Here is a 144,179-nt window from a genome sequence, read left to right on the forward strand (position 1 = left end):
CTGGAGTTGAGCTGTAGGAGTTGCTTGTATATTTTTGAGATTAGTTGTTTGTCAGTTGCTTCATTTGCTATTATTTTCTCCCATTCTGAAGGCTGTCTTTTCACCTTGCTAATAGTTTCATTTGATGTGCAGAAGCTTTTAAGGTTAATTAGGTCCCATTTGTTTACTTTTGCTTTTATTTCCAATATTCTGGGAGGTGGGTCATAGAGGATCCCGCTGTGATGTATGTCAGAGAGTGTTTTGCCTATGTTCTTCTCTAGGAGTTTTATAGTTTCTGGTCTTACGTTGAGATCTTTAATCCATTTTGAGTTTATTTTTGTGTATGGTGTTAGAAAGTGGTCTAGTTTCATTCTTTTACAAGTGGTTGACCAGATTTCCCAGCAACACTTGTTAAAGAGATTGTCTTTAATCCATTGTATATTCTTGCTTCCTTTGTCAAAGATAAGGTGTCCATATGTGCGTGGATTTATCTCTGGGCTTTCTATTTTATTCCATTGATCAGTATTTCTGTCTTTGTGCCAGTACCATACTGTCTTGATAACTGTGGCTTTGTAGTAGAGCCTGAAGTCAGGTAGGTTGATTCCTCCAGTTCCATTCTTCTTTCTCAAGATCGCTTTGGCTATTCGAGGTTTTTTGTATTTCCATACAAATTGTGAAATTATTTGTTCTAGCTCTGTGAAGAATACTGTTGGTAGCTTGATAGGGATTGCGTTGAATCTATAAATTGCTTTGGGTAGTATACTCATTTTCACTATATTGATTCTTCCAATCCATGAACATGGTATATTTCTCCATCTATTAGTGTCCTCTTTGATTTCTTTCACCAGTGTTTTATAGTTTTCTATATATAGGTCTTTAGTTTCTTTAGATAGATATATTCCTAAGTATTTTATTCTTTCCGTTGCAATGGTGAATGGAATTGTTTCTTTAATTTCTTTTTCTGTTTTCTCATTATTAGTGTATAGGAATGCAAGGGATTTCTGTGTGTTGATTTTATATCCTGCAACTTTATTATAGTCATTGATTATTTCTAGTAATTTTCTGGTGGAATCTTTAGGGTTTTCTATGTAGAGGATCATGTCATCTGCAAATAGTGAGAGTTTTACTTCTTCTTTTCCAATTTGGATTCCTTTTATTTCTTTTTCTGCTCTGATTGCTGTGGCCAAAACTTCCAAAACTATGTTGAATAGTAATGGTGAAAGTGGACACCCTTGTCTTGTTCCTGACTTTAGAGGAAATGCTTTCAATTTTTCACCATTGAGGATAATGTTTGCTGTGGGTTTGTCATATATAGCTTTCATTAGACCAAAGATAGAAGACAAAGTTTATGACAAATTCTGCCTAAAAAGCAAGAAATTAAATGACATATTCTAGGCTTTTTAAATTAAGAATAGCATCTCTCCATAGAATTATATCTGAATTTTATTAATTTTTACAACAAATTCTATGCTTCATTTTTAATTGAGAAAATGATACTTTATTTTATTAGATTTGTGCACTAAAAAAATTAATATTGATGTTTGATCCATATTTTACATGGCTGTTACTGCCACTGAGGAGTGATTACTATTTAGGCAAACTGTGTTAATCATATCTGCAACCATGAACTCTGTCCTTGTGAGAGTACACATTCAAAAAGTGCTAATAGAGTGAGTGAATGAAAGAGTAATGAGTGGATAGGTTAAAGAACCATTGGTGAAGAGATGCTCCATTTCATCATTAATGTCACAAGTATACCAGATCATACTCACCCCACTAGTCTCTTTACAGCCCCTCTTACATCTCTGTTTCTGAGGGTGTAGATTAGAGGGTTGAGGCTAGGTGTGACAACAGTATAGAAGAAGGCAATGAACTTGCCCTGATCTTGAGAATTTCCTGATGGTGGCTGGAGGTATATGCATATGGCTGGGATGAAAAAAAGGGATACGACCATAAGATGGGCTCCACACGTCCCAAAGACTTTCTGGAGTCCATTTGTCGACTGCATCCTCAGCACTGCCTGGGCAATGGCACCATAGGAGCTGAGAATGAGGATGAGAGGTATGAGAACAAAAATGGAGCTCGTGACCATGAGGGTTAGCTCATTGGCATGGGTATCAATGCATGACAGTCGAAGCAGTGCTGGAACTTCACAGAAGAAATGGTCCACTTGGCGATGTCCACACAGGGGTACCCAAAATGTAAAGAAGGAATGAAGTGCTGAGTTGGTAAAGCCACTTACCCAAGAAGCCACAGCCAACAGTTGGCAGAAACGAGGATGCATGAGGACAGTGTAATGCAGGGGTCTACACACAGCTGCATAACGGTCATAGGACATCACCATCAGTAGCACACATTCTGTAGATCCCAGTGCGAGGACAAAATAAAGTTGAATCATACAACCATTGTAAGAGATGGTTTTTTCTGGGCCCCAGAGGTTGACCAGCAGTTGAGGGATAGAACTGGTGGTGTAGCAGAGATCCAGGAAAGAGAGATTTGAGAGGAAGAAGTACATGGGAGTGTGGAGATGGGAGTCCAGGTATGACAAGATAATGATGAACAGGTTGCCTATCAATGTCATCAGGTAGAACATCAAGATAACCACAAAGAGAACTAACTCAAGCTGAGGCCAATCAGAAAAACCCAATAGAACAAACTGGGCTTCAGAGGTTGCATTCTTTTTTCCATCATCATTCATATCTTGTTACCTGAGGAAAGAATTACATACATCCTAAAAATGTAGGGAATGACTCCGAGAATCAAAGAGATACAGGAAATTTAAAAAACCAGTTTCAAGGGCATACCACTGCTCAATTGTAGGACAATTTGGGCATTAAGAGAAACTGTGGTACCAACGAATTGAAAGAAATAAGAACCCACAAGCTAATACTGATAAACTTAAAAAAGAGTAAATTTATAGTGGCGAACAGAAGGCTGTTCCTGTTGGCTGGATACTAAATAGTAAATATAGAAGGAATGGTGGAGTTAGAAAAACTTAAATATATGCTAAAAATGAGTGAATGAAGAAATGTTGAGCCATGGACATAGTCTAAAATATCTCCCCACAAGTTACTTGTTAATTATAAAATATATAGTAGACTTTACAACAGAAAAACCTAGTAGAGCACCATAACAACATAATCAGTGTTAACATCATTAATGTTGTTACAAACCAAGATCATGTGACCACCGATACAATGCTCTGAACCAGGGCATAGTGTCACTTCAGTCTTGTTCAAGCCAAAACATGCATAGCTTGAGGCTAATAATGAAAAGGCATGAAATAAACTCACATGGAGACAAGATGGGTAAAATAGCTGACCTGCACTCTTTAAAAACACCAAATTCAAGAAAGAGTTTGAAATGAAGATAGAGGATAAATACATAGATACATATATGACAGACATAGAAACAGATGAGAGAGAGGATAGGTGATAAAATAAATCTTTTCAGGCAGAGTGTAGACTATTGTTGAATCTGGTTAAAAGGTTAATAGCAGTTTTCTGTACAGTTTTACAACTTTTCTACAAATTTTATATTTTACCAGAATAAAAAACTCCAGAAAGTAAATTAAATGCTTTTCTTTACTTTTATATTTCATCCAAATATTTGTCCTATTATAGAAAAATAACTTAACTATTAAGTTTTTCTCACTCATCCAAGGATGACATCAGGGTAAATAGCAACTTGAAAATTTCTAACATAATGAAAGAAGAAAATCTCCATGAAACAAATAATCTTTTCTTTAAACAGTTTTAATTTTCTTCTCAGCATTTTCAGACAATTTCCATTTATGTGATTATAGAAAACAGAATAATTGCAAGCTCAGTAATCTTACATATAGAATAAGAGATATGATGAATGATATCAAATTTATTTATGATTTCAAGATGTTTATATAGTGTGAAAAATATTGTTTCAATTATATATTCTTATAGAAAAACTTTTCCTTCTTATTTGTTTACTTGCACTCACAGCTTATTTCTAAACTGAAACCCAAATAGAGATACCAAAAAAAGAGACAAGAAACACATGCATATCAGCTTACAAACAAAACTTACAATCACAGTCCTTATGATTTGACTCTGAAATAGATGGGGAGAACAGTGATAAAAAGCCTCCCAAAGAACATATGAATATAACTGATTTGAAAAGAGAAATTTTTAGGAAAAGGAAGATATAAAGTCATTGAAAGAACAAAGAAGTAAGGAAGGGTGTGAAAATGGAGGATGATGGAGAGGAACCAGATTACAGTGCTTCAAGTTGAAAATGTACATATGTGTACCACAGAGCTGAGAAACACGAACACAGGGCCTGAGGTGGTTTCTAAAGTATTTCTTTTTCATTAGGACAATAACTGAGACCATATTTAAATTCTAATCATAATTTTTTTCTATTCATAAATTTTAATGTCTACATATATTTTTATTCTCCAACTTAGTGAAGAATTCTATTTACTGAAACCATTAAATGACTTTATCATTTAAGATATTGTGCCTAGAGAATCCTGTATTTCTTTTTGGTTAAAAAAATGAAGTACATTTCACAAATAGCTATAAATCTTAAGTGATTCTTTTTCTCTTATGGGTTTCAGTCCTTCATATGAAAGATTAATACCACCTTTTTTTATACAGTTAACCCTGATAAGGCATAATAACCAACATTTAAATATGCCTCTCCTCTCTGTAATTGCTTTGCCTCATCCTCATTCCATTGCCATATCACTTCTGCTTCCTCTTTCCACAGTCAATTTGTTTTCTCATGCTTCCTAATAAGCTATGGCAAAAAGAAAAAAAAGAAAGAAATCACAGAAGAACCACCTGTGGTTACCTCTTTTGAGGTCTTTTAATTGCTCACATTTTTATTAGTACAACTCTCGAAAAGATACTAGCAGTAGATAAATGGTGGAATTTCAGCAGGAATATTAGAGAGAATGTAGCCTCATATTTTTAAGACTAATTCAGGCCTTAAAACTCTTATCATTAACTAATTGCTAATGATGAATCATTAACTAGACTACTTTCTATAGCTCAGAAACCATGCAGGATTATAAGCCAGTACATTGCTTAAAAGAAATTTTTTGTAATTAAATAGAAGATTAAAGTATTATTAAACTATAGAAGGAAAGTAACTATAAAGATGTAACTAGAACTCTAAATGATAACTTGGACCAAGACAGAGTATCCAAGAGAGGACAAGCTTGGAAAGACTTGCTCAAGGCTACAGCTCAGACCTCACCAGAGAAGGTATGGTTGAGCCCACTGGATGGTGAAGAAGTTCACCATGGCTGAATCAAATAATAGCAATGGTTGAATAGTACATTATGAAGATGATTTCATTTAGAGGTCACTGCCATTTTTAGGATAATAGGAAAATTTCAAGATTTTTAAGCATTTTCCTAGAATAGGAGATAGTACATCATGAGATGTATAAACCCAAATGCTCTCGTTGCTTCTTCTGAAGCAGATATAATTTTCTTCCTCCTTATACAGTTGCATGAGTAACTTCATATTGATACATTAATTACAACAAAGCAGCAGCTCTGAGATATATTTATCTTTTGCATGACACATCTTTAAGCCTTCTTATACACATTATAAAGAGATATAAGAGACCCCCCAAAAAAAAGATAGAAGTAGAAAAAAGGTAGACTTTAGGGTTAAATTTCTTCTTACCAGAGAAGTAAATAAAGACCTTAACAAAGGTTGCTTTCATGGACTGTTGAATGAATTATCTCTTCTCTATTTTCAAAATAAGACATTATGGAGGAAATACTGGTGGACATGAGCTTCTCTTCTCCATCACTATATCACTGGTCAGCTTTAATCCTTAATACTCTTATCTAGTGCTTAAGTAGTATTCACATAACTCCTTTCATGTCTATCCCTTCTGTGTCTGTCCAAGTGCTTTGTATATGTCTGCTCAATCTACGCCTCTTTATGTGTGGACCAATCTGATCTCTGGTTTTCATCTCTTTGAAATCACCAACATAAATGGCTACCTACACCATATATTCTAATCTACTACATCAGTATAGGAAAGCAGAGTCTGAAAATTACTATGATTGTCCTTGCTACACAATTTGGTAGAGTCCTGAGTCTACCAAAAAGATCCAGCTTTAACTGGAAGGAGGAACTCATTAGAGCACGTAGTGTGTCCAGGGATAGACCTCTTTTCCTAGAGCAAGTAGTGCCTTTATGGAAACAAAAGAATACTGTGCTATGTTTTCCTTGAATGAGGCCACTGGGAGAGTAAATCCCAATGTGGCAATTAATGCCCTTCAAGGAGTTGTCGTAGTTAGAACAGTTTCTTTCTCTCAAAGCAGGGTGGAAAGGGCCAAATGAAACTGTGCAGCTAGCTAACTGGTTTCACGATACTGTCCTGGTGCTTCCCCACTCTGAGCTGAGCAAACGCTCACAGTTCTACACTGGAGGGAGAGCAGTGCAGACCATGAAAAAATCTCACTGTGAGATGTTAAGGCAGCGCCAACTCTGAGCAGGGAGTTGTTGTTCAGTCACTCAGTCATGTCCAACTCTTTGTGATCCCATGGAAAGCAGCATGCCAGGCTTCCCTGTCCTTCACCATCTCTCGGAGCTTGCTTAAACTCAAATCCATTGAGTCCATGATGCCGCCCAACCATCTCATCCTCTGTTGTCCCCATTTCCTCCTGCCCTCAATCATTCCCAGCCTCAGGGTCTTTTCCAATGAATCCACTCTTCACATCAGGTGGCCAAAGTATTGGAGCTTTAGTTTCTGTATCAGTCCTTTCAATGAATATTGAGGATTGATTTCCTTCAGGATTGGATGGTTCAATCCCATTGCTGTCCAAGGGATTCTCAAGAGTTTTCTCTAGCACTGTAGTTCAAAAGCATCAATTCTTCAGTGCTCAGCCTTTTTTATGGTCCAACTCTAATATCCGTACATGACTACTGGAAAGACCATAGCTTTGACCATATGGACCTTTGTCAAAAAAGTGATGTCTCTGCTTTTAATATGCTGTCTACGTTTGTCATACTTTTCTTCCAAGGAGAAAGTGTCTTTTAATTTCATGGCTGCAGGGAGAGGGCAGCCATTACTGTCACTTACACAGGCAGCACATCACAAGCAGACCAGGTCTCTGAGGGCAGCCTGACCACCACACCCATTACACTGACTATTGCCAAATAAACACCTTGGCTCCTCACTCCAGCACTGCTCCCCTCTGGGGCTGAGGGGGCCAGTGCTGGGAGAGAGAAGAACACATACTATAAGGGAATGGAGCCAACTTGACCCAACTCTCAGGGCTTCTGCTCCAGCAACTTGGGACTCACCCATGCCCTAAAAGGACCGTGATGGCCACTGAGCAGAGGGGAAGCCCTGGCTCACACCTGGCTCTGGCCCCTCATCTCTAACCCCACCTCCTAACAAGATGATAGCTGACAGCACACCCTGAGGAAAGACATGACTTGTGTTCAAGTCAAATCCAGCTCTGCTATCAAAGTCACTGGCCCCATGCAGATGGTATAAGGATGCTCCCATATAAAGATACCTCCTCAAGCCCACCATAGGTAACTTTTCCATTGAGTTTCATAGAGACACACAAAGTTCAGTAAAATGAAAAGACAGAGTAACTTGTCCCAACTGAAATGGCAAGAGAAAATTTCTGAAAAAGCAACTAATGAGACAAAAATAAACAATTTACTAGACAAAAAATTAGAAGCATTAGTAGTGTGAATAATAACTGAATTAGAGAAAAGAATAGATGCACACAGTGAGATCTTAACAAGGAACTAGAAATTATAAGAAAGAACCAGTCAGAACTGTAGCGTACAATAACAAAAATGAAAAACACAATAGAAGGAATGAACAGCAGACCAGGTGATAAAGAAGAATGCATAAATTATCTGAAAGACAGATTAATGGAAATCACCGAGTGAGACTAACATAAAGAAAAAACAAATTTTTTAATCAATTTATTTTTTATTGAAGGATAATTGCTTTACAGAATTTTGCTGTTTTCTGTCAAACCTCAACATGAATCAGCCATAGGTATACATATATCTCCCCTCCCTTCTTTAACTCCCTCCCATCTCTCTCCACATCCCACCCCTCTAGGTTGATACAGAGCCCCTGTTTGAGTTTCCTGAGCCATACAGCAAATTCTTATTGGCTATATATTTTACATATGGTAATGTAAGTTTCCATGTTACTTTTTCCATACAAGGAATTTTAAAAAATGAGCTTCCCAGAGTTGCTTGCTGCACAACTGAGTCTGTGCCTCTGCCATAGCCCATGAAGCTGCCACCTCCTATGAGGACTACTGCTGCCCTGCCCTGAATCCGCAGCCTGTATCATTCATCTAAGGACTGATGATGAAGCTAAAGCTCCAATACTTTTTTCACCTGATGCAAACAGTCGACTCATTTGAAAAGACCCTGATGCTAGGAATGATTGAGGGCAGGAGAAGAAGGGGATGACAGAGGATGAGATGGTTGGATGACATCACCAACTCAATGGAAATGAGTTTGAGCAAACTCCAGGACGTTGGTGAAGGACAAGGGAGCCTGGCATGCTTCAGTTCACGTGGTCACAAAGAGTCAGATATGACTTAGCAACTAAACAACAGCAACAACATCCTAACATGCAGCTGCACCTCAAACACTCCAATGGTCATTGAAACAACTGTTGGGTTCAATAAAACTGGGTTGCCTGGTGCCATTGCTTGGGAGGTAGAAGCTGAGATGGAACCAAATTTGTCATATATAGTAGCCAATACATTGGCTTGGTGGATAAATCTGATGAAGTTTCCATAAGTGTATCGAAAAGCCATTTTACCAAGCCACAAGCCTGGCAGAACTGCAGCCTCTATGTTGGGGTTGTAATCAACCTATGCAGACACTTAGCAAAGGATTCTTACTGTTCAGCTTTCCAAATGTGCTTATTGTTTGTACAAATTGACCTTTCGTGAATCATGCAGTATTGAGTTACGTCTTTAAATTTGTTTCCATGCCAGACTCTTATCAATGTTTCTTATAAAAAATTTAGAAAGACTCGGGGCCAAGATAACTCAGCACAATACTTGCATATTAGTATTTTTAGTATCATATAGAACTAAAATCTCAGAAACTATGAACACTCTGGACTATATGAGGTTTATTCCTTCCACCATTTCAAACATGGAAAGTAGGGCCTGTAAGGATATTTACAAACAGTATATTTACATCTCCCACATTCACACCATTATATATCAGATTTGCTCCTTTTTCTTTTACAGTGATTATTTAAAGTCTTTATATAAAACTCATTTTTTACTATTATAGAAAACCTCCATTCTGAAAATCTACATTGTACAGAAGCTTGTCTTTAATGTTTCCAAACAGAAAAAGCCTTACAGCTCATTTTAATGTTTGCACTTTTATTTTTATTTATTTTTTAAATTTTATTGTATTTTTAAACTTTACAATATTGTATTGGTTTTGCCAAATATCGAAATGAATCTGCCACAGGTATACATGTGTTCCCCATCCTGAACCCTCCTCCCTCCTCTTTCCCTATACCATCCCTCTGGGTCGTCCCAGTGCACTAACCCCAAGCATCCAGTATCGTGCATCGAACCTGGACTGGCGACTCATTCCATATATGATATTAAACATATCTTAATGCCATTCTCCCAAATCATCCCACCCTCTCCCTCTCCCACAGAGTCCAAAAGACTGTTCTATACATCAGTGTCTCTTTTGCTGTCTCATATACAGGGTTATTGTTACCATCTTTCTAAATTCCATATATATACATTAGTATACTGTATTGGTGTTTTTCTTTCTGGCTTACTTCACTCTGTATAATAGGCTCCAGTTTCATCCATATAAAACTCATTTTTTCTATTATAGAAACCTCCATTCTGAAAATCTACATTGTACAGAATCTTGTCTTTAATGTTTCCAAACAAAAAAAGCCTTACAGTTCATTTTAATGTTTGCACTTCTAGATGCAACTTTCAAGGAGGGCATGAAAAAGAATGGGAAGGGTTATTAAGTGTTTTTAGTAAAATATTGCCTCTGTCTCTTGTAGAACATGTAGACTATACACTTTAATTGAGTAAATGTTTTTAAAGGTAGAAATACTTTGTTATTGTAGCTAAAACAATTCTTAATCATAAAATTTCTGAAATTCTTGCAATTTCTTCACACTTAATTGAAGTTGTTTACCAACTTATTGTTTTTGTTTGAAGTGTGATTCCCAACCTCTCTTGCAAAAACATAAAATAAAGAAGTGGGTTTCTGCTAATGAATTGAGCAGACAATTAATGTTTTATATGCATTTTGAGCTGTGTGACCTAGTATTTTGATACTTAACAAGTTGTTCTATTATGTGATTGATAAAATAGTGAAATATATTAATGTTAGCTTAACCATATATTTACACGACCTGAGAACATGTGATTATAGTTCTGTGGGGTAAATAATTTGTCAGTGTTCATCATCTTTTTAAAATCCGGTAGGAGAGCTTATAGTTGCTGCTGTTTAATCACTAAGTCATGTCCGACTCTTTTACAATCCCATGGACTACAGCCCACCAGGCTCCTTCTGTCCATGGGATTCTCCAGGCAAGAATCCTGGAGTGGGTTGCCATTCCCTTTTCCAGGGAACCATCCTGACCCAGGGATTGAGCCCACATCTCCTGCATTGACAGGCAAGTTCTTCATCATTGAACCACCAGGGAAGCTTAAACATGAAATAAATAATGAAGCACATTTTTTTAAAAAAATGAAAACAATTTAAGGAATTTCTGGGACAACATCAAGGGTACCAACACTCACCTTATAGGGCTCCCAGAAAGAGAAAAGAGAGAGAAGAGTGTGGAAAATGTAAACGTGGAGCTGCATCTTGAACCACGTAGGGCTGGCGCAATCCCGAGGCTCAGGCTGGAACATGGGCCTAGGGCAGTCTTGGGAAACTGGCCAGCCCCTCGTGCAGTTTTCAGTTCTCCCTCTCCTCACTGTTTCAGGAGCAAGCAAGTGTGCATGTGTTCCTAAAGAGTGGAGTCCAAGCTTCCCACAGCCCTTCTGTAAGTCCGACTAGCTGTCCAACCAGCCTATGGGGTTCATCTTCCCTGTGCAGGACCCCAGGGCTGGTGTGCCCAGTATCTGGCTGGAACCACTCACTCCCTGGGGAGGATCTCTGCCCATGTAATCTCTCTTTTCCTCTGAGTCCCCTACCAGGGCACAGGTCCTGACCTGACACTTTTCTTCCTACTGGATTTCATGTGGATATTTCTTACAGCCTTGGTTGTACAGGAGTCTTTCTCCCAGTCTCCAGGTCATTTCCAGTAAGAACTGTTCCACATGTAGATGTATTTTTGCTGTGTTCATTAGCGAAGGGAGTTCCCCATCCTGCTACTCCACCATCTGTTCTCTTCTAGTGCATATTGCATCTAATGGGGCTTTGGTGAGGGGCGTTTTCTATTTAAACAACTTTCTCTTCCCTAGTCTTTCTCCTTTGCCTTTACATCATGTCAACGATATATTCAATATTAGGTAATCAGTACCTTGTACCTTATCTACTTTTTAATATCACGAAACAATAAATATTGTGTCATACAGTTTTGTTCATCACCCTATATATATCTCTCTGATTCTTGGTTCTTTTTTATTACTTTTGATAGACACAAATAGGTACTTTGTCAAACTCAGTTGTAATTAGAAGATTATTATGATTTATTAGAGTATCTTATGGTAATCAGAATAAATAATAATTGCTTCAATATAAGATGATATGAAAGTTATTTATGTCATTTTCATAATATTTTGATGACTACTTGGTTTAATTCAAACAAAAATTATAAATATTTTTTGAGTATTTCATCTTAATAATATAGAGTGGTCACATAAATATTTGATTCCAGTAGTACATTTCTCTTGAGTTAATCTCATTGTGTACCAAGTCTATGATAGCAGTTACCTAAATGATAGATTATATTATTTTACTGGTAATGATAGGTTGTTATATTTTACTGTTGATTCACTCTATTTTGTTCTACAGTAATTTTTTTTTTTTTTTTTTTTTGCCCACATTGCAGCATGCGGGAACTTAAGTTGTCTGACCAGGGAAGGAACCAGTGCCTCAAGCACTGAAATACAAGTCTTAACCACTGCACTGCCATGGAAGTCCCTATATTACCTTCTATATTTATCATTTTGCTTTCTATATATTCATGTTTACCATAAATACAGACTGACTTGAGAGAGAGAATTCCTGAGAGATAAAATCAAACTGCTTCCTGACATACTCTAGTGAGAAGAATATGTCTCCTGGGGAAGGGAGGCAGGATAAGGATTCAGAACAAGGAGAAGAAATGAAGTACAACTATCCATATACCATTTTTTTCAAGGCAAGAACGGTTCAAATACATCATCATGTAAACAGCACAGCCAAGCATGCTTTGTGTGTGTGTGTGTGTGTGTGTGTGTGTGTGTGTTTAGCTGATGGCATTGCTAGGAAGAATATAATGCTATCAGAGAAGACACACAATCTTGTCTGGGTTCAGACATGGTCCTAACTACAACAAAACTTCTCAGTGCATGGTCTTAGAAGATTGGGGCGATTTACATTCTCTAAATTTGGGGAGGTTATATCGAGAATGTTCAGACAAAATTCGGCAGTGGCTCATCAGAAGAAAATTCCATCTACTTTTTCCCTCAAATATTAGGATCAAAGGTATGTGGTATAACTGATGCCTTAAAAAAGAAGCCTGCATTAAATGGTAGATTAAAATGTGAAAATGGATAGACAACACCAAAATCATTATTCAGTTCTGAACATTATTTTAATCAGTTCTTTTTCCTTCTCTGAGTAGTATAATAATTTACTCATTTTGCCAGGATCCCTGTCTTAAAACTGCTATAAGGTGTTCCAAAATAATTACTTCTCAGGAAATAGATATATCTCTTATTTGGGGGTAATAGAAATGCCTAGATTATCCTGTACATGTTACTCCAATCAAATGATAGTTTCTGCTGGGTTATGTTGAAGCATCACCCAGCTAAATATTAGGTGCTCGATAAAATGGTTATGGGTGAATCATCTCTACAAAATTTAATGATCGATTTACATAAATTGTATCTACTATTCAAGCATTTTAGAGGTGACAATTTCAGAATAACACATTAATATTTATTGAGTTTCCCTTGTATGCTAGGCACTGTACTGTTTAAGGTGAAATTTTAATAATGTCTCAGACGTTTCCCTTTAGCTGTTAGGAAACAAAGAAATATTTCATTATGAGAACAGAGATTAATAAGGACCTGAATCAGTGAAAGATAACTTCTAATTATGTGGCACTGACCCAAAATTAAACACTTAGGCTGGATTATTTCCAATGCAGAACTATATAGAATGCACCTGTCTTGGATCTTGAGGCTGGGTAAGGTGGCACATGAAGTCAAGCCACTGAGGTATTAAAATTGTCTTGTCTCCTTCCTCTGTTTATTTCATATACCCAACTGTCACTGAAACTCCATCTCAAGATTCAAACTGTTAGAACCTTGTCAATGTCCAATGGTCACTTAATCTTTTATTATATTGAGTAGGAATAGAAAAATTCAATTTGCCATTGAGCATTAAACTTCTGTATCTTTAGATTAATATCACAGTGCACATTTGCTTGATGATTGGCACTGAATATAGGTGATTTTGATAGCTTGGTAATAATAGGGAATATTGTAGGCAACATTCTATGAGATCATTAACATGAGGCTTTTAAAAAGTAGGTTTTGAGACTGATGAAGTAGTTTAGTTCTTGATTTTTCAGTTGTGGTTTGCTTCTGTGTTTCCATTTTACCTCAAAACAACTCCTCAATAAAGATAGGAAGGGCTTCATCATCCTTCCTTTACACAGAAATAATGGATCAGAAACTTTGTGAAGAAAATATATCAGGTGAGAGACAGAAGAATGTCCCAAATTTTTGTACTGCCCGTGATGCTCCTTTCTGCAGACTCCTGACATCCTGCTGTTGAGCAACTCACTCTCTTTCTATAGACAATGATTAAAATTAAACTTTCTTGGTATGTACATAAGACTGACCTCTACTACATGAAACTCAGGGTCCCTGGACAAAGGTCAATAGATTAAATCCTGAAAACAATAGAAAGGATAATGAAAAAATCAGATTTTACATGATGTAGAATTATTCCTGGTGACAGGAATGGAGAAGAGATTTTGACTGTCTGTATTCTCACTTCCAAGTGGGTATATGCATTTATTTCTATATGATTTAATTTTTATTTCTAGACAAAGTATAATTCTTTGTCAGTTTAAATACTTAGAAGCACTCACAGATCTTCACTCTCTTGGACAGGTAATTTTTTTCATCTTTGAACTTGGTAAGGTTTTAAAAAGTATTTACCACAGGATGATTCTTTAATTCATCTTGTGGGTCTAAGAATATTAAATGACTAACAGCATGCATTAGTCTCTGTGCACTCAGCCCTTACCATGTGCCATCTACCAGTAGGTTTCTCCCATTCCTCACATCCCCTGACTCTCACCCCCAACACAGGCATTTGCATTTACAGTCTACAGTCCAAATGGGACAAGGATATTTATGAAATAAAATCCTTACAATGTCACGACTTAAGAGTCAGGCATTCTCCTTTTCTGGTTGGGATTTCCACCTTGGTTCCTCCATCATTGTCACTGAGGAAATTGCAGTTCCTTTCAGATGCAGGAAGATAAAATTAGTTTGAAAAATATTTGAGTATTTAAATGACAAGAAGAATGAAAACATCTCCACATCCAGAATTTTTAAGTAACTGCATAGGTTATTATTGTGAACTGATGATATTTAAGAAAATATTTTGGGTTTTTAAAAAAGATAAGTAAACTATTGTCTGTTTTCTTTGCCAAAATCTTCACTGAAATGTGTTCCTACATGAGGAATACAGATACTAAATTATATTAATTAATTTAATTTGACAGAATGCAAGGTAAATGTTTATAAGTGCTACAAGTGTAAATGCATTCAGTTCAGTTCAGTTCAGTTCAGTCGCTCAGTCATGTCCAACTCTGCGACCCCATGAACTGCAGCACGCCAGGCCCCCTGTCCATCACCAGCTCCCGGAGTACACTCAGACTCACGTCCATCGAGTCAGTGATGCCATCCAGCCATCTCATCCTCTGTCGTCCCCTTCTCCTCCTGCCCCCAATCCCTCCTAGCATCAGAGACTTTTCCAATGAGTCAACTCTTTTCATGAGGTAGCCAAAGTACTGGAGTTTCAGCTTTAGCATCATTCCTTTCAAAGAATACCCAGGACTGATCTCCTTTAGAATAGACTGGTTGGATTTCCTTGCAGTCCAAGGGTAAATGCATTATAATAGAATATTTGATGTGTGAAAAATTTTCAACAATTATATCTATAAAGGTTTCCTATAGTCGTGCTGACTTGTTAGTCCATATTTAACAGAATTTTGAAAGAGTCCACTTGTTTCTATCTTATTTTACATTGTTTAATCCTAGGACCTACAACAGTAACTGAAAAATACTTGAAAATACTCTGTGTTCAATAAATACTTGTGGACTGAATGAGTGAAGAAAGCAAGTCAGTGGCAAAAGATTAGGAAATAAATAGGTATGAGAAGAACTTTATTTGATAAAATGAAGGAATGAAACAGAATTGTGCAGAAATTTCTTTTCCATTTTATGCCTGCTGAGTAGATATATCTTTGACAAATCAACTGAGATAGTGAACATAAAGTAGGATTCAGTTTCAGGATGAGTCTAACTTCTAACTTCCAAACTTCATATATTTTAAATTATAGGTAAGAAATTTATCTCTTTGACTCACTAGAGCTTGCTCAGTTCAGTTCAGTTCAGTTCAGTCGCTCAGTCATGTCTGACTCTTTGCGACCCCATGGACCGCAGCACGCCAGGCCTCCCTGTCCATCACCAACTCACGGAGTTTACTCAAACTCATGTCCGTTGAGTCAGGGATGCCATCCAACCATCTCATCCTCTGTCGTCCTGTTCTCCTCTCACCTTCAATCTTTCCCAGCATCAGGGTCTTTTCAAATGAGTCAGCTCTTCACATCAAGTGCAAAGTATTGGAGTTTCAGCTTCAACATCAGTCCTTCCAATGAACATTCAGGACTGATTTCCTTTAGGATGGACTGGTTGGATCTCCTTGCAGTCCAACAGACTCTCAAGACTCTTCTCCAACACCATGGTTCAAAAGCATCAATTCTTCGGTGCTCGGCTTTCTTTATAGTCCAGCTTTCACATTCATACATGACTACTGGAAAAACCATAGCCTTGACTAGACAGACCTTTGTTGGCAATGTATCTGCTTTTTATTTTTTATTTATCTTTTTTTAAATTTTATTATTTTTTAACTTTACAATATTGTATTGGTTTTGCCATATATAAACATGAATCCACCACAGGTATACACATGTTCCCTGAACCCTCCTCCCTCTTTCCTTCCCATACCATCCCTCTGGGTCATCCCAGTGCACCAGCCCCAAGCATCCAGTATCGTGCATCGAACCTGGACTGGAGACTCGTTTCATATATGATATTATACATGTTTCAATGCCATTCTCCCAAATCATCCCACCCTCTCCCTCTCCCACAGAGTCCAAAAATATGCTGTCTAGGTTGGTCATAACTTTTCTTCCAAGGAGTAAGCGTCTTTTTATTTTAAGCGTCTTTTAAGAGCTTGTTAAGAGTAATATAATAAAGATTTATATTTCTATCTGAAAGAATCTTTCTGATGACTTCACCTTTCTTTTATTCAGGTCATGAGCATCAATTGTTCTTTGTGGCAGGACAACAGCATGTCTGTGAAACACTTTGCATTTGTCAAATTCTCTGAGGCCACCGAACAGTGCTTCCTTTTATTTACCCTCATCCTATTCATGTTCTTAGTATCACTGACAGGCAATGCTCTCATAGTTCTTGCCATCTGGACCAATCCAGCCCTCCATACCCCCATGTACTTCTTCCTGGCCAACTTGTCTCTCTTGGAGATTGGATACACTTGCTCTACTATACCCAAGATGCTGCAGAACCTTGTGAGTGAGGCCCGAGGAATCTCTCGGGAGGGCTGTGCTACACAGATGTTTTTCTTTACATTATTTGGTATCAGTGAGTGCTGTCTTTTGGCAGCCATGGCTTTTGATCGCTATATGGCCATATGCTCCCCACTTCACTATGCAACACGAATGAGTCGTGGAGTGTGTGTCCATTTAGCAATGGTTTCTTGGGGAGTAGGTTGCATAGTAAGCTTGGGCCAAACCAACTATATTTTCTCTTTAGACTTCTGTGGCCCCTGTGAAATAGACCACTTCTTCTGTGACCTCTTGCCTATCCTGGCACTAGCCTGTGGGGATACATCCCATAATGAGGCTGCAGTCTTTATTGCAGCCATTCTTTGCATTTCCAGCCCATTTTTATTAATCATTGCTTCTTATGGCAGAATTCTAGCTGCTGTATTGGTCATGCCCTCCCCTGAAGGCCGTCAAAAAGCTCTTTCCACCTGTTCCTCCCACCTACTGGTAGTAACACTCTTCTATGGCTCAGGATCTGTCACCTACTTGAGACCCAAGGCTAGTCATTCACCTGGGGTGGATAAACTCCTGGCCCTCTTCTATACTGTGGTGACATCCATGCTCAACCCTATCATCTACAGCTTACGGAACAAGGAAGTCAAGACAGCTCTTCGGAGAACTCTGGGCAAGAAAAGCAACTTCATTTAGAGGAGTCTATTCTACAGATTTCATGGGTAAGATACTAGGGGAACAACTAAATTCCTCTTTGAAAAAGATGCACACTCAACCTAAGAGGAAAGAAGGAAAGGGAGGAAGAAAGTAGGGAGAGAGGGAGGAAGGAGAAAAGGAGGGAGGAAAGAAGGAAGAAAGGAAGGAAGAAAACACTGTACTTGTCAGTGTGTTTTATAAGAAGCTTCTTTTATAACAGTGACTGTAACAGTGATTGTAATTTTGAAGACAGCTCTCTTCTTATAGCTAAAGTTCTGACTGCCAAGTTTGGAAGGAAGTTGGCTAGCAAAGAATTTTAAAGGTGAAGTCAACACTAGACTGGTTTTCCAGAATATTTCATTTTAGGCTAAAGTACAGGCTTGGAGTATAAATTACCAGATTTATCCTCGGAAGCCTCAGAAATTCTCACTCTATCCTCTTATGCATTTTCTATCCCCTGAGAGGTCTGTATGACATCTGCACTGGTAACTGGGGTAGTTCCCCCACATATGTTTGTCTCATATGACTCTCAGTTCCGCAATAACTATGATGTGAATTATTTCCTTCCATAAAAATGTTTTAAAATTCTTCATTCTCAGTTACTGGTACATAATATAGAATTGAATGATTCTTCTTTGAGTTGTGAGTATATAAAAATGTGTAAACATAAAAAAACAAACTCTTAAAATTCAGAGGTGTTTGTTGCAGAATAATATGAGAAATTTTTGCCAAGAGTCCTCATAGTAAAAATTTTAAAAATAATAATACTTAAATTTAAGGATAGAAGAAGAAGGTTGAATTGAAAATAATTAATATGTTATACTAATATATGTTATCAGTATGTACTTGATTGTGGCAATCATTTCACAATGCGCACATACATAAAGTCATCACCTTATATACCTTAAGTCATAACTCTTGACAATTTTGTCAGTTTTGTCTTGATAAAGATGAAGAAGAAAAAAATGTTATAATAATGTTACAATCAGGGGATGGTAGTGATGCTCACTAATGACCAAGATGTATTTTGCCACATATGCTGTTTTTCCCAAAACCTAATAAATTCATTTAGGACCAGAACAGCATATTATGGTTTCTATTTGTATTTTTATTTGTGTGTAGTCAGTGAAGAATGGAAATAAACTAAGCATGCAAAAATAACTATTTAAAAATTATCCTATAAAAATGGGCAGGAATTATCTGTAGGCATTAGATATTATTATTTATAAGTGTTTATTAATCTAAAAAATAAATGATATTAAAAATTAAAGCAAGTTAGGAACAATTTAGGTAGCATGATCATTTTTGTTTCATTTACTAATTTTGAAAAGTTTTACACGTTTGAAATGATCAAAAGCTGGTCAGTTACATGTAAAAAATAAAACTACATTTCTTCTAACCATAAACTCAAGAAATAGACTCAAGAAATAGATTATAGACCTAAAAGTAACAGCAAGACTAGAAACCATAAAACTCCTAGGAGTGAACATAGAACACTTTTTGAGATAAATCACAGCAATCTTTTTGGATCTGTATGCTAATGCAAAAGATATAAAAGCAAAACCAAACAAATTGGACTTAATTAAGGTTAAAGGCCTTTGACGGCAAAGAAAACAATCTATAAATAACCAAAGGTCAACCTACTGAATGTGAGAAAATATTTGCAAATGATATGCTTGATAAGGGGTTACTACTCAAAATATATAAATAGCTCACTCAACTCAGTATTCAGAAAACCAAACGACTCAGTCAAAAAATGGGCAGAAGGCATGAATAGACATTTTTCCAAAGAACACATATAGATGACCAACAGGCACATTAAAAAATGATCAACATCACTAATTATTAGAGAACTGCAAAAAAAAAAAAAACAGAAAGAGATATCACCCTCACAGCTATCAGAATGGCTATCAAAAAAAAGAAATCTTTGAGCAATAAATTTTGGCAAGTATGTGGAGAAAAGGAAAGGAAATTCTTCTTGATAGGAATGTAAACTGGTGCAGCCACTAATGGAAAACATTATGGAGGTTTCTCCAAAAAAAAAAATACAACTACCAATCCTGGATATAGATCTGAAGAAAAAAAAAAAAAACTAATTTGAAAAGATACATAGAATCCAATGTTCATAGCAGCATTATTTATAATAGCCAACATATGGGAGCAATCTTAGTGGATAAAGGAGATAAAGGACATGTTACAATATACATGTCACATATGTACTGAAATACAAATAGTCCATGTCACCACTTCACACATGAAAAGTTGTCAACATGATTATTAGAGAAATGCAAATTAAAACCAAAAAAAAATCACCTCACACTTGTCACAGTGGCTTTTATCAAAAGGACAAGAAATAATGTGTTGGCAAAAAATATGGAGAAAGGGAACATATGCTTGATTCATGGAACTGAAAACTGGTGCAGACATTATGGAAAATAATACGGAGGTTCCTCAAAAAACTTAAAAATAGAACTATCATGTGATGCAGCAATTCATATTCTTGTTATTTATCTGGAGACACCAAAAACAGTCATTCAAAATGATATGTGTACATATATGCTCATTTGCAACATTATTTACAAGAGCCAAGATATGGAAACAGACCAGGTGTCCATGGATGGATGAATGGATAAAGAAGGTGTGTTATAAAACAATGCAGTCCTACTCAGCTATAAGAAAAGAATGAAATTTTGTCATTTGCAACAACACGGATGGACCTTGAGGGTATTATGCTAAGGAAATAAGTCACACAAAGATACATACCATATGATTTCAACTATATGAGGGATACTTTTTTAATAAAGCAAATGAACAAACCAAACAAGATTTATAGAGAAAAGACTGGTGTTTGTCAGAGGGGAGGAGGGTTGAGGCAAGGGAGAGGGGGTGAAGGGAATCAAGCAGTATAATATCCAGATAAAAATAAATTGGTCATGGGGGTGTAATCTACAGCATGGTGAATATAGTCAATAATATTACATTGAAAACTTAAAAACTGCTAAGAAAATAAATCTTAAAAGATCTCATCACAAAGAAAAACTGTAACTTTGCATAATAACCAATGGTAATTAGATTTACTGTGATCATTTCAAAATGTATACAAGTATCAAATCATTATGTCATATAATGTAAAAGCAAGTCAATGTATGGCAAAACCAATACAATATTGTAAAGTAAAATAAATAAAATTTTAAAAAGACACACTAAAAAGGAAAATAAATGAATAAAATAAAATTAGTTTCCAGTGTGTTGAAAACCAAATGAGTCTATTTTAAAACAAATCTAGCAATAGAGGAGATGATACCAACCTCAATTCAGTAGGTAACTAATTATACATAAGGAACATTCCCATGGAGAACTCTGTCCCATGGAACTTTTTCTGCTAGCTCATCTGGTATAACCATAAATGGGCTGCTGAAAATAATGTCCAAGGGGCTCAGGAATATAAAAAAAAAAAAAAAAAATAGCACACCACAAAGCACTCTTGATATTAGTAATATCTACTAAGGTCTTTTGAATCTGGGCTTCTTTTCTTTCTGACAGCATTTTATCAAATAGAAAACTCATATTTCTGAAGATATTTCTTAAGTACTCATCTGCAAACTACAGTTTCTTTGTCCTTTTCTGAACATTTGAAAAATTCAAGTATGTTCCTTCACACTTCCTTTTTCTTAAGTGATGTTTATCTAAAATAAGGGTAAGTAAGACTTTTGCTTTAAAAGCTATCCATTCTTAGAGAAGGTTGGAATGTGTGTACATCATAGTGCCAAATATTCATAGGGAAATTGGAAAGTATTTCATTCCTGGGAGCCTTCTCTAAATATTGGAAATAACTAGTGTGGTACCTATAGAAAGAAATGAGATTTTTCATTGTAATCAACTCAGTTTCTCAGTTGAACCGACCTTAAAAACATGTAAATTTTAGTAAACACTATATCTGACAGATATTAAATACCTGAATGAAGTGTGTAACCTTCATACAATCATATGAACATTTTTAATGTGTAGCATAATAAAAATCTGATAGACAACTTGTCCACATATTTCATCCAGATGTTTTGAAGTCAGATAAAAATATTTTCTTTCTTAGCAATTTCTTAATTGCTTAGAAAATAAATCTTAAAAGATCTCATCACAAAGAAAAATTGTAACTTTGTATAATAACGAATGGTAATTAGATTTACTGTGACCATTTCAAATGTATAAATATTTTAGAATAAAAAATAATATTTTCCCTCACATAACTTTAAAACCACTTTAAATATAAATAAAATACTGTATAAAGACAATTGTATATAAAAAGATACACTAGAATGATAATTTAGTGGAGAGACAAAGAACTTTAAACCTTCACAGATCAATAGATCCCTATATGGTTAAACCATAAGCCTATGGGCTTTCTTTATAGCTCAGTTGGTAAAGAATCTGCCTACAATGCAGGAGACCTGGGTTCAATCCCTGGGTCAGGAAGATCCCCTGGAGAAGGAAATGGCAACCCACTCCAGTATTCTGTCTGGAGAATCCCATGGACAGAGGAGCCTGGCAGATACAGTCCATGGGGTCGAAAGAGTCGGACATGACTTAACGACTAAATTACTATGGTTAAACAGTGACAGAAAATCACTGAAAGTAGATCAAAAATTGGATTAAAATGCCATGGAATGCAAGAGTTAGAAGTAATGAAATATCAATGAGATTGATATGGGGAAAATTAGAGATCTAGGGTAGAATTATAGCACTTAAATATACATTTTTGGAATGTAGAAATCTGAATTTATACTCTCATTATCTCTCTACTTCATTGAAGAAATGTATTGATTTTTGATCCTTAAAAAATTTCCTAGTTATTAGCATACAATTGGGATGAATTATTAACAATATCTTAAAATGGGAATACTAAAGTTTGCTTTGTCAAAGCATTTGGGGATCAGTGATTTAATGATTTAATCATTAATTAATCATTAATTAACTAAATGATTTAATGGATGTAAAATGCTTCCTGTAGTGTTTGGCACACCAGGCTCATTCAGAATTAGTTGGAATTATTGTTTTATTTTTGTATTACACTCATCTGACCTAAATGTAGTGTGGAATCAAAGGGCCATAGTGACATCTTATCCCTGAGAAATCTTGTGTGACATTTCCCAGGATAGCTTTGAGGATTTAATGAAACAGAGAATATGAAAACTGTGAAAAAAAAAAAAAGAAAAGAAAACTGTGCTTTGCAACCCTACAAATGTAGTCTGTTGCCCCTAAACCAATGTCTCTGATCCTAAATTGGAAAAAGATTTTTCTCCTGGACCCAAAGGCTGTCTTCGTAGCTACATAAAATTAAGTAAATCACTGATAACTGTCCAAACTCTTAAATAAAAATAAGATAATCCCACTCAATAAGAAAAATTCCTACAACATAGGTAATTAAATTTTAACAAGAAAAATCAATTGCCCAGTTTAAATGAAGTAGTTATGCAAGACAATTTACAGCACAAAAAGAGATGGTACAAACTACTGACTGAATCCAAGTTTACTAAATGAGTCTAAACAGAAAAGGCACACCAGAAAGGTCACATTACTAGGGCTATTAACTGATTCTGATTGCTGGCAAGGTACATCAATGTACCTCTTAGTATAGCCTTCTTGTGTTGTTTATTTACAAATTAATGAATATCTTAATTCTGATTATTTTCTGTCTAATACATTCCATATGCACAAGAACAATTATTGGTACTCATTCCCCTGGAGAAGGGAATGGTAACCCATTCCAGTATTCTTGCCTGGAGAATCCCAGGGATGGAAGAGCCTGCTGGGCAGCAGCACAGGCTCTGTGGGGTTGCATGGAGTCGGACACAACTGAAGACACTTGGCAGCAGCAGCAGCAGCAATGCCATTCCAGGGCATATATCCAGAGACAAACTTGGTTTGAAAATATACATGCACCTCAATGTTCACTGAAACTCTCTTTACAATAACCAGGATATGGAAGCAACCAAAATATTGAACCAACAGAAATATCCATTGACAGATGAAAGGATAAACAAGATGTAGTATACATATGTATACATATACGACAATATTCCATTGTATATATACATTCACTGCAAGGAGATCCAACCAGTCCATACTGAAGGAGATCAGCCCTGGGATTTCTTTGGACGGAATGATGCTAAAGCTGAAACTCCAGTATTTTGGCCACCTCATGCGAAGAATTGACTCATTGGGAAAGACTCTGATGCTGGGAGGGATTGGGGGCAGGAGGAGAAGGGGACGACAGAGGATGAGATGGCTGGATGGCATCACTGATTCGATGGATGTGAGTCTGAGTGAACTCCGGGAGTTGGTAATGGACAGGGAGGCCTGGCGTGCTGTGATTCATGGGGTCGCAAAGAGTCGGACACAACTAAGCGACTGAACTGAACTGAAGTATATATACATATACATATACATACATATATACAATGGAATATATATATATATATATAGAGAGAGAGAGAGAGAGAGGAATATTACTCAGTCATCAAAAAGAATGAAATAATGACATTTGCAGTGACAGGGATGGATGTGGAGATTATCATACTAAGTGAAGTAAGTCAGACAGACAAGACTAATATATGATATCACTTATATGTGGAATCTAAAAGCATGATACAAACTAACCTATTTACAAAACAGAAAGACCCACAGACTTAGAGAATAAACTTGCAGTTACTAAGGGAGAAGGCTGGGGGGAAGGGATAGAGTTTGGGATTGACATGTACACACTGCTATATTTAAAATATATAACCAATGAGGACCTACTGTATAGCATAAGGAACTGTGTTCGATACTCTGTAATAACCTAAATGGGAAGAGAATTTGAAAAAGAATAGATACATGAAAAAAAAAAGTCCTTCCTCTCCACTCTTTTTAAGTTTATATTTTAAACTCAAAGTTCCTTTATTTTTTTTAAAAGGCTTAAAATGTATTTTAATAAATTAATGTTGCATTATTCATTTCTCAGAAAAACTTCAAAGGTATTAGGGACAAATCAAACATGGTACACCAATAAAAAATGCACAGCATAACTACCTAAGATAGGCAAAGCTAAGAGCTACCATCTGACACTCAGCATACAGCAACCCTGTTCTCAAGATTGTACTAGGCCTATCAAGAAAGCTGTGAATGGCAACATCACAGACACAAAAGGGCCATTTCTGGGTTGTCCTTACCCAAGAAAAAGGTGGAGGCAAGTTTAACACAAGATTTTTTAAAGATACACTAAATGAAAATCTCTAAGAGAAAATTTCTTCCTTGGGACATGAAAGGGTAATATATGGGACATAACAGAACCGTATGTATGTTGTCTGTGACCTCTGTGGACATGTGCCTGAATTCCCACCTGGGAGTGATTGGAACAGTGGGGCCAAGGTCATTGGGGGATGTTTGGTTTTTGTGGTATTTGTGGCAGGATCTCTGGGGTGAGACAGTGCACTAAGTCGTGTCCAACTCTTGCGACGCCATGGACTGTAGCCTGCCAGGCTCCTCTGTCTATGGGATTCTCCAGGCAAGAATACTGGAGTGGGTTGCCATTTCCTTCTCCAGGGGATCTTCCCAACCCAGGAATCGAACCCAGGTCTCCAGCACTGCAGGCAGATTCTTTACCGACTGGGGTGGCGGGGGAGGGGGGGGTGTAAGAACAAGAAAGCAAATAGAACAGGGTGGACAAAGAGTGGAATGATTAAGATTAATGGGGGCTCTAACTGGATCCATTTTGCCATGGCTCCCTGGCCCTCACAGGCTCTCAACAATCACATGAGATTTTAGGAATGCACCACACAGAATTGATTAGTGAAAGGATATACCACATAGAACTGATTTGTTAAATATCACCCCTCCCTTACCCTCTGCCTCCAACATACTCCCTAGAGTACTACAGGCAGGGAAGACCTAAACTATTGGGAGGAATCCCTAACACTTTTCCAGAGTAGAATTCGGCTAAGTCCAAAAAGGGTCCTTCTTTTAAGGGTTTTAGGAAACTAGACACTACAATTTTATTAGTATCGGCGACGTTTGTTTGGAGCAAATTCAGCTCCAGGATCTGCACGGTTGAATGCAGGAGGGGTTCCACCAATTGCCCCAATTCCTTCCATTGTAGCAGCTTGGCCAAAGCGTTCAGTTGTTGGTGGGGTCAATCCCAAGGTTCCATCTGGCATCATAGTGGCTGGTCCTGGAGGAGCTGGGGTACCAGCTGGCACAGGAGCAGGGGGCATGGCACCTCTGTTGTTTATGCCCATAGCACATCCCATAGCCGTCTGACCCATCCGTATCTCTTGCTCTCTCACATCAGGGAAGGTTCCCTTGAATCCTTCCTGCTGTCGTCGCATCATTTCTTCTTGTTGCCGCCGCATCTCTTCCTCACGGCACCTGCGCTCCTCCTCCTGCCTGAGCTCCAGCTGCTTTCATTTTTGCACTTCTTGATTGTGCAGCTCTTCCATCCTCCGAAGTTCTTCTTGACGCCTCATCAAATCCTGCCTCATTAGCATGACCTGGTGCTCATGGCGAGCAGCCTCCATCTCCATCTCCAGCTTCTCACGAGCTTCCTTGATGTTTCGGTCCACTTGGTCCTGCTGCTGCTTTTCCATCTCAATAAGTGCCTTCCAGCACATGGCATACTCATACTCAAAGGAGCCAGGCTGTGCAAATCTGGGTGGCTGCTCTCGCTCTTTGTGAAATTGCTGATTCTTTATAACCAGCTTCTCTGGGAGTCCCTGCTCATCATCTAACTGGTCCATGGGCTCCACAGTCACAGGTCGAGGAAATGTGGTTAGCAGGAAGGAGCCTTCACTGCATCTGTCCAGAGCTTTCCGAGCAGCTGGCTTCCCTGAGAATTCAACAATGCCTTTTCCTGAGGGCCTGCCTAGATCATCCACAATGACTACAGCCCTCTCCACCTGGCCGAACACAGAAAAGGCCTCCTCCAGCAGTTCATTGGACACATACTGAGGAAGGTTTTGGACTGTAAGGGATGCACTATGGCAGGCAAAGCGCACACGCAGCTGCTTTCCACGGAGTGGCATGTTGTCCAGTTCTATTTTGGCAATCTCCGCTAGGGTTCGTGTTTCCAAGCGGATAAAGCCAAAGTCCTTGTCCTTATGAATGAAGACTTCGCCTGCCTTCCCATATTTCTCAGTTTCCTCATTTCCTCCTCAGTGATGTCAGGAGGAAGATTGCCCACAAAGAGCCGGCTACGCTGGGTGAAGGTCTTCTCTCCTGGCTTCCTAAAATTCTTCAGGTCAATAGTCAAGCCTTCATTCTGGCTGCTGGCTTGCTGCCCATTTGCAGGCATTGGTGGAGGTGGTGGCTGCTGCTGTTGCTGCTGGTGGTGCTGCTGATGGTGATGTTGATGATGCTTCCTTGGAGTGTGGTTTTGTTTCTCCAAGTTAAAAGTTTTATTGCTCTGCATCTTTGGACCCCTCCACCGACTGTTTTCTGCTCCTCAAAGTTCCTTTAGACTTAGAGCACTTGATGCCTTTTTCTCAAGAATAGATTCCATTAAGTTAGGCCTTTATATTATTTTTGAATCAGACTAATTTATCAGGAACCTTATATTTGCTTTCACAGGAGAAGAAAATCTTATGATAAACTTTTTTTTCTTATTTGCATAGAGTGAACTTTTAATAAAAATACATAGATAAATAAAGCTAGTGTGTGCCTGCTAAGTCACTTCAGTCATTTCTGAGTCTTTGCAACCCTACGGATGGTAGCCCACCAGGCTCCTCGCTCCTCTGTCCATGGGATTCAACAGGTAAGAACATTGGAGTGGGTTACCGTGCCCTCCTGGGTTGCCAGGGGCCTCCTTCAGGGGATCTTCCCAATCCAGGGACTGAACCCACATCTTACATATCTTGCATTGGCAGGCAAGTTTTTACCACTAGCACCACCTGGGAAGCCCAAATAAACCTAGACTTAACACCAACTTTAGGTGAAGCCTTCTGATGCTGTGTGAGTGTCCTGGCTTCTAGCAACACTGACATGGCAGGCCTCAGCTTCTCCAGGACTTGCATAAGTAGAAATCTGTAGCACTAAGCATGTTTACCACAGCAACAGATCTGCCTCAAGCTTCCAGGACTTTTCTATTATACAACAAATTGCAAAGAACATCAAGAAGGTCCTGCTTGGAAGATAAATCAGCACCTAAAAACCAGGAGAAACCATCAATGGGGTAGCAGTGGGGGAGAATTAACAAACATTACCAAATGTCTTCATTTTATTGGTTTCCACCAATGCCAACATAAGGTGGAAATGTACAAGTCTAAGAAGACACTGACTACAGTGACTCTGTCCTTCCCAGGCCCTAATTAGTAACTGCAAAGTCTGAGAGGATAAAGGCCTTTTCACACATGTATAGTACAAGGATCACTGTTTCAGAAGCTTGGAGATTACAAATTTACATGTCCACATTAATAGTCAATGTTCTCTTAAACTAAGCTTATCTTTCTGGGAGCACAGGGCCTAATATTTTTAAAAGATCATTTTCTCACCTTCAATAACCAATCCCTGTTTCATTTTTTTTAATTTAAATTTATTTATTTTAACTGGAGGCTAATTACTTTACAATATTGTATTGGTTTTGCCGTATATCAACATGAATCCGCCACAGGTGTACACATGTTCCCCCTGTTTCATTTTTGGTTAGATCACAAGTGTAGTCATGCAGAGTTGAATTCAAATTGTTGTTAACTTATCAGCCTGAACTTCAAATTTAAGAAGTCTTAAAGAATCAAGTTAACCTGGAAAGTCTTCAATTTCAAGGATTTACAGTCCTGCCATAAATGACTCTCCAAACCCATACCAGTGTTGCCTCATTCTCAAACACAATAGAAAAATTCTATTTCTCAGAAGAAAGAAAAGAATAACTAATAAATGTTGTCAACAGTAGTGCCATGTCTTGATTTGATCTTTGTTGTTGTTCAGTCGTTCAGTCGTGTCTGACTCTTTACAACCCCAAGGACTGCAGCACACCAGGCTTCCCTGTCTATCACCATCTCCTGGAGCTTATACAAACTCATGTCCAGTGAGTCATTGATACCATACAACCATCTTGTCCTCTGTTGTACCCTTCTCCTCCTGCCTTCAATCTTTCCTAGCATCAGGGTCTTTTCCAATGAGTTGGTTCTTCACATCAGGTGGCCAAAGTATTGGAGCTTCAACTTCAGCATCAGTCCTTCCATTGAGTATTCAGGGTTGATTTACTTTAGGTTTGACTAGTTTGATCTCCTTGCAGTCCAAGGGACTCTCAAGAGTCTTCTCCAACACCACAGTTCAAAAGCACCAAGTCTTACAAGTTCAGCCTTCTTTATGGTCCAAATATCACATCCTTACACGACTACTGGAAAAACCATAGCTTTGACTAATGGACCTTTGTTGGCAAAGTAATGTCTCTGATTTTTCATATGTTGTCTTGGTTTGTCATAGCTTTTCTTCCAAGGAGCAAGTGTCTTTTAATTTCATGGTTGCAGTCACCATCTGCAGTGATTTTGGAGCCCAAGAAAATTAAGTCTCTCACTGTTTCCTTTGTTTCCTCATCTATTTGCCATGAACTGATGGGACCAGATGTCATGATCTTTGTTTTCTGAATGTTGAGTTTTAAGCCAGCTTTTTCACTCTCCTCTTTCACCTTCATCAAGACACTCTTTACTCTTGATTTGGTCCACTCCATGCATTTCCCGTGAACTGCTCATTAGGAAACTTCACCTCTGTGGTAACAGGAGTGGTCATATGACCAAAACAGGTAAATTAGTCTTTCTATCCCAAAGGAAAATCTGAGACTAGTCAAGATCATCTTATTAAAAATGATATATGATACAGTATATATAAACATATATGGTAAAAAAAAACTTTTCCTTCCAGTAGAATGACAACTGTGCTAGTTTCCCATCATTGCTATGACATATTGCCATATACTTAATGGCTTAAAATAACACAAACGTTTAGTACCTTAGAGTTCTGGAGATGAGGAGGCTAAAATAGGTCAACAGGGTTGTGTCCTTCTGCAGACATTAGGAGAGAATCTATTTACTGGTCTTTTCCAACTTCTAGAGGCCACCGATAATCCTTTTCTCCATCTTTAAAGTCAGAAGCATAATATCCTGTCTCCTCCCTAACTCCTGCCTCCTCTTATAAGAAGCTTTGTAATTATATGGGACCACTTGGGTAATTCAGGTTAATCTCCCCATCTCAATTTCCTTGATTTATTTTTATCTGTAAAAATTCTTATACTGTGAAAGACAATGTATAATCACGGGTTCCAGGGATTGGGATGTGAACAATTTGAGAAAAAAGAACAACAAGGCATTATTTACATACCAAATTAAGTAATAAATGTACAAGAAATAATGTAACTTTTTCTTTTTTATTGAAATATAGCAGATATGGACATGAGTTTGAGCAACTCAGGGGAACGGTGGGAACTGGGAAGCCTGGCATGCTGCAGTCCATGGGATCGCAAACAGTTGGACACAACTGAGCAACTGAACAATTATGTTCATTTCAGGTGTACTATGTAGTGATTTGGCATTTGCAGGCACCATGAAATAATCACCACAATAAGTCTAGTAACCATCTGTCCCCATGCAGTATAATGGGGAACTGACAATATTCCTTATGTTGTATACTACATTCCTAAGACTTACTTATTTTCTAAATGAAAGTTTGTATGGCAAAACCAATACAATATTATAAAGTAAAAATAATAATAATAATAATAAATAAATAAAACCAAAAAAAAAGTTTGTATGTATTAATCCCATTTCATATTTTATACCCCCTCTGGAAACCATCTACTTGTTCTCTGTATCTATGAGTGTGTTTGTTTTGTTTTATTTGCTTGCTTGCTTTATTTTTTATATTCTATACATAAGTGAGATTATATGATATTTGTCTTTCTCTTTATTATTTCACTTAGCATAATATCTTATAGATCTATTCATGTTGAAGTAAATGGCAGATTTCATACCTCTTTATGGCTGAGTAATATTCCATTACTGAGCATACATGCATGCTCAGTCACTCAGTCTTTTCTGACTCTTTGTGATCCCATGGACTGTAGTCCCCCAGGTTCCTCTGTCTATGTAATTTTCCAGGCAAGAAATATCAGAGTGGGTTGCCATGTCCTACTCCAGGGGATCTTCCCGATCCAGGGATCAAACTCACATCTCTTCCATCTCTTGCATTGACAGGTGGGTTCTTTACCACGGAGCCACCTGGGAAGCCCAATGTATATATATGTCTTCTTTATTCCTCTATTGATGAACACTTAGATTGATTCCATATCTTGGCTATTAGTAATGCCACAATGAACTTTGGTGTGCTTATATTCTTTCAAATTAGTGGTTTTGTCTTCTTCTGGTAAATACCCAAAAGAGAAATTGCTGGATCATATGGTAGTTCTTTGCCAGCAAAGGTCCGTCTAGTCAAAGGTTATGGTTTTTCCATTAGTCATGTATGGATGTGAGAGTTGGACCATAAAGAAGGCTGAGCACTGAAGAACTGATGCTTCTGAACTGTGGTGTTGGAGAAGACTCTTGAGAGTCCCTTGGACTGCGAGGAGATCAAACCAGTCAAACCTAAAGGAAATCAACCCTGAATACTGAATATTCATTGGAGGGACTGAGGCTGAAGCTGAAGCTCCAATACTTTGGCCACCTGATTCGAAGAACTGACTCATTGGAAAAGACCTTGGTGCTGGGAAAGATTGAAGGCAGGAGGAGAAGGCGATGACAGAGGATGAGATGGTTGGATGGCATCATCGACTCGATGGACATGAGTTTGAGCAAGCGCCGGGGGTTGATGATGGACAAGGATGCCTGTTGTGCTGCAATCCATGGGGTTGCAAAGAGTCAGACAGGACTGAGGGACTGGACTAAACTGAACTGATGGTACTTCTATTTTTCATTTTGTGAGGACCTCCACATTCTGTTTTCCATAGTGACTGCATCAATTTACAATCTCTGCAACAGTACACAAATGTTCCCTTTTCTGCACAAGAATAAATGAACTCTAAAAATCACCATTTTGTGCAAAATAACAATCACTGTTTCTTGGAAGAATTAATAAAGGGTGCTTGATAATAAGACCAGTGGGTGATGGCTTCAGGCTCTCAGAGGGCCCTGCAAACCTAAGCTTCCTGACCACCTGAGTGCTAGTCACTTCCAGTAGTCACAAGTAACTCGGTGGCCCCAGAAGTTTCCCTTGGCTAGAGGAAGCTTCATTTGCTCCAAGATTCTAAAGAGATCCTGTGTGGGAGAAGGCAATGGCACCCCACTCCAGTACTCTTGCCTGGAAAATCCCATGGACAGAGGAGCCTGGTGGGCTGTAGTCTATGGGGTCGCTAAGAGTCGGACGCGACTGAGTGACTTCACTTTCACTTTTCACTTTCATGCATTGGAGGAAGAAATGGCAACCCACTCCAGTGTTCTTGCCTGGAGAATCCCAGGGACGGCGGGGCCTGGTGGGCTGCTGTCTATGGGGTTGCGAAGAGTCGGACATGACTAAAGCGACTTAGCAGCAGCAGGGGGTTAGATAATAAACTTCTAAGGTAACATAAAAGAAACAGTGGCTGTTCCAGCATTGAAAGAATGGCATATAAATTGATGTTCCAAAACAACTTATACCAACATTGTCTTCTGGGTGCTGCCTATTATGAAATCTGTTGTAAAGAAGAGCCTAATATTTATAAGATTAGAAGAAAATAAACCTTTTATTGATAAAAAAATAAATAAATAAAGAGATCCTGTGAACCCAGGCTCCCAATCAAGCAGGACACCAACCAACACCCATGGCATCAAGTTTCTGACCAGCTCCCACGACCATGGGCATCTCCTAAGTAACAGGCTCCCAGCAGGCCAGCACACCCAGGCTTCTGGCATATTTCTGCCCTGGCCAACTCCCACAGTCCAGGATATCTCCTCTGGTCTTAGGCTTCCAATCAGTGACCACAAACCAGGGTCTAGAGAGCACTTGTTAACTCATGATATTGTAGGGCCCCAGTACCAGGTTGACTCCTATTTCAGGCTTTTGATGCACCCCAGCACCAGGTCACCAAAATACTCCAGCAGCAGTTGACCATGGATGCCACCAGAATGCACACATAGACTCCCTAGACAAACTGACTGGTAGAGGCCTTTGCCTGCCAAAGCAGATTTATAAAGACTAGTACAGGAACCTACATCCTCAGATGCACAGATACCAAGGCAAGACCACAAATATCATGAGTAATCAAGAAGGTATGATACCACCAAACACAATACATACTGTAAAGAAATGCCAACTTCTCAATTCTCATCCTATTATTAATATCCAATTCCATACCATTTTTTGTTGAACTTTATTTTGTTCATATAATATTTTCCTAATTTTATTTAGTTGTATACTTCTGTTTTCTTGTACTTCACTGAATTTTTTAAAGGATTATTTGAATTCTTTGTTAGACAGTTGGTAGATTAAATTTTCATCCAACAGCAGCAGTGCACACATTCTTTTCAAGTGGACACAGATTATTCTTCAGCATAGAACGTATGTTAAGTTGCAAAACAAGCCTTAGCTAATGTAAGAAGACTGAATTCATATCAAGTATCTTTACTTACCAGAAACATAAGAAATTAGATGTCAATTACAGGATGACAATTGGAAAATTACAAACTAATGGAAACTAAACAACATACTCCTGAACAACCATTGGTCAAAAAAATGGGGGGGGGGGGGGACCAAAAATATCTTAAGACAAATGAAGATGGAAATACAAAATACCAAAACTTGCAAGATGCAGCAAAAGCAATTCTAATAGGCAAGTTTATAAAGATAAAAAGAAAAAATTACAAAAAGCAATCTATCTTTATCTCAAGTAACTAGAAAAAGAAACAAAGCCCAAAGTTAGAAACAAGAAAGAAAATAACAAAGAGCAGAAATAAATGATAGAGATACAAGAAAAACAACAGAAAAGACCAACAAAACTAAGAGTTGGTTTATTTGAAAGATGAACCTGACAAACCTTTAGCAAGATTAGCACAGAAAAACAGAGAGAGCAGCTTTATTCACAATAGTTAAGAATCTATCAAAAGATGAATGGATAAAGAATAGCTTACATACAGTGAAATATCCTTCAACCTCGAGAAAGAAGAAAATCTTGCCTTGTGCAAAAATATAGATGAAACTTGAGGGTGTTATGCTAAGTAAAATAAATTAGAAAGACAAAAACAAGTATGTTCTCACTTTTATGTGAAATTTAAAAATAAATAAAAGGCAAACAAAAAAATAGCTAGTAAAAGAATGGTTACTAGGGGCTGCTTGGGAGAACAGAAAATGTTGGTTATAGAGTACAAATTCTCAGCACTAAAATACTTTCTGGAGATTTAATTTACACTGGTGACTATAACAATATGTGCGTGTTAAGTCGCTTCAGTCTTTGCAAGTCCAGGGACTGTAGCCCACCATGCTCCTCTGTCCGTGGAATTCTCCAGGCAAGAAAACTGGAGTGGGCAACCATGCCCTCCTCCAGGGGATCTTCTCCATCCAGTAATCAAACACTAGTCTCTTAAGTCTCCTGCATTGCCAGGCAGGTTCTTTACCACTAGTGCCACCTACTGTATTATATACTTCAAATTTACTAAAAGAGTAGATCTTAAATATTCTCACTACAAAAAAAAAATGTATAATAAATGGGAGAACAGATGGGTTAACTATTTTTTGGTAAATATCTGCAATATGTACATGTATAAATCATCACAATGTACACCTTGAACTTGAACATGTTGTATGTCAATGATGCCTCAATAAAGCTGGAGGAAAAATAAAAATATAAATACATAAAAATTATGGATGAAAATTAAAGGAAATTGGAATTCCGCCTAATTTTCGACCTTCTCCCCACCAGGTTCTTGTGAACTACCAAATAAACATAGTAACTTTATAGTAGAGAAGCCTAAAAGACACCATGTTATCCAAGTGTTCACAGCTCATATCATCAGTAATAGAATAAGTAAATACCAGGTTCCTTCTAATAAGATGCAGCTCAGGTGACACAATATCAGTTTTGTGGAGTCTCATTGTCAAAAAGGAAAATTCTAATTCTGCATAAACACTAGGCAACTATAAATTGAAAAACATTGTATAAAATAAATGGCCTATACTCTTCAGAAATATTTAGCTATTAAAGGCAAAGAAAAACTGAAAAATGGTTTTAGATTAAAGGACACTAAGAGACATAACACCTAAATCTAATTTGTTATCCTGAATTAGCTCTTCACTTTAGGAAATACTCTCAGGAACAGTTAGGGATGGGTCAGCATATATACTATTTCAGAAAAATATTTAAATTCATATTAATATTATATAATTATAGACAGAATGGCAAAGCACCCGTGGTGAAACATTAACACTATGAAATCTGGTGGAGGTCTAAATCTGCACTATTTTCTTTTCTGGAAGTTTTACTGTTGTTGAATTGTAATTTGAATATGGTGTATTTGTATTTGAAATTATTATGCTTGAAATCACTTGATGCTGTCATAGCATATGATAACCAGTGACCTTTCAGCTTCATATTTGTAAAAAGAATACAATGTATGGCAATGAGGCTAATAAAATAGTAGAGAATGAGTGAATCTGAACTGGAAGCCAGAGCTAGTTTCTGTAACTATCTGATGGCATATTTGTGCCAATAATCCTGCACTGCTGAGATATACTAAGAACAAACAATTGAGCATGTGTTTAGGGAATATGCTGCACAGGAATCAGTATGAGAAGTGGGCAAAGATTGGGAGATATCGTCCTGAAGAGGAGGAAAATTTTACTAAGATAAAAGAAGATGATCCTTCAGTGCATTTAGCTTCCATTCTTAGCTGAGAAAATGCTTTCATCATCAGTTCTTCAGTAAAGTTGCCTGTGACCCAAATTCATGTGTGCTGTTTAAATGTCAATTTACCAAATATTGGTTGGAGGTTTAGGGTTGGCAATGATAGAGTCTTAGATCTAGTTGTTGTTGACCATAACAAGGGAACTCAGGTAAAAATCTATTGTTGTTACCTGATTTGTCATATACAAGTTACTTAAGCTTAGGTAAGTCTCATATCTTCTTCTCTTCAGTTTTCTCATCTAGAAGGTGAGAAAAAAACATACTTATATCCTGCCTGTGATAAAAAAAGTTTCATGTAAGAAGTATGAAAATACAAGCAATATAAACAATAGTATCTGTGGTGATCTTTGGGAGAATTTTTTGAAAGTAATCTTTATTTTAGATTACAAATAAATATTACAGTAACATGGCTAGGATTCAAAACCATAAACACTAAATTTATACATTTCAAGAAAAATAGTCTACACATACAAAAAGATATTTCTGTGTTTTTCAAGCATAAAAGGAAAAGAAGAAATGGGAAATTTCAAAGCTTTTTCAAGTTAGTGAGATACTCTGGTACTGTATGAGGTATAGCAAACAATAAGAATTCCATAAGTACAAGGTGGTTCAAAGAACTAAACTATGTCTTGTAAGTTCTTAAAAGATTTTTGCTCTGTGATAGTTCTTTTGTGTGGCCCCAATTATTTACTAAAAGTTCTTTTATAGACATGATTCTTGATTCTTCATTTCTTGGAAAGTAGCTTAAGGACAAATGTATATACCCCATATTATTGTTTATTGCTAGTTAGAGTAAACAACTCACAGACATACAAAGGCAAAGACACAGACATCAGAATCAACGTACATGAGAGCCACACGAGAAGTTGAGACAAAGATGTGGGACATTTTTCTTTTTAATAATTTAGGGAAAAGGGCTTGAATCAATCATATCTAAAATTTAGAGGCCCCCAAAACTAAAACAGACATTTAAGAACCATACAAAACTCAGGTGTTGCCAAGATTTTACTTTATTCCTTATTCCATTTTTTATCTCAATAATCTCAATATGGTGCAGTTTAAAATGTTATATACATAGTACATTTACTTCAGATGGAGATGGTATTAATAATATAGGAAACAACACTATTACTTTAATTAAGAGTGCATTTATTTATTTGAAAAATACATGCTAATTTTCATAAGAACTTTCTAACCACAAATATTCAAATCAGATCGAGCTTAGAAAAGAAAAAACTACCATTTTCATATAGCTTTTATCATAAAATTTTTCCAATATATTTTCAAGTAATTCCTTCGAATACCCATTGGATTCATCAATACACTTTTCAGAGCCTAGCACTTGGTCGCTTTAGATACTGTTTACTGCTTCTTGGGTTACGCAGGTGCTACAAGCACTTATTTCACTTAACAATACCTAACCTACGATGACCATTACTTTATGAGCTATATAGCACAGCTTTAAACTTATTTTCCCTTCCTTTACACTTCTCACTAACTTGAAAAAAAGAGAAATATGAGACGCTTACTTCCACTGCATTACTGAGAGCACTTCTTGTTACGACTCATGCAAGTCACTTTGTTACTAATGATAATGGGATATTATAGAATACAGACCAAAATTCCTCTCAATATTAACTAGCATCCAAAAAAAGAATAACAATGTTGGAGAAAACATGTAAAGTTTTTCAAAATGTCTTTCGTTAGACCAAAGATGGAAGACAAATTGAATAACAAATTCTGCCTACAAAGCAAGAAATTAAACAATATATTCTAGGTTTTTTTTAAGGAATTATACCTGAATTTTGTCAATTTTTATAATAAATTCTATACTTCATTTTCAATTAAGAAAATTATACTTTTATTATGTTTGTGCACTAAAACCTGAATATTCATGTTTGATCCATTTTTACATGGCTGTCATCATCACTAAAGAATGATTAGTATTAAGACAGACTGTGTCTAATTCATATCTATTACCACGAACTTTGTGACCTTGTGAGTGTACACATTCATTAAGTGCTAATTGAGTGAATGAAAGATTGATGAGTGGATGACTGGAAAAACCATTGGTGAAGAGATATTCCATTTTACCATTCATGTCACCAGTATAAACAGACCATCCTCACCCCACTAGACTCTTTACGGCCCCTCTTACATCTTTGTTTCTGAGGGTGTAGATTAGAGGGTTGAGGCTAGGTGTGACAACAGTATAGAAGAGGGCAATGAACTTGCCCTGATCTTGAGAATTTCCTGATGGTGGCTGGAGGTATATGCACATGACTGGAATGAAAAAGAGGGATACGACCATAAGATGGGCTCCACACGTCCCAAAGACTTTCTGGAGTCCAGTTGTCGACTGCATCCTCAGCACTGCCCGGGCAATGGCACCATAGGAGCTGAGAATGAGGATGAGAGGTATGAGAACAAAAATGGAGCTTGTGACCATGAGAGTTAGCTCATTAGCACGGGTATCAATGCATGACAGTCGAAGTAGTGCTGGAACTTCACAGAAGAAATGGTCCACTTGGCGATGTCCACACAGGGGTACCCAAAATGTAAAGAAAGAATGAAGTGCTGAGTTGGTAAAGCCACTTACCCAAGAAGCCACAGCCAACAGATGGCAGAAACGAGGGTGCATGAGGATAGAGTAGTGCAGGGGTCTACACACAGCTGCATAACGGTCATAGGACATCACCATCAGAAGCACACATTCTGTGCATCCCAGTGCGAGGACAAAATAAAGCTGAATCATGCAACCAGTGTAAGAGATGGTTTTTCCTGGACCCCAGAGGTTGACCAGCAACTGAGGGATGAAGCTGGTGGTATAGCAGAGATCCAGAAAAGAGAGATTTGAGAGGAAAAAATACATAGGAGTGTGGAGATGGGAATCCAAGTATGACAAGATAATGATGAACAGGTTGCCTGTCAATGTCATCAAGTAGAACACCAAGACAACCACAAAGAGAACTACTTCCAGATGAGGCCAATTAGAAAACCCCAGTAGAACAAAGTAGGCTTCAGAGGTTGCATTCATTTTTCTCGTGGTCATTCATTACTTGTTATCTGAGGCAAGTATCATATATACCCTAGAAATTTAAAGAAATACTGCAAAAGCAAAAAAAAAAAAAAAAAAGCACATTGGAGCCACCTGTAGTTACCTCTTTTGGGGTCTTTTAATTGCTTGTATTTTATAAGTACAACTCCTGAAAAAGATGTTAGCAGTAGACAAATACTTGAATTTCAACAGGCACATTAAAAACAGTCAGCCTCACACTTGTAAGTCTGATTTAGGCTTTAAAACTCTTAGTCTTTAACTAACTGTTACGCTAGACTACTGTCTACAGCTCAGAAACCATGGATGATAATCAGATAGCACATTGCCTAAAAGAAACTTTTTGTAATTAAACATAAGATTTATAATAAAGAATTATTAAGCTATAAAAGGAGAGGAACTATTTTTTTTAAATGTTGTTAGAACTCTAAATAATGTCTTGGCCCAAAGGACAGTATCCAAGAAAGGACAAGCTTGGAAAGAGGCACTTCCTGCTCAAGGCTGCAGTTCAGACCTCCTCAAAGAGGGTGTGGTTGCGTCCCCTGGATGATGAACTTAACTGTGGCTGAATCAAAATATAGCAATGGTCCAAGAGTGAATTACAAAGATACATCACTTAGAGATCACTGCCATTTGAGGGGTAATAGGAAGGCAATGGCACCCCACTCCAGTACTCTTGCCTGGAAAATCCCATGGATGGAGGAGCCTGGTAGGCTGCAGTCCATGGGGTCGCTAAGAGTCGGACACGACTGAGCGACTTCACTTTTCACTTTCATGCATTGGAGAAGGAAATGGCAAGCCACTCGTGTTCTTGCCTGGAGAATCCCAGGGACGGGGGAGCCTCGTGGGCTGCCATCTATGGGGTTGCACAGAGTCGGACACAACTGAAGCGACTTAGCAACAGCAGCAGCAGCAGGAAAATTTCAGATTTTTAAATATTTCTTTAGAATGAGACAGTATATCATGAGAAATATAAACCCAGATGCTTTTGTTGCTTCTTCTGATGCAGATATAATTTTCTTCTTCCTTACACAGTTGCATGAATAACATAATACATTAATTTTAAAGAGTAGCAGCTCTGAGAAAAATTTATCTGTTGCATGACCCATCGTTCAGTATTCTTATAGAAGTTAAAAATAAGATATGAGACCAAAATTTTTTTTAAAAAATTTAAAAATTGATGTAAGTAGAAAACTGGTAGGAAATTTAGGATTAAATTTCTACTTACAGTAAGAAAGGAAAATAAAGACCTCATCAAAGGTTGCTTTCATAGGCTGTAGAATGAAATATCTCTTCTCTATTTTTGAAATACAACATTATGGAGGATTCCCTGTATTTGTCTGCCCAATCCATGCCTCTTTATCTGTGGGCCAATGATCTCTTTGAAATCACCAATATAAATGTCTGCCTACACCATATATTCTAATCTACTACATCAGTACAGGAAAGCAGAGACTGAAAATAACTATGATTACCATTACAACACAAGAAAGGATCCTGAGTCTACCAAAAAGATCTCATTTTATCTGGAAGGAGGAACTAGTTGGAGCATATACTGTGTCAGGGAATGGACCCCTTTTCCTAGAGCAACCAGAGCCCTTATGGAAACAAAAGAATACTGTGTTTTGTTTTCCCTGACTGAGGCCACTGGGAGTATAAATCCCAAAGTAGCAATTAATGCCCTTCAAGGAGTTGTCCTAGGTTAGAACAGTTTCCTGCTTTCTCCCAAAGCAGGGTGGAAAGGACCAATTGAAACCACCAGTTAGCTGACTGGTTTCCCTAGAATGCCCTTCTGCAAGCCCCACTCTGAGCTGAGCAAACACTCACAGCTGCAAACTGGAGGGAGGGCTGCCATGACAGAGGGAAAAGTTGAGTGTGGAATGCTGCGGCAGCTGAAAAACCAAATGGCCTCTGAGCAGGGAGGGGGCAGCCATTATGGGCACTTACACAGGCAGCACATCATGAACAGAACAGATCTCTGATGGCAGCCAGACCACCACACCCAATACACTGACTATCGCCAAATAAACATCCCCAGCCTCTCTTACTCCAGCACTGCTCCCCTCTGGGGCTGAGGGGGCCAGTGCTGGAAGGGAGAAGAACACACACTATAAGGGAAGGGAGCCAACTGACTCAACCCTCAGGGCTTCTGTTCCAGCAACGTGGGACCCACCCTTGCCTTAAATAGGGTGGTGATAGCAATTGAGCAGAGAGGATGTCTTGGCTCACACCTGGCTCTGGCCCTAGCCCCTTCATCTCTAACCCCACCTCCTAACCAGGTGGTACCTGCCAGCACACTCTGAAGAAATATCTGTCTTGTATTCAAATCAAACTCAGCTTTTCCCCCAAAGCCACTGCACCACACGAATTGTACAGGGACACTGCCAAATCTGTACACTATTTCAAGATTGCCAGTGATAACTGTTTCACCTAATTTCATAAAAACAGAGGAAGTTAAGCAAAATGAGAAGACAGAGTAATTTTTCTCAGTTGAAAAAGCAAGAGAACACTCCTGGGGGGGGGGGGGTGGACTAATGAGATGAAATAAACAATTTACTAAAGAATTGAATAACCTCAGTTATGCAGATGACATCACCCTTGTGGTAGAAAGTCAAAAGGAACTAAAGAGCCTCTTGATGAAAGTGAAAGAAGACAGTGAAAAAGTTGGCTTAAAACTTAACGTTCAAAAAACTAAGATCATGGCATCCAGTCCCATCACTTCATGGCAAATAGATGCGGAAACAATGGAAACAGTGACAAGCTTTATTTTCTTGGGCTCCTAAATCACTGCAGATGGTGACTGCAGCCATGAAATTAAAGATGCTTGCTTCTTGGAAGAAAAGCTATGGCCAACCTAGACAGCATATTAAAAAGCCGAGATGTTACTGCCAACAAAGGTCCATCTAGTCAAAGCTAAGGTTTTTCTGGTAGTCATGTATGGATGTGAGAGTTGAACCATAAAGAAGGCTGAGCACTGAAGAACTGATGCTTCTGAACTGTGGTTTTGGAGAAGACTCTTGAGAGTCCCTTGGACTGCAAGGAGATCAAACCAGTCAAACCTAAAGGAAATCAACCCTGAATACTGAATACTCATTGGAAGGACTGAGGCTGAAGCTGAAGCTCCAATACTTTGGCCACCTGATGCGAAGAGCCGACTCATTAGAAAAGACCCTGATGCTGGGAACGATTGAAGGCAGAAGGAAAAGGGGATGACAGAGGATGAGATGGTTGTATGGCATCACCAACTCAATGGACATGAGTTTGAGCAAGCTCCGGGATACGGTGAAGGACAGGACAATGCCTTGCTGTCGTCCATGGGGTTGCAAAGAGTCAGACATGACTGAGCAACTGAACAACAACAAAAACGTTGGAAGCATTAGTGATAAAAATGCTAACTGAATAAATGGAAAGCATGAGATGAAAAATGGATGAAAAGAATAGATGAAAACTGTAAGAATTTTACCAAGAAAATAGAAAAATTTAAAAGAACAAGTCTGAACTGTAGCATACAATAACTAAAATTTAAAACACACTAGGAGGAACAAACCAGAGAAGGCAATGGCACCCCACTCCAGTACTCTTGCCTGGAAAATCCCATGGATGGAGGAGCCTGGTAGACTGCAGTCCATGGGGTCGCTAGGAGTTGGACACGACTGTACAACTTTCAAGTAGACAACCTGAGCGACTTCACTTTCACTTTTCACTTTTCACTTTCATGCATTGGAGGAGGAAATGGCAAGCCACTCCAGTGTTCTTGCCTGGAGAATCCCAGGGACAGGGGAGCCTGGTGGGCTGCTGTCTATGGGGTCGCACAGAGTCGGACATGACTGAAGTGACTTAGCAGCAGCAGCAGAAGAAACAAACAGCAGACTAGGTGATAAAGAAAAATACATAAGGGATTTGAAAGATTACTTTAAAATCACCAAATGAGACTAGCAAAAAGAAAACAGAATTTCAAAAAATGAACTTCTCGCTGCTGCTCACTGCAGGATGGAGTCCAACACCCCTGTCAAAGCCAAAAACTCCACCACCACCCTGTGACAACAACCTCCTCCCTGACCTGCCACCGCCACCACCTGTGTCACCACCACCTGGGGACAGGATGTATAGTTAGGCCACAGCCTTCAGTGAGGAGACATATTCCTCAGTTCTGTGGTGTTCTTCATCACACATTTATGAAGTTTCTGAAGGGCAGTGGAGACTATTGCGAGGCACAGCACGACCTCTATGCAGAAAAGTGATTTGTAGAAATCCACTACCACTCCAATAAGAAGCTCCCAGTGAGTAACCTGGACACAGAAGAACTGAACTGAAATTCACAGAGCATTTTTTACAAGACTTCTGACCTGGATGGAGTAAACCTCAGCACACTTCATTTCTATCACCTTAGTATTACTGGACCAAAGAATTGTTGCTTCTTGTTAGGAGGGTCATTTCATTTCCCATTCCTCTCAACTTCATACTCTAAAGCACTGAGTATTTCAAGTGGAGTATATTGAAGTAGATTCAGTTTCTTTCCATCATTTCTGTTATTCAATTTTTAAATTTTTTCATAATCGAGCATTTTTTAACTAAATTGACATTCTTCAAATGAACCACCAAGATCCTATGGAACTCATATACAAGAACATGAGATTTCTTATTACACACAATCAAATTAATGCAAACTTAAACAACTGTATAGAGGAACTTAAGAAGTACCACAATAATAAGAGTATGTGTTGTTCATTCGCTCAGTCCTGTCCGACTCTTTGCAACGCCGTGGACTGCAGCATGCCAGGCTTCCCTGGCCATCACCAACTCCCAGAGTTTACTCAAACTCAAGTCCATTGAGTTGGTGATGCCATCCAACCATCTCATCCTCTGTCATCCCCTTCTCCTCCCGCCTTCAACCTTTCCAGCATCAGAGTCCTTCACTATCTCATGGAGGTTTCTCAAACTCATTTCCACTGAGTCAATGATGCCATCCAGCCATCTCATCCTCTGTGGCTCCTTTCTCATCCTGCCCTCAGTCTTTCCCAGCATGAGGGTCTTTTCCAATGAGTCAGCTCTTCGCATTGGGTGGCCAAAATATTGGAGCCTCAGTATCAGTCCTTTCAGTGAATAGTCAGGGATGATTTCCTTTAGGATTGACTGGCTCGATCTCCTTGCTGTCCAAGGGACTTTAAGAGTCTTCTCCAGTACCTCAATTCAAAAGCATTAATTCTTCTGCACTCATTCTTTTTTTATGGTCTAACTCTAACATCAATACATGACTACTGAAAAAACCACAGCTTTGACTATACAGACCATTGTCAGCAAAGTGTTACTACAATTATAAGAGTATGTGAAGTTACCACAATAATAAGAGTGTGTGAAGAAACTTACAACACTATTCTTGAGAAAGAAGGCATCTGTGATCTCAGCTGGCCTTTTGACGGTGGTGCTGAATAGTAAGGACTCGTTCATAAATTCAGAAGTTGAATGACTCCTTACTAAGGTAAATGAACCCCCTTTCAGATAGTGCTTTATCTTTTAGCTAACACTTGTTCACATGGTAAGATCATGGGGATCCAAGGGAGAGAGTGGAAGCATGCAACACTTCTGAAGTCCAGCACAATATCCCTTCTACCACACACGTTCTATTAGCCAAGCAAGTCACAGGACCAGCAAAAATTCAAGGGAGGAAACACTTGAGAAACACTAACATATCACTTATGCATGTGCACTTAATCATACACATTGCAGAGGGTGTGGAGAGAGAAAAAGGTAGCTATTTTTGCTAACCATCTTCAACAGACACTACTCTTCCCCTGTATTTAATGAATTCCCTATCTATTTTGTGTCAAGTCTACCATTATGTCTTTAGTGTGTGCGTATGAATCCCTGAAAAACCAATGATTAGTGTTACTTTTTAAATAAATATTAGTTGAATAAATTCCTTAGAAAATACAAGGAATAACCTTTTAGAAAGGAAATATCTATAATAACTCTAACTTTGAATCAGAACCATATAGAGAGAAATAAGGTGGGTGTTCCCTGGTAGCTTAGTTGGTAAAGAATCTGCCTGCAGTGCAGGAGACTCAGGATCCATCCCTGGGGCAGGAAGATCCCTTGGAAAAGGAAAGGGCAAACCACTCCAGTATCTTTGCCTGGAAAATCTCATGGACAGAGGAGCCTAGTGGACTGCAGTCCATGGGATTACAAAGAGTTGAGCACGACTTTCACTTTCAAGGTGGGTGTAATTTATGTGAAATTAAAAGGAATTTTATTCATTAAAAAATACTTCTGGCTAAAACAATTCTTAATCATAAAATTTCTGAAATTCTTGTAATTTTCCCATACTTGTCCGAAGTTGTTTACCAACTTATTTTTGTTTGAAGTGTGATTCCCAACCTCTTTCACACACACACACAAAAAAAGTGGTTTCTGCTAATGAATTGAGCAGACATTTAATATTTTATATGCCTTTGGAGCTGGGTAACTTAATATTTGATACTTGACAATTTGTTTTATTATGTAATTGATTAAAACCATATATTTATACTGTCTGGGAACATGTGGTTATAGTTCTGTGAGAGAAATAATTTGTCAATATTCACCAGCTTGTAAAAATAGTGTAAGGACTTAAATGTTAAATAAATAGTGAAACGCCTTTCTCTTTAAAAATGAAAACAATTTAAGGAATCTCTAGGACAACATCAAGGGTACCAACATTCACCTTATAGGGATCCCAGAAAGAGGAGAGAGAGAGGAGAGTATGGAATATGGAAATGTGGAGCTGGATCTTGAAGCAAGCAGAGTTGGAGGGTTCCCTAGGCTCAGGCTGGGACATGAGCCTGGGGGGCAGTCTTGGGAAACTGCTCAGTCACTCATGCCGTTTTCAATCCTCTCTCTCCTCACTGCTTTAGGAGCAAGCAAGTGTGCACGGCTCCTAAGGAGTGGAGTCCAAGCTTCCCACAGCCCTTCTCTTAATCTCACAAGTCCTCCAATCAGTCAAAGGGGCTCATCTTCTCTGTCAAGGAACACAGAACTGGGGTGCCCAGTATCTGGCTGGAACCACTCACTCCCTGGGGAGGATCTCTGCCCATGTAATCTCTCTTTTCTTCTGAGTCCCATCCCAAGGGTACGGGTCCTGACCTACTGCTTCTCTTCCTAACTGGCTTCCATGTGGATATTTCTTATAGCCTTGGTTGTACAGGAGTCTTTCTCCCAGTCTCCAGTTAGTTTCCAGTAAGAATTGTTCCACATGTAGATATAATTTTTGTGCATTCATTAGGGGAGAGAGTTTCCCCATCCTCCTATTCCACCATCTGTTCTCTTCCTATGAATAATTCATCTAATGGGGCTGCAAGAAGCAGAATTTATATCCAAATGCCAACTTCCTGCTCCTAGTCTTTCTCACTTCCCTTTAGATCATGTCACTGATAGGTATTCAGTACCTTACCCACTTTTTAAATCATTTACACAATTAGTATTAAGTATCATCTACTTTTTTTCATCATCTTAATATATACCTTTGACTATTGAGGTTTTTTTTAATTACTTTTGACAGAAACAAATAGATACTTTTGTGAACTCTTGTGTATCTGGAAGATTATTAAGATTTACTAAAATGTTTTATAATAATCAAAATAAATACTAACTGCATTGATATAATATGATATGAAAGTTATTTGTTGTTTTCATAATTATTTTGGATGACTACTTGGTTTAATTCAAACAAAAATTTTAAATCTGAGAATTTCATAGTAATATTAATAGCATAGAGTGGTCACATAAATATTTGATTTCAGTAGTACATTTCCACAGAATTAATATCACATTGTGTATGCACTCTATGATAGCAGTTACATATAATATAGGTTATTCATTATATTTTACTGTTGATGTACTTTTACTATTGTTTTACTTTTTTTTTTTTTTTGCCATACTCTGAGGCATGTGGGATCTTAGTTTACCGACCAGGGATTGAACCCATACCCCTTACACTGGAAGTGCAGAATCTTAAACACTGTACCACGATGAAAGCCCCTACATTACCTCTTATATTTATTTATTTTGCTTCCTAAATGTTCATATTCACCAACAAATGGAGACAGATGTGTCCATGGCAATCCCTGAGAGATGGATCAAACTACTTCCTGACATACTTCTGAGAATATGTCTCCTGGGCAAGAGAGACAGGATAAGGATTCAGAACAGGGAGAAGAAATTAAGTGTAACATATTCATATACCCTTTTTTTTCATGGCGAGAAAAGTTCAAATATATCATCATGTAATTAGCACAGCCCTCACGCACCCACACATGCATGTGTTGTGTGTGTGTGTGTGTGTGTGTGTGTGTGTGTGTGTGTAGTTGAGAGCATGGCTAGGAGGGACAGAGTGCTCTCTGAGAAGACAATCATCCTGGGATCAGACGTGGCCCTGATTACAACAAAATCTTCCTCTTAGAAAAGAGGATTAGGGAGATATACATCCTCTGAATTTTGGGAGGTTATACAGAGAGTGTTTAGGCAAAAATTGGGAGTGGCTCATCAAAAGCAAATACTATCTACTTTTTTCTTCAAATATTAGGATTAAAGGTATGTGATATAACTGATGCCTTAAAAGAAAAGAGGGTTGTAGAAAACAGTGGATTAAAATGTGCACATGGATAGACAATACCAAAAGCATTATTCAGTTCTGGAGATTATTTTAATCAGTTCTTTTCTCCCTATCTGAAGACTATAAGGATTTACTCAGTTTGCAGTTATAAAATTGTTATAAGTTGTTCTAAAATAATTATTTCTCAGGAAATAGGCATGTCTCTTATTGTTGGGTAATGCAAATGCCTAGATTATCCTGTAAATTTTACTCCAAACAAATGATAACATAGTTTCTGCTGAGCTATGTTAAGGCATCACCCAGCTAAATATTAGGTGCTTGATGAAAAGGCTATGGGTGAATTGTGGAAAGCAATGGGAAATCTCTACAAAAAAATGACCAGTTTATATAAATTGTATCTACTATTCAAGAATTTTGAAATGATGATTTCAGAATAACAAAGGTTAATATTCATTGAGGTTTTTTTGTATGCCAGGCACTGTATTGTTTCAGGTAAAATATCTGATAATGTCTCAGACGTTTTCCTTTGACTAATAGGAACCAAACATTTCATTTTGAAAACTGAGATTAATCAGGGATTGAGTCAGTTAAGGAGCATTTCTAACTATGTGGTACTGACCCAAAATGAATCACTTCTGCTGGATTATTTCCAAAGCAGAACTATATAGAATGTGCTTGTCTTGGATCTTGAGGCTGGGTAAGGTGGTACATGATCCCAAGCCATTGAGTTATTAAAATTATCTTGTCTTCTTCCTCTGTCACTGAAACTCCATGTCAAGATTCAAACCTTCACACATATGTCAATGTCCAATGTCCACAAAATCTTTTATCACATTTAGTAGGAATAGGCAAATACAATTTAAAATAGGGCATGAAGCTCTTATGTCTTTATATTAATATCACAGTGCATATTTGCTTGATGAGTGACTGAATATAGTTATTTAATAATCTGGTGATAATAGGGAATACTGCAGGCCATATGAGTTGAATTTAGATGATGATAAAAGTGAATTTTAATTCCTCATTTGTCATTCATGGTTTCCCTCTATAATGTTTCCATTTTAACTCAAAACAACTCAGCAAGCAAGACTGGAAAGGCTTCATCATCCTTACTTCATACAGAAATGATTAATCAGAGGCTTTAGGTCAAGAAAATGTATCAGGTGAGAGACAGAAAAATGTCTATGCCAACCTGTTATACTGCCTGTGATGGTCCTTTCTGCAGACTCCTGACACCTGTCCTTGAGCATCTTGCTCTTTTTCTGTAACAATGATTAAAATGAAACATTCTTGCTATGAACATAAAGCTGACCTCTACTACATGTGTCTCAAGGTCCCTGCACAAAGGTCAACAGAGCAAATCCTGAAAACAATAGAAAGTGCAATGAAGAAATCAGATTTTACCTGGTATAGTTTTATTAATATTCTTAAGTCCGTTTAAATATTTCAAAGCACTCACTTCACTATTTTGGACAACTTATTTTTTCAAATATCTATGAATTTCATGAGGTTTTAAAAAGCACTTAACACAGGATGACTGTTTATTCATCCTGTGCATCTGAGAATATAGAATGACTAACAGCATGCATTAGCCTTTGTGCAGTCAACCCTCCCTGTGTGCCTTTCACAACTAGGTTTCTCCCATTCCCCACATCCCCCGACTTTCACCCCCAACACAGGCTTTTGCATTTATGTCTACAGCCTAAATGGGCAAGGATACTTATGAAATGAAATCTTTGCGATATCACTACCTAGGAAAGAGTCAGGTATTCTCCTTTTTTGGTCAGAATTTCCCCCTTGGTTCTTCCATCAGTCTCACTGAGAAAGCTGCAGTTCTTCCCAAATACAGGAGGATAGAATTAGTTAAAAAAAAAATTGTGTGTTTAACTGACAAAACAGATGATAACTTCTCCACATCCAGAGCTTTTATGCAACAACATAGGCTATTATTTAGAAGTAAAGATACATAAGAAAATGTTTGGGGTTTTAAAAAAAGATAAGTAAACAATTGTCTTTTTTTCTTGCCACAGCCTTAACTGAATATCTTTGCTACATGTCGAATATAGATATTAAATTGTATTAGTTAATTTAATTAGATACAATGCAAGGTAAATATATATAAATTATTTTAAATAACATAAATGCATTATAATATTTTATGTATGAGCAAATTTTTCAACAATCATACCCATCAAGGGTTCTTGTCATCATGCAGGTTTGTTACTCCATATTTAACAGAATTTTGAATCAGTCCACTTATTTCTGACCCTTTTTTCCTACCTTTTAATCCCATGACAGCAGTAAATGCAAAATAATCTGAAAATACTCAATGTTCAATAAATGTTTGTTGAGTGAACAACTGAAGAAAGCAACTAAGCAACCAAAGAAGAGGAAAGAAATAGAAATCATAAGACCTTTATTTGAGAAAATGAAGGGGTGAAGAAAATTGTACTGAATTTTTTTTTCCAATTTATGCTTGCTGACTAGACATATATTGGACAAATCAACTGGTACAGTGAACATAGGATAGGATTTGGTTTCAGGATGAGTGTAACTCCCAAACTTTAAATTTAAATTATAGGTAAGAAATTTATCTCTTTGACTCACTAGAGCTTGTTAAGAGTAATATAAAGATGTATACTTCTATCTGAAACTATCTTTCTGATGACTTTGCCTTTCTTTTATTCAGATCATGAGTTTCAATTGTTCTTTGTGGCAAGACAACAGCATGTCTGTGAAACACTTTGCATTTGTCAAATTCTCTGAGGTCACTGAACAGTGTTTCCTTTTATTTTCCTTCATTCTATTCATGTTTTTAGCATCACTGACAGGCAATGCTCTCATAGCCCTTGCCATCTGGACCAATCCAGCCCTCCATACCCCCATGTACTTCTTCCTGGCCAACTTGTCTCTCTTGGAGATTGGATACACTTGCTCTACTATACCCAAGATGCTGCAGAACCTTGTGAGTGAGGCCCGAGGAATCTCTCGGGAGGACTGTGCTACACAGATGTTTTTCTTTACATTATTTGGTATCAGTGAGTGCTGTCTTTTGGCAGCCATGGCTTTTGATCGCTATACGGCCATATGCTCCCCACTTCACTATGCAACACGAATGAGTCATGGAGTGTGTGTCCATTTAGCAATGATTTCTTGGGGAATGGGTTGCATAGTAGGCTTGGGCCAAACCAACTATATTTTTTCTTTGGACTTCTGTGGCCCCTGTGAAATAGATCACTTCTTCTGTGACCTCCCCCCTATTCTGGCACTAGCCTGTGGGAATACATCCCATAATGAGGCTGCAGTCTTTGTTGCAGCCATTCTTTGCATTTCCAGTCCATTTTTATTAATCATTGCTTCTTATGGCAGAATTCTAGCTGCTGTGTTGGTCATGCCCTCCCCTGAAGGCCGTCAAAAAGCTCTTTCCACCTGTTCTTCCCACCTACTGGTAGTAACACTATTCTATGGCTCAGCATCTGTCACCTACTTGAGGCCCAAGGCTAGCCATTCACCTGGGGTAGATAAACTCCTGGCCCTCTTCTATACTGTGGTGACATCCATGCTCAACCCTATCATCTACAGCTTACGGAATAAGGAAGTCAAGACAGCTCTTCGGAGAACTCTGGGCAAGAAAAATGTTTTGACTCACGGGTAGATACCAAAGGACCACACAAATTTCTTTGAAAAAGATGCACACTCAACCTCAGAGGAAGGAAGAAAATTAAGAAAGATATGGATAAAGAGAGGGAGTATGGATGGAGGAAGGAAGGGGGAAGGAGAGAAAGAAAGAAAGAGGGAGAGAATGAGGGAGGGAGTGTAGGAGGTTGGGGGGAAAGAAGGAAGGAAGACAGAAAGGAAGGAAGGAAACTGTACTTGTCAAGGTGTTTTGTAAGAAACGTCTTTCGTAACAGTGATTTTAATTTTGGAGATAGTTCTCTTCTTATAGCAAAAGTTCTGATTGCCAAATTCTGAAAGGAAATTGGCTACCAATGAATTTTAATAAGTGAATCTAATACTAGACTGGCTTTCTAAAACATTTCAGTCTAGGCTAAAGTACAGGCTTAGAGTATAAATTACCAGAATCTATCTCAGAAGCCTAGGAAATTCTCACTCATACTCTTAGGCATTTTCTCTCCTCTGAGAGGTCAATATGACTTCTGCCATGGTCACTGAGGCAGTGCTTCCACATATGCCAGTCCCATATGGCTCTTATTTCCTTAATAACTCTATGATGTTCATTACTTTCTTCCATAAAAATGTTTTAAACTCTTCATCCTTAATTGTTGGTATATGAAGTAGTCAAATAATTCTTTTTTGAGTTGTGGATAAAACTCAAAAAAGCAATTCTTAAAATTCAGAGGTAATTGTGGCAGAATATTAAAAGAAAAGCATGAGAAATTTTTACCAAGAGTCCCCATAGAAAAAATGTTTTGAAAAGAAAGAGAAATCATATTTAAATTCAAGGATGGAAGAAGAAAATTGAGCTTAAAATAATTAATATAAATAATTTTAATGATTTTATGTAATTTACAACATGTACAAATGTGCAGATGAATTCTGGCAGGATATATTTGGAAATTATCCAAAACTTGCTCTTAAGAGAAATGAACATAGTTACAACAAAATCTAGTATCTCGAGGCATCTATAGAAGAAATTATCTTGGATTTGAACTCTAGAGCTTGGGGAAGAGCTGTGGTCTATGAGGATTTAGCAACTACCCATACAGTAGTGATAACATGACAGGAATGGAGAACTCTGCTGCTATGACAACTTACAAATAGGATGAATAAATTTTAGTGATCTAACATATAGCATGCTGACTGTAGTTAATAATACTGAATTGTATACTTGAACTTTGCTAAGAGAATAGACCTAAGTGTTCCTACCACACACATACGCAAAAGATATCTACGTGAGGTGATGTTTTTTAACTTGATTTTGACAATCATTTGACGATGAACACATATATAAAATCATCACATTATCCACCTTACGTTTTAACTCGACAATTTTTTCCATTTTATCTCAATAAAGCTGAAAAAGAAAAAGAAGATGTGATAATGTTACGATTAGGGGATGGTAGTGATGTTCACTAATGACCAAGATTTGTTTTACTGGACACATTTTACCAAAAGCTATATAATTCATTGAAGACCAAAACATAATATATTGCAGTTTTTATTTATATCTGTGTAAAATTAACAAAAAATGGAAAGAATATGAACATGAAAAAATAACTATTTAACAATTATGCTATAGAAATAGGCAGGAATTATATGCAGGCATTAGGGATTATTATTCAAAGTGTTTATTAATCTAGAAAAATGATTATTAAAAATTAAAGCAAGTAAAAACAATTTGTACAGCATGATCATTTTTACTTGGTTTACTAATTTTCTAAAGGCTTATAAGTTCAAAAATATCAAAACTGGGCAGTTACATGTAAAAGCATAAGATTAGAACATTTCTTCTCATCATATACAAAATGCAAATGTATACTCAAAATAAGTATATTTTTTGAGTATACAAAAGTATACTCAAAATGAATTAAAGACCTAAATGTAAAACCAGAAAACATAAAACTTCTAGAAGAGAACATAGGCAGAACACTCTTTCAGTAAAATCACAGCCATATTTTTTAAAACTGTATGCTAAAGGCAAAAGGAAAAAAAGCAAACAAACAAACTGGACCTAATTAATGTTAAAAGCTTTTTCACAGCAAAGAAAACAATCTATTCATAACCAAAAGACAACCTACTAAGTGGGAGAAAATATTTGCAAATGATATGACTGGTATGGGATTAATATCCAAAATATATAAATAGCTCATACAACTCAGTATCAAAAAAACCAAATAATGCAATCAAAAAAATGGGCAGAAGACATGAATAGACATTTTTCCAAAGAAGACGTATAGATGGCTAACAAGCACATTAAAAGATCAACATTACAAATTATTAGTGAAATGTAAATCAAAACCAGAATGAGATGTTACATCACACCCATCAGAATGGCTATCATCAAAAAAATGAGTTGCCAGTACAGGTTCGATGCACGATGCTGGATGCTTAGGGCTAGAGCACTGGGACGACCCAGAGGGATGGTATGGGGAGGGAGGAGGGAGGAGGGTTCAGGATGGGGAACACATGTATACCTGTGGCGGATTCATTTTGATGTTTGGCAAAACTAATACAATTATGTAAAGTTTAAAAATAAAATAAAATTAGAAAAAAAAAATGTATGCACAACAAACGTTGGCAAGGATGTGGAGAAAAGAAAACTCCTCATCATGGGAATATAAATTGGTGCAGTCACTATGAAAAACATTATGGAAGTTTCTCAAAAAACTAAAATACAACATATACTACAATCCAGGATTTCCATTCCTGGGGATACATCTGAAGAAAAAAAAAAAACACTAATTTGAAAAGATACATGCAGTCCAATGTTCATAGCAGCATCTTCTTTCCAAGATATGAGAGCAACCTTATTGTTCATCAACACTTGAATGCATAAAGGAGATAAAGGATATATATATATAACATAAATATTGAAATATTGATACAAATGGTCCATATCATCACTTCTATTGGAATCTAAAAAATAAAACAAATGTATGTAACAACAAACTCACAAATACAGAGAACAAACTAGAGATTCCCAAAGGAAAGAGGGAAAGGAGGGGCAAGATAGGAGTAAGTATGGGATTAGTATGGGATTAATAGATACAAACTATGGAGAAGGCAATGGCACCCCACTCCGGTACTCTTGCCTGGAAAATCCCATGGATGGAGGAGCCTGGTAGGCTGCAGTCCATGGGGTCGCTAAGAGTCAGACACGACTGAGCAACTTCCCTTTCACTTCTCACTTTCATGCATTGGAGAAGGAAATGGCAACCCACTCTAGTGTTATTGCCTGGAGAATCCCAGGGACGGGGGAGCCTGGCGGGCTGCCGTCTATGGGGTCGCACAGAGTCGGACACGACTGAACTGACTTAGCAGTAGTAGATACAAACTATGTATAAAATAGACAAGCAACAAGAATATATTGTATAACACAGTCATCTATAGCCATTTTCTTGTAATAATTTTTAATAGACTATAATCATTGGAAAGACAGATGCTGAAGCTGAAACTCCAATACTTTGGCCACCTGATGCAAAAAAATGACTCATTGAAAAAGACCCTGATGCTGGGAAAGATTGAGGGTGGGAGGAGAAGGGGATGACAGAGGATGAGATGGTTGGATGGCATCACTGACTCAATGGACATGAGTAAGCGTAAACTCTGAGAGTTGGTGATGGACAGGGAGACATGGAGTACTGCAGTCCATGGGGTCACAAAGAGTCGGACACGACTGAGAGACTGAACTGAACTGATAATCTATAAAAATACTGAGTCACTATATTATATACTTCAAACTTCTATAATATTCTAAAATAGCTATACTTCAATAAAATGCTAATAAGATAAAGGGAAAAGATAGCACTATTTAGTTATACTAATAACAGAATAAAGACATAAAGAAAAGAATTGTTACCACAGTAAAAAAACCTTTTCATAGTGATAAATTTATGCTATTCATCAAGAAGATATAATGGTTACAAACACATATGTATCTAGTAACAGATTGCAAAATATGTAAAGTAAAAACTAACAGAACTGATTGAAGAAATAGTTAATTCCACAATAATAGTTGAACTTCAATACCCCACTTAAAATAATGGAAAGAACAATTAGACATAAAATCAGCAAAGAAAGAGAAGATTTGAAAAATATAAGCAAACTAAAACTAATAGATCTACATAACACTTCACACAACAAAAACAGAATACATATGTTTCTCATTGCATATGGAACATTCTACAGAGTAGATCATTTGTTAGGCCATGAAAAAATCACAATAAATTTTAAGTGACTGAAAGTATGTTCTCTATGCACAATGAAATGATATTAGTATAAATTTTTAAAATATTATGAAATATACAAGTATATAGAAATTAGATAATGCACTCATAAATAATAAATATCTCAGAAGAAATAAATGTCTTAGCAAAGAATTTGAGAAGAATGAAAACACAGCATACCAAAATATATGGAATGTAGCAGAAGTATTTCAGATATGTTTTGTATAAAAAATAAATATATTTTAATTGTTGATTTATCAATTTATCTGCCATGAAAAGGTTTCTATGTGTGTATAAAAATCAACTGACATAATATGTAGAAGATGACTCTATGTTTTGAGTTACTAGTGTCATGAAATTTACATCTTTCAGAGCAAAATAATTTTAGATATACTTGGAAAGCAAAATAATTTAGAAAATACATTGTCTTTTGATTGAAATTTTAGAAGAATATGATATTGAGATACTGGGTAGTAAATTCATATTGGGTATTCCTTCCTAGAAGGTGATCTTTAAACTCAAACTGAAAGACAGGAAGAAGCCAGCCATGATGAAATCAGGGAAACAGCATTTTAAGTGGGAGAAAAGGTAATTCGAAAGTTCTGGAAGCCAACAGAGAAGGAGAAATATAGTATGACATCCCTTAAATGTGGAAACTAAAAAGAAATGATACAAATGAACTTACAGAACGGAGACTCAAAGACTTAGAAGACAAACTTATGGTTGCCAGGGGGACAGGACAGTTGGGAGTTTGGAAAGGTCATGTACACACTGCCATATTCAAATTGGATAGCCAATAAGGACCTATTGTATAGCACAGGGAATTCTGCTCAATGTTATGTGCCAGCCTGAATAAGAGAGGTCTGGGGGAGAATGGATACATGTATATGTATGGCTGAGTCCCTTCACTGTTCACCTGAAACAACCACAACACTGAAAATTGGCTATACCCCAATAAAAAATAAAAAGTTCAAAGTTTGGGGGAAAAAAACAAAACAAAAACAAACAGTATGGAAGCCAGAAATTATCTTGGCCTGTTTTTAAATGGAGAGTTATATCAGCTATGATCCCAGCATAAAATAGATGCACATTCCAACTGGGAAAATGAGAAAAGTTGAACAAAGGAAGAACTGACAAAGGTGTGAGAAGAATTTAAACATCAACAAAAGATTTCTATATGTGTACTACACATGCACTACCCTGGAACTTGTCACATTTAGGAGTCTCTCTCAAACCTAAGGCTTGAGGTATCAAAGAATTCTTAAGTTCTTTTGATTCGGATACCTCACGTATACTTCAAGTATTCAAAACAAAAGAATTAAAGAATTCCTTAATTTATGGCTTCTGGTTGGGTTCAGCCAATGAGAGCAGACAGTTGACGATTAGAGAATGAGAGAAAAACAAATTTGTGTTATTTTCCATTTGCTCCCTCTTAGCTGGGAAACCGGAGAAGGCAATGCCACCCCACTCCAGTACTCTTGCCTGGAAAATCCCATGGACAGAGGAGCCTGGTGGGCTGGAATCCATGGGGTCGGTGAGAGTCAGACTGAGCGACTTCACTTTCACTTTTCACTTTCGTGCATTGGAGAAGGAAATGGCAATCCACTCCAGTGTTTTTGCCTGGAGAATCCCAGGGACGGGAGAGCCTGGTGGGCTGCTGTCTATGGGGTCACACAGAGTCGGACACGACTGAAGTAACTTAGCAGCAGCAGCAGCAGCTGGGAAACATGAGGTTGCCTGTGTTGCTCAACCAAAAGTCATAGCTCCTGGAGGTATCACACAGGAGTCATAGCTCCTATGTATTACAGAGTCTCTTTTTCTAATTTCACTTGAGGTACAGCACAGAATAAGACATCAGTTCAGTTCAATCACTTAGTCATGTCCAACTCTTCATGACTGCATAGAGTGCAGCACGCCAGGTCTCCCTGTCCATCACCAACCCCTGAAGCTTATCAAACTCATGTTCATCGAGTCAGTGATGCCATCCAACCATTTCAAACTCTGTCATCCCCTTCTCCTCCCAGCTTCAATCTTTCCCAGAATCAAGGTCTTTTCCAACGAGTCAGTTCTTCTCATCAGGTGGCCATTGGAGTTTCAGCTTCAGCATCAGTTTTACCGATGAATATTCAGACAGATTTCCTTTAAGATGAACTGGTTGGATCTCCTGGCAGTCCAAGGGATTCTCAAGAGTCTTCTCCAACACCACAGTTCAAAAGCATCAATTCTTCGGCGCTCAGCCTTCTTCACAGTCCAACTCTCACATCCATACATGACCACTGGGAAAACCATAGCCTTGACTAGATGGACCACTGTTGGCAAAGTAATGCCTCTGCTTTTCAATATGCTATCTAGGTTGGTCATAATTTTCCTACCAAGGAGTAAGCATCTTTTAATTTCATGGCTGCAATCACCATCTGCAGTGATTTGGGGCCCAGAAAAATAAAGTCTGACACTATTTCCACTGTTTCCCCATCTATTTGCCATGAAGTGATGGGACCAGATGCCATGATCTTTGTTTTCTGAATGTTGAGCTTTAAGCCAACTTTTTCACTCTCCTCTTTCACTTTCATCAAGAGGCTTTTTTTCTGCCATAAGGGTGGTGTCATCTGCATGTCTGAGGTTATTGATATTTCTCCCGGCAATTTTGATTCCAGCTTGTGCTTCTTTCAGCCCAGTGTTTCTCATGATGTACTCTGCATAGAAGTTAAATAGGCAGGGTAACAATATACAGTCTTGACGTACTCCTTTTCCTATTTGGAACCAGTCTGTTGTTCCATGTCCAGTTCTAACTGTTGCTTCCTGACCTGCATATAGGTTTCTCCAGAGGCAAGTCAGGTGGTCTGGTATTCCCATCTCTTTCAGAATTTTCCACAGTTTATTGTGATCCACAAAGTCAAAGGCTTTGGCATAGTCAATAAAGCAGAAATAGGTGTTTTTGTGGAACTCTCTTGCTTTTTTGATGATCCAGCAGATGTTGGCAATTTGATCTCTGGTTCCTCTACCTTTTCTAAAACCAGCTTGAACATCTGGAAGTTCACGGTTCACTTGGAGAATATAGAGCATTACTTTACTAGCATGTGAGATGAGTGCAATTGTGTGGTAGTTTGAGATTTCTTTGACATTACCTTTCTTTGGGATTGGAATGAAAACTGACCTTTTCCAGTCCTGTGGAGACTGTTGAGTTTTCCAAATTTGCTGGCATATTGAGTGTAGCACTTTCACAGCATCATCTTTTAGATTTGAAATAACTCAACTGCAATTCCATCACCTCCTCTAGCTTTGTTAATAGTGATGCTTCCTAAGGCCCACTTGACTTTGCATTCCAGGATTTCTGGCTCTGGGTGAGTGATCACACCATTATGGTTATCTGGGTCTTGAAGATCTTTTTTGTATAGTTCTTATGTGTATTCTTGCCACCTCCTTTTAATATCTTCTGCTTCTGTTAGGCCCACACCATTTCTGTCCTTTATTGTGCCCATCTTTGCATGAAATGTTCCTTTGGTATCTCTAATTTTCTTGAAGAAATCTCTAGTCTTTCCCATTCTATTGTTTTCCCCTATTTCTTTACATTGATCACTGAGGAAGGCTTTCTTTTCTCTCCTTGCTATTCTTTGGACCTCTCATTCAGATGGGTATATCTTTCCTTTTCACGTTTGCTTTTTCCTTCTCTTCTTTTCTCAGCTATTTGTAAGGCCTCCTCAGACAACCATTTTGCTGGTTTTCATTTCTTTTTCTTGGAGATGGTCTTGATCACAGCCTCCTGTACAATGTTATGAACCTTCATCTGTATTTCTTCAGACACTCTTTTCCATCAGATCTAATCCCTTGAATCTGTTTGTCACTTCCAAAGAATAATCATAAGGGATTTGTTTTAGGGCATGCCTGAATGGTCTAGTGGTTTTCCCTACTTTCTTCAATTTAAGTCTGAATTTGGCAATAAGCAGTTCATGATCTCCGAGCCTTGGTCTCATGATCTCAGCTCCTGGTCTTGTTTTTGCTGACTATATAAAGCTTCTCCATCTTTGACTGTAAAGAATAAAATCAGTCTTATTTTGGTATTGACCATCTGGTGATGTCCATGTGTTGAGTCTTGTCTTGTGTTGTTGGAAGAGGGTGTTTGCTATGGACCAGTGCGTTCTCTTGGCAAAATTCTATTAGCCTTTGCCCTGCTTCATTCTGTACTCCAAGGTCAAATTTGCTTGTTACTCCAGGTAGCTCTTGACTTCCTACTTTTGCATTCCAGTCCCCTATAATGAAAAGGACATCTTTTTTGGATGTTAGTGCTATAAGGTCTTATAGGTCTTCATAGAACGATTCAAGTTCAGCTTCTTCAGCATTACTGATTAGGACATAGACTTGGATTACTGTAATAGTGAATGGTTTGCCTTGGAAATAAACAGAGATCATTCTGTCATTTTTGAGATTGCATCCAAGTACATTCAGACTTTTTTGTGGACTATGAGGGCTACTCCATTTCTTCTAAGGTATTCTTGCCCACAGTAGTAGATATAATGGTCATCTGAGGTAAATTCACCCATTCCAGTCCATTTTAGTTCACTGATTCCTAAAACATTGATGTTCCTTCTTGCCATCTCCTGTTTGACCACTTCCAATTTACCTTGATTCATGGACCTAACATTCCAGGTTCCTATGCAATATTGTTCTTTACAACATCGGACTTTACTTCAGTCACCAGTCACATCCACAACTGGGTGTTGTTTTTGCTTTGGCTCCATCTCTTCATTCTTTCTGGAGTTACTTCTCCACTGTTCTCCAGTAGCATATTGGCACCTACTGACCTGGGGAGTTCATCTTTCAGTATCCTATCTTTTTGCCTTTTCATACTCTTCATGGGGTCTCAAGGCAAGAATACTGAAGTGGCTTGCCACTTCCTGCCTCACTCAGTGCCCCCAACCCTGCAGCAAGCCACTGCCAACCAACACTTTATCTGGAGACACCTGGACATTCATGGAAAGTCTGGGTCAGTCCTCTTCTGGGGTCACGGCTCCGTTCTCTTGGGTCCTGATGCACACAAGTTTTGTTTGTGTCCTCCAAGAGTCTGTTTCCCCAGTCCTGTGTAAGTTCTGGGGGCTCTATTGTGGGGTTAATGGTGACCTCCTCCAAGAGGGCTTATGCCATACCCAGGTCTGCTGCACCCAGAACCCCTGCCCCTGCAGCAGGCCACTGCTCACTCGTACCTCCACAGAAGACACTCAAACACTCACAGGCAGGTCTGGCTCATTCTCTGTGAGTTCTTCTGGTGTGCACAAGATTGTGTTTGAGCCCTCTGAGCATCTCTGGCAGGTATGGGGTTTGATTCTAAACACAATTTTGCCCCTCCTACTATCATGTTGGGGCTTCTTCTTTGCCCCTGGATGTGGGCTATTTTTTTTTTTTTGGTGGGATCCAACATTCTCCTGTCGACGGTTGTTCAGCAACAAGTTGTAATTTTGGAGTTCTCACAAGAGAAGATGAGTGCCCGTCCTTCTACATACCTAATGCAATAAAGAGGGGATCTGGACAGAAGAGGAATGAAATATATCCACCCATCACACTTGTAAAGTAGAACAAACATATGATTCACTTTATACTAGTGGCTACATTTAGGGAAAGGATAGTGGGATTATAAGCCATGAAAGAGAATGTTCAAGGAGAGATATCTGTTTATAACTGTTATTCAGTACATCTAAATTTGCTTTTTTCAAAATATATAATATACTCATGGATATGAGTGAAATTTTTTTGTACGTAAGAATTTAAGTTTTTAATTAATTTATTTTTAATTGAAAGATAATTGCTTTACATAATTTCATTGTTTTCTAACAAACCTCTACATGAATCAGCCATAGGTATACATATGTCTCCTCCCTCTTGAACCTCCCTCAGATCTCCCTCCCTAGCCCATCCCTCTAGGCTGATACAGAGCCACTGTTTGAGTTCTTGAGACATAAAGCAAATTCCCATGGGCTATCTATTTTACATATGGTAATATAAGTTTCCATATTATTCTCTCCATACTTCTCACCCTCTCTTCTCCTCTGCTCATGTCCAAAAGTCTGTTTTCTGTGTCTGTTTCTCCATCTCTGCCCTTCAAATAAATTCTTTGGTACCATCTTTCTAGATTCCATATATATGTGTTAGTATACAATATTTATCTTTCTCTTTCTGAATTACTTCACTCTGTATAATAGGTTCTAGATTCATTCACCTCACTAGAACTGACTCAAATACATTCCTTTTATGGCTGAGTAATATTCTATTGTGTAAAAGTACCACAACTTCTTTATCCATTCATCTGTCGATGGCCGTGTAAGTTGCTTCCATGTTCTAGCTATTGTAAAGAGTGCTGTAGTGAACACTGGGGTACATGTGTCTTTTTCAATCTTGGTTTCCTCAGGGTATATGCCTAGGAGTTGGATTGCTGGGTTATATGGTGGTTTTATTCCTGGTTTTCCAAGGAATCTATGAGTGTAACTTTGTAATCTTAAGGCATATATACAAATCTGACTACTATTATGTGTAAGTGAGAGATTAAGAGAAAGAGAGTGAAGGGTTGAAAGAGAGACTGTCTTAAGTCCTTATATTAGAAAAGTTTTTAAATGTTCTGAAGAATTTTTTAATGTCACTTTATTCTTCCTCACTGGAAAGACCAATTATGGGGTTTTTTTTCTTTTCTTGCCAGCTCATTTTTATGCCCCTTCATTGTATGGTCAGAAATATTAAGCCTTATGTGAGATATTCTACAAATAAACAAAATAAGGTATTGAAGGAACTCACATTTAAATCCTCCAGAATCATTTACTCAAAATAGCTTTACTCTGATGATATATTAAATTGTTGTTTAACAACTATTTGAAAGAAAAATTAAGAAAGCAATCCCATATACAATTGCATTAAAAATAATAAAATACCTAAAAATGAATTTAACCAAAGAAGTGAAAGATCAGTACACTGAAAACTACAAGACACTGAAAAAGGAACTGAAGGACATACAGATAAATGGCAATATATTCCACAGATTGATGGAATTAATTTAAATATCCATACTACCCAGAACAATATACAGATTCAATGAATTCCCTATCAAATTCAAATGGCATTTTACACAGCATTAGAACATACAATTGTAAATTTTTCTATGGAACTATAAAAGTTCCTGAATAGTCAAAGAAATCTTAAGAAAGAAGACTAAATCCAGAGGCATCTATCTTCCTGATCTCAAACTATATTAAGAATCAACAAAAAACAAAACAGTATGGTACTGGCATCAAAAAAGACATAGTAATCAATGTAACAAAATAGAGAGCCCATAAACAAACCCACCCACATATGGTTGATTAATTTATGGCAAAAAAAAAAAAAAGCAATAATGATGTGGTAAAGGACAGTCTCTTCAACAAATGGTGTTGTAAAAATTGGAAGTTCAGTTCAGTCACTCATTCACGTCTGACTCTTCAGTACCCCATGGACTGCAGCATGCCAGGCTTCCCTGTCAATCATTCCCAGAGCTTCTTCAAACTCATGTCCATCGAGTCGGTGATGCCATCCAACCATCTCATCCTCTGTCATCCCCTTCTCCTACTGCCTTCAAACTTTTTCAGCATCAGGGTCTTTTCAAATGAGTCATTTCTTCACATCAGGTAGCCAAAGTATTGCAGCTTCAGCTTCAGCATCAGTTCTTCCAAGGAATCTTCAGGACAGATTTCCTTTAGGATTGACTGGTTGGATCTCCTTGCAGTCCAAGGGCCTCTCAAGAGTCTTCTCCAACACCACAGTTAAAAAGCATCAATTCTTTGGCGCTCAGCTTTCTTTAGAGTCCCAACTCTCACCTCCATACATGATGACTGGAAAAACCATAGCTTTGACTAGACAGACCTTTGTCAGCAGTAACATCTCTGCTTTTTAATATGCTGTCTAGGTTTGTCATAGCTTTTCTTCCAAGGAGCAAGTGTCTTTTAATTTCATGCCTCCAATCACCATCTACAGTGATTTTGGAGCCCAAGAGAATAAAACTTGTCACTGTTTCCATTGTTTCCCCATCTACTTGCCATGAAGTGATGGGACCAGATGCCATGATCTTCGTTTTTTGAATGTAGAGTTTTAGGCCAGCTTTTCACTCTCCTCTTTCACTTTCATCAGAGGCTCTTTAGTTCCTCTGCACTTTCTGTCATAAGGATGGTGTCATCTGCATATCTGAGGTTATGTATATTTCTCCCAGCAATCTTGATTCCAACTTGTGCTCCACCCAGCTCAGCATTTTGCATGATATACTCTACATATAAGTTAAATAAGCAGGGTGACAATATACCACCTTGACATACTCCTTTCCCAATTTGGAACCAGTCCATTATTCCATGGCCGGTTTAACTGTTGCTTCTTGACCTGCATATAGGTTTCTCAGGAGGCAGGTAAAGTGGTCTGGTATTCTCATCTCTTGAAGAATTTCCCAGTTTGTTGTGATCCACACCGTCAAAGGTTTTAGCATAGTCAATGAAGCAGAAGTAAATGTTTTTCTGGAATTCTCTTGCTTTTTTGATGATCCAACAAATGTTGGAATTTGATCTCTGGTTCCTCTGCCTCTTTTAAATCCAGCTTGAACATCTGAAAGTTCTCAGTTCATGTACTGTTGAAGTCTAGCTTGGAGAATTTTGAGCATTACTTTGCCTGCATGTGAGGTGAGTACAATTGTGCAGTAGTTTGAGCATTCTTTGGCCTTGTCTTTCTTTGGGACTGGAGTAAAAACTGACCTTTGCCAGTCTTGTGGCCACTGATAAGTTTTCCAAATTTGCTGGTATATTGAGTGCAGCGTTTTTTAACAGCATCGTCTTTTAGGATTTGAAATAGCTCACCTGGAATTCCATCCCCTCCACTAGCTTTGTTCATAGTGATGCTTCCTAAGGCCCACTTGACTTCATACTCCAGGATATCTGGCTCTAAGTGAGTGATCACACCATTGTGGTTACAAGGGTCATTAAGATCTTTTTTGTATGAAACTGGGCTGCTACCTGACACTATACACAAAATTAACTCAAAATGGATTAAAGACTCCAATATGAGATGAAAACATATAAAATTCCCAGAAGACAGTGTAGACAGTAAGCTCCTTGACATCACTCAAGGCAGTAGTTTTTTTGGATCTAACCCCAAAAGCAATGGCAAGAAAAGCAAAAATAATCCAATGAGTCTGCATCAAACATAAAAGCTTCTTCACAATGAAGGAAACCATGAACAGAATAAAAAATGCAACCTAGAGAATGGGAAAAGATATTTACAAATCATTATACAGAAAAATTTATGAAAACAATATCCAAAATAAAGAACCCATATAACTTAATAACAAAACAACAAACAATCTAACTGAAAACAAGTAAAAGTTCCAAATAGACAGTTTTTTGAAGAAGACATACAGATGGCCAACAAACACATGAAAAGATGTTCAACATGACTAATTATTAGAGAAATGCTAATCAAAACCAAAAGTATGACCTCACATTTCTCACATGGCTTTTATCAAAAGAACAAGAAATAATAAGTGCTGGGAAGAATGTAGAGAAAGAGGAACATATGCACAACTCATGGGAAAGAAAATTTGTGGAGACACTATGAAAATCATATGGACATTCCTTCAAAAATTGAAAATAGAATTATTATATAATCCAGCAATTCCAATTCTTGGTGTGTATCTGGAGATGACAAAAACACTAACTCAAAAAGATATATGCACCTATATGTTCATTGCAGCCTTATTTACAATGACTAAGATATGGAAACAGCTTAAGTGTCCATCAATGGAAAAATGGATAAAGAAGATGTAGTATCACATACACAACGCAATTCTACCTAGCCATAAGCAAAGAATGAAATCTTGCCATTTGTAATAACACAGATGGACCTTAAGGAAGTTATGCTAAGAAAATAAGTCACACAAACAAAGACACATACTGTATGTGGGATATTTTTTAAAAAGCAAATGAGCAAACAAAACGGGTCTTATAGAAAAAAGACTGGTGTTTGCCAGAGAGGATGAGGGTTGAAAGGTGGAAAAGAGGGTGAAGGGAATCAACAGGTTAATTTCCAGCTATAAAATAAATTAGTCATGGGGATGTAATGTACAACGTTGTGAATATGGTCAATATCATTACATTGCAAATTTGACAATTACTAAGAAAATAAATCTTAAAAGATCTCATCACAAAGAAAAAATTGTAACTTTGTATAATGATCAATGGTAATTAGACTTACTGTGATCGAAATGTATATAAATGTCAAATCATCATATTGTACACCTGAAAATAATGTAATATATGTCATTTATACTTCAATTTTAAAAATCATGAAAATAAAACATACAGTTAAAAGGAAAATAAGTGAATAAAATAAAATTAGTTTCCAGTGTGTTGGGAAATCAAATGAGTCTATTTACATGTATACCTGTGGCGGATTCATTTCAATATTTGGCAAAACTAATACAATATTGTAAAGTTTAAAAATAAAATAAAATAAAATAAACTCTTGGAATTTAAAAAAAAATAAAAATAAAACAAATCTAGCAATAGAGGAGGTTTAATACAAACCTCAATTCAGAAGGTAAACAAACGTACATAAGGAGCATTCCCATGGAGAACTCTGTCCCAAGGAACCTTGTCTGCTAACTCATCTGAGATAACGATAAATACGCTGTTTGAAAATAATGCCCAAGGGTCTCAGGAATATAATAAAATTGCACACCCAAAGGACACTCTTGACATTATCTACTAAGGTCTTCCTAAGCTGGGCTTTTTCCTTTGTGGCAGCATTTTATCAAATGGAAAACTCACACTTCTGAAGCTATTTCTTAAGTACTCATCTGCACACTCCAGTTTCTAATCCTTCTCTGAAAATTTGAAAAATCAAGTGCATTCCTTGATGTCTCACACTTCTTTTTCTTAAATGATATTTATCAAAATAAGGGTAAGCAAAAAGACTCTTCTTTTAAAATCTATCTATTCTTAGGAAAGGTTGGAATGTGTGTACATCATAGTGCCAAATATTTGAAGGAAAATCAGAAAGCATTTCAATTCTGAGAGCCTTCTTTAAACGTTGGAAATAACTAGTGTGGTGTTGTAGAAAGAAACTAGATTTTTCTCTGTAATCAAACTCATTCTCTCATTTGAACCTACATTAAAAGCATGTACATTTTAATAAACACTATAAAAGTGTGAAAGTGAAGTCGCACAGTCGTGTCTGACTCTTTGCAACCATATAGACTGTAGCCTTCCAGGCTCCTCCATCCCTGGGATTTTCCAGGCAAGAATACTGGAGTGGGTTGCTGCTTCCTTCTCCAGGGGATCTTCCTGATCCAGGGATGAATCCTGGGTCTCCTGCACTACAAGCAGACTCTTTACCATCTGAGCCACCAGGGAAGCCCAATAAACACTAAATCTGACAAATATTAAATACCTGAATTAAATGTGCAGCTTGTAGTCAACTATGTGAACATTTTTAATATGTAGTAAAAATCTGGTGGATCAACTTGTCTACATGATTGATCCAGATGTTGTGAAATCAGATAAAATATTTTCTTTCTTCAATAATCTTTTTCCACATATAACTTTAAAGTCACTGTAAATATAAATAAAATACTGTGTAATGAAAATTATATAGTAAAAGATATACTACAATAAAATGTAGTGGACATTAAACCTTCACAGATAAAGAGATCCCTATGTGGTTAAACAGTGATGGAAAAATCACTGGAAGTACTTCAAAAGTTGGATTAAAATGTCATGATATTTGAGATTTAAAAGTAAAGAAATATCATGAGAATCACATGGAAAAGACTAGAAAGAGATCTAGGATAGGATTATAGATTAAATATACAGTTTTGGAATCTTTAAATTTGAATTTTTACTCTCATTATCTCCTACCTGGTTGAAGAAATTGATTGCTTTTTGATCTTTAGAACATTCATAGTTGTTAGGCTATTAATAGGGATAAATGATTAATTATATCTTAAAATATGGATACTAATATTTCCTTTGTCATGAGGTTTAGGGATAGATACTAAATGAGTCAATGGATGTAAAATGCTTCCTATAGTGTCTGACACACAGCACTCATCAAGGATTACTTGGAATTATTATTTTATTATTGTATTTCACACACCTGACCTGGGGTAGTGTGAAATCAAAGAGCCATGGTGACATCTTGGCCCTGAGTAATCTTATGTGACACTTCCCAGGATGGCTTTGAGGATGTGATGAACTAGTGAATGTGAGAACTTTGCTCTGCAACCCTACAAATGTAATCTGTTGCCCCTAAACTGATAAGTCTCCTATCCTGAACAGGAATAAAGATTTGCCTCCTGATCCAGTTCCCTAGACATAAAGATTAGATTTGTAGCTACTTTGCCAACAAAGGTCTGTCTAGTCAAAGCTATGGTTTTTCCAGTAGTCATGTATGGATGTGAGAGTTGGACTATTTAAAAAAGCTGAGCACTGAAGAATTGATGCTTTTGAACTGTGGTGCTGGAGAAGACTCTTGGAGTTCTTGGAATGCAAGGAAATCCAACTGGTCAATTCTAAAGGAAATCAGTCCTGAATAGTCATTGGAAGGACTGATGCTGAGGCTGAAACTCCAATACTTTGGCCATCTGATGCGAAGAACTGACTCATTTGAATTTGAAAAGACCTGATGCCAGGAAAGATTGAAGGCGGGAGAAAAAGGGGACAACAGAGGATGAGATGGTTGGATGGCATCACTGACTCAATGGACATGAGTTCGAGTAAACTCCGGGAGTTGGTGATGGACAGGGAAGCCTGGCATGCTGCAGTCCACAGGGTCACAAATAGTCAGACACAACTGAGCAACTGAACTGACAATTAACTAAGTCATTGATAACTATCCAAATTCTTATGTACAAACAGGATAAGCCCACTCAATAAAGAAAAATTCCTGCAAGATAGATGATTAAAATTTAACATGAAAAACCAATTGCCCAGTTTAAATGATGTAGTTGGGCAAGAAAATTTACATTCCAAAACAAAATTCTGAGTATAGGAAAACATGTCATAGCTAAATCCTCTCCATTTATATTTCAGGACACTGGCACAAAAATGTTTAAATTTCTTTTTCAATTATAAATTACTAAGATGGATTTGAATAAAACCTGCCTTGTCAGTTCCTATGCGGATGATGTAACTCTTCAACTATAATAATATACTTGTATCTGAACAAGGCTACCTTGATGATGCTTAAGTGCAGGGTTTTCCCCACCTTCTTCTTGTGCTACAGCTGTAGCTATAGCTAACGATTTTAGTCTAAATATTTCAGTAATACCTTGCAGCAGTGATTCTGAAAAGAAACTACCTGATTCCTAGGTCCCATGCCACATCTACTCTACTAGACATGTGAATATAGGAACCAATAAACTTCATTTTAGCTGCATCTTCAGCTGATAAGTATGCAAACATAGTTTGAAAGCATTCCTTTGGAGAATATAAAACACAGTCATTTCTACTTGACATTTAATCCTCACCATAGCACAAGGACATAGGCACAGCATCTTTACTATACACAAAAGAAAATTCAATTTCAAAAAGGTTAGGTTACTTAAGCTAGTTACCTTTATTCTGTAGACTCTTGAAAAGAAATTAAGTCACCTAGTGTCACATTTGTTTCATTAGTCCTCTCCTCCAGTTCAGATGGTAAAGCATCTGCCTACAATGTGGGAGACCCAGGTTTGATCCCTGGGTCAGGAAGATCCCCTGGAGAAGGAAATGGCACCCCACTCCAGTACTCTTGCCTGGAAAATCCCATGGACGGAGGATCCTGGTAGGCTACCGTTCATGGGGTTGCAAAGAGTTGGACACGACTAAGCGACTTCACTTTGACTTTTTTCCAGTTAGTTACTATACTCAACCTCCTATGACTGGATGCTTAATGGTGCGAGCTACATAATTCTGTTTTATCATTTCTCAAATTTTTTCTACCTTTCTTGCTACCTCCCTGCTATAGGTGAAACAAATTGAAGATAATGGAACCAAATAACAAAAGCCATCCTGAAGAGTTTATTCTACTAGGCTTTACTGACCGTCCTTGGCTAGAGCTTCCTCTATTCATTATTCTGCTTATAACATACCCCATGGCCATGATGGGAAACATAGCCATCATTCTGGTGTCCAAGTTAGACCCCCGTCTGCACAGTCCCATGTATTTCTTCCTCACCAACCTCTCCTTTTTGGACATGTGCTACACCACAAGCATTGTCCCTCAGATGCTCTTTAACCTGGGAACGTCTAAGAAGACAATCAGCTATATGAGGTGTGCATTTCAGCTTTATTTCTTCCACATAATGGGGGGCACAGAATGTCTGCTTTTGGCTGTTATGTCCTTTGATCGCTACGTGGCCATCTGCAAGCCTCTACACTACACCCTCATCATGAATCAGCGCGTCTGTATCTTATTAGTGGCCACCGTGTGGCTGAGTGGAATGACCTATGCTGTCTCAGAGGCCACTGTCACCTTACAGTTACCACTGTGTGGTCGCAATACCCTGGATCACTTGCTGTGTGAGATTCCTGTTCTGATAAAGACTGCCTGTGGTGAAAAGGGTGCTAATGAGCTCACACTCTCAGTGGTATGCATTTTTTTCTTAGCTGTGCCACTATGCTTAATTCTAATATCCTATGCTTATATTGGACATGCTGTATTTAAGATTAAATCTTCAGAGGGAAGGAAAAAAGCCTTTGGGACATGTTCTTCCCATCTCATTGTAGTTTTCTTATTTTATGGCCCAGGTATCAGCATGTACCTTCAGCCCCCCTCCTCCATCTCAAGAGACCAGCCCAAGTTCATGGCTCTCTTCTATGGAGTGGTGACTCCTGCACTCAACCCTTTCATCTACACTCTGAGGAATAAAGATGTAAAGGGGGCACTGGGCAATCTGATGAGGAGCATTTTCACTTCCAAGTGATAGTTGGTAGACATTAGATGAAAGTATTTACCAATTTAGTAAGTATATAGAGGTTTCTTTAATAACTCAATCCTTTCTCATACTTTCCCATATCATGTTATTAATAGATGTTCTTCTTGCAAAACATGCCATGTTTCTCATATTCTTAGGCAAGGGTGATACTTGGCTAATACACACCAGTAAGGGCATTCCGTGGAAATATATTTAAAAAATTATTCTGTTTGATATATACTGAAATAATGGCTGTTAAACAATTTTTTTTGAAGTACTGTAAACTATAATATAAACTAATCAGTTCAGTTCAGTCCCTCAGTCGTGTCCAACTCTTTGTGACCCATGAATTGCAGCACAGCAGGCCTCCCTGTCCATCACTAAATCCCGGAGTTCACTCAAACTCATGTCCATCGAGTCACTGATGCCATCCAGCCATCTCATCCTCTATCGTCCCCTTCTCCTCCTGCCCCCAATCCCTCCCAGCATCAGAGTCTTTTCCAGTGAGTCAACTCTTTGCATGAGGTGCCCAAAGTACTGGAGTTTCAGCTTTAGCATCATTCCTCCCAATGAACACCCAGGACTGATCCCTCCTTTAGAATGGACTGGTTGGATCTCCTTGCAGTCCAAGGGACTCTCAAGAGTCTTCTCCAACACCACAGTTCAAAAGCATCAATTCTTTGGGGCTCAGCTTTCTTCACAGTCCAACTCTCACATCCATGCATGACCACTGGAAAAACCATAGCCTTGACTAGATGGACCTTTGTTGGCAAAGTAATGTCTCTGCTTTTGAATATGCTGTCTAGGTTGGTCATAATTTTCCTTCCAAGGAGTAAGAGTCTTTAAATTTCATGGCTGCAATCACCATCTGCAGTGATTTTGGAGTCCCAAAAAATAAAGTGACACTGTTTCCACTGTTTCCCCATCTATTTCCCATGAAGTGATGGGACCGGATGCCATGATCTTAGTTTTCTGAATGTTGAGCTTTAATCCAACTTTTTCACTCTCCTTCTTCACTTTCATCAAGAGGCTCTTTAGTTCTTCACGTTCTGCCATAAGGGTGGCATCATCTGCATTTCTGAGGTTATTGATATTTCTCCCAGCAATTCTGATTCCAACATGTGCTTCATCTAGTCCAGAGTTTCTCATGATGTACTCTGCATATAAGTTAAATAAGCAGGGTGACAATATACATCTTTTTTTTTTCTAATTTTATTTTATTTTTAAACTTTACATAATTGTATTAGTTTTGCCAAATATCAAAATGAATCCGCCACAGGTATACATGTGTTCCCCATCCCGAGCCCTCCTCCCTCCTCCCTCCCCATACCATCCCTCTGGGCCCTCCCAGTGCACCAGCCCCAAGCATCCAGCATCGTGCATCAAACCTGGACTGGCAACTCGTTTCCTACATGATATTTTACATGTTTCATTGCCATTCTCCCAAATCTTCCCACCCTCTCCCTCTCCCACAGAGTACATCTTTGACGTACTTTTTTCCCAAATTGGAACCAGTCTGTTGTTCCATGTCCAATTCTAACTGTTGCTTCCTGACCTACATACAGGTTTCTCAAGAGGCAGGTCAGGTGGTCTGGTATTCCCATCTCTTTCAGATTTTCCACAGTTTATTGTGATCCACACAGTCAAAGGCTTTGGCATAGTCAGCAAAGCAGAAATAGATGTTTTGCTGGAACTCTTTTGCTTTTTTGATGATCCAGCAGATGTTGGCAATTTGATCTCTGGTTCCTCTGCCTTTTCTAAAACCAGCTTGAACATCTGGAATTTCATAGTTCACGTAGTGCGGAAGCTTGGCTTGGAGAATTTTGAGTATTACTTTACTAGCGTGTGAGATGAGTGCAATTTTGTGGTAGTTTGTGCATTCTTCGGCATTGCCTTTCTTTGCAATTGGAATGAAAACTGACCTTTTCCAGTCTTGTGGCCACTGCTGAGATTTCCAAATTTGCTGGCATATTGAGTGTAGCACTTTCACAGCATCATCTTTTAGGATTTGAAATAGCTCAACTGGAAATCCATTACCTCCACTAGCTTTGTTTGTAGTGATGTTTCCTATGGCCAAAAGTTTATCCACCTCAATTTATCTAATTGCTACTAATCTTTTAACAACACATTGTTACTCTAACAAGCAAGTGTGCAATGTTTTATAATTTTAACTAAGGAATGTATCATTAAATATAAAATGAATAAAATATCTGGACAAAACATACGGATTTCTTAATGTTCCTTGTATATATCATAAGCATGAGCCTTCTGAATCAGTGAGAGAACAAGATAGTGATGTTAATAATAAACCACAACATGGAACCATTTCATGCATAGTGGGGACAGCCAGGAATGCTTTTTGAAACTGTGCAAGAATCAGGATGAAAAAGAAAATATTTGTATTTCTAGAATAGACAGAAAATTGATTACTTCAACAATGTAAGCATATTTTTGAGGTTTAGAATCTGTATCGTTAAAAGTTGAAAGTGTCAAAATTAGTTCTAGGACTCACATCGAACTTCAAACTCTGTCATAAAACATCACATTTTTTAAAGCAAATTAAAGGATATTACATTTATTTGGTGTTTAAAATACGGTTAGAAATCAACATTACAGTGCTTCCCTGGTGGTGCAGTGGTAAAGAATCTGCCTGCCAATACAGAAATCAGCATAATGCTGTATAGTGAAAAATTAATGGGTAAGAACAACAAGAGTGATTTAGATATTTCTGGCATGTCTTCTGGTCTAGCAAATCAAGGTCTAAGCAAATTATTGGATGATAAATCATATGTTTTCCTGAACAAGAATTAACTGCAATACAGATTCATTTTTTTGAAACAGAACAGACCGTCTTGGTGCTTGGTCCAGTTCTTGAGACAAATGGACTTTGGTATATTTACTTCACAAATAATTCTAAACAACTTTAAAAGTTGGCTGATAGGCAGCTGATGTGCCATAAAAGGTTTTTAAATTTGACATAAACATGCACACAAAGCAAGAAAAATAAAAATTCTGTGAGGTTACATAATATCTCTGATCATTTTTATTAGTTAAGATAACCTTTGTTTAACTTAATCTTATTTAGACAAAATGGTAACTTCTGTTTAGAGTACAAAATTCAAGATTTAAGTTGAAAACTTAGCTATAGAGACTGTTTAGAGCTGTTTAGATCACTTCTTTATCTTTTAGACCTGTAAAGACAACTCATTTCAGAATTGTAATTGTCTTCCACTCAGAAATCAATAGTGACAAAATACATCTTCAAAGAATGGATTTCTGCCCTCTTAAGTTTTAAAGTGCACAAACTCATGACCAGTGCTCATCTCACAAACAAACAAACAAACAAAAAAATGCGTGGAGCACAAGGAGTCTTTGGAGGTGATGGTTTATATTGTTTTTGATGGCAGTATCATATGTATAGGCCCATTTCCAAATTCATCAAAATGCATACATTAAATATATTCAACTTTTTGTATATTAAGCATGCATGTGTGAAAGTTGCTCAGTAATGTCCAACTCTTTGCAACACCATGGACTATACAGTCCATACAATTCTCCAGGCCATAATACTGAAGTGGGTAGCTATTCACTTCTCCAGGGGATCTTCCCAACCCAGATCGAACTCAGGTCTCCCATATTGCAGGCAGATTCTTTATCAACTCAGCCACCAGGGAAGCCCAACAATTTTTAAAGGACACACAACAATTTTTAAAGGAATATGATGATATAGGGTGCTCGGGGCTGGTGCACTGGGATGACCCAGAGGGATGGGATGGTGAGGGAGGTGGGAGAGGGGTTCAGGATGGGGAACACATGTACACCCATGGCAGATCATGTCAATGTGTGGCAAAATCAATACAATATTATAAAGTAAAATAAATAAATAAAGGAATATGAATCTGAGCAGAGGAATAAAGCTATATTCCCCCAAAAGAGGAAGAATTTAAACTTTTTTTCTAGAATCAGGTAGCAAAATTAGCTGGTGGGAAGCTCTGTTTGGTGTTCTGTGAATGACTGGTAAGGGTGGAATTGTGGGTATGGAAGGGAGATTCACAATGGAAGGGATATGTATATACACATAAGTAATTCATGTCCTTGTACAGCAGAAACTAACATTGTAAAAAAATTTACTCCAATTAAAAAAACAAATGACAACTTACTCTTCTGTAGGCTTTTTCCTTTGCCTTCATATCATGTCAATAATAGGTATTTATTATCTTATCCACTTTTTTATATCATTTAAACAAAAAATATTAAGTATCATACAGTTTTTTCATCATCATAATATATATCTTTGACTCAGGTTTTTTTACTTTTGATACAAACAAAAAGGTACTTTGTCAAACTCATGTTACTAGAAGATTAGAAGATTATTATGATTTATTGAGTTTTTTATAATAATCAAAATAAATACTAAATGCATCAATATACTATTAATATGACATGAAAGTTACATCATTTTCATAATTACTTTTGATAACTACTTAGTTTAATTCAAACAAAAATTTAAATGTGAATATTCTATATTAATAGTATAGAGTGGTCACATACATATTTGGTTCCAGTAGTAGATTTCCCTTGAATTAATATCACATTGTGTACACAGTCTATGATAGCAGCTATCTATACTATAGGTTATTCATTATATATTGCTGTTGATTTACTTTTACTTTTCTTTTTACATTATCTTTTATATTTATTTATTTTGCTTTCTGAATACTCATACTCCCCAACAGATAGAGACAGACCTGTCCATGGCAATTCCTGAGAGAATCAAACTGCTTCCTGACATACTCTAGTGAGAAGAATATGTCTCCTGAGAAAGGAAGGCAGGATATGGATTCAGAGCAAGAAGAAGAAACGAAGTATAAATATTCATAATTCTTAATGTTTCAGGATGAGGAAAGTCCAAACATCATCATTATGTAATCAGCACAGTCTTGCATGCTTGTGTGTGTGTGTGCCTGTGTGTCTTTGTGTGTTAGCCATGAGAGCATTGCTAGGAAGGACATGATGCTCTGTTAAGAGACACACAGCCTTCATGAAATCAGACATGGTCCTGACCACAGCAAAATCTTCTCAGTGCATGGTCTTAGGAGTGAGGATGTGGAGATTTATATCCTCTGAACTTTGGGAGGTTAAATGGAGAGCCTGCAGACAAAATTAGCTACTGGCTCATCAGAAGTAAAAACCATTTATTTTTTTCACTCAAAGTTTAGAATTAAAGGTATGTGATAAAACTGATGTCTTGAAAAAAGAAGGTTGTGGAAGACAGTCTATTAAAATGCTAAAATGGATAGATAATACCCAAAGCATTATTCAGTTCTGGAGATTATTTTAATCAGGTCTTTTCTTCTTCTCTGAAGTGTATAAATATCTACTCAGTTTGCCAGTAGCTCTGTCATAATATTGCTGCAAATTGTTTCAAAATAATTACTTCTCAGGAAATAGATATGTCTCTTATTGTTGGGTAATATAAATGCCTAGATTATCTTGTGCATGTTATTCCAATGAAACGATAACATAGTTCGTCTGGGTTATGTTAAGGCATCACCCAGCTAAATATTAAGTCCTCAATGAAATGACTATGGGTGAATTGTGGAAAGCAATGGGAAATCTTCTCTACAAACTAATGACCAATTTACATAAACAGTATCTACTACTTGATCATTTAGAAATGACAATTTCAGCATAACAAAGATTAATATTTACTGGGGCTTCCCTGATAGCTCAGTTGGTTAAGAACCCACCTGCAATGTGGGAAACCTGGGTTTGATCCCTGGGTTGGTAAGATCCCCTGAAGAAGGGAAATAGTACCCACTCCAGTACTGTAGCCTGGAGAATTCAATGGACTGTACAGCCCATTGGGTTGCAAAGAGTTGAATATTTATTGAGTTTTTCTTGTATGCCAGGCACTGTACTAAGTGTTTCAGGTAAAATATCTAATAATGTTTCATGTTTTCCTTTGACTGATGGGAAACAAAGAAACATTTCATTAAGAGAACAGAGATTAATAAGGGACTGAATTAGTTAAGGAGCATTTCTGATTATGTGGCACGGACCCAAAATGAATCACTTGTGCTAGATTATTTCCAAAGCAGAACTATACAGAATGTACTTGTCTTGGATCTTGGGGTTGAGTAAGGTGGCACATGAAGCCAACCCATTGAGCTATTAAAATTATCTTGTCTCCTTCCTCTATCTCTTCATACATCTAATTATCACTGAAACTCCATTCCAAAATTCAAACCATCAGAATCTTGTTGATGTTCATTGATCACTCAATCTCTTATTACATTGAGTAGAGATAGACAAATACAATTTATTATTGGGCATGAAACTCCTATATCTTCAGATTAATATCAGTGCATATTTTCTTGATAACCAAATCTTAACATAGGCTTTTTATTGAAGTATAGTTGATTTAAGATGCTGTGTCAATCTCTGCTGTACAGCAAACTCATTTTTACACATATGTACATTAAATAGATTATTTTTACAGACTGGTTATAATAGAGGGTATGGCACACATCATCCTCTGAGTTTCTTAACATGAGACTAGTAAAAGGCAAGAGTTTTTTATGCTGATGAAGTGCACTTTAACTCCTTATTTTTCATTCATGGCTTGCCTCTGTCATGTTTGCATTTTAACTCAAAACAACTCAGCAAGAAAGACAGGAAGGGCTTCATCACCTTTTCTTCACAAAAATGATTAATTAGAAGCTTTAAGTCCAGAAAATGTATGAGGTAAAAGCCTGAAGAATGTCTGTGCCAAGCCGTCTGTTGTACTGCCGTGACGCTCCTATCTACAGACCCCTGACAGCTGCCCTTGAGGACCTCCCTCTCTTTCAGTAGACAATGATTAAAGTTAAATATTCTTGATATGTACATAAAACTGACCTCTACTACATGGATCTCAGGGTCCCTGGACAAAGGTCAACAGAGAGTAAACCCTGAAAAAAACAGAAAATGTCATGAAAAAAATCAGATTTTGCCTCGTGTAGTACTATTCCCAGTGACAGGGAGGGAGAAGGGAATTTGACTACATTTGTTTGTATTCTCACCCCAAGCAGACCCATACATTTATCTCTCTATGATGTAATAATTATTTATAGACAGAATATAATTCTTTGTAAGTTTAATTATTTAGAGGCACTCACAGACCTTTCTAGACATCTTATTTTTTCAATTATCTCTGAACTTTGTGAAGCTGTAGGAAGTACTTATCACAGGATAACTTTTTATTCATCCTGTGGGGCTAAGACTATCAAATGACTGGCAGCATACATTGGCCTTTGCACAGTCAGCCATCCAGTGTATCATCCACCAGCTGCTTTCTCCCATGCCGCACGACCCTGACTCTCACTCCCAACACAAGCATTTGCATTTACTGTCTGCAGTCTAAATGGGACAGTATACTTATGAAATGAAATCTTTGTGATGTCCCTACTTAAGAAAGAGTGAGGCATTCTCCATTTCTGGTTTGGATTTCTTCCTTGTTTCCTCCATCAGTGTCACTGAGGAAATAGCAGTTCTTCCTAGGTACAGGAAGATAGAATTAGTAAGTATTATATTAATAACATATTTGTGTATTTAACTGATAAAAGAGATGACAACTTCTCCACAATCAGAGTTTTTATGCAACTGCATAGGCTATTATTGAGAACTGAAGATATTTAAGAAAATGTTTTGGGTTCAAAAAAAAGATAATAGACTATTAGCTCTGTTTCTTTACTACAACCTTAACTGAATTGTGTTGCTACATGGGGAATATATACATTAAACTATATTAATTAATTTAACTAGATACAGTACACAGTAAATGTTTATAAATGCTTTAAGTGTAAATGCATCATAATAGAATACTTGATGTGTGAATAAATTTTTCAAAATCATATCCACCAAGGGTTTTGTAATCATTCAGAGTTGTTATTTCATATTTAACAGAATTTTGAATGAGTCCACTTGTTTCCATCCTTTTTTGTCCATTGTTTAATCTCAGGACCCATGAACAGTAACTGAAAAATACTCTGAAAATACTCTGAATTCAACAAATACTTGTAGAATGAATGAGTGAAGAAAGCAAGTCAGTGGCAAGACAATAGGAAATAAATATTTAGATATGATAACTTTATTTGATAAAATAATGGGATAAAAGCTAATTGTGCTGAAATTTTTTTTCCATTTTATGCCTGCTGACTAGATATAAAAGGGAAATTTTTTTCCATTTTATGTCTGCTGACTAGATTTGGCAACAGGATCAGTGTAACTTCCAAACTTTTAAAACTAGAGGTAAGAAATTTATCTCTGACTTGAGCTTGTTAAGAGCAATATAAAGATTTATATTTCCAGCTAAAAGAATCTTTTAATGACCTGCCTTTCTTTTTTTCAGGTCATGAGCATCAATTGTTCCTTGTGGAGAGACAATAGCATGTCTGTGAAACACTTTGCATTTACCAAATTCTCTGAGTTAACCGAACAGTGTTGGCTTTTATTTTCCTTCATCTTACTCATGTTCTTAGCATCACTGACAGGCAATGCTCTCATAGCCCTTGCCATCTGGACCAATTCAGTCCTCCATACCCCCATGTACTTCTTCCTGGCCAACTTGTCTCTCTTGGAGATTGGATACACTTGCTCTGTCATACCCAAGATGCTGCAGAGCCTTGTGAGTGAGGCCCGAGGAATCTCTCGGGAGGGCTGTGCTACACAGATGTTTTTCTTTGCCTTATTTGGGATCAGTGAATGCTATCTTTTGGCAGCCATGGCTTTTGATCGCTATACGGCCATATGCTCCCCACTTCACTATGCAACACGAATGAGTCGTGGAGTGTGCGTCCATTTAGCAATGGTTTCTTGGGGTGTGGGTTGCATAGTAAGCTTGGGCCAAACCAACTATATTTTTTCTTTGGACTTCTGCGGCCCCTGTGAAATAGACCACTTCTTCTGTGACCTCCCCCCTATTCTGGCACTAGCCTGTGGGGATACATCCCATAATGAGGCTGCAGTCTTTGTTGTGGCCACTCTTTGCATTTCCAGCCCATTTTTATTAATCATTGCTTCTTATGTCAGAATTTTAGCTGCCGTGCTCATCATGTCATCCCCTGAAGGTCGCCGAAAAGCTCTTTCTACCTGTTCTTCCCACCTACTGGTAGTAACGCTATTCTATGGCTCAGCATCTGTCAGCTATTTGAGGCCCAAGTCTAGCCATTCACCTGGGGTAGATAAACTCCTGGCCCTCTTCTACACAGTGGTGACATCCATGCTCAACCCTATCATCTACAGTTTACGGAACAAGGAAGTCAAGACAGCTCTTTGGAGAACTCTGGGCAAGAAAAAGCTTTGACTCATGGGTACAAATAGCAACCCACTTAAACATTCTTTCCTGGGATATCTCACAGACAGAAGAGTCTTGCAGGGCACAATCCATGGTGTTGCAGAAGAGCTGGACACAACTTGTGACTAAACAGCAACAACATACTAGAGGACCATAAAAATTTCTCTTTGAAAAAGATGCATACTCAATCTAAAAGGAAAGAAAGAAAAGGAAGGAAGGGAGAAAAAATGCACTTGTCAAACTGTTTTGTAATAACCTTCTTTAATAACAGCAATTGTAATTTTGGAGACAGCAGTCTTCTTATTGCTACAGTTCTGATTGTCAAGTTCTGGAATGAAATTGGCTACCAAAGAATTTTGATACGTAAGTCCAGTACTAGACAGGTTTTCCAAAATATTTCAGTTTAGGTTAATGTACAGACTTAAAATGGGGCTTCCCAGGTGGCACTAGTGGCAAAGAACCCATCTGCCAATGTAGGAGACGTAAGAGATGTGAGTTCAATCCCTGGGCTGGGAAGATCCCCTGAAGGAAGCACAGTAACTCACTCCAGTATTCTTGCCTGGAGAATCCCATGGAGAGAGGATCCTGGTGGGTTATGGTCCATAGGGTCGGAAAGAGTCAGACACGACAAAGCAACTTAATCCACGTGCATGCACAGGCTTAAAGTACAAATTACCAGCTTATATCTCAGAAGTCTAGGACATTCTTACCTATACCTTTAGGCATTTTCTAGTCCATGAGAGGATAAAGCACTATAAGGGCTTCCCTTGTAGCTCAGTTGGTAAAGAATCTGCCTGCAACACAGGAGACTCGGGTTCGATTCCTGGGTAGGGAAGATCCCTGGAGAAGGAAATGGCAACCCACTCCAGTATTCTTGCCTGGAGAATCCCATGGACAGAGGAACCTGGTGGGCTACAGTCCACGGGGTCACAAGAGTCAGACATGACTTAGCTACTAAGCCACCACCACCACCAGTCCATGAGAGGTTCATATGACTTCTGCTCTGGTCACTGGGAGGGCTTCCCTCATAGCTCAGTTGGTAAAGAATCCGCCTGCAATGCAAAAGACCCTGGTTCCTTTCCTGGGTGGGGAAGATCCCCTGGAGAAGGGAAAGGCTACCCACTCCAATATTCTAGCCTGGAAAATTCCATGGTCAGTCCATGGGGTTGCAGAGTCAGACAGGACTTAGCGACTTTCACTTTCACATTCTGGTCGCTGAGTAGCGCTTCCACAAATATCTGTCTCTTGCGACTCTTAGTTCCCAAACAACTCTATGATGTGAAATATTTCCTTCCATAAAAATATTTTAAAATTTTTTATCCTTACTAATTCGGAGAAGGCAATGGCACCCCACTCCAATACTCTTGCCTGGAAAATCCATGGATGGAGGAGCCTGTAGGCTGCAGTCCATGGGGTCCCTAAGAGTCGGACATGACTGAGCGACTTCACTTCCACTTTTTACTTTCATGCATTGGAGAAGGAAATGGCAACCCATTCCAGTGTTCTTCCCTGGAGAATCCCAGGGATGGGGGAGCCTGGTGGGCTGCCGTCTATGGGGTCGCACAGAGTCTGACATGACTGAGCGACTTAGAAGCAGCAGTAGCAGCATAGAGTTAAATAAATTTTTTTTTGAGTTGTGGGTACTATGAAAATAGGTAACCATCCAAAAGAGAAAAGTCATAAAATTCAGAGGAATTTGTTGCAGAATAATATGAGAAATTTTTACCGAGAGTCTCCATAGTAAAAAAATTTTTTAAAAGAAAGAGAAATCAGATTTAAATTCAAGAAAGGAAGAATAAAGCTGAACTAAACATAATTAATAAAAGCAATTTTAATTTTTATGTAGTTTACCAAATGTACATACGTGCAGATGAATTCTGAAAGAATATATTTGGAACTCATTCAAAAACTTTCTCTTAAGAGAAATGAACATAGTTACAACATAATCAAGTACCTCTAGTCATCTATAGAAGCATTACCTTAAATTTGAACATCAAGTTCTCAGGGAGGTGCTGTGATCTATAAGTGATTAATAACTACTCATAGTAGTGATAATGTGACAAGGAAAGAAGACCTCTGACTGCTGCCATGACAATTTACAGATAGAATGAATAAGTTCTAGCAATCTAACATAGAGCATGCTGACTGTAGTTAATAATACTGTACTGTGTTTGAAATTTGCTAACAAAGTAGACCTTAACTGTTCCTATCACCCACATACACAAAGGATAGCTATGTGAGACAGTGAATATGTTACTTAACTTGATTGTGGTAATCATTTCACAATGACAATATAAAATCATCACATTACCCACCTTAAGTCTAACTCTTGACAATTTTTATTATTTTATCTCAATAAGGCTGAGAAAAAGATGTGATGATGCTACAATCACAGAATGGTAGTGATGTTCACTAATGACAAAGATGTGTTTTGCCAGATATGCTCATTTTACCAAAAGCTATTTAGTTCACCAAAGACCAAAACATAATACACTGTGGTGTTTATTTGTATCTGTGTGCACCTAATGAAGAATAGAAATAATCTGAACACGTGAAAATAACTACTTGACAATTACACTATAGAAGTAGGCAGGAGTTATCTGTAGGCATTAAAGATTATTACTTTTACATGTGCTTATTAATCTTAAAAATGATTATTTATTAAAAATTAAGGCAAGTAACAGGCTTTCTGGGAGTTCAGTGGTCAAGAATCTGCCTGCAATGCAGAAGATGCAAGAACTCCATCCTGCCACAGGCTCCATCCCTGGGCTGGGAAGATCCCCTGGAGGAGGGAATGGAAACTGACTCCAGTATTCTTGCCTTGGAGAATCCCATGGACAGAGGAGCCTAGCAAGCTACAGTCCATTGGGTCGCACAGAGTTGAACACGATTGAAGCAACTGAGCGTGGCATGGAAGGAAAGTTAAAAACAATTTGTATAGCATCATCATATCTGTTTACTTTACTAGTTTTGAAAAGTTTTGTAAGTCTGAAATGATCAAAAACTGAACATTTATATGTAAAAGAATGTCTGCAACATTTCCACTCATCATATAAAAAAAATAAACTCAAAATCGATTAAAGACCTAAATTTAAGACCAGAATCCATAAAACTCCTAAGAGAGAAAATAGGCAGAACACTCTTTGAGATAAATCATAGCAACATTTTTTTGAATCTGTATGCTAAGGCAAAAGAAACAAAAGCAAAAACAAACTAGACCTACTTAATGTTAAAAAGCTTTTGCACAGGAAATATATACATGTGTATGTATATATATATGTGTGTGTGTATATATATATATATATATAAAACAAAATGATAATCCACAAAAAGATGACCGACTGAATGGGAGAAAATATTTGTAAATGGTATGACTGGTAAGTGGTTAATATCCAAAATATATAAACAGCTCATATAACTCAGTATCAATAAGACCAAAAAACTCAATCAAAAAATAGGCAGAAAGCATGAATAGACATTTTTCCAAAGAAGACATATAGATGGCTAACAGGCACATTCATGTTGATGTGTGGCAGAACAAATACAATACTGTAAAGTAATTAGCATCCAATTAAAATAAATAAATTTAAATTAAAAAAATAAAATGAAAACATTAAAATTACAGCTTAAATGTTTAAGTATTATTTGACCTAAAATAAAGGAAATAAATTTACCAGTTGTAGTTTCCCCCCCAAAAAAAAGGATGTTCCACATCATTAATTATTAGAGAAATGCAAATCAAAACCAGAATGAGACATTACCTCATACCTATCAGAATGGTTATCATCCAAAACTTTACAAACAACAAATGTTGGCAAGAATGTGGAAAAAAGAAACTCTTTTAGACCCTTGATGGGAATGTAAACTGATACAGCCACTGCAGAAAACTTACTAGAGGTTTTCAAACACTAAAAGTACAACTACTCTACAATCCAGCAATTCCATTCCTGAGTATATATATCTGAAGAAAACAAAAACACTAATTTGAACAGATATGTACAATCCAACGTTCATTGCAGCATTATTTACAATAGCCAAGATATGGAAGCAACCTTAGTGTTCACCAACATTTGAATGGATAAAGGAGATAAAGGGGAGATTATAATATATATATAACATATATATATTAAATATCAATATAAACACTCCATGTTATCACTTCTACATGGAATCTAGAAAAAGTAAACAATTGGAAATGGGGAAGATGGTGAAGGAATAGGATGGGGAAACCACATTCTCCCCCACAAATTCATCCAAAGATCATTTGAATGTTGAGCAACTTCCACAAAACAACTTCCGAACACTGGCAGAAGACACCATGCACCCAGAAAGGCAGCCCATTCTCTTTAAAAGCAGGTAGGACAAAATACAAAAGACAAAAAGAGAGACAAAAGAGTTAGGGATGGAGACCCATACCAGGGAGGGAGTCGTGAAGAAGGAAAAGTTTCCAAACACCAGGAAACCCTCTTACCAGCGGGCCTGTGGGGAGTTTTGGAATCTCAGAGTGCAACATGATTGGGAGGAAAAAAAAAAAAAAACCCACAGAATAGGCGCCTAACCACAACTCCCAGTGGAGAAGTAGCCCAGACACTCTTTGCATCTGCCACCAGCGAGCGGGGGCTGAACAGGGAGGCGCAGGTTGCAGGCTTAGGGTAAGGACCAGGTCTGAATGCGCTGAGGACAATCTGAGGGAGCTAACATGAGATAGCATCACAAACTGTGGGATAGCCAGAAAGAGGAAAAAAAAAGATAGAGAAAGAGAACTTTCCCCTCGAAAAGCTCTAACCTAAGGCACAGCCTGGCTTGCTCACATAACAAAGGACTGAGCGAATACCAGAGGAGAGCTAGCCAACTGCAGACCAGCCCATCCACCCATGGGAGGCAGAGAGGAAGGCTGGCGACAGCCAGAACCGGAAGGCAAAGGGCAATCTCGGCCCCAGAGATGGCATCCCCCACCAAACTGTGAGCAGGCTCCTAGTTGCTAATCAAGTGTTCCTAAGATCCTAGACAGTTGACATCTGCCAGGATGGTCACAGCCAGAGATCAGCTCCCCAAAGGAGACACACGGCACACCTGAGACGGCACTCCTGCAGCGCACCCAAGAAACCAAGTGGCCAGGACTGAGGAGGTGATTAAGATGCACGATTCACCTGGGACAGTGTCCTTGCCAAGCACCTGGTCGCCTGAGCTGCTAGGACCTGGGAAGGGCACAAAACGCAGGCCCAACCAAATTTGTGCCTTTGCGGAGTACCCGAGAACCTGAATCTGAGTGTCTTAGACCTAGGAAGTGCACGAAACCCAGGGCCCGCTTTGGACAATTCCCCTGCAGAGCAACCTGGAGCCTGAGCAGTGTAGACCAGAAAAGCACACACAACATGAGCTGGGGCAAACCCATTGTGGTTTATACACTGGGAGCACTCCCCACACACGCCAGTGACATTTGTTTGCAGTGTTCTGTCCTCCCCACAGCACAACTGAACAAGTGAGCCTAACTAAGTGACCACCTTTGCCCCCTTGTGTCAGGGCAGAAATTAGACACTGGAGAGACTTGAAAACAGAGGAAGCCAAAATAAACAAAGAAGAGGGAACAACTCTGGAAGTGATAGGTGCAACAGATTTAAACCATGTAGTTAGCATTGACTAAGCATTGGAAGGTGCCTATAGACCTTGAGAAGAAGTATAAGCTAGAACAAGGAACTATCTGAAACTGAACTGACCCTACATTGCCCTCAATAGCTCCAGAGAAATTCCTAGATAATTCTCATTTTTATAACCTACTATTACTTTGAAAAAAAAAAAAGACCCTATTTTATTTTTTAATTAAATAATTTATTTTAATTGGAGGCTAATTACTTTACATATTGTAGTAGTTTTTGCCATACATTGACAAAAATCAGCTATGGGTGTACATGCGTTCCCCATCCTGAACCCTGCTCCAACCTCCATCCCCATCCCATCCCTCTGGGTCATCCCAGTACACCGGCCCTGAGCACCCTGTCTCATGCATCAAACCTGGACTGGCTATCTATTTCACATATGGTAATATACATGTTTCAATGCTATTCTCTCAAATCATCCCACTCTCGCCTTCCCCCACAGAGTTCAAAAGTCTGTTCTTTACATCTGTGTCTCTTTTGCTGTCTCACATATAGAAGGCCCTATTTTTAAAGCAAATTTCATATACATATTTTTTAATTTTTGTGATTGAATTTTTTAATATTTATAATATTGTATTTTTGAATGGGAAAGACTAGAGATCTCTTCAAAAAAATTAGAGATACAAAGGGAACATTTCATGCAAAGATGGGCTCGAGAAAGGACAGAAATGATATGGACCTAACAGAAGCAGAAGATATTAAGAAGAGGTGGCAAGAATACACAGAAGAACTGTACAAAAGAGATCTTCAGGACCCAGATAATCATGCTGGTGTGATCACTCACCTAAAGCCAGACATCCTAGAATGTGAAGTCAAGTGGGCCTTAGAAAGCATCACTATGAACAAAGCTAGTGGAGGTGACAAAATTCCAGTTGAGCTATTTCAAATCCTGAAAGATGATACTGTGAAAGTGCTGCACTCAATATGCCAGCAAATTTGGAAAACTCAGCAGTGGCCACAGGACTGGAAAAGGTCAGTTTTCATTCCAATCCCAAAGAAAGTGAGTGTGAAGTTGTTCAGTCATGTCTGACTCTTTGCGATCCCATGGACTGTAGTCTACCAGGCTTCTCTGTCCATGGGATTTTCCAGGCAAGAGTACTGGAGTGGGTTAGCCATTCGCCTTCTACAGGGGATCTTCCTGACCCAAGGATCAAACCCAGGTCTCCTGCATTGCAGGCAGACACTGTACCCTCTGAGCCACCAGGGAAGCCCCAGGAAATCCCAAAGAAAGGCAGTGCCAAAGAATGTTCAAACTACCGCACAACTGCACACATCTCACATGCTAGTCAAGTAATGCTCAAACTTCTCCAAGCCAGGCTTCAGCAATACGTGAACCGTGAACTTCCAGATGTTCAAGCTGGTTTTAGAAAAGGCAGAGGAACCAGAGATCAAATTGCCAACATCTGCTGGATCATCGAAAAAGCAAGAGAGTTCCAGAAAAACATCTATTTCTGCTTTATTGACTATGCCAAAGCCTTTGACTGTGTGGATCACAATAAACTGTGGGAAATTCTGAAAGAGATGGGAATACCAGACTACCTGACTTTCCTCTTGAGAAACCTATATGCAGGTCAGGAAGCAACAGTTAGAACTGGACATGGAACAACAGACTGGTTCCAAATAGGAAAAGGAGTATGTCAAGGCTGTATATTATCATCCTGCTTATTTAACTTATATGCAGAGTACATCATAAGAAACACTGGGCTGGAAGAAGCACAAGCTGGAATCAAGATTGCCGGGAGAAATATCAATAACCACAGATATGCAGATGACAGCACCCATATGACAGAAAGTGAAGAGGAACTCAAAAGCCTCTTGATGAAACTGAAAGTGGAGAGTGAAAAAGTTGGCTTAAAGATCAACATTCAGAAAACGAAGATCATGGCATCTGGTCCCATCACTTCATGGCAAATAGATGGGGAAACAGTGGAAACAGTGTCCGACTTTATTTTGGGGGGCTCCAAAATCACTGCAGATGGTGACTGCAGCCATGAAATTAAAAGACGCTTACTCCTTGGAAGGAAAGATATGACCAACCTAGATAGCATATTGAAAAGCAGAGACATTACTTTGCCAACAAAGGTCCATCTAGTCAAGGCTATGGTTTTTCCCGTGGTCATGTATGGATGTGAAAGTTGGACTGTGAAGAAAGCTGAGCTCCAAAGAATTGATGCTTTTGAACTGTGGTGTTGAAGAAGACTCTTGAGGGTCCCTTGGACTGCAAGGAGATCCAACCAGTCCATTCTAAAGGACATCAGTCCTGGGTGCTCATTGGAAGGACTGATGATGCTAAAGCTGAATCTCCAGTACTTTGGCCACCTCATGCGAAGAGTTGACTCATTGGAAAAGACTCTGATGCTGGGAGGGATTAGGGGCAGGAGAAGGGGATGACAACAGAGGATGAGATGGCTGGATGGCATCACCGACTCGACGGACATGTGTTTGGGTGAAGTCCAGGAGTTGGTGATGGACAGGGAGGCCTGGTGTGCTGCAATTCATGGGGTCGCAAAGAGTTGGACATGACTGAGTGACTGAACTGAACTGAACCGAAGACTCTAATCTTCAGTACCAATTTTTACTTAGGGGTGTGATTACTGGCTTGATTGCTGTCCCCTTTTGACTCTCCCTCTTCTTCCCCAGGTCACCTCTATCTCCTCCCTCCCCTTTCTCATCTCTACTTAATTCTGTGAATCTCTCTGGGTGTTCCAGGCTGCGGAGAACACTTAGGGAACTTATTACTGGCTAGATTGGTCTCTCCCCTTTTGACTCCCCATCTTCTCCTCCTGGTCACCTCTAACTCCCACCTCCCTCTTCTCTTTTTTATGTAACTCTGTGAACCTCTCAGGTTGTCCCTCGCTGTGGAGAATCTTTTCACCACTAACCTAGATGTTTTATCATCTGTGCAGTATGGATGGAGAAGTCTTGAGGCTACTGTAAGAATAAAATTGAAAGCCACAGGCAGGAGACTTAAATCCAAAACTTGAGAACATCAGAAAACTCCTTACTCCAGGGAATAGTAATCAACAAGAGCTCATCCAAAAGCCTCCATACCTACACTGAAACCAAGCTCCACTCAAGAGTCAACAAGTTCCAGAGCAAGACACACCACGCTAATTCTCTAGCAATGCAGGAACATAGCCCTTAGTATCAAAATACAGGCTGCCCAAAGTCACACCAAACCCACAGACACCTCAAAACTCACAATTGAGTCTGAGTGAACTCCAGGAGTTGGTGATGGACAGGGAGGCCTGGAGTGCTGCGATTCATGGGGTCACAAAGAGTTGGACACGACTGAGCAGTTGATCTGATCTGATCTGATGCAGCTAAATGAATTAAGCAAATACTAACAGGTCTGAAGGGAGAAACAGACAACACTACAACACAGTAATAGTAGGGGACTTCATTTTCAGCAATGGGTACATTACCCAGAAAGAAAATCTATTTTAAAAATTGGACTTGAACCATACTTTATACCAATTGGACTTAACAGACTTTCATATATATCCCATCTATCAGCACAAGGATAAACATTCTCTTCAAGTGTACATAGAATATTCTTGCAAGATAGATCTGATAAGTCTATGAAATTTTTCTTTTGAGTAATTTTGTTTGTGAATTGTAATTGGAATATGGTGGATTTGTATCTGAAAATTTAGGCAGTGAGAGACCTGGGTACTGCATGCAGTATCCCAAATAGTGGTATTTCCATAAATGCAAGATGGTTCAAAGAACTCAGTTATGTCTTTTAAGTTTTTTAAAGTTTTTGTTTTCCTCTGTGATGGTTCACTCTATGTGGCCCCAATTATTTACTAAAAGTTCTTTTATAGACATGATTCTTGGCTCTTAATTTTCTGTAAAGTAGCTTAAGCATAATTGAATATACCCCATATACACCTAGTTGGAGATAAAGACTGAATCACAGATAAACAAAGGAAAAAACAAAGACATCAGAATCAATATAACTGCAAGCCATACAGAAAATTGAGGGGAAGATTTTGGATGTGTTTTTCATTTTAATACTTTAGGAAATAGGGTTTGAACCAATCATACCTAAACTTTAAAGGCTTCAAAAACTACAACTGACATTTGAGTTACCATTCAAAATTCAGGTTTTGCCAAGATTTTACTTTAAATTTAATTATTCTTCAGCTCAATGTGGGTTCAGTTTAAAGTGTTATATACATAGTATACATTTCAGATGGAGATGGTGGCAGTAACATAGGTAATGAAATTATACTTTGATAAAAATACATTTGTTTGGAAAATGTGTCAGTTGATTTTTATAATGAACTTTCTAACCACAAATATTCAAATCAGATTGAGTTTGAAAAGGAAAAAAAAACTAGCTTTTTCATACAGCTTTTATCACAAATATTTTCTAATATATTTTCACATAATTCTTTCAAATACCCATCAGATTCATCAACTCATTTTTCAAGAGTCTAGTACTCAGTCAACTCAGACATTCTTTATCACTTCTTAAGTTAAGCAGGTGCACCATGCTCTAACTTCACTAACAAAACCTAGCCTAGGATGACCACTACTTTATGTGCTATATAGCACAGCTTTGCAACTTATTTTCACCTCCTTTACAAGTCTCACTGACTTGAAAAAAAAAAAAAGGAAAATATGAGGGGCATTATTTGAAAGCCCTTTTTGGTACAATTCATCAAAATTATTTTCTTACTAATGATAATGGAATATCAAAGAATACACTAAATTTTTTTTCAATATTAACTAGTATTCAAAAGAGAATAACAGTGTTGGAGTAAAGACTTATCTTTCATTATTAAACCAAAGACAGAAGAAAAATTTTATGACAAATTTTGCCTATAAAGGGAGAAACTGAAAGACATATTCTAGGTCATTTTAAATTAAGAATATCATCTCTCCATAGGAATTTTACATCTGAATTTTATCAATTTTTACAACAAATTCTATGCTTCATCTTCAGTTAAGTGAAGGATATTTTTATTGGATTTCTGCACTGAAAAAATTAATATTGATGCTTGATTCATGTTTTACATGGCTGTTATATCCACTGAAGAGTGATTACTATTTAGGCAGACTGTGTTTAATTCCTATCTGCTACCTGAACTCTGTGACCTTGTGAGAGTACAAAATAAGTGCTAATAGAGTGAGTGAATGAAAGAAGGGTTGGCGTGTGGATGGGTAGATGAACTATTGGTGAAACAGATGCTCCATTATACCATTATTGTCACAAGTATAGTAGACCATTCTCACCCCACTAGTCTCTTTACGGCCCCTCTTACATCTTTGTTTCTGAGGGTGTAGATTAGAGGGTTGAGGCTAGGTGTGACAACAGTATAAAACAGGGCAATGAACTTGCCTTGATCTTGAGAATTTCCTGATGGTGGCTGGAGGTATATACACATGACTGGAATGAAAAAGAGGGATACAACCATAAGATGGGCTCCACACGTCCCAAAGACTTTCTGGAGTCCAGTTGTTGACTGCATCCTCAGCACTGCCCAGGCAATGGCACCATAGGAGCTGAGAATGAGGATGAGAGGTATGAGAACAAAAATGGAGCTCGTGACCATGAGGGTCAGCTCATTAGCATGAGTATCAACACATGACAGTCGAAGCAGTGCTGGAACTTCACAGAAGAAATGGTCCACTTGGCGATGTCCACACAGGGGTACCCAGAAGGCAAACAAGAAGTGAAGTGCTGAGTTGGAAAAGCCACTTACCCAACAAGCCACAGCCAACAGTTGACAGAAACGAGGGTGCATGAGGACAGTATAATGCAAGGGTCTACACACAGCTGCATAACGGTCATAGGACATCACCATCAGTAGCACACATTCTGTGGATCCCAATGCAAGGAAAAAATAAAGTTGAATCATACAGCCATTGTAAGAGATGGTTTTTACTGGGCCCCAGAGGTTGATCAGCAACTGAGGAATGGAGCTTGTGGTGTAGCAGAGATCCAGAAAAGAGAGATTTGAGAGGAAGAAGTACATGGGAGTGTGGAGATGGGAGTCCAGGTGTGACAAGATAATGATGAACAGGTTGCCTATCAATGTCATCAAGTAGAACATCAAGATAACCACAAAGAGAACTAACTCAAGCTGAGGCCAATTAGAAAAACCCAGTAGAACAAAGTTGTCTTCAGAACTTGCATTGATTCTTTCCATCATCATGCTTTGCTTGTTACCTAAGGAAAGAATTGTGTTGCGCTGTGCTAAGTCGCTTCAGCTGTGTCTGACTCTTTGTGACCCTATGAACAGAAGCCCACCAGGCTCCTCTGTCCATGGGATTCTCCAGACAAGAATACTGGAGTGGGTTGCCATTTCCTGCTCCAGGGGATCTTACCAATTCAGGGATCAAACCTGTGTCACTTTCATCTGTTGTCACGTGTTCTTTACCTCTAGCACCACCTGGGAAGTCCAAGGAAAGAACTACACAGATTCAAAAAAAGTGTGGAAATTCTCCAAGAACCATAGAAACACTTAGAAAAGAAACAGAAGCCAGATCAAAGAATTGAATACCAAGGCGATGGCACCCCACTATTATCTAACCTATAATATAATTATATATTATAGGTTAGATAATAATATAGTATCTATGTTCAATTTTCTTATTTTGTTAACTATACAATGATTATGTAAAATAGCATTCCTATTCTTAGGAAATAAACAATAGAATTTAGCAGAAAAGAACATGGTATCTCCAAATTAGACTATTATTGTCCAGAAAAAAAGATACCATAGATAGATAATAGATAGTGATAGGTAAATAGATAGAAATTAATATATTTATACATAGATAATAGATATATACATAGATGATAGATACATAGATTCATATGTGATAGATAGATATAGATAGATGAGAGAGAAAAAAAGAGATTATAGAATAAGTCTTTCAGGTAGAATGCAAACTATTGCTGAATCTACTTAAAAGGTTAATAGTTCTTTATACCACTTTAGCACATTTTCTGTAAATTCGATCTAAAATAAAAAGTAACAAAAAGTTACAAAGTATTTTTAACTTTCATGTTTCATCCAGATATTTGTGTTGTTATAGAAAAGTAACTTCTTAACTGTTGAGTTATTCTTACTCATCTAAGCAAGACATCTATGTTAAAAGTAACTTGAAAAAATCCTAATATACCAACAGAAGAAAATTTCCATAAAACAATCTTTTTTTTAAAACAAATAGCTTTAGTTTTCTCTTCATCATTTTCAGGCAATTTCTATTTATGTGATTATAGAAAACAGAATAATTGCAATCCCAATAATCTTACATATAGATGAAAAGATATGAGTAACATCAAATTTATTTGTGATTCCAAAATGCTTATATAGAGTGAAAATATTGAGCTTCAAGTAAATATTTTTATAGAATAACTTTATCTCCCTATTTTTTATTTGCACTCACAATTTATTTCTAAACTGAAAGCTAAATATGAATCTTACATATAGATGAAAAGATACAAGTAACATCAAATTTATTTGTGATTTCAAAATGTTTATATAGGGTGAAAATATTGAGCTTCAAGTAAATATTTTTATAGACTAACTTTATCTCCCTATTTTTTACTTGCACTTACAATTTATTTCTAAACTGAAAGCTAAATAGAAACATATGGACATCAACTTATGATTACTCATGATACAAACAAAGCTGAAAATCTTAGTTCACATGACTAGTCTGTGAAATAGATGGGGGAAACAGTAATAAAATGCCTTTTAAAGGACATAAAACATCACTGATTTGAAAAGAGGTATTTTTAGAAAAAGGAAGATAAAAGCCATCCAGAGAACAAAGAAGCAAGGAAGAATGTGAGGTTGGGGGAAGATGGAGAGGAATCCAACTACTGGTGCTGAAAGTTAAGTTTGCTCCTGTGTATCACAGGGTTGAGACACCTGAACACAGAGCCTCAAGGACGTTTTCACATTGTTTCTTTCCTCTAGGACAGTAACTGAGACCATATTCAAATTCTGCTCATAATTTATAATGTCTACATATATTTTTATTCTCCAACTTAGAGAAGAATTCTGAACGTTTATTGAAACCATTAAATGACTCTGTCATTTTATATATTGAACCTAGAGAACCTTAGGTTTCTTTTTATTAAAAATAATAATAATAAAGTGCATTTCATAAATATTTATGACTCCTAAGTGATTTTTTTTCTCTTGTGGGTTTTCAGTCTTTCATAGGAAAGATAAATACCGTCTTTTGTTATATAGTTACTATGACAAGGCATAATAACCACTATTTAAATATCCCGCCTTCTCTCTGTGAATGCTTTGCCTTACTCGACATTGACACATCATATCTGCTTCCCTTCTTCCACAGCCAATTTTTTCTCTCCCACTTTCTAATAAGCTATTGGCCAAATAAGTAAAATTCACAGCAGAGCCATCCATGGTTGCCTCTATTGCCTGTGTGTGTGCTCAGTCGTATCTGACTTTTTGTGACCCCATGGACTATATTCCACTATGTTCCTCTTTTCATGGGATTCTCCAGGCAAGAATACTGGAGTGGGTTGCCATTTCCTACTCCAGGGGATCCTCCCAACTCAGGGATCAAGCCCACGTCTCTTGCACCTCCTGCACTGGCAGGCAGATTCTTTACTATCACACCACTTGGGAATCCCCCAATTATCTCTACTGGGGTCTTTTAATTACTCATGTTTTATAAGTGCAATTCCTCAAAAAGCTGTGAGCAGTAGCTAATTTGTTGAGTTTCAGCATGAAAGTTAGAAATAGTTTAACCCCACAACAGTAAGACTGATTCAGGCCTTTAAACTCTTAATCATTCACTAGTTACACTAGACTACTTTCTGTAGCTCAGAAACCATGCAGGAGAGTCAGATATTACATTACTTAAAAAGAAAATTTTGTAATTAAACAGAAGATTAACATAAAGAACTTTAAGTTATGGAAGGAGAATAACTATAAAGATGCAACTAGAACTCTAAATGAATCTTGGACCAAGAGACAATATATAAGAAAGGACAAGTTTGGAAAGAGGCACTTCCTGCTTAAGGCTACAGGTCAGACCTCACCAGAGAAGGTGTTGTTGAGCCCACTGGATGATGAAGTTCACCATGGCTGAATCAAAAAGTGGCAATGGTCAAATAGTGAATTACGAAGATTACATCACGTAGAGATCACTGCCTCTTGAGAGATGATAGAAAAATCTAGAAATTATTTTTCAATTGCCCTAGAAGGGAAATAGTACATCATGAGAAATATAAACCCAAATTCAGTCATTGCTTCTTCTATTGTGGATATAACTTTCTTCTTCCTTGTTCAATTGCCTAAAAATCTTAGTATATTGATTAAAACAAAGTTACAGCCATATCTTAATCTGTTGTATGATCTATCCTTCAACATACTAATAAATGTTAGAGAGGAATATGAGATAAGAGACAAAAAAAAAAAAAACAGATGTAAGTAGAGAAAATGTAAGAACTTTATGGTTTACTTTACTTCTTACCAGAGGAGACAAAAATAAAGACTTCATCAAAGGTAGATTTCATGGGTTGTGAAATGAAATATCTCTTCTCTTTTTTTTAACTAAGATAGATGGAAGAAACAGTGGTGGACACAAGTGTCTTTTTCCCATTCCCATATCCTTGGCGAGGTTGTTTTTTCTTATATTAGTCCTTTAATACTCTCACCTAGTGCTTAAGTAAAACTCAAACAGTTCTTTCCACTTCTGTCCTTCCTGTGTCTGTCCTCATTCCCTATATTTGTCTACAGAATCTATGCCCTCTATCAGTCCTATGTGTGGACTGATCTGATCTCTAGTTTTCATCTCTTGGAAATCACCAGCATAAATGGCTGTGTGTACCATATATTCTAATCTACTACATCAATATAGAAAAGCAGAGTCTGAAAATTACTGTGATTATCATTGCTACATAAGACAGAGTCCTGAGTCTACCAAAAAGATCTGGTTTTAGCTGGAAAGAGGAAGTCATTAGAGCATTCACTGTGTCAGGGGATGGACCTCCCCTTTTCCTAGAGCAAATGGTGCCTTTATGGAAACAAAAGAATAAACACTTGCTTTCCTTAACTGGGTTCAGTGGGAGGGTAAGTCCCAAAGCAGCAATTAATGCCCTTCAAAGAGTTGTCCTAGTTAGAACAGTTTCTAAGGAATACCTTCAACATGATACCATAAAGTTGTACTAAGATAACAATATCACTAATAAACATGTTTGAAGCCTGCTGTATAGGGAAGGGGATGAGTTGTCCTGAAGTTTCTTCCTGATTTCTTCATCATTCTAAGGGCCAAATTTAAAGGAATATTTGTCAGAGGTAGTCTAATGGGGAGGTGGAAAGGGAAGCATGAAACACTTCTAAAAACAGAATCCATAGGCTTCCCTGGTGGCTCAATGGTAAAGTACCCTTCTGCCATTGCAGGAAACGCTGGTTCAATCCCTGATTCAAGAAGATCCCACATACCTCGAAGAAACTAAGCCTGAGAGTCACAACTGTTGAGCCTGTTCTCTAGAGCCCAGGAGTCACAACTACTGAGCTCACGTGCTGTAGCTATTGAAGCCTGCGCACCCTAGAGCCAGTGCTCCACCACAAGAGAGGCCACTGCAATGACAAGACTGCCCACTGCAACTGGAGAGTAGCCCCAGCTCACTGCAACTAAAGAAAAGCCCAGGCAGCAATGAAGACGCTGCACAGTCAAAAATAAATAAATAAAAAGAATACATTTGAATCAGTTCTAATGAGGTGGATGAAACTGGAGCCTATTAAACAGAGTGAAGTAAGCCAGAAAGAAAAACACCAATACAGTATACTAACACATATATATATGGAATTTAGAAAGATGGTAACGACAACCCTGTATGCGAGACAGCAAAAGAGGCACAGATGTGTAGAACAGTCTTTTGGACTCTGTGGGAGAGGGAGAGGGTGGGATGATTTGAGAGAATGGCCTTGAAACACGTATAATATCATATAAGAAACTAATCGCCAGTCCAGGTTCGATGCAGGATACAGGATGCTTGGGGCTGGTGCACTGGGACGACCCAGAGGGAGGGTACGGGGAGGGAGGTGGGAGGGGGGTTCAGGATGGGGAACACGGGTACACCCGTGGCGAATTCATGTTGATGTATGGCAAAACCAATACAATATTGTAAAGTAATTAGCCTCCAATTAAAATAAATAAATTTAAATTAAAAAAATAAATAAATAAAATTATTTTTAATGGAATACGTAAAGACTAAACTTTGCCTTATTAATTTAATTCTGCCTGCCAACATTTTTAAGCTTCAAGGCCAAGTTTAGTACTGCAAAAGTATTGACAGAAATCTTTGAAGACCATTTAAACCGTAACAAAGACGGTAACTATCAAAACTCAGAAACATAACAAAATTATTTAATATTTCCAAACTTTTTTCTCAGTAATTTTCCTTGATGTCTTGTCAAGAGTTTTGCAATAATATATAAACAAGTGAAATTACCTTAGATTACTAATCTACATCCAATAATTTACTTGCTAGTATTAAAGTACACCACGAGTTTATAAATTAATGAACATTTTTAAATTGTTATATTGTTTCTAGCTAACATAGTTCATCTGTAGAAAGAAAATTTTGGTTTAGAAATCATATATTGTAATAAAATTACATTTTAAAAACTGTAATCTTTAGGAGAGCAATTGGGTGTTTCTCTATTTAACAGAAATATCAGAAAATAGACTTTATGTTTCAGTGGTCTTAATTGTTGTGAAAATTAATAAGAGAAATATATAAATGTTTTCCCCAGCACTTAGTACATAATTATTCAATACATATTTGAATAGATATTTTAACAAACACCTCTATTTCTTTGTTATTCTTTATTTTAGATATTTAAAATATTACAATAGAACACCTACATTCCTACAGCTAGAATCATCAACTATTACTTTTGTTGTATCTATTACAATCATTTTTTAGAGGCTATCTACAACCAGTCTAGTGCATTGTAAGATCAAGAGGAAATAAACAACTTTGAGAAATAGACTGGATTCGAATCAAGATGGCAGAGTACAAGGATATGGAACTCATCTCCCCTCACATATTTATGTGGAAAAATTTTCACTGAAAACTAACTGGAGACAACCAGAGAGACTCCTGTACAAGCAAGGCTATGAGAAAGGTAAAGACAGAATCAAGTCAGAAACAAAGACAGGCAATTAGGTCAGGTCCTATGCCCCTAGGAGGGGACTCAGAGGAAAAGGAAGATTACAAAGAAGACTCTCCATGAGGGGTGAGCAGCTCAAGTTACATCTTGGACACCCCAGTCCTGGGGTCTGACTAAGGGAAGAGGAGCTCCCTTGGCTGTTGGGAGGCTCAGAGGGACTAAGAAATGGGCTATGGGAAACCTCAACTCAGTTTGGGAATAGTGCAAAAATGCTTCTATCTTCCCAAAGCAGGGTGGAAAGGGCAGAACAAAAGGCTTCACACACAAATGCCCCAGTGGATGTTCTACCCTGAGCTGAGTAAACACTCCAGCACAGCTAGAGTTTCTCGTTGCAGCTCCACTCTGGAGCAACAGCTGCCATGACAAAGGGGAAAGCTCGCTGTGAGATGCTAAAGGTAGCTCCAAGCATGAGCAGGAAGAGGGCAACCATTACTGGAATTTGCACAGGCAGCGTATTACAAGGAGACCACATGTCTGAGAGTGGCCAGACCACCATACACAATAGACTGACTTTTGCCAAATAAACACACCAATGCTCTTGCTCCAGCACTGCTCTCCTCTGGGGCTTCAGGAACTTGAGACCCACTATACCCTCAAAAGGACTGTGATGGCCACTGAGCAAAGAGAAAGAAGCACTGGCTCACACCTGGCTCTGGCCCCAGCCCCTTCAGTTCTGACCCCATCCCCTAACAAGGTGATAGCTGTCAGTGCACCCTGAGGAAAGACATGACTTGTGTTCAGGTCAAACCCAGTTCTGCCATCAAAGCCACTGGTCCCACGGAGATTGTACAGGGACACTCCCATATAAGAACACCTCTTCAAGGCCACCATGGATAACATTTCCATCTAATTTCATAGAGACAAAGGAAGTTAAGCAAAATAAGAAGACAGAGTAATTTGTCTCAATTGAAACGGCAAGAGAAAATTTCTGAAAAAGAAACAGCTACTGAGATGGAAATCAAATTTACTAGACAAAGAATTGAAAGCATTAGTAATAATAATAGTAACTGACTTGGGGAAAAGAATAGCTGAACACAGTAAGAATTTTAACAAGGATCTAAAATCATAAGAAAGATCAGTCACGACTGAAGAATACAATAACTAAAATGAAAACACAAGAAGAAAAGAATAGCCAGACTAAGTAACACAGAAGAATGTATAAATCAACTAAAAGATAGATTAATGAAAATCACTAAATGAGAATAGCAAAAAGAAAACTAAATTTTTTAAACTGAAAACAATTTAAAGGCTCTGTAGGTCAATATCAAGGTACTAGCATTCACATTATAGGGATCCCAAAAGGAGAAAAACGAGAGAAAAAAGTGTGGAAAATGTAAATGTGCAGCTGCATTTTGAAGCAAGCAGAGCTGGAGTGTTCCCCAGGCTCAGGCTGGAGCATGAGCCTGGGGCGGGAGGGGGGCAGTCTTGGGAAACTGGCCAGCCACTTATGCAGCTTTCAGTCCTCCTTCTTCTCACTGATTCAGGAGCAAGTGTGCATGTGTTCCTAAAGAGTGGAGTCCAAGCTTTCCACAGCCTTTCTGTTAGTCCCACTGGCTCTCCAACCAGTCAAGGAGGCTCACCTTCCCTGTGCAGGATCCCAGGGTGGGAGGGAGCCAACATCTGTCTGGAACCACTCATCCTCTGGGGAGGATCTCTGCCCATGTAATCTCTCTTTTCCTCTGAGTCTCCACCCAGAACACAGGTCCCAACAGGATGGCTTCTCTTCCGACCCAATTCCATATGGATATTTCTTACAGCCTTGGTTGCGGGAGTCTCTCTCCAAGTCTCCAATTAGTTTGCAGTGAGAACTGTTGCACATGTACAGCAAGTGCTCTACATACAAACTTCAAGTTGTGAACTTTCAATGACATGAACGGGCATTCTATCAGCATCAAGTGTGAGTGAAATTGAAGCTTGCCCTCCATCTCCTATCACTGATGATCCTTCAGCTCTACCATTTCCTACCTTCTCTCCCTCCTCCAGTCAGTAGCCCTTCTTGCCTCTTCACTCAATGCCAGCCTCTGTATGCCAGCGGTTGTACTGTACTATTGTACTTTTCAAGGTACTGTGCTATAAGATTTAAAATGTTTTCTTTACTTTTTGTTTGTTTTTTATGTATTATTTATGTGAAAAGTATTATAAACATATTACAGTACAGTACTATATAGCCGATTGTGTTAATTGGGTATCTAGGCTAATTTAGTTGGACTTATGAACAAATTGAACTTATGAACATACTCTCAGAATGGAAATCCTTTCAAATGTCAGGGACTTACTGTAGATGTACTGCTGATGAGATCACTGGGGGAAGTGAGTTCCTCGACCTCCTACTCCTCCACCTTGACCTCCTTCTGGGCATAATTTATTTAACATGGAAACGATAATGGAAATTTTCTATCCAAATGACAACTTCCTTCCCTAGTCTTTCTCCTTTGCCATTCAGTTCAGTTCAGTTCAGTCACTCAGTCGTGTCCGACTCTTCGCGACCCCATGAATCACAGCGCACCAGGCCTCCCTGTCCATCACCAACTTCCAGAGTTCACTCAGACTCACGTCCATCGAGTCAGTGATGCCATCCAGGCATCTCATCCTCTGTTGTCCCCTTCTCCTCCTGCCCCCAATCCCTCCCAGCATCAGAGTCTTTTCCAATGAGTCAACTCTTCACATGAGGTGGCCAAAGTACTGGAGTTTCAGCTTCAGCATCATTCACTCCAAAGAACATGTCAATTATGAATATTCAGTACCTTACCCACTTCTTATATCATTTACATAATTTTATATCATTGACATAATTCAGTACCTTATAGTTTTTTTCATCATCTTAATAGGTACTTCTGACTCTTATTTTTTTCTTTTTTTAATGTTCATGGATGTTATTGTAAGGAATAAGATATAAACTTGTTTATCAGTTCAGTTCAATCGCTCAGTCGTGTCCGACTCTTGGCGACCCCATGAATCACAGCACACCAGGCCTCCCTGTCCATCACCAAATCCTGGAGTTCACTCAGACTCACGTCCATCGAGTCAATGATGCCATCCAGCCATCTCATCTTCTGTCGTCCCCTTCTTCTCCTGCCCCTAATCCCTCCCAGCATCAGAGTCTTTTCCAATGAGTCAACTCTTTGCATGAGGTGGCCAAAGTACTGGAGTTTCACCTTCAGCATAATTCCCTCCAAAGAAATCCCAGGGCTGATCTCCTTCAGAATGGACTGGTTGGATCTCCTTGCTGTCCAAGGGACTCTCAAGAGTCTTCTCCAACACTGCAGTTCAAAAGCATCAATTCTTCGGCGCTCAGCCTTCTTGACAGTCCAACTCTCACATCCATACATGACCACGGGAAAAACCATAGCCTTGACTAGACGGACCTTTGTTGGCAAAGTAATGTCTCTACTTTTCAATATGCTATCTAGGTTGGTCATATCTTTCCTTCCAAGGAGTAAGCGTCTTTTAATTTCATGGCTGCAGTCACCATCTGGAGTGAATTTGGAGCCCCCCAAAATAAAGTCGGACACTGTTTCCCCATCTATTTCCTATGAAGTAACGGGACCGGATGCCATGATCTTCGTTTTCTGAATGTTGAGCTTTAAGCCAACTTTTTCACTCTCCTCTTTCACTTTCATCAAGAGGCTTTTTAGTTCCTCTTCACTTTCTGCCATAAGAGTGGTGTCATCTGCATATCTGCGGTTATTGATATTTCTCCCAGCAATCTTGATTCCAGCTTGAGTTTCTTCCAGTCCAGCATTTCTCATAATGTATTCTGCATTTAAGTTAAATAAGCAGAGTGACAATATACAGCCTTGACGAACTCCTTTTCCTATTTGGAACCAGTCTGTTGTTCCATGTCCAGTTCTAACTGTTGCTTCCTGACCTGCATATAGGTTTCTCCAGAGGCAAGTCATGTGGTCTGGTATTCCCATCTCTTTCAGAATTTTCCACAGTTTATTGAGATCCACAAAGTCAAAGGCTTTGGCATAGTCAATAACGCAGAAATAGATGTTTTTCTGGAACTCTCTTGCTTTTTCGATGATCCAGCAGATGTTGGCAATTTGATCTCTGGTTCCTCTGCCTTTTCTAAAACCAGCTTGAACATCTGGAAGTTCACGGTTCACGTATTGCTGAAGCCTGGCTTGGAGAATATAGAGCATTACTTTACTAGCATGTGAGATGAGTGCAATTGTGCAGTAGTCTAAAGCTGAAACTCCAGTACTTTGGCCACCTCATGCAAAGAGTTGACTCATTGGAAAAGACTCTGATGCTTGGAGGGATTGTGGGCAGGAGGAGAAGGGGACGACAGAGGATTAGATGGCTGGATGGCATCATTGACTCGATGGACGTGAGTCTGAGTGAACTCCGGGGAGTTGGTGATGGACAGGGAGGCCTGGCGTGCTATGATTCATGGGGTTGCAAAGAGTTGGACACGACTGAGCAACTGAACTGAACTAAACTTGAGCATTCTTTGGCATTGCCTTTCTTTGGGATTAGAATGAAAACGGACCTTTTCCAGTCCTGTGGCCACTGCTGAGTTTTCCAAATTTGCTGGCATATTGAGTGCAGCACTTCCACAGCATCATCTTTCAGGATTTGAAATAGCTCAACTGGAATTCCATCACCTCCGCTAGCTTTGTTCACAGTAAGGCTTTCTAAGGCCCACTTGACTTCACATTCCAGGATGTCTGGCTCTAGGTCAGTGATCACACCATCATGATTATCTGGGTCGTGAAGATCTTTTTTGTACAGTTTTCTGTGTATTCTTGCCACCTCTTCTTAATATCTTCTGCTTCTGTTAGGTCCATACCATTTCTGTCCTTTCTCGAGCCCATCTTTGCATGAAATGTTCCCTTGGTATCTCTAATTTTCTTGAAGAGATCTCTAGTCTTTCCCATTCTGTTGTTTTCCTCTATTTCTTTGCATTGATCACTGAGGAAGGCTTTCTTATCTCTTCTTGCTATTCTTTGGAACTCTGCATTCAGATGCTTATATCTTTCCTTTTCTCCTTTGCTTTTCACTTCTCTTCTTTTCACAGCTATTTGTAAGGCCTCCCCAGACAGTCATTTTGCTTTTTTGCATTTCTTTTCCATGATATCACAGTAATCCAAGTCTATGCTCCAACCAATAACACTGAAGAAGCTGAAGTTGAATGGTTCTATGAAGACCTACAAGACCTTTTAGAACTAACACCCAAAAAAAGATGTCCTTTTCATTATAGGGGACTGGAATGCAAAAGTAGAAAGTCAAGAAACATCTGGAGTAACAGGCAAATTTGGCCTTGGAATACGGAATGAAGCAGGGCAAAGACTAATAGAGTTTTGCCAAGAAAACGCACTGGTCATAGCAAACACCCTCTTCCAACAACACAAGAGAAGACTCTACACATGGACATCACCAGATGGTCAACATCGAAATCAGATTGATTATATTCTTTGCAGCCAAAGATGGAGAAGCTCTATACAGTCAACAAAAACAAGACCAGGAGCTGACTGTGGCTCAGATCATGAACTCCTGATTACCAAATTCAGACTTAAATTGAAGAAAGTGGGGAAAACCACTAGACCATTCAGGTATGACCTAAATCAAATCCCTTATGATTATACAGTGGAAGTGAGAAATAGATTTAAGGGCCTAGATCTGATAGATACAGTGCCTGATGAACTATGGAATGAGGTTCGTGACATTGTACAGGAGACAGGGATCAAGACCATCCCCATGGAAAAGAGATGCAAAAACTTGTTCATAAACATTACTAAATTTGTAGTAGCTCTTGCCTCTTTCAATGTGTATTAAGAGTATAGTGATTATGATGATATTGTTTTGAAAAGCACAAAGGGATTCTAATGTTAAAAAAGATGGAAGTAAATGGAGCAGAAAATGATATTCAGAATAGCACCTAACTCTCCTGCCCTCCATCACTTTATCTGGTTCCTGACAGAACTTGTTCCCTTTATAGGAACCAGCCAGATTAGACTCTTGATTTTCTTCATTACTTTTGAGAGAAATCAGTTGGTACCTGGCCAAATTCATGTGTAACTAGGAGATTTTTAAGATTTACTTATTATTATTTTATGATTTACTTATAACAATCAGAAAAAATACAAACTCATCAATATAATGACATGAAAGTTACTTATGGGAGGAGGAGCTAAGATGGCAGAGGAGTAGGACGGGGAGAACACTTTCTCCCCCACAAATTCATCAAAGAACATTTAAACGCCGAGTAAATTCCACAAAACAACTTCTGTATGCCGGCAGAGGACATCAGGCACCCAGAAAAGCAACCTAAGTCTTCAAAAGGAGCGTCCCTCCCTCCCCACAGCCCGACTGAACAAGTGAGCCTAAAAAAAAAAAAAAAAAGTGTCCACCACCATCCCCTTTGTGTCAGGGCGGAAACCAGACACTGAAGAGACCAGCAAACAGAAGAAGCTACAAGAGAGGGAACCGCCTTGGAAGCTACAGGCAATAGATTAAACCCTGTGGTTAGTACCGACTACATAGGAAGGGGCCTATAGATCTTGAGAAATATAAGTCGGACCAAGGAACTAGCCAAAAATGAACTGACCCCACAATACTCACAACAAAACCAGAGAAAGTCCTAGATATATTTTTACTATTTTTACAATCATTCTTTCTTTTTTTAATTTTTAAAAAAATTTTAAGTCCTCTATTATTCCTTTAATTTTCACTTTTATAACCTACTATTACTTTGCACAAAAAAAAGACCCTATTTTTTAAAGCAAACTTCATATATATATTTTTTATAATTTTCGTGACCTTGGTTTTTTTTTTTTTTTTCTTTTCTTCTTTTCTTTAACATTGTATTTGCGAAATTCCAATCTCTACTCCAGATTTTTAATTTTAGCTTTTTGGTATTTGTTATCAATTTTGTACCTATATATATTTTTTATAATTTTTGTGACTTTTTTTTTCTCTCTCTTTCTTTCTCTTCTTTTTATATAACATTGTATATCTGAAATTCCAAACTCTACTCTAGATTTTTAATTTATGCTTTTTGGTATTTGTTATGAATTTTGTACCTATATTTTCTTTATAATTTTTGCGACTTTGTTTGTTTTTGTTTCTTTTTTTTTCCCTCTCTTTCTTTTCCTTCTTCTTTTCTTTAACATTGTATTTTTGAAATTCCAAACTCTACTCTAGATTTTTAATTTTTGCTTTTAGGTATTTGTTACTAATTTGGTACCTTTAAGAACCCAATCTTCAGTACCCATTTTTCACTAGGGAGCGAGATTACTGGCTTGATTACTTGTCTCTCCCTTTGGACTCTCCTTTTTCTCCACCGGGTCGCTTGTGTCTCCTCCCTAACCCCTCTCTACTCTACCCAACTCTGTGAATTTCTGTGTGTTCCAGACGGTGGAGAACACTTAGGGAACTGATTACTGGCTGGATCTGTCTCCCTCCTTTTCATTTCCCCCTTTTATCCTCCTGGCCACCTCTGTCTCCTTCCTCCTTCTTCTCTTCTCTGTATAACTCCGTGAACACCTCTGAGCAGTCCAGTTGTGGAGTGCACATAAGGAAGTGATTACTGGCTAGCCCACTCTCTCCTCTATTGATTCCACCTCATCTCATTCGGGTCACCTCTAACTCCCTCCTCCCTCTTCTCTTCTCCATGTAACGCTGTGAACCTCTCTGGGTGACACTAACGGTGGAGAAACTTTTCATCTTTAATGTAGATGCTTTATCAATGGTGCTGTATAGAAGGAGAAGTTTTGACACTACTGTAAAAATAAGACCAATAACTGGAAGCAGGAGGCTTAAGCCCAAACCCAACTCCAGGGAACTCCTGAATCCAGGGATCATTAATCGACAGAAGTTCATCAAACGCCTCCATACATACACTGAAACCAAGCACCACACAAGAGCAAACAAGTTCCAGGGCAAGACATACCAAGTAAATTCTCCAGCAACACAGGAACACAGCCCTGAGCGCCAAGATACAGGCTGCCCAAAGTCACCCCAAAACCATAGACATCTCATAACTCATTATTGGACACTTCATTGCACTCCAGAGAGAAGAAATCCAGCTCCACCCACCAGAACACCGACACTAGCTTCCCTAACCAAGAAAACTTGACAAGCCACCTGTACAAACCCACACACACCGAGGAAATGCCACAATAAAGAGAACTCCACAAACTGCCAGAATACAAAAAGGACACCCCAAACTCAGCAACTTAAACAAGATGAAGAGACAGACGAATACCCAGCAGATAAAGGAACAGAATAAATGCCCACCAAACCAAACCAAAGAGGAAGAGATAGGGAATCTACCTGATAAAGAATTCCAAATAATGATAGTGAAATTGATCCAAAATCTTGGAATCACAGATAAATAGCCTGGAGACAAGGATTGAGAAGATGCAAGAAAGGTTTAACAAGGACCTAGAAGAAATAAAAAAGAGTCAATATATAATGAATAATGCAATAAATGAAATCAAAAACACTCTGGAGGCGACAAATAGTAGAATAACAGAGGCAGAAGATAGGATTAGTGAATTAGAAGATAGAATGGTAGAAATAAATGAATCAGAGAGGAAAAAAGAAAAACGAATTAAAAGAAATGAGGACAATCTCAGAGACCTCCAGGACAATATTAAACACTACAACATTCGAATCATAGGGGTCCCAGAAGAAGAAGGCAAAAAGAAAGACCATGAGAAAAGACTTGAGGAGATAATAGTTGAAAACTTCCCTAAAATGGGGAATGACATAATCACTCAAGTTCAGGAAACCCAGAGAGTCCCAAACAGGATAAACCCAAGGCGAAACACCCCAAGACACATATTAATCAAATTAACAAAGATCAAACACAAAGAACAAATATTAAAAGCAGCAAGGGAAGAACAACAAATAACACACAAGGGAATTCCCATAAGGATAACAGCTGATCTTTCAATAGAAACTCTTCAAGCCAGGAGGGAATGGCAAGACATACTTAAAGTGATGAAAGAAAATAACCTACAGCCAAGATTATTCTACCCAGCAAGGATCTCATTCAAATATGAAGGAGAAATCAAAAGCTTCTCAGACAAGCAAAAGCTGAGAGAATTCAGCACCACCAAACCAGCTCTCCAACAAATGCTAAAGGATATTCTCTAGACAGGAGACACAAAAACGGTGTATAAGTTCAAACCCCAAACAATAAAGTAAATGGCAACAGATCATACTTATCAATAATTACCTTAAACATAAATGGGTTGAATGCCCCAACCAAAAGACAAAGACTGGCTGAATGGATACAAAAACAAGACCCCTACATATGCTGTCTACAAGAGACCCACCTCAAAACAGGGGACACATACAGACTGAAAGTGAAGGGCTGGAAAAAGATTTTCCATGCAAATAGGGACCAAAAGAAAGCAGGAGTAGCAATACTCATATCAGATAAAATAGACTTTAAAACAAAGGCTGTGAAAAGAGACAAAGACGGTCACTACATAATGATCAAAGGATCAATCCAAGAAGAAGATATAACAATTATAAATATATATGCACCCAACATAGGAGCACCGCAATATGTAAGGCAAATGCTAACAAGTATGAAAGGAGAAATTAACAATAACACAATAATAGTGGGAGACTTTAATACCCCACTCACACCTATGGATAGATCAACTAAACAGAAAATTAACAAGGAAACACAAACTTTAAACGATACAATAGACCAGTTAGACCTAATTGATATCTATAGGACATTTCATCCCAAAACAATGAATTTTACCTTTTTCTGAAGCGCACACGGAACCTTCTCCAGGATAGATCACATCCTGGGCCATAAATCTAGCCTTGGTAAATTCAAAAAAATAGAAATCATTCCAAGCCTCTTTTCTGACGACAATGCAGTAAGATTAGATCTCAATTACAGGAGAAAAACTATTAAACATTCCAACACATGGAGGCTGAACATCACGCTGCTGAATAACCAACAAGTCACAGAAGAAATCAAAAAAGATATCAAAATTGGCATAGAAACGAATGAAAATGAAAACACAACAACCCAAAACCTGTGGGACACGGTAAAAGCAGTCCTCAGGGGAAAGTTCATAGCAATACAGGCATACCTCAAGAAACAAGAAAAAAGTCAAATAACCTAAGTCTACACCTAAAGCAACTAGAAAAGGAAGAAATAAAGAACCCCAGGGTTAGTAGAAGAAAAGAAATCTTAAAAATTAGGGCAGAAATAAATGCAAAAGAAACAAAAGAGACCATAGCAAAAATCAACAAAGCCAAAAGCTGGTTCTTTGAAAGGATAAATAACATTGACAAACCATTAGCCAGACTCATCAAGAAACAAAGGGAGAAAAATCAAATCAATAAAATTAGAAATGAAAATGGAGAGATCACAACAGACAACACAGAAATACAAAGGATCATAAGAGACTACTATCAGCAATTATATGGCAATAAAATGGACAACGTGGAAGAAATGGACAAATTCTTAGAAAAGTACAACTTTCCAAAACTGGACCAGGAAGAAATAGAAAATCTTAACAGACCCATCACAAGCACGGAAATTGAAACTGTAATCAAAAATCTTCCAGCAAACAAAAGCCCAGGTCCAGACAGCTTCACAGCTGAATTCTACCAAAAATTTAGAGAAGAGCCAACACCTATCCTACTCAACCTCTTCCAGAAAATTGCAGAGGAAGGTAAACTTCCAAACTCATTCTATGAGGCCACCATCACCCTAATACCAAAACCTGACAAAGATCCCACAAAAAAAGAATACTACAGGCCAATATCACTGATGAACACAGATGCAAAAATCCTTAACAAAATTCTAGCAATCAGAATCCAACAACACATTAAAAAGATCATACACCATGACCAAGTGGGCTTTATCCCAGGGATGCAAGCATTCTTCAATATCCACAAATCAATCAATGTTATACACCACATTAACAAATTGAAAAATAAAAACCATATGATTATCTAAACAGATGCAGAGAAAGCCTTTGACAAAATTCAACATTCATTTATGATTAAAAACTCTCCAGAAAGCAGGAATAGAAGGAACATACCTCAACATAATAAAAGCTATATATGACAAACCCACAGCAAACATTATCCTCAATGGTGAAAAATTGAAAGCATTTCCTCTAAAGTCAGGAACAAGACAAGGGTGCCCACTTTCACCATTACTATTCAACATAGTTTTGGAAGTTCTGGCCACAGCAATCAGAGCAGAAAAAGAAATAAAAGGAATCCAAATTGGAAAAGAAGAAGTAAAACTCTCACTGTTTGCAGATGACATGATCCTCTACATAGAAAACCCTAAAGACTCCACCAGAAAATTACTAGAACTAATCAAGGATTATAGTAAAGTTGCAGGATATAAAATCAACACACAGAAATCCCTTGCAGTCCTATACATTAATAATGAGAAAACAGAAAGAGAAATTAAGGAAACAATTCCATTCACCATTGCAATGGAAAGAATAAAATACTTAGGAATATATCTACCTAAAGAAACTAAAGACCTATATATAGAAAACTATAAAACACTGGTGAAAGAAATCAAAGAAGACACTAATAGATGGAGAAATATACCATGTTCATGGATCGGAAGAATCAATATAGTGAAAATGAGTATACTACCCTAAGCAATTTATAGATTCAATGCAATCCCTATCAAGCTACCAACAGTATTCTTCACAGAGCTAGAACAAATAATTTCACAATTTGTATGGAAATACAAAAAACCTCGAATAGCCAAAGCTATCTTGAGAAAGAAGGATGGAACTGGAGGAATCAACCTGCCTGACTTCAGGCTCTACTACAAAGATACAGTCATCAAGACAGTATGGTACTGGCACAAAGACAGAAATATAGATCAATGGAACAAAATAGAAAGCCCAGAGATAAATCCACACACATATGGACACCTTATCTTTGACAATGGAGGCAAGAATATACAATGGATTAAAGACAATCTCTTTAACAAGTGGTGCTGGGAAATCTGGTCAACCACTTGTAAAAGAATGAAACTACACCACTTTCTAACACCATACACAAAAATAAACTCAAAATGGATTAAAGATCTAAACGTAAGACCAGAAACTATAAAACTCCTAGACGAGAACATAGGCAAAACACTCTCTGACATACATCACAGCAGGATCCTCTATGACCCACCTCCCAGAATATTGGAAATAAAAGCAAAAATAAACAAATGGGACCTAATTAAACTTAAAAGCTTCTGCACAACAAAGGAAACTCTAAGCAAGGTGAAAAGACAGCCTTCAGAATGGGAGAAAATAATAGCAAATGAAGCAACTGACAAACACCTAATCTGAAAAATATACAAGCAACTCCTACAGCTCAATTCCAGAAAAATAAACGACCCAATCAAAAAATGGGCCAGAGAACTAAACAGACATTTCTCTAAAAAAGACATACAGATGGCTAACAAACACATGAAAAGATGCTCAACATCACTCATTATCAGAGAAATGCAAATCAAAACCACAGTGAGGTACCATTTCATGCCAGTCAGAATGGCTGCGATCCAAAAGTCTACAAGCAGTAAATGCTGGAGAGGGTGTGGAGAAAAGGGAAACCTCTTACACTGTTGGTGGGAATGCAAACTAGTACAGCCACTGTGGAGAACGGTGTGGAGATTCCTTAAAACATGGAAATAGAACTGCCTTATGATCCAGCAATCCCACTGCTGGGCATACACACTGAGGAAACCAGAAGGGAAAGAGGCACGTGTACTCCAATGTTCATCGCAGCACTGTTTATAATAGCCAGGACATGGAAGCAACCTAGATGCCCATCAGCAGATGAATGGATAAGAAAGCAGTGGTACATATACACAATGGAGTATTACTCAGCCATTAAAAAGAATACATTTGAATCAGTTCTAATGAGGTGGATGAAACTGGAGTCTATTATACAGAGTGAAGTAAGCCAGAAAGAAAAACACCAATACAGTATACTAACACATATATATGAATTTAGAAATATGGTAACAATAACCCTGTATACAAGACAGCAAAAGAGACACTGGTGTATAGAACAGTCTTTTGGACTCTGTGGGAGAGGGAGAGGGTGGGATGATTTGGGAGAATGGCATTGAAATACGTATAATATCATATATGAAACGAGTCACCAATCCAGGTTCGATGCTTGGGGCTGGTGCACTGGGACGACCCAGAGGAATGGTATGGGGAGGGAGGAGGGAGGAGGGTTCAGGATGGGGAACACGTGTATACCTGTGGCGGATTCATTTCGATATTTGGCAAAAACCAATACAATATTGTAAATTTTAAAAATTAAAAAAAAGAAATTTTAAAAAAGTTACATATGTCATTTTCATAATTATTTTTGAAGACTATCTTAATTCAGACAAAAAATTAAGGTCTTAGTATTTCACATTAATAGTTCAGAGTGGTCAAATATTTAGTTCCAGTAGTATGTCACTTGAATTCATATCATTTTATGTACATAGTCTATGATAGCAGTTACATATAAAACAGATTATTCATTATATTTTACCATTGATTTATTTTTGTTTTTACAGGCTACTTTACATCTTACTTATCTTCTTCCTAAATATTGGCATTTACTATACCAACAAATACAGAGAGGTTTGTCCATGGCAATCCCTGAGAGACAGAATCAAACTACTTTTTAACACTCTAATGAGAAGAAAATGTCTCCTGGGAACGGGGAGGCAGGATAAGTATTCAGAACCAGGAGAAGAAATGAAGCATATGTATTCATACTCCTTTTTTTCAGGACAGAGGAAAGCTCAAATATATCATCATGTAACTAGCACAGCTTTGCATTCTTCTGTGTGTATGTGTGTGTGTGCGCACGCACGTGCATGCACGCAGTTGAGGACACTGCTAGGAGGGACATAATGCTCTCTGAAGAGACACGCAGTCTTTCTGGGAACAGACATGGCCTTAATTACAACAAAAGCTTCTCAGTGCATGGTCTTGGGAGTGAGGATTGAGGAGATTTACATTCTCTGAATTTGGGAAAGTTTTAAGGAGAGTGTGCAGAAAAAATTAAGGAGTGGCTCATCAGAATCGATAACCACTTACTTTTGTCCCTCAAATATTAGGATTAAAGGTACGTGATATAACAGATGTATTTTTAAAAGAGGATTGTGGAAGACAGTGAATTAAAATGTGAAAATGGATAGAAAACACACAAAGCATTATTCAATTCTAGACATTATTTTAATCAGTTATTTTCCCTTTCTCTGAAGAGTATAAAATTTACTCAGTTTGCCAGTATCTCTGTCATAAAATTGCCATTATGTTCTAAACTAATCATTTCACAGGAAATAGATAAATCTCTTATTGTTTGGTAATAGAGATGCCTAGATCATCCTGTGCATGTTACTTCAACCAAAGGATAACGTAGTTCATGATGAGTTATGTTGAGGCATCACCCAGCTAAATATTAAGTCCTCAATGAATTGATTATAGGTGAATTGTAGAAAGCAACAGGAAATTATTTCAACAATCTTTAATAAATAATTTACATAAATTGTATCTACTATCCAAGCATTTTAGAAAGGACTTCAGAATAATGAAAGTTAATATTTATTGAGTTTTTCTTGTTTGAGAGGCACTGTTCTATTTCAGGTAAAAATATCTAACAATGTCTCTTATGTTTTCCTTTGGCTGAGAGGAAACAATGAAACATTTCATTATGAGAACAGAGGTTAATAAGGGACTGAGTCAGTTAAGGATCATTTATGTGGCATTGACCCAAACTGAATTAGTTATGCTGGATGATTTCCAAAGTAGAACCATATAGAAAGTACTTGCATTGGATCTTGGGACTGGGTGAGTTGGCACATGAAGCCAAGCCATTGAGCTATTAAAATTATCTTGTCTCTATGTACCCCAATGTTCATCACAGCACTGTTTACAATAGCTAGGACACAGAAGCAACCTAGATGTCCACCGGTAAATGAATAGATAAGAAAGTTGTGGTGCATATACACAATGGAATATTACTGCTATTAAAAAAAACACAATTGAGTCAGTTCTAATGAGGTGGATGAAACTGGCACCTATTATATAGAGTGAAGTAAGTTAGAAACAAAAACACCAATACAGTATATTAACACGTATATATGGAATTTAGGAAGATGGTAATGACGACCCTACATTAGAGACAGCACAAGAGACACAGATATAAAGAACAGACTTTTTAACTCTGTGGGAGAAGGCAAGGGTTGGATGATTTGAGAGAATAGCATTGAAACATGTATATTGCCATATGTGAAACAGATGAACAGCCCAAGTTCGATACATGAAACAGGGCACTCAAACCCTATGCACTGGGACAACCCAGAGGGATGGAATGGGGAGGGTGGCGAGAGGGGAGTTCAGGACAGGGGGGACACATGTACACCCATGGCTGATTCATGTCAATGTACGGCAAAAACCACCACAATATTGGAAAGTAATTAGCCTCCAATTATAATAAATAAATTAATTTTTTTTAATTAACTTGTCTCCTTCCTCTATGCTTTCATGTATCCAACTATCACTGAAACTCCATCTCAGGACTCAAACTCAGAATCTTGTCAATGTTCAATGGTCACTTAATCTTTTATTATACTGAGTTGGAATAGACAAATACAATTTATCATTGAGCCTGAAACTCCTATATTTTTAGACTAATATCACAATGCATATTTGCTTAATGACTGACTCTCAATATAGGTTATTTTAATAGTCTGGTAATACTAGGGAATATCACAGGCAACATCCTATGTTTCTTAACATGAGGTTTTTAAAGGGCAAGAGGTTTTGACACTGATAAAGTGCATTTTAATTCCTTATTTTTCATTCATGGTTTATCTCTATAATATTTCCATTTTAGCTCAAAACAACTCAGCAAAAAAGATGGGAAGGGCTTCATCATCCTTCCCTTACACAGAAATGATGGATCAGAAACTCTAAATCAAGAAAATGTGTCAGGTGAGAGACAGAAGAATGTGCCAAATTGTTGTACTTCCTATGATGCTCCTTATCTGCAGACTCCAAACACCTGCCTTGAGCATCTCACTCTCTTTCTGTAGGCAGTGATTAAAATTAAACTTTCTTGGTGTGTGCATAAAGCTGACTTCTACTACATGGATCTCAGGGTCCCTGCACAAAGATCAACAGAGAGTAAATTCTGAAAACAATAGAAAGAGTAATGAAAAAAATCAGATTTTACTTGGTGTCATGTTAGTCTCAGTGACAGGGAGGGAGAAGGGAATTTGACTATGTTTCTTTATATTCTCACCTCCAGTGGACTCATACATTTATTTATATATATTTAATATTTATTTCTAGACACATTACCATTCTTTATCAGTTTAAATATTTAGAAGCACTCACAGACCTTCACGATCTTGGATATTTTAATTTTTTCCAGCTGTCTCTGAACTTTATGAGGTTTTAAAAAGTACTTATCACAGGATGACTTTTTATTCATCCTGTGGGTCTAAGAATATTGAACGACTATCAGCATGTATTAGCCTTTGTGCAATCAGCCCTCCTGTGTGCCATCTACCAGTAGGTTTCTCCCATTCCCCACATCCCCCAACTCTCATCCCCAATACCAGTATTTATATTTGCTGTCTACAGTCTAAATGGATGATAATATTTATGAAATGAAATATTTATGATGTCACTACTTAAAGAGTGAGGCATTCTTCTTTTCTGGTTGGGATTTCTTCCTTGGCTCCTCCACTGGTGTCACTGAGGAAACTTCAGTTTCTCCCAGACACAGGAAGGTAGAATGTGTAAGAAACATATTTGCCTATTTAACTGACAAAATGAATGACAACTTGTCTACATCCACAATATTCTATATAACTGCATAGTCTATTATTGAGAAGTTAGGATATTTCAGAAATTTTTTACACTTAAAAAAAATGAAAGTCAACTATTGTCTTTGTTTTCTTTGCCACAACCTGAACTGAATTGTGTTGCTACATGAGAAATATAGATATTAAATTATATTAGTTAATTTAATTAGATACAATCCAAGGTGAGTGATGTGAAAGTCTTTGGGACTCTTTGTGACCCCAAGGACTTTAGCCTGCCAGCCTCCTCCATCCAGGGAATTCTCCAGGCCAGAATACTGGAGTGGGTGGCTGTTCCCTTCTCCAGGGAATCTTCCCAACCCAGGGATCGAACCCAGGCCTCCTGCATTACAAGCGGATTCTTTACCATCTGAGCCACCAGGGAAGCCCACAATGCAAGGTAAATGTTTACAAATGCTTTAACATAAGTGTAAATGCATTGTAATAGACTACAATGTGTAAGCAAATTTTTCAACAGTCATATACACTGAGGGTCCCTGAATTGTGCAGAGTTTTTATTTCACATTTAACAGAATTTTTCAATCAGTCCACTTGGTTCTGTCCTTAACTTTGTGGAACTGCTGCATACCTCACTGGATATACAAATTAGTAGATTAAAATGATTCAGAATATACAACTATTTTTCCCAGGACACAACATCCATGTGGCATTTTTATATTTGAATCTATATATGTATAGATTATAGATATAATTATATATAGAATCTATGTAATTATATATAGAATCTGTTTGTGTATATATTTTTTACTTTTTCTCTTTCTATCACAGCAGGTGACTAGAAAAATATGAAATGGAAATGAAGAGAATGAACAGGGGGAATGATTAGGGACTCTAGGGACTGTGACATAAAATTCAGCAAAAGGAGTATATATGAAGGTAAATTTATTGTAAGAGTATGCAAGTATACAGGCTCTGTTATGACTAAAATTTAAGTACGTAACCAATTTTCTACATGCTTCTATGAGAATTAACTCACTTAATCCTTATAACAACTGCATTAGGGAGGTACTTCTATCACTTCCTTTAAAAATGGGAAAATTGAGGAACAGATATTTAAGGAAATGTTAGCCATGACAGTGTTAGATGGCTGCACTAGGAATTTAACCCACATAGACTGTCAGCACTCTTGATTACTGTGCTATTTAGCATGGATTTGAATGTGTGTTTCTGTCAGTATAAGATATGTGTATATATGTAAAAATGTACATCTTTGTACATATGCTTTTGTGAACACACTTATTAAATTTTGTCTGCTCATAATAATTTGGAACCTCAAAATGCATACTTTTGTTTTATATATACTGGCACCAAACATTAATGTGGAATAAACAGTGATGTGTTTTAAACAAATGTAGAATAAACAAGATTTCAGTTTATACTAATGAAAACATAAGAGTTCAGAGGAATAGGAAAAAACCTCCTCATTCTTTTGTCCTTTCATAGCAAACATTATTTAGGATTTTGCTTGAAGACATTTCCAAAAAAATTTAACCTGCAGTACATCCATATTTAGAACAAGAAATGTTTTTGTCAAGAATTGGTAGTAACTACTGGATTGAGAGACAAATAGCTGTCACATTTGAGATACTTAAAGAAGATGAAATTTATCATAATTATCTTCAGAAAATAGAGTAAGTGCTACTAGACAGAATATATATGCAGCCAGAGTAAAGCTTAATATTCTAATTTTTTAATTACATGAGAACTTATTCACTGTTATGGTTGGTGGAAATAATGGTATAAATAAAGTTCTTCACTCCCAAACTTCTTGAGGCTATTTTCAGGAAGAAATGAACAATCAATCGTCCTTGGAGTAGCATAATGCTCAAATTTACACTAAATTTAAATGCTAGTGGAAGTGAGAAATAGATTTAAGGGACTAGATCTGATAGATACAGTGCCTGATGAACTATAGAATGAGGTTCATGACATTGTACAGGAGACAGGGATCAAGACCATCCCCATGGAAAAGAAATGCAAAAAAGCAAAATGACTGTCTGGGGAGGCCTTACAAATAGCCGTGAAAAGAAGAGAAGTGAAAAGCAAAGGAGAAAATGAAAGATATAAACATCTGAATGCAGAGTTCCAAAGAATAGCAAGAAGAGATAAGAGAGCCTTCCTCAGCGATCAATGCAAAGAAATAGACGGAAACAAGAGAATGGGAAAGACTAGACATCTCTTCAAGAAAATTAGAGATACCAAGGGAACATTTCATGCAAAGATGGGCTCGAGAAAGGACAGAAATGGTATGGACCTAACAGAAGCAGAAGATATTAAGAAGAGGTGGCAAGAATACTCAGAAGAACTGTACAAACAAGAGCTTCATGACCAATATAATCATGATGGTGTGATCACTCACCTAAAGCCAGACATCCTGTGAACTCAGGTGGGCCTTAGAAAGCATCACTACGAACAAAGCTAGTGGAAGTGATGGAATTCCAGGTGAGCTATTTCAAATCCTGAAAGATGATGCTGTGAAAGTGCTGCACACAATATGCCAGCAAATTTGGAAAACTCAGCAGTGGCCACAGGACTGGAAAAGGTCAGTTTTTATTCAAATCCCAAAGAAAGGCAATGCCAAAGAATGCTCAAACTACCGCACAATTGCACTCATCTCACATGCTAGTAAAGTAATGCTCAAAATTCTCCAAGCCAGGCTTCAGCAATACGTGAACCATGAACTTTCAGATGTTCAAGCTGGTTTTAAAGACAAGGCAGAGGAACCAGAGTTCAAATTGCCAACATCCACTAGATAATGGAAAAAGCAAGAGAGTTCCAGAAAAACATCTATTTCTGCTTTATTGACTATGCCAAAGCCTTTGACTGTGTGGATCACAATAAACTGGAAAATTCTGAAAGAGATGGGACTACCAGACCACCTCAACTGCCTCTTGAGAAATCTATATGCAGGTCAGGAAGCAATAATTAGAACTGGACGTGGAACAACAGACTGGTTCCAAATAGGAAAAGGAGTATGTCAAGGCTTTATATTGTCACCCTGCTTATTTAGCTTATATGCAGAGAAACGCTGGGCTGGAAGAGGCACAAGCTGGAATCAAGATTGCTGGGAGAAATATCAATAACCTCAGATACGCAGATGACACCACCCTTATGGCAGAAAGTGAAGAGGAACTAAAAAGCCTCTTGATGAAAGTGAAAGAGGAGAGTGAAAAAGTTGGCTTAAAGCTCAACATTCAGAAAACGAAGATCATGGCATCTGGTCCCATCACTTCATGGGAAATCGATGGGAAACAGTGGAAACAGTGTCAGACTTTATTTTGGGGGGCTCCAAAATCACTGCAGATGGTGACTGCAGCCATGAAATTAAAAGATGCTTACTCCTTGGAAGAAAAGTTATGACCAACCTAGATAGCATATTCAAAAGCTGAGACATTACTTTGCCAACAAAGGTCCATCTAGTCAAGGCTATGGTTTTTCCTGTGGTCATGCGTGGATGTGAGAGTTGGACTGTGAAGAAAGCTGAGCGCTGAAGAATTGATGCTTTTGAACTGTGGTGTTGGAGAAGACTCTTGAGAGTCCCTTGGACTGCAAGGAGACCCAACCAGTCCATTCTAAAGGAAATCAGCCTTGGGTGTTCTTTGGAAGGAATGATGCTAAAGCTGAAACTCCAATACTTTGGCCACCTCATGCAAAGAGTTGACTCATTGGAAAAGACCCTGATGCTGGGAGGGATTGGGGGCAGGAAAAGGGGACGACAGAGGATGAGATGGCTGGATGGCATCACCGACTCGATGGATGTGAGTTTGAGTGGACTCTGGGAGTTGGTGATGGACAGGGAGGCCTGGCATGCTGTGATTCATGGTGTCACAGAGTCGGACAGGACTGAGTGACTGAACTGAACTGAAATGCTCAAATATCAATTAGACAGTGGTGGGAAGATGGAGTGGAAGGGCCATGTAACTTACTAGTACAAGGGCAAGGGAGAGGGGGAGTTGGGGAAGAAAGTTCCAGAGAGGAGATGAAGCTATGCTGAAACTCAATAATAGATTATTTGCTAGATGGACAAATAGGGAGGAAAATTTCCAGCCCCTTCCACCAGGGGAAAATAAACACAAAGGAAAGGAAATACATGCATACAAGGCACATACGAAAAGATGCAAGTAGTTTGCTGTGACTATAACACACGGTCCATTGGATAAAAGGTGAGACAGAAGTCTCTATCAATAGTCAGTACCTTGATCTATAGATTTTCATCAATTATATTAATAAATTTGATTTTTAACTTGGAGCAAGGGTAATTTTCATTTAGCAAAGAACAATCTGATGGAGAAAGCTTGGCAGATGAGATATATTTTTTTTAACTGTTGCAATGATGGGATTATCTCAGCAGTACAATATAGACATGATGCGAATGGCTGTGACAGTCTTCACATGGTTGCCTCTTCTTCATTCACATCTCAGCTTAGGCTTCTCTTCATCAAGAACCCTTTTTGAACAGCCAATTTAGTTGATCAGTAACAGAACTTACCTGTGTTTTAATTCTATGCATTGTAACAATTATTTATTGAGTAGTCATTTAATTATTGCTTTCCTTAACTAAATAAGTTCCCTTTGGAAAGAAGTGGTATTTTTTCATTGTTTTAAACCAGGACCTACAGTAACTGCAAAATACTTTGAAAGTATTCTGCTCAATAAATACTTGTTGAGTAAATGAGTGAAGAAAGTAAGTCAGTGGCCAAAGAAGAGGAAAGAAATAGTTATTTGAGGAACTTCATTTGATAAAAAGAAGGAATGAAAGAGATTTGTGCTGACTTTTTTTCCCCATTTTATGCCTGCTGACTAGATACACTGTGGACAAATCAATTGGGATGGTTACATAGAATAGTACTGGTTTCAGGATGAGTATAACTTCCAAACTTTAAAACTTTAAATTATAGGTAAGAAATTTATCTCTTTGGCTCACTGGAGCTTATTAAGAGTAATATAAAGATTTATATTTCTATCTGAAAGAATCTTCCTGATGACTTTGCTTTTCTTTTCTTCAGGTCATGAACCTCAATTGTTCCTTGTGGCAAGACAACAGCATGTCTGTGAAACACTTTGCATTTGCCAAATTCTCTGAGGTCACTGAACAGTGCTTCCTTTTATTTACCCTCATCCTACTTATGTTCTTAGCATCACTGACAGGCAATGTTCTCATAGCTCTTGCCATCTGGACCAATCCAGCCCTCCATACCCCCATGTACTTCTTCCTGGCCAACTTGTCTCTCTTGGAGATTGGATACACTTGCTCTGTCATACCCAAGATGCTGCAGAGCCTTGTGAGTGAGGCCCGAGGAATCTCTCGGGAGGGCTGTGCTACACAGATGTTTTTCTTTACATTATTTGCTATAAGTGAGTGCTGTCTTTTGGCAGCCATGGCTTTTGATCGCTATACGGCCATATGCTCCCCACTTCACTATGCAACACGAATGAGTCGTGGAGTGTGCGTCCATTTAGCAATGATTTCTTGGGGAGTGGGTTGCATAGTAGGCTTGGGCCAAACCAACTATATTTTTTCTTTGGACTTCTGTGGCCCCTGTGAAATAGACCACTCCTTCTGTGACCTCCCCCCTATTCTGGCACTAGCCTGTGGGGATACATCCCATAATGAGGCTGCAGTCTTTGTTGTGGCCACTCTTTGCATTTCCAGCCCATTTTTACTAATCATTGCTTCTTATGGCAGAATTCTAGCTGCCGTGCTGATCATGCCCTCCCCTGAAGGCCGCCAAAAAGCTCTTTCCACCTGTTCTTCCCACCTGCTGGTAGTAACGCTCTTCTATGGCTCAGGATCTGTCACCTACTTGAGGCCCAAGGCTAGCCATTCACCAGGGGTGGATAAACTCCTGGCCCTCTTCTATACTGTGGTGACATCCATGCTCAACCCTATCATCTACAGCTTACGGAACAAGGAAGTCAAGACAGCTCTTCGGAGAACTCTGGGCAAGAAAAAGTTTTGATTCCTGGGTAGATAGCAGAGGAACATACAAATTCCTCTTTGCAAAAGATGCATACTCAACCTAAGAGGAAAGACGAAAAGAAGGAGGGAGGAAAAAATTTTGTACTTGTCAAACTATTTTGTAAGAACATTCTTTAATAACAGTGATTGTAACAATTCTTGTAATTCCAGAGACAGCTCTTTTCCCATAGCTAAAGTTCTGACTGCCAAATTCTGGAAAGAAGTTGGCTATTAAAGAATTTAATAGGCGAGTCCAACACTACACAGGTTTTCCAAAATATTTCAGGTTAAAAGTATAGGTTTAGAGTATAGATTGCCAGATTATATCTCAGAAGCTTGGCAAATTCTCACTCTATACTCTTAGGCATTGTATAGCCCCTGAGGGCCCATCTGACTTCTGCTCTTGTCACTAGGGTCTGTCCCATAAAACTCTGAATTCCCTAGTAACTCTGTGACATGTATTACTTACTTCCATAAAAATGTTTTATAATTCTTTTGCCTTAATTGTTGGTACATTCTATAGAGTTAAATTTTTGAGTTGTGTGTGCTATAAAAATATATAGACATCAGAAGTAAACTCTTAAAGTCAGAGGTATTTGTTGCAGAACATTAAAAGAAAAATATGAGAAATTTTTATGGAGAGCCCTCATGGTCAAAATGTTTTTAGAAATAAAGAGAAATCACATTTAAATCCAAGGATGGAAGATGAAAGGTGTACTAAAAATAATTAATATAAATAACTGTATTTAATACAATATTTAATATAAAAATTATAGATTTTTATTCAATTTATAAAATTTACATATGTACAAATGATTCATAGTTGAATATACTTGGAAATCATCCAAAAACTTGCTCTTAAGAGAAATGAACATGATTACGACACGATCTAGTAGCTCAAGGCATGTATTAGATGCGTTTCCTTGGATTTGAACATCTTGTCCTCAGGGAGGTGCTATGATCTATAATATTTATATATTATATAAATATATATATATTATATATATAAATATATTTATATATATAATATATATATATATTATATAATATATATATTATATAATATTTATAATATTTATCTATGATAAATAACTACTCAAACAGTAGCTATAATATGACAAAAAGTGGAGAACTGTGCTGCTACTATGACTTAACTTACAGTATCAGAAGAATAGGTTCTGGGGGACTGATGTATGGTATGGTGACTATAGTTAATAATACTGTATTGTATACTTGATATTTGCTGAGAGTACTGTAGTTCTTAAGTATTCTTACCATACACATACACAAATGATAACTATTTGAGGTGATGGAATATGTTTCTTAACTTGATTGTAGTAATCATTTCACAAAGGACACATATATCAAATCATATTATATACTTTATATACAATTTTATTGGTCAGTTTTATCTGTTAAAAGCTGAGGGGAAGAAAGACTGTGAAAATTCTACAGTCAGGGTATAGTAGTGATGCTCACTAATGACAAAGATATGTTTTACCAGATATACGCATTTTACCAAAAACTATCCAATTCATTGTTGACCGAAACATAATACTTTGTGGTTATTATTTACATGTGTGTACAGTAATTAAGAATGGAAATAATCTGAACATGCAAAAATAGCCACTTAACAATTGTGCTACAGAAATAGTCAGGAATTATATGTAGGCATTAGAGATTATTACTTAAAAGTGTGCTTATTAATATAGAAAAAATGAGTTATTAAGCATTAAAGCAAGTTAATAGCAATCTGTATAAATTTAAAAGTATGTTTATTAATCTAGAAAAATTAATGAGTTATTAAGCATTAAATCAAGTTAATAGGAATCTATAAGGCATTAACATTTTGTTAAGTTTTATAAGTTTGAAAAGATTAAAAACTTGACAACTTACAATGTAAAAGAATCAGACTATTAACATCTAATCACACTACATGCAGAATTAAACTTATAGTGGATTAAAGTCCTAAATGTAAGACCAGAAACCATAAAACTCCTAGAAGAGAACACAGGCAGTAAGGTCTTTGACATCACTCTTGACAATAATTTTTGGATCGACTCCAAAGGCAATAGCAACAAAAGCAAAAATAAACCAATGAGATTACATCAGATTTAAAAGTTTCTGCACAGTGAAGGAAATCACAAACAAAATAAAAAGGCAACTACAGAATGGGAAAAGATATTTGTAAATCATATACCCAAAGGTTTATCCAAATAATATCCAAAATATACAAAGAACACAAGCAACTCAATAACAAAAAATCAAACAATCCAACTGAAAAATAGGTAGTTCTAAATAGACATTCTTCTGAAGAAGACATTCAAATGGCCAACAGACACATGAGAAGACATTCAATTGGTTTAATCATTAATTACTGTTTCTGCTGCTGCTGTTTGGTCATTAGGTCATGTCCGACTCTGTGATCCCATGGCTGTAGCCTGCCAGGCTCACCTGTCCATAGGCTTTCCCAAGCAAGAATACTGGAGGGGTTGTCATGTCCTTCCCCAGGGGAATCTTCCTGACCCAGGGATCGAACCCTCATCCCCTGCTTGGTAGGTGGACTTCTTACCACTAAGCCACCTGGGAAGCCCTCCACTAATAATTAGAGAACTGCAAATCAAAACAACAGTATCACTTCACATCTGTCAGAGAGGCTATTTTCAAAAGAACAAGAAATAACAAGTTTTAGCAAGAAAGTAGAGTAAAGGAAACACTATCTATGGGAATGAAAACCAATACAGATACTATAGAAAATTGTATAGAAGTATCTCAAAAAATTAACAGCAGAACTATCATATGATCCAGCAATTCAAAATACTAGTATTTATCTGGAGAAAATGAAAACACTAATTCAAAAAGATATATGCACCCATATGTTCATTGCAGCATTATTTACAATAGCCAAGATACAGAAACAACTTGTGTCCTTTGATAGATAAATAGATAAAGATATGGTATTTATATACAATGCAATTCTACCCAGCCATAAAAGAATTATGACATCTTGCCATTTGCAGCAAATGGATGGACCTTGATAGTATTATGCTAAGGAAATAAGTCACACAGAGAAAGACAAATACCATATGATTTCACTTATGTGAGGAATCAAAATAAAACAAATGAACAAAGCAAAGCTCATAAATACAGAGAACATATTCGTGATTGCCAGAGGGGAGGAGCATTAGCAGTGGGTAAAATGCATAAAGGAGATCAAGAAGTAACAAATTTCCAGATATAAAATAAATTATGCCACAGGAATAAAATGTGTGGCATATGGACTATAATCAATAACATTGCATGGAGAAACTGGAAGTTGCTAAGTGAATAAAACCTAAAAGCTTCCGGGCTTCCCTGGTGGTCCAGTGGTTAAGAATCCACCTTGCAATACAAGGGACACAGTTCCAATCCCTGGTCTAGGAAGAGTCCACATGCCATGGAGCAACTAAGCCTGTGCACCACAACTATTGAGCCAGTGCACCTAGAGCCTGTGCTCTGATATAGAAGAAGCCACCACAATGAGAAGCCTGCACATCACAACTAGAATAGCACCTGCTCACTGTAACTAGAGAAAGCCTATGCATAGCAACAAAGACCCACCACAACCAGAAAATAAAATAAATAAATAAATAAATCTTAAAAAAAAAAAAAGCTTCCATCAGAAGAAAAAAATTTGTGACTGTATATAATGAACAATGGTAACCAAATTTACTGTGATCCTTTCCCACTATATGCATGTTAAGTCACTTCAGTAATGTCTGACTCTTTGCAACCCTATGAACTGTAGCCCACCAGGCTTCTCTCTCCATGCGATTCTTCAGGCAAGAATACTGGAGTGGGTTGCCATGTCCTCCTCCTTTGTTCTTCCTGATACAGGGGTCGAGTCATTATGTTGTATACCTGAAAATAATGTAATGTTGTATGTCTATCATGCTTCAACTTTAAAAAATCATGACATGGAAACGTGTGACCAACAAGGGATTAATCTCCAAAATTTGCAAACAGCTCATATATATGGCTCAATATCAAAACAACAAACAACCCAATCAAAAAACTGGGCAGAAGGCCTAAACAGACATTTCTCCAAAGAAGACATACAAATGGCCAAAAGGCACAAGAACAGATGCTCAGCATCGCTGTTTTAGAGGAATGCAAATCAAAACTATAATGAGCTATTATTACCTCACATGAGTCAGAATGGCTATCATCAAAAAGCCTATACACATTAAATGCTGGAGAGAGTGTGGAGAAAAGGAAACTATCTTACACTGTTGCTGGGAATGTAAATTGGTACAGACACTAAGAACAGAATGCAGATTCCTTAAAAAACTAAAAATCCAGCAATTGCACTACTCGACATGTATCCAGAGAAAACCATGGTTTGAAGGGACACATGCACTCCAATATTCATTGCAATGCTGTTGACAATAGCCAAGACATGGAAGCAATCTAAATGTCAATTGACACATAAATGGCTAAAGAAGATATGGTACATATATACAGTAGAATATTACTCAGCCATTAAAAAGAAAGAAATGTCATTTTCAGTAACATAGATGGACCTGGAAATTACCATCTTAAATGACATAAGTCAGGATTAAGGAAAGTAACATGAAATGTTTCACATTAAAATATGAAATAATAATTCCATTGTGAAAGAAGAGTTCTGTAAACTATAGAGGATGTCAGTAAAGTGTTTTATCCTTCTTATAAATTTAAGTTGCACTGTCTTAGAAAATTAATGTACCCTTTAGAAAGTTGTTCCTATGTGTCTGTGTCAATAGTTACCTGCTGAACAATCAGGAGAATAAAAAGGCAAGTGTATAGCTCATTAAAAAATGACATAATTCAGACAGAGAAAGACAAGTATTATATGATACCACTTACATGGGGGAATTTTTTTTTTTAAAGATATAAATGAACTTATTTACAAAGTACAGACAGACTCACAGATGTAGAAAACAAACTTATGGTTACCAAAGGGGAGAGGAGGGACGGAAGGATAAATTAAGAGCTTGGGATGAACACACACACACTACTATATAGATAACTAATTGATGCTTTTGAACTGTGGTGTTGGACTCTTGAGACTCCCTTGGACTGCAAGGAGATCCAACCAGTCCATTCTAAAGGAGATCAGCCTTGGGATTTCTTTGGAAGGAATGATGCTAAAGCTGAAACTCCAGTACTTTGGCCACCTCATTCGAAGAGTTGACTCATTGGAAAAGACTCTGATGCTGGGAGGGATTGGAGGCAAGAGGAGAAGGGGACGACAGAGGATGAGATGGCTGGATGGCATCACTGACTCGATGGACGTGAGTCTGAGTGAACTCCGGGAGTTGGTGATGGACAGGGAGGCCTGGCATGCTGCAATTCATGGGGTCACAAAGAGTCGGACACGACTGAGCGACTGATCTGATCTGAAGGACCTACTGGATAACATACAGAATGCTGCTCTGCAATATTGGAAAAGAATCTAAAAAAGAACAGATATATGTATATTATAACTGATTCACCTTGCTGTACAGCAGAAACTAACACAACATTGTAAATCAACTATACTCCAATTAAAATTCATTTAAAAATAAAACCTATGACAAAAAATAAAATAGAACAAGCCTAACAATAGAAGAGATTTGCTACCAACCTCAATTCAGTAGGTAACTAATTATACACAATAAGCATTTCCATAGAGAACCCCGTCCCAAGGAAATTTCTCTGCTAACTCATCTGGGATAAGCATAAATGGACTGTTTAAAAACAATGCTCAAGAGTCTTAGAAATATAATAAAATTACACACTCACAAAGCATTCTTGATATTATCCATATTGTCTTCCTAATCTTGGCTTTTTTCTTTCTGGCAGCATTGTATCAAATTGTAAACTCAGACTTCTAAAGCTAATTCTTAAATAGCCAACTGCATACTATATTTTCTCTCTTTGAAAATTTGAAAAATTCAAGTGTGTTCCTTCCTAAATCCTTTTTTATTGTGATACTTATCTAAATAAGGTAAGTAAAAAGACACATTTTTTTTTTTTAACTATGCATTCTTAAGGAGCATTGTAATCTGTGTACATCACAGTACCTAACATATATAGGGAAAACAGCATTTCATTTCTGGGAGACGTCTCTAAATTTTGCAAATAACTAGTTTGGTGCCTATAGAGAACAACTAGATTTCTCTTAGTAATCAGTCTTTATCATTCTCTCACTTAAACCAAACTTGCTGCTGCTGCTGCTGCTGCTGCTAAGTCGCTTCAGTCGTGTCCAACTCTGTGCGACCCCATAGATGGCAGCCCACCAGGCTCCCCTGTCCCTGGGATTCTCCAGGCAAGAACACTGGAGTGGTTTGCCATCTCCTTCTCCAATGCATGAAAGTGAAAAAATAAAGTGAAGTCGCTCAGTCGTGTCCGACTCCTAGCAACCCCATGGACTGCAGCCCACCAGGCCCCTGCATCCATGGGATTTTCCAGGCAGGAGTGCTGGAGTGGGTTGCCATTGCCTTCTCCAAAACCAAACTTAAATGCATGTAAATTTTAATAAACATTAAACATTTAGTATCTGTATAGCTGACAGATACTAAATACCTGAGTGAAATGTGAAGTTTTTATTCAAGCAAGTGAATATTTTTAATACATAGTCAAAATTTGATGAATTCAATGTCCACAAGTTTCATCCAGATGTTTTAAAGTCAGATTAAGAACTTTTCTTTCTTCTCTAGTATTTTCCTACACATAACTTAATAATCACTGTAAATATAATAAAATATTCTGTGTGAAAATTATGTACAAAAAGACATACTAGGATGAAAATGTTAGTGGAGATACAAAGGAAAAATCAAAAGAAATAGTCTGATGCTTTATTAAAGTGACTTTAAACATTCATGGATAAATAGATCCCTATATAGTTAAATAGTGATGAAAATTCACTGGAAGTAGATCAAAAAGTAGGATTAAAAAGTCATGGAATCCAAGAGTTAACAGTAATGAAATATGAGAATGGCATGGAAAAGATTAGAGATCTAGTATACAACCTAGATAGCATATTCAAAAGCAGAGACATGACTTTGCCAACAAAGGTCCATCTAGTCAAGGCTATGGTTTTTCCCGTGGTCATGTATGGATGTGAGAGTTGGACTGTGAAGAAAGCTGAGTGCCGAAGAATTGATGCTTTTGAACTGTAGTGTTGGAGAAGACTCTTGAGAGTCCCTTGGACTGCAAGGAGATTCAACCAGTCCATTCTAAAGGAGGTCGGTCCTGAGTGTTCTTTGGAAGGAATGATGCTGAAGCTGAAACTCCAGTACTTTGGCCACCTCATGCCAAGAGTTGATGCATTGGAAAAGACTCTGATGCTGGGAGGGATTGGGGGCAGGAGGAGAAGGGGACGACAGAGGATGAGATGGCTGGATGGCATCACCGACTCAGTGGACGTGAGTTTGAGTGAACTCCGGGAGTTGATGATGGACAGGGAGGCCTGGCGTGCTGCAGTTCATGGGGTCACAAAGAGTAGGACATGACTGAGTGACTGAACTGAACTGAACTGATACAATCCCAGAGCTTAATTGTACATCTTGGAAACTTGAAATCCTGAATCTATAGTCTATAATCTGTCTACCTCATTGAAGGAATTCTCAACTTTTTGATCTTTAGAACCTCCCTAGTCATTAGTAGACATTAGTGATGAATGATTAATAATATCTTGAAATATGGGTACTAAAGTTTCCTTTGTCAGAGGACTTGGGAATAGTTACTGGATGATTTAATAGGTATAAAATGCTTCCTGTAGAGTCTGGCACACAGGGCTCATTAAGTATTACTTGAAACTATTATTTTATTTTTGTATTATACACATCTGACCTAGGGATAGTGTGGAATAAAAGAGTCATAATGACATCTTAACCCTGAGTAGCTTCATGTGACACCTCACAGGAAGGCTTTGAGGATTTAATGAAATAGAGAATGTGAAAACTGCTTTGCAACCCTATAAATGTAGTCTGTTGTCCCTAAACCAATAATTAACTGTCAGGGTAACTCAGAATTTTGTCACCAGGATACATGACTCTAACTTCCCATCTGAATATCTCTCACTTGACAGATTACAGACTTCATGAAACACACTTCATGAAACTAAAGGAAAAGTATTTAAAAATCTCATTACATTATTAACTTTCTCAAAGTATTGCTTTACTCAGCTAGCTGATTTTTGTTGTTACACTATGCCTCTTACCTTAAAAAAAAAAGTTTAAAGAATGTAGCCTCAGGATGTAAAATAATTTATAGTTATGAATAAGTCTCTGATGCTAAATTATAATAGAGAATTTTCTCCTGATCCAGTTTCCTGGACCTAAAGGTTGCATTTGTAGCTAAATACAATTAAGTAAATCACTGATAACTGTCCAAAGTCTCATAAAAACATGATAAGCTCACTTGATAAAGAAAAATTCTTATAAGACAGATAATTAAAATTGAAAATAAAAAGTCAAATGCCCAGTTTGAATGAAGTAATTATGCAAGAAAATTTACATGCCCAGACAAATTTTTGAGTATGAGAAAACATATGTCATAGCTAAATTCTCTCAGTTTACACTTCAGGAAACTGACATGAAATTGTTTACATTTCTTGCTCAATTCTAAATTACAAAGATGGATTTTAATAAAACCAGCCTTCATAGTCCCCATGGGGATGATACAATTATTCAGCAATAAAAATATACTTGAATCTGGAAAGGCTCTTTTGATAAGTCTTACAGTACTAGGTTTTGTCTGACTCCTTCTTTTGCTATTGTTACCTCAATATTTTTATTCTTCTTAATATTTCAGTACTGGCTTGTATTAATAGCATAGTGTTTTCATAAAACAACCACCTGATTCCTAGGCTCCAAGCCACATCTACTCTATCAGACACCTGCATATAGAAACCAATAAACTTTAATTGCTTCTTCAGCTGATATTTATGCAAAAAAAAAGTATGAAAATCATTACTTTGGAGTATCTGAAACAGTCACTTCTTGGCATTTAATCCTACCAGTGGCTCAGCGATAAAGAATCTGCCTACAATGCAGGAGACCTGGGTTTGATCTCTGGATTGGGAAGATCCCCTGGAGGAGGGCATGGCAACCCACTCCCGTCTTCTTGCCTGGAGAATCCCATGATCAGAAGAGCCTGGTGGGCTACAGTCCATAGGGTTGTAAGGAGTCAGACATGACTGAGTGACTGAACAACAACAACTACATCCTAAGGATGTAGTTATTGTCATCTTTATTATACAGAGCAGGAAATTCAGTTTCAGAAAGGTTGGGTTACTTGCTTAAGGTGATTACCTTTGTTTTGTAATATCACGAAAAGCAATTAAGTCACCTGCTGTCACATATTTTAAGTTATCACCTCTACCCAATTTACTGTAGCCAATCTTCTGTGACCAGATGCTTAACTGTGCACACTGCATAACTGTGTTTTGCAGTTTTGCAAAACCTTTCTACCTTCCCTGCCACTTCCCTGTCATAGGTGAAACAAACTGAAAATAATGGATCTGATTAACAAAAGCCATCCTGAAGAGTTTTTTCTACTAGGCTTTGCTGACCGTCCTTGGCTAGAGCTTCCTCTATTCATTATCCTGCTTATAACGTACCCCATGGCCATGATGGGAAACATAGCCATCATTCTGGTGTCCAAGTTAGACCCCCGTCTGCACAGCCCCATGTATTTCTTCCTCACCAACCTCTCCTTTTTTGGACATGTGCTACACCACAAGCACTGTCCCTCAGATGCTCTTTAACCTGGGAACGTCTAAGACAATCAGCTATATGGGGTGTGCATTTCAGTTTTATTTCTTCCACATAATGGGGGGCACAGAATGTCTGCTTTTGGCTGTTATGTCTTTCGATCGCTATGTGGCCATCTGCAAACCTCTACACTACACCCTCATCATGAATCGGCGCATCTGTGTCTTATTAGTGGCCACCGTGTGGCTGAGTGGAATGACCTATGCTGTCTCAGAGGCCACTCTTACATTACAGTTACCACTGTGTGGTCGCAATACCCTGGATCACTTGTTGTGTGAGATTCCTGTTTTGATAAAGACTGCCTGTGGTGCAAAGGTTGCTAATGAGCTCACACTCTCTGTGATATGCTTTTTTTTGTTAGCTGTACCACTATGCTTAATTCTTGTTTCGTATGCTTGTATTGGACATACTGTATTTAAGATTAAATCTTTGGGGGGAAGGAGAAAAGCCTTTGGGACGTGTTCCTCCCATCTCATTGTAGTTTTCTTGTTTTATGGTCCAGCCATTAGTATGTACCTTCAGCCCCGCTCCTCCACCTCAAGGGACCAACCCAAGTTCATGGCTCTCTTCTATGGAGTAGTAACTCCTACACTCAACCCTTTAATCTACACTCTGAGGAATAAAGATGTAAAAGGGGCACTGGGAAACCTCATGAGGAGCATTTTCACTTCCAAGTGAGTGTTGGCAGACATCAAATGAAATTATTTAACCATTAGGTTAGGTATATAGAGGTTTCTTTAATAACTCATTCTTGTCGCCCTTCCTCAGTTCATGTTAGATGTTCTTTTTGCAAAATATGTCACATTCCTCATATTCTTCTAAAATGGTGTTAGGCAAGGGTGATACTTGGCTAATATGCACCAGTAACAGCACCTTTTATTTGTGTGAACTTTTAAAAATAGTTCTATTCTGGTGGGTAGATAATGAAATCATAACTGTGCTAAGTAGTAAAAGAAAAGAAGGCAATAATATAAATTATAAACTCATGTGTTCAAGCTAATCATCACAGCAAGCATTCACCAGTGAACTTCCTTGATTGAGTCACCTAAGAAACATCCCGACACTCTACAAGATTGGCCCCATCTAAAAGGGAACACGGCACCACTGTGAGGCACTCTACACCTTAAATCAACCATGAGTCTCATTAAGTTTATCAGCTTAGGTAGATGCTACTGCTTCTTTAAAAACACATTGCGACTCTTGTTTAACAAACAAGTGAACAGCGTTTTTATTTTGCCTAAAAAAATGTATCATTAAATATTGAAATAAATAAAATATATGTGAAACACATTGGTAAGTTTCTTAACATTCCTTTTAAATATCATAAGCATGAGCTTTCTGAATCAATGAGAGGAAAAGATACTGATATTAATAATGAACCACAAGGTAGAACCATATGGGGGTAGCCTGAAATGCCTTTTGAAACTGTGCAAGAATCATTATGAGAAAGAAACAATTTGTATTTCTAGGGTGGAAAGCAGCTTGATTACTTCAAACAATATAAGTATCTCTTTGATCCTCAAAATCTGTATCATTAAAAGTTAAAAGTGCTAAACTTAGTTCCAGGACTCACACCCGACTTAACACTTTGTCACAAAATTAGTTACATATTTTAAAGCAAATTAAATGCTTTTGTAATTATTCAGTATAGAATTAATATGATGAGAAATACAGCTTTGTAATGAAATTAACAAGCAAGAAAAATAACAGTGATGTGAACTCTTCTGGCATGTGTTCTGGTATGATCAAAATCTAAGCAAATTATTGGGTAGAAAATTGCATGCTATCCTGAACAAGAATCAGTTGGAACTCATATCTAATTTTTTATAAAGAACAGATCTTCTGGTACTTGGTCAAGTTCTTTAAATAGATTTTTGGTGTGTCTAGTTTGGAAAAATTCTAAATAACTTTAAAATTTGACTGATGGCTGAATGCCAAAAAAAAGTTTTAAAATTTTACACATACACAGAGAGAGAGAGAGCAATGAAATTTAAAATTTTGTGATGTTAAATGATATCTCTGATCATTTTTATTAAATATATCCTTTGTCTAACTTAGTCTTAAACACATAGGAATGTGGTAATATTTAGTTTGGAGGGCAAAACCCAGCAAAATTTGTGTCATAAGCTTTGCTATAGATACTGTTTTAGAGCTGTTTGGATTGCTTCCTTAAATTATCTACCACCTTCTAGGCCTGTAAACATGACTCATTTCAGAATTGTGAGTGTTTTCCAGGCTCTGAAATATCAGGACTTCCTAAAGAAAATGCACAAAAATTTTAAGGATAAAGAACACTGAGCAAAGTGGTAGTGGGAAAGCCACAGATACATGCTATTACTCTAGACTACTTCACAGTAGTCGTATATGTCCAATATATTCCAGCATGAAGAATATTCTCATTAGTCACTGAGAAGCTCTGTTGAAGGAAACACATTATATGTGAAGGTTAGAGTGTATTCTATACTTGATGTAAAAGCATAAGCAATCTCAAGATGGCCTTTTCAAGGAAGCTAATCAAAAAACTTTTCTTCTTTTCTCAGCCAAGCAAGTCTTTCCTGAAGAACAAAAGGAAGACAGCAAAGTATTGTAACCCCTAGTTATAAAAATGCAGACAAGTATTTGAGAAAGGCTTTAAGCGAGAAATCAAAAAGGTGTAACTATGATTTGCTTCACACTAGAGGTGTCCTCAAATCTGCATAGCATAGTAACTGCAAAGCCTGCCTGGTTGCTTCAGATATTCTTCATTGCTTCTTGGGTTAAGCGGGTGTTCCATGTTCTTACCTACCAATACCTTGCCTATGATGACCATTACCTTATGAGCTATATAACATTTTTACAACTATTTTCATCTCCTTTATACTTCTCACTATTTTGAAAAATGAGAAATATAAGATGCTTATATGGCTGCATTATTTCAGAGACCTTCTTAATTGATTCATAAAACTTATTTTCTTACTATTGGTAATGGTATAATGAAGAATATAGACCAAAATTCCTCTCAATATTAACTACTTCCAAAAAAGAATAACAGTTTTGGAGAAATGATTTAAAGTATCTCATTATGTGTTTAATTAAACCAAAGAAAACAAATTTTTGATGCATTCTGCCTAAAAAACAAGAAATTAAAAGGTATGTTCTAGGAACTTCCCTGGGAGTCCCAAGGTTAAGACTCTATGCTCTCAATGCAGGGGACCCAGGTTCAATTCCTAGTCAAAACTAAATCCCACATGCTTCAAATAAGAGTCCACATACCACAACTAAAGATCCCATGTGCTGCAACTAAGACCTAGCTCAGCCAAAATAAGCAAATAAATAAAATACTTTTTAAAAGATATATTCTATGTATTTTAAGACTATGAATATCATCTTTCCATAGGAACTATACCTGCTCTTTAAATCAATCCATATCTCATTTTCAATTAAGAAAAAGATACTTTTGTTTTATTAGGCTTGTGCCATTGGAAAAAAATCTAATATGGAATTCAATATTGATTTTATATAGTTATTTTCTCCACCAGAGAGTGATTGGTATTCAGGCAGTCTGTGTTTAATTTATATCTGCTACAATGAACTCTGTGACCTTGTGATAGTACATGCTCAATAAGTCCTGAGAGAGTAAGTAAATGAAAGAGTGGCCAATGAATGGATGGATGGATGAATCATTGATGAAGAGATGCTCCATTGTACCATTAATGTCACAAGGATACAGGCTCATTCTCACCCCACTAGTCTCTTTACTGCCCCTCTTACATCTCTGTTTCTGAGGGTGTAGATTAGAGGGTTGAGGCTAGGTGTGACAACAGTATAGAAGAGGGCAATGAATTTGCCCTGATCTTGAGAATTTCCTGATGGTGGCTGGAGGTATATGCACATGGCTGGGATGAAAAAAAGGGATACGACCATAAGATGGGCTCCACACGTCCCAAAGACTTTCTGGAGTCCAGTTGTTGACTGCATCCTCAGCACTGCCCGGGCAATGGCACCATAGGAGCTGAGAATGAGGATGAGAGGTATGAGAACAAAAATGGAGCTCATGACCATGAGGGTTAGCTCATTAGCACGGGTATCAACACATGATAGTCGAAGCAGTGCTGGAACTTCACAAAGGAAATGGTCCACTTGGCGATGTCTACACAGAGGTGCCCAAAATGTAAAAAAGGAATGAAGTGCTGAGTTTGTGAAGCCACTTACCCAACAAGCCACAGCCAACAGATGGCAAAAACGAGGGTGCATGAGGACAGTGTAATGCAAGGGTCTACACACAGCTGCATAACGGTCATAGGACATGACTACCAACAGCACACATTCAGTGGTTCCCAGTGCAAGGGAAAAATAAAGTTGAATCATGCAACCAGTATAAGAGATGGTTTTTTCTGGACCCCAGAGGTTGACCAGCAACTGAGGGATGAAGCTGGTAGAGTAGCAGAGATCCAGAAAAGAGAGGTTTGAGAGGAAGAAGTACATGGGAGTGTGGAGGTGGGAATCCAAGTATGACAAGATAATGATGAACAGGTTGCCTGTCAAAGTCATCAAGTAGAACATCAAGACAATCACAAAGAGAACTACTTCCAGATTAGGCCAATTAGAAAAACCCAGTAAAACAAAGTAGCCTTCAGAGCTTGCATTTATTTTTTCCATTATCATTCATTTCTTGTTACCTGATGAAAGAATCACATAGATTCAAAATAAAAGGAAAGTAAATGTCAAAGCAATCTTGAGGGGAAAGAACAGAACTGTAGGTATAACCATCCCAGGCCCCAGACTATACTATAAAGCTACAATAATCAAAATATCATGGTATTGGCACAAAGACATTTAGGTCAATGAAACAGAATACAGAGCCCAGAAATAAACCCACACCCATGGTCAATTAAGGAGGCAAGATATACAATGGAAAAATATAGTCTCTTCAGCAAGTGATGCTGAGAAAATTAAACAGTTACATGTAAAATAATAAAATTAGAACACTTAATCACACCATACACAAAAATAAACTCAAAATGGGTAAAAGACCTAAACATAACAATGGAAACCATAAAACTCCTAGAAGAGAACACAGGCCAAACACTCTTTGACATAAATTGCAGCAATATTTTCCTGGATCAATTCCCTAAGGTAAAAGAAATAAAAGCAAAAATAAATGAGAACTAACTAAACTTAAAACCTTTTGTATAGCAAAGGAAACCATTGACAAAATGATAATACAAGCTGTGGAATGGGAGAAAATTTTTGAAAATAATGCAACTCACAAAGGTTAATGTCCAACATGTACAAACGGCTCATACAACTCCACATCAAACAAACAATCAAAAAAAAAAAAAAATGAATACAGGACTTAAAGGGACATTTTTCCCAAGACATACAAAATGGCTAAAAAGCACATAAAAAGATGCTTGATATCACAAGTTATTAGAGAAATAAAAATTTAAAAACAATGAGATAGCATATTACATCTGTCAGAATGTTTATTATCAAAAAGTCTACAAAAAACAAATGTTGAGGATGTGGGGAAAGGGGAACACGCCTAACTGTTGGTGGGAATGTAAGTTAGTGTATAAAGTAAGTTGGAGAACAGTAGGGAGGTTTCTCAAAAAACTAAAACTAAACCTACCATATGATCCAGCAGTTCCACTCCTGGTTATATATCTAGAAAAATGAAAACAATCATTCAAAAAAAGGCATCTCAGTGTTCATAGAAACACTATTTACAATAGCCAAAACATGGAAGCAATCCTCATGCCCATCAACAGATGATTGGATTAAGACAATATGGTGTATATACATATATATATAGCATCACTGACTCAATAGATATGAATTTGAGAAAGCTCCAGGAGATAATGGAGGACAGAGGAGCCTGACATGTTGAAGTTTATGGGATTGCAGATTCAGATATGACTGAGCAACTGAACAACAATACAATACAATGAAATGTTACTGAGCCTTAAAAAAAGACAAAATACTGCCATTTGCAGCAATGTGGATGGCCCTAAATTATGTTATGCTTAGTGAGGTAAGTCAGTAAAAGACAAGTACTGTATGATATCACTGATGTAAAATTTAAAAATTAATGCAAATTAATGTATTGCAAAAAAGAGAAAGACTCACAAGTATAAGAAACAAACTGTGGCTACCAAAGGGGAAAAGGAGGGAAGAGGAACAAATTAAGGGCTTGGGAGTAAAGAACTACTATTATAAAATAGGTAAGCAACAAGGATATACTCCATAGCATAATGAAGTATAATCTGCAATAATAATAAATCACTATGCTGTATGCCTGAAACTAACAAAATATTATACTTAAATATACTTAAAATATACTTAAATAAAGAAAATGGGAAGTCTCCAAGAAATAAAGGGACACATGAGAAAGAAATGGAAGCCAATTTTAAGGGTCTATGACTCTTAAAGGGCCAGTTCTAAGACAATTGGGGTATTAAGAAAAACTATAACACTAATGAACCAGAGGAAATAAGAATCCACACTCATACTGATAAATTTAAAAGAATATATAAATAAAAGCTATTCCTGACATCAGTATCCTAACTAACCAATATAGAAGGAATAGTGAAGTTAGGAAGTTAAATGGATACTAAAAACTAGTGAATGAAAATATAATGAGAAATAGGATATTTACATAGATAATAGATGAGATAAATATTCCAGGCAGAATGTAAACTATTGCTCAATCTGGTTAAAAGGTTAATGGTAGTTATTTGTACCACTTTTGCAGAATTTATTTGTTTGATATTTTATCAAATTAAAAATTTATAAAGTAAATATAAAGTATTTTCACTTTTATATTTCATTCAGATATTTTCCCTGTTACAGAAAAATAACTTCTTAACAGTTGAATTCTCCCTCACCCCAGGGTGACATCTAGGTAAATAGTAACTTGAAAAATTCCTTATTTAGCTACAAAAGAAAATTCTTGTGGAACAATAATCTTTTTCAATAAATAGTTTTAGTTTTCTTTTCAGCATTTTCATGCCATTTCCATTTATGTGATTATAGAAAGCACAAAAATTACAATCCAAATAATCTTAAATATATAATAGATATGAGGATATGATGAACAATATCACATTTAGTTATAATTTCACAATACTTATACAGAACAAAAAACACTGAGCTTGAGTGAAATATTATTATAGAAAGAACTTTATCTTCTGATTTGCTCTCTTATACTCACAGCTTATTTCTAAATCAAAAACTAAAACACAATACAAATACAAAAAAAAAAAAAATGACACACACAGGCACATCAACTATGGATGGATACTCACAATACGAAGAAAGCTAAAAATCTTAGTTCACATGAATAGATCTGTGAAACAGGGAGAACAGTGGTAGAACGTATCTTAAAAGACATGTGAATATAACTGACTTGAAAAGAGAAATTTTGGGGAAAAGGAAGATATAAATTCACCAAGAGAGCAAAGAAGCAAGGGTGTGAGGTTGGAGGAAGATAGAAAAATGACTACTGGTGCTGAAAGTTGAAAGTGTGCACATGTGTATCACAGGGTTGAGAACCTGAACACAGGGCCTCAAGGAAGTTTTGACATTACTTCTTTCCTCTGGGACAATAACTGAAACAATATATAAATTCTGCTCACAATTTATAGTGTCTACATATATTTTTATTCTCCAACGTAGAGAATTCTGAATATTTACTGAAATCATTACATGGCTGTTTATCACTTATTATACTGTTCCTGCTGCTGCTGAGTCGCTTCAGTCGTGTCCAACTCTGTGCAACCCCATAGACAGCAGCCCACCAGGCTCCCCCATCCCTGGGATTCTCCAGGCAAGAACACTGGAGTGGGTTGCCATTTCCTTCTCCAATGCATGATAGTGAAAAGTGAAAGTGAAGTCACGCAGTCGTGTCTGACCCTCAGCGACCCCATGGACTGCAGCCTTCCAGGCTCCTCCGTCCATGGGATTTTTCCAGGCAGGAGTACTGGAGTGGGGTGCCATTGCCCCCTCCTTGGGGGTTTCTTAGTTGCTCACATTTTATAAGAGCAATTCTTGAAAAAGACGTTAGCAGTAGATAAATGGTTAACTTTCAGCAGGAAAGTCACAAACAGGTTGGCTCCAACGCTGTAAGACTGATTTGGACCCTAAAACTTAATCATTAGCTAGCTGTTACACTAATCTAAACTACTTTATACACCTCAGAAATCATATAGGATAATCAGACAGTATATGTTTTAAAAGAACTTTTTAATTAAGCCAATATATAATATAAAGAACTATTAAGTTATGGAAGGAGAGTAACTATAAAGATATAAATAGAGCTCTAAAACTTGGAAAGGAGCCTTCCTCCTCAAGGCTAAAGTTCAGACCTTACCAAAGACAGAATGGCTGCCGCCCAGTGGATCCTGAAGTTCACCATGACAGAATCAAAAGATAGCAATGGTCGAATAAATCATAAAGAATATTTCATTTAGAGATCACTACCACTTGTGGGATAATGGGAAAGTTCCAAAATTTTTCTGTATTTTCATAGAATGGGAGATACTGCATCATGAGAAATATAAACCCAAATGCTGTCATTGCTTCTTCTAAAGCTGATATAATTTTCTCCTTCTTCATACAGTTGCATAAATAACTTAGTACATTACTTCAAACAAAATAGCAGCTGTCAGATACATTTATCTGTTGTAAGACCCATCCTTCAACATTCTTACAGAAGTTTGAAAGGAATGAGATAAGAGACAAAAAAAAAAATAATATCATATGTAAATAGAGAAACTGCAGGATGGTTAAACTAATGGTTTAATTTCTTCTTACCAGAGGAGGAGAAATAAAAACCTCATCAAAGTTATAAGCTATGGAATGAAATATCTCTTTTTTAAAAAATAAGACATGGAAGAAATAGTGAGGGACACAAGTCCCTTTTTCCCATCTCCATATAACTGGTCAGGTTATTTTTTTCTTACATTAGTCCTTCAACACTCTTATTTAGTGCTTAAGCAGTATTGAAACAACTCCTTTCTCTTCTGTCCTTCCTGTGACCGTCAACATTCCCTGTAGTTGTCTGCCTAATCTATGCCTCTTTATCATGTGGACCAGTCTGATCTCTGGTTTTCACCTCTTTGAAAATACCAACATAAATGGCTGCCTACATCATATGTTCTAAACTACTACATCAATATATGAAAGCAGAGTCTGAAAATTACTATGATTATCATTGCTACACAAGAGAGAGTCTTGAGTCTACCAAAAAGATATGGTTTTAGCAGGAAGGAAGAACTCACTAGAGCATTCATTCTGTCAGGGGATGGACTCCTTTTCATAGAGCAAGTGGTGCCCTTATGGAAACAAAAGAATAATGTGACATGCTTTCCTTAACTGGGGCCACTGGGAGGGTAAACCCCCAAGCAGCAATTAATGCCCTTCAAGGAGTTGTTCTAGTTAGAATTTTCTGAGGAATCCTTCAACATGATACACAGTTGCACTAAAAAAACAATGACTCTAGACCGATCATCACTGATAAACATGCATTAAGCTGTGTTTATAGGTAACGGAATGCATTATCCTGAAATTTCTTTTGCAATTCCTCATCATGCTAAAGGCCACATTTCAAGGATAACTTGTCAGAATTATTCTAACTGAGGGAGGAAGGAAGCATAAGTCATTTAAAAAATGGAATACATAAAGATGAAACTGTACATCCTTGCCATGTTAATTGTCTCTGCCTGACATCTCTAAAATTCAGGGCCAAGTTCAGCCCTCAAAAGTATTGAAAGTAATCTTTGAAAACTATAACTCAGAAAGCAATGACCAAAACTCTGAAAACTTAACAAAACTATTTAATATTTCCAAAATATTTTTATCAATAATTTCCCTAGATGTCTTGTCAAGAGTTTTGCCATAATATATATAAACAAATAAAATTACCTGTGATTGCTAGCCTACATCCAATAATTGACTTGTTACTATAAAAAGAGTATATAAAGAGTTTATGGATTAATAAATATGTTTAATTTGTTATATTGTTTCCAGCTAATATATTCCATCTGTAGAAAAAAATTTGGTTTGGAAGTCATATAATAGTACTACATTTTTAAAAGTATAATTTTAAGAGAGCAATTAAGTATTTTTCTTTCTATTTAAGAGAGGTACCAGAAAATAGTCTTTATGTTTCAGTGATCTTGACTGTTGTAAGGACTCAATAAGAAAAAGATTTTAAGTTTTCAGCAGTACTTAGTACATAATTATTCAATACATCTTAGCTATTATTATCATCAGAGTGAAGTTTAATTTGAACTGATATTTTAACACATGATTCTACCTTATTTTCTTGTTATTCTTTATTTTGGATATTTAAAATATTACACATAGAACATCTATCTTCCCACAACTCAGAATTATCAATATTGTTGTTATTCTTTATTTTGGATATTTAAAATATTACACATAGAACATCTATCTTCCCACAACTCAGAATTATCAATTATGATTTTTATATATTTAAATCAAGCATATTTTAGCACACAAAATATCATAAATAAAATCCATATCCCTTTTAATTACCACTCTTTGACCCAAAACCCAACCCAGAGACAACCATTATCATGAATTTGGCATGTATCATTCCAGTTCACCTCAATATATATTAAATAATAATGAATATTTACATATTAATATCACTAAACAGTTATATATTCATGCTCTAAATTTTATTTTGAGGAGGAAGAATTTAAAGAGCAATCCAACACTAGCAGTAAAATTGAGTTATTTAAACCTGGGAAATATCTGACAACCAGGACTATAGCATTTTCATACCAAGTTCCGATATTCCTCACGCTGTGGTTGCTAGACTTGTAGAATATTTAGCTTCTGCCAATCTATTGGGTGCTAGCAATTGTGAAATTCTTATGTGCAATATTATAAACTTATTGTAAATATACAAATGGTATAAAATAATTTAATTAAAGCAGAGTATTTCTAAAACAGCAGCTCTCAGCTTCTTTCTTTTCCCCCAACACACTTGAGAGATGAAACACCCTGAAAGTATGTGACTTTCAAAGCACTTGATAGAAGAAATATGGATTCTGCCTTTTGGTTATTTTCAGAGTCCATACTCACTCCCAATTATATAAAATCCATGCAAAATATTTTAAGTATCAGATTGTCATGGACCATAAGGCACAAGTCATATATGAGGGATGAAAATGGACAAATGACATTAATTCATTTCTCTACGCTTCTGGCAAGTTGAGTTACATGAGAAGAAAGTGAATTAGAATACTTTATAAACTATTAAAGTATCCTGGAGAGAATTTCACTTGGAGTTAAGTTATGGGCACTGATAATTATTACTGGATATGATTTACTTCTATTCCCATGTTTTTAATCTTTATAAGCTGTCAGAAAAATTACACACTGCAAGTGTGAGAACACACCAGTAATGTATAATATGATGACACCACTGAGGTTGGGATTGAACAGGGTTACTACAATGCCAGAAGAAGCTGTTTATCCTCATTTAATCAGTATCAGTTCAGTCACTCAGTCATGTCCGACTCTTTGCAACACCACGGACTGCAGCACTCCAGGCTTCCCTTTCCATCACCAACTCCCGGAGCTTATTCAAACTCATGTCCATTGAGTCGGTGATGCCATCCAACCATCTCATCCTCTGTCATTCCCTTCTTTCACCTTCAATCTTCCCAGCATCAGGGTCTTTTCCAATGAGTCAGTTCTTCACATCAGGTGGCCAAAGTATTGGAGTTTCAACTTCAGCATCAGTCCCTCCAATGAATATTCAGGACTGATTTCCTTTAGGATTGACTAGTTGGATCTCCTTGCAGTCTAAGGGACTCTCAAGAGTCTTCTCCAAAACCACAGTTCAAAAGTATCAGTTCTTCCACACTCAGCTTTCTTTATGGTCCAACTCTCATATCTACTCATGACTATTGGAGAAATCATAGCTTTGACTAGATGGACCTTTGCTGGCAAAGTAACATCTTTTTTTGTTTGTTTGTTTTAACTGATTTATTTTTTTATTGAAGTATAATTGCTTTACAGAATTGTGCTGTTTTCTGTCAAACCTCAACATGAATCAGCCATAGGTATACATATATCCCCTCCCTTTGGAAATTCCCTCCCATTACCCTTCCCATCCCACCCCACTAGGTTGATACAGATCCTCTGTTTGAGTCTCCTGAGCCATACAGCAAATTCCCATTGGCTATCTATTTTACATATGGTAATGTAAGTTTCCATGTTATTTTTTTCATACATCTCACCCTCTCCCCCCATAAGTCTGTTCTCTATGTCTGTTTCTCTGCTGTTGCCCTGTAAATAAATTCTTCATGGAGTGAGTCAGAAAGAGAAAGATAAATACTGTATTCTAACACAGTAATACATCTTGGTTTTTTAATATGCTGTCTAGGTTGGTCATAGCTTTTCTTCCAAGAAGCAAGCATTTTTTAATTTTCATGGCTGCAGTCATCATCTGCAGTGATTTTTGGAGCCCAAGAAAATAAAGTCTGCCATTGTTTCCCTTGTTTTCCCATCTATTTGCCATAAAGTGCTGGGACCAGATGCCATGATCTTAGTTTTTTGAATGTTGAGTTTTAAGTCAGCTTTTTCACTCTTTTTCACTTTCATCAAGAAGCTCTTTAGTTCCTCTTCACTTTCTTTTTTTTTTTTTTTCCTCTTCACTTTCTGCCATAAGGGTGGTGTCATCTGCATATCTGAGATTATTGATATTTCTCCCAGCAATCTTGTTTCCAGCTTATGCTTCATCCAGTCCAGCATTTCTCATGATGTATTCTGCATATAAGTTAAATAAGCAAGGTGGACAATATACAGCCTTGATGTGCTCCTTTCCCAATTTGGAGCCATTGATTTGGTCCATTGTTCCATGTCCAGTTCTAACTGTTGCTTCTTGACCTGCATACAGATTTCTCAGGAGGCAGGTAAAGTGGTCTGGTATTCCCATCTCTTTCAGAATTTTCCACAGCTTGTTGTGATCCACACAGTCAAAGGCTTCAGCATAGTCAATGAGGCAGAAGTAGATGTTTTTCTGGAACTCTCTTGCTTTTTTGATGATCCAACGGATGTTAAATTTGATCTCTGGTTCCTCTGCCTTTTCTAAATCCAGCTTGAACATCTGGAAGTTCTCGGTTCACTTACTTTTAAAGCCTAGCTTGGAGAATTTTGAGCATTACTTTGCTACCATGTGAGATGAGTATAACTGTGTGATAGTTTGAACACTCTTTGGCATTGCCTTTCTTTGGGATTGGAATGAAAACTGACTGTTTTCAGTCCTGCGGCCACTGCTGAGTTTTCCAAATATGCTGGCATATTGAGTGCAGCACTTTCACAGCATGATCTTTTAGGATTTGAAATAACTCAGCTGGAATTCCATTTCCTCCACTCCACTAGAGCTCTGTGACAACCTAGAGGGGAGGGATGGTGAGGGAGATGGAAGGAAGATTCAAGAAGAAGGGGACATGTATACCTATGGCTAATTCATGTTGATGTATGACAGAAACTATCACAATATTGTAAAGTAATTATACTCCAATTAAAAATAATTTTTTTTAAAAATTCAAAATGTGTGAGATGCAGCTAAATCAGTGCTGAGAGGAAAATTTATAGCTTTAAATGTTTTATGTTTAAAATAAAGGGAGGGAGGAGCTAAAATGGTGGAGGAATAGGACAGGGAGACCACTTTCTCCCCCACAAATTCACCAAAAGAACATTTAAACGCCAAGTAAATTCCACAAAACAACTTCTGAATGCCGGCAGAGGACATCAGGCACCCAGAAAAGCAACCCGTTGTCTTTGAAAGGAGGTAGGAAAAAATATAAAAGACAAAAAAAGAGACAAAAGAGGGAGGGACGGAGCTCCGTCCTGGGAAGGGAGTCTTAAAAAGAGAGAAGTTTCCAAACTCCAGGAAACACTCTCACTGCCGAGTCTATGCCGAGCCTTGGAAGCACAGAGGGCAACATAACAGGGAGGGAAAATAAATAAACAATTAAAACCCACAGATTAGGAGCCCAACGGTAACTCCCCCAGCGGAGAAGCAGCACAGACGCCTGCACCTGCCACTAGCAAGCGGGGGCTGGGCAGGGAGGCGGGGGCTGCATCGCTTAGAGTAAGGATCTGGCCTGAATGCCCCGAGCGCTATCTGAGCAAACTAATTTGGGCTAGCAAACCAGACTGTGGGATAGCTACCACGCGAAAAGCCAGCCCTAACCTAAGACACCGCCAGGCCTGCGCACGGAACAAAGGACTGAACAGAGATAGCTGGCTGCAGACCATCCCCCTCCGGTGACAGGCAGCCAGAGCCG

General features: G+C 37.6%; 7 protein-coding genes, 1 long non-coding RNA gene and 3 pseudogenes across 8 annotated transcripts; 6 read left to right on the forward strand and 5 right to left on the reverse strand.

The window, feature by feature from the left end:
* Positions 1 to 1,747: 1,747 nt before the first annotated feature.
* Positions 1,748 to 2,677, reverse strand: LOC109576884 (olfactory receptor 2J3). The gene has a single exon (XM_019985526.2). The coding sequence runs from the start codon at positions 2,675 to 2,677 to the stop codon at positions 1,748 to 1,750; it is 930 nt and encodes a 309-aa protein (XP_019841085.2).
* Positions 2,678 to 16,908: 14,231 nt separating this feature from the next.
* LOC139179006 (uncharacterized) lies at positions 16,909 to 30,445 on the forward strand. The gene is made up of 3 exons (XR_011563437.1): positions 16,909 to 17,025; positions 17,643 to 17,735; positions 30,112 to 30,445. It is a non-coding gene; the product is annotated as an uncharacterized lncRNA (long non-coding RNA).
* LOC139179005 (non-POU domain-containing octamer-binding protein pseudogene) lies at positions 24,656 to 27,198 on the reverse strand (annotated as a pseudogene).
* A 6,992-nt stretch (positions 30,446 to 37,437) lies between the features above and the next one.
* LOC109576859 (olfactory receptor 2J3) lies at positions 37,438 to 38,642 on the reverse strand. Its single transcript, XM_019985496.2, has one exon. It carries the CDS (start codon positions 38,631 to 38,633, stop codon positions 37,722 to 37,724), a length of 912 nt encoding a protein of 303 aa, XP_019841055.2. The 5' UTR covers positions 38,634 to 38,642; the 3' UTR covers positions 37,438 to 37,721.
* An 11,288-nt stretch (positions 38,643 to 49,930) lies between these two features.
* On the forward strand, positions 49,931 to 50,893 carry LOC109576714 (olfactory receptor 10C1-like). The gene has a single exon (XM_019985355.2). It carries the CDS (start codon positions 49,931 to 49,933, stop codon positions 50,891 to 50,893), a length of 963 nt encoding a protein of 320 aa, XP_019840914.2.
* An 18,266-nt stretch (positions 50,894 to 69,159) lies between these two features.
* LOC109576971 (olfactory receptor 2B11-like) lies at positions 69,160 to 70,098 on the forward strand. The gene has a single exon (XM_070777710.1). The coding sequence runs from the start codon at positions 69,160 to 69,162 to the stop codon at positions 70,096 to 70,098; it is 939 nt and encodes a 312-aa protein (XP_070633811.1).
* Positions 70,099 to 78,479: 8,381 nt separating this feature from the next.
* On the forward strand, positions 78,480 to 81,175 carry LOC109576835 (olfactory receptor 10C1-like). The gene has a single exon (XM_019985470.2). The coding sequence runs from the start codon at positions 78,485 to 78,487 to the stop codon at positions 79,433 to 79,435; it is 951 nt and encodes a 316-aa protein (XP_019841029.2). The 5' UTR covers positions 78,480 to 78,484; the 3' UTR covers positions 79,436 to 81,175.
* Positions 81,176 to 90,018: 8,843 nt separating this feature from the next.
* LOC109576877 (olfactory receptor 2J3-like) lies at positions 90,019 to 91,620 on the reverse strand. The gene has a single exon (XM_019985520.2). The coding sequence runs from the start codon at positions 91,248 to 91,250 to the stop codon at positions 90,324 to 90,326; it is 927 nt and encodes a 308-aa protein (XP_019841079.2). The 5' UTR covers positions 91,251 to 91,620; the 3' UTR covers positions 90,019 to 90,323.
* A 27,515-nt stretch (positions 91,621 to 119,135) lies between these two features.
* Positions 119,136 to 120,086, forward strand: LOC109576955 (olfactory receptor 10C1-like). Its single transcript, XM_019985599.2, has one exon. The coding sequence runs from the start codon at positions 119,136 to 119,138 to the stop codon at positions 120,084 to 120,086; it is 951 nt and encodes a 316-aa protein (XP_019841158.2).
* Positions 120,087 to 129,608: 9,522 nt separating this feature from the next.
* Positions 129,609 to 130,545, forward strand: LOC109576841 (olfactory receptor 2B11-like; annotated as a pseudogene).
* Positions 130,546 to 133,384: 2,839 nt separating this feature from the next.
* Positions 133,385 to 134,515, reverse strand: LOC109576842 (olfactory receptor 2J3-like; annotated as a pseudogene).
* Between the last annotated feature and the right edge of the window lie 9,664 nt (positions 134,516 to 144,179).

This window comes from Bos indicus, chromosome 23 (genome assembly GCF_029378745.1).
Source record: "Bos indicus isolate NIAB-ARS_2022 breed Sahiwal x Tharparkar chromosome 23, NIAB-ARS_B.indTharparkar_mat_pri_1.0, whole genome shotgun sequence".
NCBI classification, from domain to species: Eukaryota; Metazoa; Chordata; class Mammalia; order Artiodactyla; family Bovidae; genus Bos; species Bos indicus.

Bases quoted from the DNA above. Each gene is read 5' to 3' on its own strand.
- LOC109576884 (XM_019985526.2), bottom strand. From the start codon at position 2,677: ATGAATGATGATGGAAAAAAGAATGCAACCTCTGAAGCCCAGTTTGTT.
- LOC109576971 (XM_070777710.1), top strand. From the start codon at position 69,160: ATGGAACCAAATAACAAAAGCCATCCTGAAGAGTTTATTCTACTAGGC.
- LOC109576877 (XM_019985520.2), bottom strand. From the start codon at position 91,250: ATGATGATGGAAAGAATCAATGCAAGTTCTGAAGACAACTTTGTTCTA.
- LOC109576955 (XM_019985599.2), top strand. From the start codon at position 119,136: ATGAACCTCAATTGTTCCTTGTGGCAAGACAACAGCATGTCTGTGAAA.
- LOC109576859 (XM_019985496.2), bottom strand. From the start codon at position 38,633: ATGAATGCAACCTCTGAAGCCTACTTTGTTCTACTGGGGTTTTCTAAT.
- LOC109576835 (XM_019985470.2), top strand. From the start codon at position 78,485: ATGAGCATCAATTGTTCCTTGTGGAGAGACAATAGCATGTCTGTGAAA.
- LOC109576714 (XM_019985355.2), top strand. From the start codon at position 49,931: ATGAGTTTCAATTGTTCTTTGTGGCAAGACAACAGCATGTCTGTGAAA.